The following is a 142256-nucleotide window of genomic DNA, read 5'->3' as shown; positions in this document are numbered from 1 at the left end:
GAATGGATTGTTTCATCTCTTTACCTTTGGCATTAGAGGGAAACTTTGCTTCTCCTTTTTACTTCTCCTGATGGCTGGCATTACCCCAGCCCCCCATTTCATTGTACGTCACTGAAGACTGTAGCTTATAAAGGGCCACACAGATGCAGTCCAATTTGCCTTGATTTCCAGCGGATTTAGGAAACTCCAGGACAGGCAGATTTCAATCTACAATGCTGCGCCTTACCTTTTGCAAGTTAAAAATAAATAAATAAATAAAATTATCAGAAAATAGGGACAAGGTCTGCCCTCCTCATATTGTAGCAATTCTAATTACAGGCATGCATTGATGTGTTCCTTTGCAGCCCTCCATGTATTTTTTCATTCTTTGATCCTGAAGATAGCGTTCTCACTGTAGCCCAGCTGATTATATGGGTAACAAGTGGGTTGTCTCTTCCTTTTCGCCAGCACCTGAAGTAGCTTTACTTACGTACTTCTGAATGAGGGTGTCTAGATTCCTCAACTGCCTCAAGAGAAGAAAATATTATTTAAGGCAGCCTTTCTTGATCTCAAAGCTTTTTGTCAACTTTCTCAAGGTGGGATACTCTCTTGGTTGGCTTTCACATTAAATCTGGAGTATTTCAGTGTGTACCACACAAGGATGTTTTCTCTCTGTAGATTTTAAGAGCATGAGAGACAAGTCTGTATAATATGATCATCCACATACAGCGGCTCTGAGACAACTCGTGTAAAATTGTTCTGTTTGTTAACTGTGAAGGTAATTGGTAATGTCCTGTCTGAATATGTCTTGCCTCTGACCGTTAGCACTCATGATACTGTATCCTGATAGATTGAAGAGCTTTCTCTCATCATATTTTTGTTGACTGTGATATAGATCATGGCCTGATAAGCAACTTGATTGAGTCTGTGATGTATCTCATTCTAATGCATGTTTTTCAGTCTTTATTAGTCAAACTTGTAATTTGCAAAAACATATTGAAGTGGTTTGACAAGACATCTTAGTCATAAATCTGTATTGACTGACATTACATGTCTCATACTATGTGTTTATTAGTAAAATCCCATATAAATTGCTACAATACTTTTTTTTCCTGACATTGTTGTCAACTTGACAGACAGATGTCCCAGACATCACTCTAATGCTTTTTGAAGGTTGTCACAACATTGATTTTCTTCCTTATCCTGTGGAGTTTCCTTTGTATTCCAAGAAATACTGATGATTAATGTTAATGGTCCAGTGAGCTGCTCTTTCCATAAGTGCTCTCTTTAGAGCAGAAAACTGCTCTAAAACTCTTCAGTACAGTTTATAAGAATGTGCTAATTTTCAAGCGTCTGACCTCAGTTGTTGTCATTCAGCATAGTCCTTAGTTACTGTTGAAGTGGAAAGTATTTCTCCATCAGGCAGTAGAATGTCAGACTTTTTTTTTTCCCAAATGCAGAATGGAAATAGTAATCAGATGTGTCATCTTTTCTGCTCTCTTATTAACAGTTCCACTGTGCCTATTTGGTAAAGGAACAAGATTATTGCTAGGTTTCTGTTTATTCTTCATGTACCTCAAAACCTACTTTTGAGTCTCTGAGACATTCTGTTAATACTTTTACTTCCATTGTAATTTTCTTTCATTTCCCAGCATATGTTACCTACTCATAGGTATGCATTTTCTTACTTTTCCATCTTTTTATGTACTGAGGGTTTCTTACAGTTCCTTATGCTTCTATTCCTATCTAGGCTTTATGCCAGCATAGAGTTAAGATTTATTTTTGCTAACTTAGTGTTTTTAAATGTTTCTCAGATCTTAGTTATCTATTACATTTCTGTCCTGGCTGACATGATTCATATTTGGTTTCATCTTTATGGACCTTATCTATTCAAAACTGGTTTGGTCTCAGGGCATATGACAAATTGTTACTAGGTTATGATCCACCTTTCACTGAGTGGTTAATTATGTTTTGTGCTGAAATCGATTTCTTCATGTCAAGATGTGGTTTAATATAAATTCCTCTTGTATGCTATGAAATACCCTCTGAATTAGAAATTTCAAGGTCGTTTTAATGCTGGCAGTCTGAGATCTCCAGTAGTTTAGTTAGTCTTCCAGATGGATAATGTGGCTTTCTTTCTCCTCAGTGAATTATTGATTGCCTTTTAAGGAGCTGCTTGTCTTATTCTCTAGACTGACTGTTGTAGCAGATATCACCTGCTGTCCTATTTTGTGCTTTATCTGCTAGTTCATTAATCTGTAAGTATGTAAGACCCTTTGATTTGGAGGTATCAGAGACTTAGATACAGGTAATGTCATTTGAAGCACAGAAACTACACTATATCCTTTTTTTGTATGCTTGATCTTACTCGGTAAGTTGTGATGAGAGATCTCAGGATTTTTTCTACTGAATTTCAGTAATACCAGCTGTATAAGATTTATGCTTATGAACAAGTCATTTTAGATCTTCTTGTTCATTCCTAGCACCAAGGTAAGAATTTCTTACCTTCATATCTGTTGATGTCTTCATTAATTTCCTTTTTGTCACCTTTATTTTGCACTAAATATGTACCCAAATGCTTGTTTCCTCTTTCCCTTTTGTTATTGGTTTCAAGTCTTAATCTTCCTCCAATGCTCCCTCCTCTAGGAACTCTGAAGCCATCTATAATAATTCCTTTACTGTTGCTAGCAGTTATATTCCTCTGCTCAACCCTTTCTCTGAGAAGCCTGCAAGGTGTTGGCTGTTGCTTACAGTCCCAGAACACAAGGTCAAGGACGAAAGCCTCAGTTAGCTGGTGTGTGCCTGAGGCTACAAGCTGTCTCTGGTCAGGCAGGAGAGTAAAGTAGCAGACGTTTCCCACTCCTTTTGCTTCTATCCATAAGCAGCTACAAGTGAAAAGAAAACCTCCTCTTCCTGTGAAAAGTACATTTTAATGTTGGGGTTTTTTTCTCACTAAAAGATATTTTCTGCTCTGCAGAAGAAGAGATAGCAAAGAGTTGTCAAGCATCAACTCTTCAAACCATGTGTTTTTGTCAGGAGACCTTATTGACTGAACGTAGTTCTCCTTAGTGATGTTGATAGCTGAAGCTGAGACCATCCTCACTTGCATCTTTTCTCCTTTCTCGTAATACACTGGCCTACTACTGATGGCCTGCTTGTAAGAGTGAACCCTGCAGCAAGTGGTTCCTATCTACTTTTCAGGTTCAGACTGCTAGCCCTTCCTTTTCTGCACTGCACACAGGGGTTTGTTTCATATATGGACAGCTATCACTTGAGCATAATGCCTGCGAGCAGCTTGCCCTTGGTGGTTAGCAAGGCAGAAGTGCTGGGGTTAAAGAGCAAAGTTCATGGATATTGATGAGGGAGCTGAACTTAGGAGAAATATCCGTCTCTCTTGCTGAAGCTGATCCACTTAGTACAAATATCTAGTGAAGGTGAGTTTTGCTAGCAAGCAGCGTACAACTGGAGGATTGCTACCTACTGCAGACTTGCTTGACAAGTGTCCCCTGCCACCCCAAAGCATAGTTGCTTTCTGGGCAGGCATTGCATGGCCTGGTTTATTATGAATATAACAGGTGTGATTAATATATCAAAGTTTTGAAATCTTTACGTTAACAATATAACCTTTCGGGAGTGTTTGTATTTTGTATGTTAGTAAAATAGTTTTTTTCTTTTCAAATGGCTTTCGTGCTTTAAATGAAAGGATTAATTCCTAGGGAATAAATAGAAGGAGCAGAGAACAGAGAGCTAAGAATTCTCGATTTATTCTCAGCTGCAACTTGGGCAAGTTATTTGGTCATCCCTTTAGAAAGCAGCTATAAGCATCAACTTCAGGGTGGTCAAACACGCTGGAAAATGCCACAAATGTCCCAGTCTTGGAACTCAGTAATGGAAGGCCCTAAACCAAGGGGACCATTCTGAGAATCAAAGCCTTAACCAAGCTGTGTCTGTGTGCAGATCACTGAATCTGTGGCTTGGTAGTATGTGATGAGACTCGGCAAGCACCAACAATGACTTGATCCTTTCCTATATTCCTTTAAAATGCTATGACATTATTATTTCAAAATGTACTTCATGCTAATGGTAACAGTTGTCAAGTTTTTTGACTCTGAGTCTACTGTTTTTCGAATTGTCTTTTGTTTTGTTCTCTGTTTCATGAACTTTTTTCATTCTCTGATGTTAAGAAAAAACAAATAAAATTAAAAAAAATGCTCTTTGCAAATGTATCAGTCACTGCATCGTGAAGTTCATATTATTCCATGAGGCTGCTGTGTGGAGAAGGGACTGTGGGCTGTCACTTTGGCAGTGTATTTGAAAACAGATCTTTCCAGCAGCTGCTGCCATTCTGTCTGCAGCGTATTTCTGGCCTGTCAGAAGTGCAGCACCAGAGCACATGCTGTTTATGTCTCACGTGTTTGTTCTGTATTTCTTTTTGTTTTGTTTCTTCCTTTACCACAGAACAGCAAAAAAGGCTTAGTAGCCTGGCAGGTATGACATGAAAGTACTGCTACTCCCCAACTGCTGCCTATGCTGGAGCAAAGCTGCTGCTTTGTTAGCTTGTGGAGTATCTTTAGCAAACACACTTCTCAGGAACTGCAAAGGAATTAGTATAAATATTTGTCCTGGCTTAGTCAAGGTCACTGAATGCTTGATTTGAGCCTTTTCTCCAAATGCTACCTGTATGGCCACATGTTAATATACCAAAACCATAAATTACTCATCTGTTCCTCCTAAGCCATAAGATTTACATACAGTTTGTTTGTTCTAGTTGACTTTTGGGGCTGCCTTTTGAGCCTTTAGGTTTATTCCCTGGGGGCATATTCTCAAGTTTCTCTACACAGCTGTTAGAGTTAGTCTTGCTTGTGGTGAGGAGAGAGGAAAAGAAATAAAAATCAGTATTTACATGACTCCAAGAGCAGAAGTATTTGTGCCAGATGTCAAGAAATAGATCATAAAATTGTAGTGCGCAAGTATACACGGGTGCTGCTACCCTTCTCTCCCTGGGCAGCTCTCTGCTCTTGCAACAGGTGTGAGGAAGAGCAAGCTGTTTTCCTGATCATCTTTCCCTCCCCACACCCCAAATAGAAGTAGCTCAGACTGCAGTGGGCGTTGTAGGAACAGCACATTATGCACCACTTACCCATATTGCTGTTCTTTGGTTATGGCCATGGCGGGGTGAATGGAGAGGTGAGAGAGAAGAGAGTCACAGAGAGTGCCTAAGCACTTTAAATATCACAAACAGAAACACAGGGAAGCCAATACTGCATGCTCGTGCTCTGCTGCGTGGGCCCTAGACTAGCAGAGCGTGTCCCATGAGGCAGCTGCTGACCTGGTCTGACTTCATCCACCAGGTTCCTTTAGCTGCAGCACCAGCCTGTCCCTCCTCTGCTGTCACCCTGCTAAGGTGGGAGGCTGCATAACAGCTTACACCAGTTCCTCTCAGCTCCTTCCCTTAGTGTAGGTGTTGGCTCATCAGACACCACTCAGCTGCAAGTTTGATGCTTGCCTGCAAGTCTGGACAGAGGTTTCCTGTTGGTTTTCCCTTTCACAAGGTGTTTCCCTTCATTATCTGGAATTCTTTTTTGTTTTGTGAACTAGAGATGGCCACAGGCAGCACATCACAACCTGAATGATCCTTGGTCTGGAAGAATTAAGTGCATTGTGGCACAGCTGGGTCTGCACCTGCTCTCAGTGTACCAAAACAACCACACAAAGCTGGTGGCTGCCACCTCTCCCCCTGCTTTTTGTGTCCTGTTTGTCACAGCAGTAAAATTCTCTTGCTGTGCAACTCCAAATACTGCTGTTGCTCTTGGAAAAGGACTATTCAGGTGTCATGGAGTGTGCTGACTGGTGGAGTCTGGTTATTTGGGTGATTAAGCACCAGATCTGAGGCTCGAATTTTTAAATACCTCAAAGCCTGATGTATACCTCCATAAACTCTTTTTGAAATCATTGGAGCTGCATGGCAAATAAGTCAGCGTGAAGTTTAGCTGTTACTCTCCAAGCTGTAGGGTATTATAGGAAATCTGTGGTGAAAGAAGCCTGCTTCAGTTCCTCCTTCTGCAAAGACACCTGTGCAGCAGGCATCTGTGTTTGCAGTATCCGCTGAGCAGCCAAACTGGACCAACAGCTAAGCTGGTCCTCTTGGTTGAGTCCTATGGACTTGGAAGGACTCACCTGGCAGGGTGCACAGGGAGGGCTTGTCTTAATACAACTCATGCTGTCAGACAGGCCTTTCCTGTCTCCGGGGTTGTCAGTCCAGTGCCTTCAACCAGTCCTAAGTGCACTCCAAAAAAAAAAATTTAAAACTCCTTCAAAATGCACTTAACTGGCTCGTCAATTTCCCTCATGGCTATACCGTGCTAGATAGCTCCCAAATCTTCATGTTATATTATTAAAGATGTGAATTCATGGTTGGGAGATGACTGGCATGGGCTAGATGGTGGTTTATACTTTTGCTACGTCATCAAAATAAAGATTTTGCTTAGATCATGGCCATGGCATACACTTACTCTGTTGTTTATGTCTATATTAAGTATTTTGAATATTAGCATCATAGTTTAAGATGGAGTCTACCTGGCAAACAGCCAACCAGTTTTCCAGTGCAGGGAGCTAGGGAATCAAAGAGAAATAGCATATACTTACCAGTCCTGTTAGAGAAGGACTTTGTGACCTTCTCTGGCATTGAATTCTTTAGCCTGCAGAAAATAATGACTTTGATGGACTCAGGACTTGTAACATTGGCAGTGACAATGATAAATAATGGAGGAAAGCTGTGACCTTTCCTAAAGTTTGCATACTCTTCACATCCTCATCCAAAAAACCCCATGCTTTTAGTCTTCAAGGTTGTGGAAGAATGGTCTAGTTTCAGTTGCTCTTTCCACGCTCTGTTCCTAGAGGGTAAGAAGTTTAGTAATGGAAATGGACCAAATACTTGTTACCAGATGGAGAGCCCTGTATACCAGGGACACAAAAAGACCAAAAAAGTGCACACACGTTCACAGGAAGGGAAAATAGGATAAAAATGTTAAACAAGAATTTAATAGATGCCTTGTCCCATTTCGAGTTTATTTTTTCTTAAAGAAGAAGACTTAAAGTTCAGTGATAACTTCAAACCAAGCACTCAAAACCAAATCCTTCACATACTGTGTTTTGCAGGGCAGAATTGTGTTTGCTGAAGGTACCAACAGACCAATGCTTTGTTATGCACGAGCCTTTCCTCTGCTAACTGCCCGTTTCAGATTTCTGTACTTTAATGGCTTTGGGCAGTATGGTGATGTGCATGTGAATAAACATCTCTCTGTCTCTCTCTCTCTTCAGTGCATGCAGTGATGTAAAAAGGATAGGACTTGGCAAAGTCTTGATGAGGCAGACTGTAAAATCATAGATGTTTCCTCTCCAGAAAATCCACATAGAAAAAGTCCTCAGCAGAGCCTAAGGGTTTCTGTGCTACAGCTCTCCAGTGCATAGTAGAGCTTCAGAGCAACCTGAGCTCCCTTCGTTCCTTGGCCAGTGGTGGTGATGGTGCCTGCTGCTATGTTGTGGATGTCAGTTGGGCTGCATCAAGGAATTCCAGGTGGAAGCAAGGCAGTCCAGAGCAATTAGTTATTTCCCTCCATCTTTATACAGACTCATGTGCAAGAAGAATTATACATATGCTTAAGCAACAGTGGAATTTGTGGTTTACCAGCTTGGGTTAGGGCACAGAGATGAATTGGAAGCATCATATACTGACCATAAGGAATGAGATTGTCAGACAAGTGAGTGCAAACTGTTAAAAAGTAGTGCCCCACTACCACATAGAATGTTCCATTAGATTGAAATCACTAGCAGGAAAAGATGTCTAGGAGACCATATCAGTGATGCTTTTTGATGAAGAATGAGATTGCAGAGTTGCTAATTAGTCAAAAAGACACGAGAACCAATCCCCAAATAGTCCTTGAAACCAAAATTTTCCGTCGTCTTACATGGCAGCTGAGACTGTCATGAGATGTGTGGGAGTAGCTACCTGATAGATGCTAGTCTGCTTTTGCTAGCATCAAACATTTTCTTGGTAGATTTCCTTCAGTCCAGATGCTAACCATAGATAGTGGTGACACAGTCTGTCTCATCAACTACTTGCTAGGATTTTTACCTTAAAAGAGTGGAATATGGTGGTGTGGTGAAATGCTGAGATGAGATAAGAGTCTCCTATTGTCATTTCCAGATTCAGTGCCAGACAGACTAGTTTCTGATAAAGTTGATTCAGCACTCATACGGGACAAGCCGGTTCAGGATACAGTGCCAAGTGAGAAGAGGGCAATGGAGGAGAAGAGAAACATTGTTAAGAGCCCTCAGTACATGGCTGATACCTCCGTTGATGACATTGGCATTCCACTGAGGGTAAGACACACTGAGCATGTGGTCGATGCCCTAAACCTGGGCCAGATTCTGCCTACTTTAGGACTCGGGAAATTTGCTAAAGCTCCAGAGACTGCAGGGATTTAAGGGAAGACAGAATTCTAGTTCCAATGTATTTTGTTATGAACGCTTCTGTTTGCTATCAATGACCTGTTTCAGCTGCCTCGAGGGAAAAATTAAAAATCAGTATCTCTTGTTATTGTATTTGAGAATACTGGATTTTGTTCTTTTGTTTCATTCACTGCTAGCAGCTAAGGGAGAGTTTTGTCTCATTTTAATCATCTTAAAGGCAGATATCTCTCTTACACAAAATGTTTAAGTTCACTTAGTGTTCAGGAGAAATTACCATGAAAAGAATTGTTAACCTGTTCTTACAACTAGTGTCTGGAGTGACTTGAACACTAAACGTTTCTAACTGTCCACTGAATACTTAGGAAATCTGTACAAATGACTAAAATAGGCAAGGTGTTTAATTTTAGACGTCAAATCAGGTTAATATGGAAAACCTTCCACACAATCATCTACAGTTCTACGCAGTTTACAGCCTACCCCTGCAAAGCTTGTATGTTAGTAGTGTATATGTTCACTTGAGTGAAGTCTGTAGCTTCATTACATGTGAGATTCTATATCTGAGTGAAATCACTCATGTTTCAAATTATTAATTTCATATAGCCTTCATATAGCAGAATGCAAACCTTTTTCATTGCTGGAAGATTCATAAGCACTTTGAAAGGCTGGTCAAGTTCATGGTTGTGATTGTTTATGTGTATGTTTATTTTTCCAATAGAATACTGACAGATCGAAGGACTGGTACAAGACGATGTTCAAACAGATCCATAAGCTGAATAGAGGTACTGTAACACAGATGTTTTTTATTTACTTTAAAAGACTACCTTGATAATGTTCTGTTTCATTCATGTGGAGAATTGTACTGGATGTTAAGTAAAAGTGTTTTATGTCAACTAGTATTTGCTCTGCACCACAGAACTCGACCAATTATGTGAAATCTTCTGAAGTCAAAGGTGAGGAACAGTAAAGTCCGAAAAAGTCTGAGTTGTTGCTGAAAGGTGACTGCAGTGGCCCTCATGAAATCAAAAGTACTATTTGAGATAGGAAGCTGCTAATAATTCCATGCTTAAATAAAACAGATCCCTAAACTCCAGTTTTAGCAGCTAACCACCACCCTGCAGCTTTTTAAGGACAGTAGGTTGTCACTGGAACTGCTCTCTGCCTTAAGAGGAAGAAACTTTTTACACTGTAAAGCTTTAGTATCTGCATAACAAAGCCTTGAGTTGAAGCTCACTGAATCCAGTGGAAGGGTTTCCACTGATTTTTGGTGAGTTCAGACTCTGAACTCTGCTTTTTCAAAACCTGAAGTTCTCTCCTTTCAAAACCTAAAATTGTGGTGAGCACTTGCAAACTTTGTAGTGATGCACTCTCAGGGGATCCCCTACTCTCGGACATGTCTGTGCCTGGCTACTGATAACGTTCATGTTTTCTTCTGTGTGAGAAATGGCTGCAGTAGCATTTGCAAACTGAACCCTCTGAACAGCCTGACGTGCAGGCAAATGTAATTCAGAACTGCACTTATGTGATAAAACATAGAGCATGCAAAACTGGAGCTGTGTTTACTGCTGCAGGTGCTGTCATGATGAGCTTTATGCATAGATTGATGCTGTGTTTCATTGAATGGAATGAGAAAGAGTTGAACTGTTTCCTAATCCCAGCACTCCTAACAGAGGTTTTTCAGTTCAGCCAGAGCTCATGCTTCAGAAGGAAGAGAATGAGTTCAGTCCCCTCAGCTTCCAGGATCTCTCACAGGGCCCAGACATGCAAGGGAGCAAAGAGGCATCAAGGTTGTGTGATGATAGAACATCAGCACGAGAGGGACTGTTCTGCAGTCAGCTTGTATGGATTCTTTTCTCGCCTCCTTCCCCTTTAAATCTGTCCTCTCTGTTCTTTTTTTTGCAATCATGTTCCTCTCCTTAGGACACTCCTGAAGAAAACCCTTATTGCCCTACCTACATATTTCCTGAACTTCCTGAAATCCAGCAAAAACTGAAGGTACCAGAAGTTTAGTCAGAGTATCCTGTTGTCTTGTGCTTTGAGTTAACTGTACTATAGCACTCCTAATAGTAACTAGATCCAGGTTCTAGATTTCCATTGCCCATGTGTTACACTGGCTGGAAATTCAGTTATGGCCCAGTATACCTTCTAGTTTCATGCTTAAAATAACTAAACTTGCTAATCTATTAATCTTTTCTTAAAGTATGATGCCATTTAAAGTAGGCAATAAAATCATATGTGATAGGAAATTGGGGATGAAGCAGAACCTCCACTTCACTGTGGATAGTCCTCAAAATCCACCGCTTTTCTCTGCTGCAGAAGACAATACCTTATTCTCCTACATACCAGTTTCCTGCGTCTACTCCTAGTCCTATCTCTGAAGGTAATAATAAAGGACCATATGTATTTTTCTGCACAAGTGCTGCCTTATCCATTTATTTCTTCCTGGAGTTTTTCTTGTTGCTGAGCATTATGCTGCCTCATAATGATTTGCTGCACTCTAAGCATTGCCTTGACTGTATGATGCCTTTTTGGCTTTGCAGTGCTCCTCTGGCTTTGTAACTAGTATTTGACTAATGCTACAGACTTGAGATCTGCTTGGGTTTATGCGCTTCTCAGTTGTATTTAGCCATGTGCGTGCAGTGATTATTTAACATGCCTAGAATGCTGACTTACATGTAAAGATGTGGTTTAACTGAGATTTCTCTCACCCTCTTTTTGGATCAATGAATTTCTTTAATTGTTTACTTCTGGTTTTGAACATTAACACAGTGTTAGGGCCAGACCCAAAATGCCCCTGAAGTTTCTTAGTAAAAAGGCTGCTTGCTTCAGTGGGTTTTGGATCAGTCCCTCAATGTAGTCTTTTAAAATAAATATAACTTAGTAACGTAGGTTCAGGGCTGGCCTTAGGTGTACTTGGCATATCTAGGCAAGGACAGAGTTTGACAGTCTCATCAGCACGTCTTGCAACTTGGAATAACACTGTCTTTACCTTATCCTCTTCATGTGCTCAGCAGATTCCTTTAAGCTTCATATACAAACAAGAATCTTTTGCAGTCACTTTTCAGGGATGGTGAAATAGCAGCTATTGCAGTGATAATTGTGTGACTGTGTGCATATGCATGGAAACACATATATAGGAGAAACACTGGAATCTGCTGCACACACTGGACATACAGACATTTCCTGATTGGAAAATTGATGCTGGTGACAGCTTTGTTGACTTGGTGCTTTGATGTCAGTTTAGATCCTGCAATTTAGGAACTTGCCTACTTAGCCTGCACCTCAGGCCAACCCTGGTGAGACTATTAATTAACCATTTCATTCAGTGCTTATATTAAACGTTGGTGGGTACTGTGTAAGACGAAAGCATACAATATGAGTTCTAGATGAGATGCTTAAAGAAGACTAGGAGATGTAAGGTGTGTTTCGCTGTTAAAACGAATGTGGATTAGTGTCATACAGGTATCTAAGATACTTGCTTATTTCTTGGTGAAACTTGCAGGTGAAAAGTCCTGTCTTGTAAATCATAATGCAGTGTAAATTATTTTCTGTTGGCAGAATGGGTGGGTATGGATAAGAGAGAAACAAAGAGTCTCAGTTACCAATTGATAAAGGACTTTTACAGAGATTCCATTTTCTTGTTCATAATGAAGTTTGAAAATATGTTTTGCTGTTGTTGGAACTAACGCAGTTTGCAAAACCGATGATGATGATATTTGTAGAGTCTAGTTTCCAATAAATGTCCCTTTTGCACTTACAAATGTGCATATGAAAGTAAATTGCTGGTTTAGGTAGCTGGAATTTTGTTGAATCAAGCACTTGCTTTTTATTCTCAATACATTGGGAAACGTTTCTCTAATGTTTGTTTGGATTCTTGATAAGGAATCCAGAATATCTGATGATGTAGATGGGTTGGAGCGCATGTTTCATGTCTAGAAAACATTTCAAAGTTATATGCTCAATGACAACAGTGTTTGTACAGAGATACATTGAAACCTCATTCCTTGCTGTAAAAAGAGGAGAAATGCGGACACTCTTCTTTGTAAGATAGAGAAACATACCTGTTCTCCTTATTGTTATAGATCTTAAAATATTACCAATTGGAAAGTAGCACTTACCTGAAGTGAAGTTTTTATTGTAAGGTTTTCCTTTTTGAATGATGAGCTATCATGAATATTGATATTTCTCTTTGAGTAACTAAATCAATTTTCTCATTGATCACCAGCACTAAATAAGACTGAGAGGTGAGTGACTGTGAAGATAGTATTAGATATTTGTGCATCTATATTTGTAGGGACTGAGAGTTTTGTAATTTACCAAGTATTTTACTATCTGAATAAACCCAACTTTTATATAGGAATACCAGTGAATTTTGTCAACAATTCAGTGTAATAACATTAAATAAATAAATATCTTTTTTGTATCATTTAGGTTTAAAATCCAGGAATTGACCTGAAAATTGACCTTCACTATTTTTTAACCTGAAGGTTATGATAAGCACACCAGAGTCAATAACCATCTGTTTGGAACTTACACCTTCTAATTCATTCACCAAGAGAACTCAGAAGAGAGGCTAAAATTTAAGACTACTTTGAGCCTTCCTGAAACCTTTGATTAAGGCTTGAGTGCAATTTCAGGTCAGCTGTGTTAGCCGGATTGTTTTTTCCAGCGGATGAAATTGGCTGTAGCAGCTGATTGATGTCCTCCTTGAGAGAAGATCTGAGGCTTGTTTCAATCTATTGATCGGCATCACTGAATTCACATAACACTTTTTTAGTATGTTCTTTTCTTATCTAGCTTATTCTAGCTTCATTTATTTTATTTTTCTGTCTTTTTATATCCGTCACTTTTAGTGGTTTCTTCAGAGGTATTAGTAATACCTTTGCTCATAGTTCTCTTTGCAATCATTGCATTGTACTTTCCTGTATTTTGCCTTGGAAGTCCTACAGATGTCTCTTATACACGTCCCTGCAAGTTTGAACCCTCATCAGCAGAGGAAGGTGATGGGCCTGTGGGTCCAGTTTCCAGGTCTGATCCCAACTTCCCCTTCTACTATCTGCAATTCGTTGAGGATTCATTTCAAAGCCGATTGAAGATGATGGAACGATACTGCTAGGTTTTTGATTAAGTCAAAGTCTCTCTGGCCATGACCTGTAGAGTCGGGGGTGGTAATGCTGCCATCCTCCCACCTTCTTTCTAGGCACATCTGCCGTGCCGAGCTACAGTACCATGTTATCTTTGAGTAAGGCAGTATGTGGTTCCGCGGCCCAAGGCAGAAGTTGTGTCCTGGGAGCGACATTGCTGTGTTGATGCAGTGTAACTCTTTCACTGTCAAAGTGAGAGCGTTGTTCAGCTTGGGGGCCAGACCACACCACTTGCTTACACGGATGTCATTGCTAGCTCTTCTAGAGTATCTCTATTGAGTATACTCTTTTGAGTATCTCTATTGCATTCTATAGGCATGTCTTTCCTACTTAAAAAAAGTAAGCTCTTCAGAACAAGGACAGTCTGTTGATGTAAGTATACACGTGTGTCTCATGTCAGGAGTGTTATCTGCACTTAAAAGATAATCGGAGTCAGTGAACGTACTTCAACTTGGTGTGCAAGTTAATACAAGGAAGATGTCCCAGCAATTGTCATATGTGATTGGGAGCAGGACTTCTCGGCTCTGTTACTGTGTCTAGGACCTAATGAGTTATTTTAGGCATTACTACAGCTTTTAGATCCTCTATCTTTCAGCTTTTGATAAAGTGGATCTAATAACCCTTGCTGTAGAGGACTTTTGTGATAAAAAGTGATTGTTTTCTAAAGTGCTTTGAGAGCCTGGAGAAAGGTATTAGTGTTAAGTAGTACATTAATATTTATATCTAATCTAGGAATTATATTTAAATGCAATCGAAACCTCATTGGGATTTTCTTTTTTAGGATCCTCTCCCTGTGGTAAGTATTTGGCGTATCACTCAAATTACGGCCAATGTATTAGAAGAAATGAAAAGGTTCTCTGATACTTCTTTGTGGCTTTTTCAGCTCACTTGCAAAATGCTTTTGTCTTTCAGATGAAGATTCTGATTCATATTCTCCTCGTTATTCCTATTCTGAGGACAGTAAGTAGTTCACATTTCTTGTGTAATCTGTCAAACAGAAAAGACATGTAAAGCATGTATTTATTTGCCTTCTATCCAGTTCACCAATATTTCTATATTTGATTTATCCTACAGGCAGAACTCAGCTTTCAGTTCCCCGCTCCAAGAGTGAGATGGACAATATTGATTCAGAGAAGGTTGTTAAGAGATCTGCCACTTTGCCACTGCCAAACCGTGCTTCATCGCTGAAATCAAGCCCAGAAAGGTGACCTGAACTAAAATATATTTGTATCAGTACTGGAAGAATCTCTGAAAGCTGTGAATGGGAGGGGAACAAAAGTGGAAGCTGTAGGTCCACAACTCCGGTTAAACTTCTTTGGGGAAGTGGAGATGTAGTGTTGACTGACTCTTTACTAGGCAGCAGTGAACTCCTTCATTGTCACAGCCCAGTCCCCCATTTTGTCCATCTTTTTTACCAGGCATCACACAGTCTGTTGCATAGTTTCCTGACTGAGTGAGGAGCGTTTCCCTGGGTGTCATGCCTATACAGTGCCTACCACAGAGGTACAGTGGAAACTCTTGACTCAGTATGACACTGTGAAGGGACCTCAGAATTTAAGCAAGTAGCAATAATTGTGGAGAAGCAAAATTTGGATTTATGTTGAGCCTTGGTGAAGGATTTGTTACATTTTCCATCTCTGAGGAGTTCCACCCATATGAACTTTATTGAAAGTAGGTTCTAGTTAACAGTGTCATAGATTCATAGATTCATAGATTCATAGATTTCTAGGTTGGAAAAGACCTTAGAGATCATCGAGTCCAACCATCCCTAACCCCCATTAAACCATATCCTCAAGTAGCTCATCCACCCTATTCTTAAACACATCCAGGGATGGGGACTCAACCACCTCCCTGGGCAGCTTATTCCAGTGGCTGACAACCCTTTCAGAGAAGAAATACTTCCTAACATCCAACCTGAATCTCCCCTGACTAAGCTTATGCCCATTTCCTCTTGTTCTATCACCCATCACTAATGTAAAGAGCCCTTCCCCTACCTCCCCACCATCTTTTCTCAAGTATTTATAGGCCGTAATCAGGTCTCCCCTCAGCCTCCTCTTCTCCAGGCTAAACAGCCCCAACTCCCTCAGCCGCTCTTCATAAGTTTTATTTTCCAGCCCCTTGACCAGTTTAGTCGCCCTTCTTTGGACTCGCTCCAGGAGCTCAATATCTCTCTTAAAGCGAGGGGCCCAAAACTGGACACAATATTCCAGGTGCGGCCTCACCAGTGCCGAGTACAGGGGCAGGATCACTTCCCTGCTCCTGCTGGTCACACTATTCTTGATACACGCCAGTATCCCATTGGCCTTTTTGGCCACCTGGGCACACTGCTGGCTCATATCAAGCCGGTAGTCAACCAACACCCCCAGGTCCTTCTCCGCCAGGCAGCTCTCCAGCCACTCTTCCCCGAGCCTATAGCGATGCTTGGGGTTTTTACACCCCAAGTGAAGGACTCTGCACTTGGCCTTATTAAAGCTCATGCCATTGGCCTCAGCCCAACGATCCAGTCTGTTCAAATCCCTCTGAAGGGCCTCCCTACCCTCGAGCAGATCGACACAGCCTCCCAGCTTGGTGTCGTCCGCAAATTTACTGAGGGTACATTCAATCCCCTCATCCAGGTCATTGATAAAGATGTTAAACAGAACTGGACCCAGCACTGAGCCCTGGGGAACCCCACTGGTGACCGGCCTCCAGCCGGATTTAGCCCCATTTACCACCACTCTTTGGGCCCGGCCATCCAGCCAGTTTTTAACCCAAAGGAGGGTGTACCTATCCAGGCCAGAAGTTACCAGTTTCTCCACCAGAACACTATGAGAAACTGTATCAAAGGCTTTACTGAGGTCAAGGAAAACTACATCCACAGCCCTTCCCATGTCAACCAGGCGGGTCACCCTGTCATAGAAGGTGATCAGGTTTGATTGGCAAGACCTGCCTTTCATAAACCCATGTTGGCTGGGCCTGATCACCCGGTTAACCTGTATGTGCTCATTAATAGCACTCAAGATAACCTGTTCCATGACTTTGCCCGTCACCGAGGTCAGACTGACAGGCCGGTAGTTCCCCGGATCCTCCTTCCGCCCTTTTTTGTAAATGGGGGTAACATCCGCCAGCCTCCAGTCCAGCGGAACTTCCCCAGTGAGCCAAGACTGCCCAAAGATAATGGACAGGGGTTTGGCATTTCAGATCTTTCAAGATGATCTCCCTCCAGGTTTTTTGCTTTGTTTATTACCGTGTGTTTTAAACCTCTTTGTAAGAGTAATGAATGTGTTTACCAAATGAAGGGAAAGCACAATGAGCAACGAATATTTTATGTCTTGCTAAATTCTCCCAGCTCTTGAACTGCACCTCCCTCCCTTACCAACTGCCACATTCTTTTAATGTTTTTCACTTGCTGCCTCAAATGAGCAATGCCATAATTTGAGATTGCTAATTCAGTGAGCATCTCGGGCCACCGCATCAGGAAACCGTTTGCTGATAGAACGTGTCTTCCTTGTGCAGGCATAGAAGGCATAGTACATTGGCCCTGTGAAAAAACTCTTGCAAGTGAAAGGATGACAGTAGTTAGTGCTTCTTATTATCTAGTGACAAAACAGTGTTTCACCAGGGAGAAGTTTCTTAGAGATTGGAATCTTAAGCAATCAAGTTTATTCTGGACAGCAAAGATGAATCTTCTTGAAATTCATACACTGTTTGTAGGCCAGTCATTTTGACTGTCATCTTGCCTTACTTTTAAATAAATAAATAAATAAATAGGTTGTCTCCTAAGCCAGCGGAGAGAGTTTGGGCAACTCAGTGAGTTGTTCCTATCCTAAACCAGGTCAGTAGGGTAAGTGAGAGGAAACCTGGAGCTACAGTTTTGGTTAGATGCCTGCCTTTTGTTTGGTAAATGCTAGTTGAGATGAATCCACATACAACATTACCCATCAAAGGGAACATATCAAAAGCAAGATTAGAATTAGTTTACCATCTTAAATGGCCTGATTTCTGAGCTTTTTTGGTGGCATTGGTTATTCTGCATGAGGTGTTTGAATATATTACTTTTCAGAGGAGCTGGACATTGTAGGATATGGACCCTAAATTCTTTGTGACTGCTGTTGTCTGAACTGTGCCAGTGTGGACACCGCACAAAATTGCAGTGGTTTGGATAGTCCATGGACGGAGATAATTCATTCATGTCTCTAGAAAAGGCCCTCTCTTGGACTCCAAAGTGCCCCTGAAGCCCAGAGCAGTAGCAGTTAGGTATTTCAGTGATGTGGCTAAAATGAAGAAATTTAGCAAAAGAGATTTAATCTAAGTTCTGCTCAAAGTTTGGACATGTTCACATTTGTGAGCTTAGTTGAAGCCCATCACTAAGCTATTTCCAATCAGGAAAGATATAGAAGTCTGGAAGTTTATTGAAAGTACTTGGAGGAAACCCCCTCTGCGTTGATGTTTTCAGCAGCTGAGCTGTGTCAAACTCTGCCTGCTATAGATAAACAAATACATGCCCAGAGCCCTATCTGAATTGTTCCACTTGCAGCAGGCTCCTTTCCTAGATTAAAAAAAGTACCCTGATTAAACCAGGATTAACAGGGAAAGGCACCTGTTAAAAGGAAGTGCTTGTCTCCATGGAAACCAGGATGTTTTGGGTTAATTGATCTTTCTTTCCTCAGGACTGACTGGGAGCCTCCAGACAAGAAAGTGGACACCAGAAAATACCGTGCAGAGCCCAGGAGCATTTATGACTATCAGCCAGGAAAGTCCTCAGTTCTGAACAATGAAAAGATGGTAATGTTTGTTTTATCCTAGTTTGTGGCTTTATCCTGTCATTGTAAAATACTCCCCAAGTGCTTATCCAGTTCCATTCTGATAGGATTCCTTATACTTACATTGCAGTGCTTGTGTGATGTATTTCCTGTATATTTTGTTTTGAAAATGATTTCGCATAACTTCCTAACATTTTTGTTCTCTATAAAGCAAGATCCAGGGGGACTGAGAGACGTCTTTCCTTTTGGATGTGTTGTTTTCTGTGTTAAATATGGATCACTAACCCTAGTTTTAATCCATGCTTGACACTGTGACCTGTTCAGCAGCTGTTTTGCCAGCTGTACTTTTTCTAGGGCAAAGCATTAGTTGGTGCAGGAGGGTTTGAAGGCATTATGCAACAAAGCAGGCTTCTTCAGTTTCTGTGTTCCTCTGATGCTTTAAACACCGAATGACTGATTTTTCCAGTGCCTGTAATGTCCCTCAGGGGATGCCTCAGAGGTGCATTAGGACATGGCCATCTTCCCTGGGCTGCTTTCTTTCTCAACTGGATCTCGCTTCTGTGGCAGCGGTAGCAGAACTGAATGTGAGCGGGCTCCCCAGCTACACCAGTGCATAACCTGGAGTATTAAGTGAGCTGTTACCAATTTCAGTTTGAATTAGTAAGTAATGCTGTGAATTGCGACAACTAGGAGACATGCCAAAGTGTTTTCTGAGAACACTTGGCATGAGGCAGGGCAGAGAGGTGGTGCTAACCTCATCAACCAGTCCTGCATAAATCGCCACAGCTCACTTAAGGTGTCGTTCAGTGGTACAAGTGTGACATTAAGTGCTGGAAAATACTGAATGAGGTTATTAGTGAATAGCCAGTTTGGTACATAAAGATATAATTGTTCTATATAGATGTTAATTTGAAGGATTGGGTTGGAGGTGCTAATTCCATGTGAGATTCCAAATGTAAACTGGGCTGTGTGCCTAAACAGCTCAGGCATTGATACATGCATGAAGTAGGGAAGGGGAGGGTCCTGGAAAACCTACCAAGGATTTTACACTAAAACACAAGAGTGAACAGCAATTTAAATCAATAGAAATGTAAGAATCAAGTCTGATCTGGGACCTGATGTTTCTCCTTAGTATTTTGGTGGGTTTTCTTTATTTCTTCCAAGTGCAATCAAGGTGCATCACTTTTTGAAGACCCTATAACCAACTTCTTTTCACATCTGTCTCCCATCACTGACTACAACAAAGTTGCTCCTGGTAGGAGCATGATTCTGGTGCCTATTGGAATGGGCAATGGATGACTCTCTCTTGATCCTACTGGGCATTGGCTGGGACTGTAAGAGAAGTGCCAGTGAGGAGTGGTTTGAGAGAAGTGCCAGTGAGGAGTGGTTTGAACATGGTGTGACAACATGCTGTTCCAGCAGTCCATCCTGGAGCAAGATTTCTGCTGACTTAAGTGGCAATTTTGTGTCACAGTAGACAGCTACGATTAAGACTTGTGGCAAAAGGCCTGCTTCATCTGTGTACTTAAGCCTTTCTGAAAGGTCTGGCATCACCAGTGGCACTGTTTACGTGTTCAGACTTCATCAAGTACTTAAATGAGCTGTTGAATTGAAGTGGAAAAGCCACAAGCAGGACCATCATCAGCATGATTGAGAAAAATTGTACAGATCTCGTCAAAGACAAGAAGAATGCGATAGCTGTGTTACTTGCAATGTTATTCTTGAGCTTTTACTTCAAGCCACAGATGGTAGAAGAAAGAAGGTCATGGAATAGTGGCTTCATGATCTGCATCAGTCTCATTAAATACAACAGTAATACAATGGTTAGCAACTAGATCTTTCAAAGAGGCTGCAGGAGATTTGCGGATATCTCCTGGTAATCACACCCAGAGCTATCACTGTCAGAATACCAATCCAAAACCATTTCAGAGCAATGAAGAGCCTCCTGTTGATGTCAGTGGGCTTTCTGCTTTATGTAAAGGCAGTTGTATAACAAGATGAGTACTTTGAGTTGGAGTGCGATAAAGAAAAAAAATGAGGTGTTGCTTCTATTTTGCCTTAAAGAAATTCCCAAAATTCCTCCAGGCCATCAGAGATCAAACATGATGTAACCATTTACCTTTCAGTTTGAAGCACTGCCTCTCTTGCAGCATCAATCCTGAGCTCTTGTCCTAGGAGTATTTTTTGTGAAGCCTAATGACTGCCACAGAGTCTGGGACATCTAGCAAAGCCCCACACTGTTGGGAACTCCCAGCTGCCTCAGTAACCCCATCACAGGACGATTTGCATCAGGACACTTTGCGTTGGCCCGCTGTGTGTGTGTGGCTCATCGCTGCTTGTGATGGAGCACTTGAGATCACGCCGGCATATCAGACACAATCTATTTATGTTTTTAATGCACTGAGATACATTATGTCTAGGGCTAGGTGCACTGAAATGCAAGAGTTAACTGGATGTCTTTTGGATATGGCACCTCAAAACCCTCAGCAAGGGACTTTGTTCTCTTATCTCACCTGTAGTGTTGTTAAACAGCTACAACTGTTGCAACTTTTTTTGTTTCATTAAAACAGATTGTATGAACAAAAGGGAACTTTCTTTTCAACTGTGCTGTTTTCTGTCCTGTCTGATTTTCCTTCATTGTAGTTTTGTCTGATTCTCTAACATTTATTTGTGAAGAAACAAGTAATATTGTCTCTCTATCCATCCCTTCAAAGGTCTTTTAGCAATGCACTCTCTCTGACTTGTGTCTCCTTTGATTTAGAAAACCACCTTTCACTCCGTTTGCAGTGTATAGAACAGGGTTTCTCACATATTCATGTGCTGTTAAAGATGCAGTATTTGATTCAGGTTTCACTGAATCTCTTTTTTTAAACAAATTAATATTTAAAGAAATTTTTTAAGTACGTGCAGCTCAGTAGAAGTGTTTGACAGTAGGACTGAGGGACTGGTCAACTTCCAGCTCTTCCATTGAGTCTCCCTGTGACTCTGGGCAAACTGCATAATCTCTCTCTGTGTGGGCCTTCTGATCTGTAAAATGCAATTCATTCATATTCGTGTTGCTCACAATGATGCCAATAGGTTTAACTGATGTTTGCAAAGCAGTTCACGGCCTTTGTGAGAGAGGTGGTATAGAAATTCCAAATTATAAGGCTAAATATCTACATTTTAGAATGGAAACCATGGGATCTGCATCTCTAACAGTCCCTTTCCGTGTATTCTTTGCATAATGTTATCCTTCTCTTTCTTCCATTCCCCTATCACCAACTCCTTTAGACTCGGGATATAAGCCCAGAAGAGATAGATTTAAAGAATGAACCTTGGTATAAATTCTTTTCGGAATTGGAGTTTGGGAAACCGGTAAGTTTGATAGTCATGATGACTAATGAAGTCAACCTGCTTTTTTTTTTTAAATTATTTTCACATCTCTTTGCTAGGCCCTAAACCTGGAACAGCTGCCTTACTCATTTTAAAATGCAATTGTTCATAACATCATTCTGGTACGGATGTAAAGCAGCTGTTCTGTGACCACTTTAAGTAGTTTGAAGCCATTTACAAACATTCCCCACCTTCCAGCCATATGTATCAACAAGGCAGTATTTTTTCACACGCCATAGTTCAAACTGCATTTTGTTGTTAATGTTAGAAGTAATGCCCTCTTTTCTTTATTGAAAGTCCTTATTCAAAGCCCTTATTCTCCCTCTGCCTAACAAGATCTAGGATGGCTAATAGGTAGCTTTAAGTCAAGACGAATCACTCATTCATTCCGGGCCTTGGCTTGTAAACTGTGGGTCAGTAATTTCCAGCTATCCATAAACAGATCATGACCCTGTTTCCTGCTCATTTCCTTGTGCATGTAGCTGCCCGTTTCCTAAACGGGGTGCATTGGTCTGTGTTGAATAGCCCTTGCCATTCCTCAAAACCAAAGAAGTCTGAGAACAGTGTGCTTTCTTTTCAAATGGAGCTATGTTGCTATGTGTAGGGGAAAAAAAAAAAAAAAAAGCCTTCATTTCCCACTCTGGAAAAAGATGAAGCAAAGCTTACTTATTCAATAGGACAAAGGACATTTGATGGAAGGAACACATCAGTGGCCATGGCTACTGGAAAAAATGTGACTGTAAAGCATTTTATGGTCTGGTTCTTACTGATTAAACACTATTAACTTCATTATTAAGTACTGTTTATTAAGCTACTCTTACTGCACCAGAGGGTCAGTATCAGCCTCTCACATCTATTCAAGTATAGCGGTTGTTTCTCTTTTCTCCTTGAGGTCAACTATCAAATGCCCATGCACAGCATTTTTGAGTGCTGCTGAGATTTCCCTGCATGTACAAAAAAACCCAAAATACGTTTTAAGGTTCACTGCTGGCTTCAAAGGCAACTGCACATGGACACCAGAGGGCAGGTTTTCTTCAAACCTAGTCTTTGTTCTCACAGAAGTGAAAAAATTCCTCTATATAGAATGTAACTGCCTGAGTTTGGGTACCCAGTCTGATCTCATCATAAAAATAGTGTAATTTTTGCTGAAAAACAGACACTTACACTGTTTGGGTAGTCTGTTGTGTCATAGAAAACTCTGGTTTATGGCTGTGTTCCTTCCATCCTACCTAAGCTAAAGAAGGAGCTTCAACAGTGTTTGAGATGAGACCCCATAACTTTTAGGTGGTAGAAGTCAGGTAAATCTCACCTCACTGAGGATTTCAAGTGATGTCAGTCTAAGGATTTTAACCCCTCACAAGTTGTCATGGTTTGAGATTTCCACAAAGTGAGAAGAATCCTGTTTCTCTTTGCTGCTGTGCAATTAATAACCATATGCTCTTGCAGTAAGTGAGGGTTTGTCATTTCTATGATCCTTTGAGTTAGTGTCTGGTATTGGAAAATGTGTCAGGGAAAGGAGAACATCTATGCCCTCAGGTCTTTCTAGAAGTGAGGGTATATCTGTTCCTTAGAAGTGTGTGTTTGTGCTTTTAGTCATGCAGCCTTGGCCTTATGTTGGAGGAGGGCGTCTCAGGCTACACCAGCAATCCGTCTTGCATTCAGCAGAGCATCTGTTCTGGTGACAAGTCCCCCACCTTGCTCAGGGCACTGTTGTTAAGGGCTGCCTTCTTACAGCTTGCCTTGAAATGATATCCCATGTCAGCTTGCTCAAGCTCCAAAGCCATGCAGCTGTGCTCCCTGATCATCAACTATGCCAATCCATGAACATGGTATTATGTATGTAGTGCTTTGATGTGCTTTCATCAGGTACTTGAATTGAGGATGTAGTCTCAGACTTTTACAGCTACCTGCTCTGGAACTTGACAGAAATTCAGCAAAGCTCCCTCTGAGCTTCATCACTAGAGCCAAAAGAGCATGCTTTACGTAACTTTGCTTGCTCAGGTCACAAGAGGACCAGATTTTTGTGACCAGCTAGTGACTAAGCCTCATGCCTAATCAGAGAATTTTAACTGGCTTTTACCAGTGCCTGAGATTTTCACGTTTTGTTTGTCTCAGCTTTTTTTTTTTTCTCAAATGCTGGAGATAATGTGTACTTATACAGGATGATTTCCCCTGGCTTTCTGACTTTATTTGCAGCTATATGACATAGGCAGGAAAATCCTTGGTAAAAGAGAGCACAGAGTTCTTGTGAGTCTGTGGATGTTGCTGTCCAAACACATCAGAATGACCAGGACGGGGCTTTCCCTGTGGAGCGAAGCACATGCACTTTCTAGGGAAGCCGAAGCAACACTTTGGTGGACTAGCATCCCAGATGCATTTCTAGGCAGCACTGTGGACAGGCACGTGCTCTGAGACAGGTGGATCAGTCTCTGCAGCATGGATGCTTTTTCAGTGTACTGCTGAGACTGAATCCCCACACGTGTCTTCCTTCCCTCCTCCTGACTTGTGGCTCTGCAGCTCCATTTAGCCCATCCACAAAACTTGACAGTCAGTCTAGGGCTCGGTTGTCTTCCATTGTGATTGCAGGATCACACACATGAACCCTTTCTCCCAGCCCTTCCTGAGGCAGCACTAAGTAAGCTTTTTGCTATAAACAGAGAAGCAGGGGGGCTGGAAAAAGGGGTGCATGTCCTGCCTTCTCACCACCTTCCCTCCAGTTCCTTCCTCCAAATCTCAAACCTAACTCTTTGCAGCACTATCTACCTACCTGCACCTGCTGATCTGGTGGATAAGAAACAGGTATTTACAGCATTTGCAACCCACACAGTGGCTGTCCAAATGTAGAAGTGGCGTGAATTCAAACTACAGATCCAGGCAGTCTAGAAACCTGAAGGAATTTGGACCCAGACCCAGGTGCTGTAGCTCAGTCTCACCTTTGGTAGACTGACATTGGGATGTTCCCTGTCAGTGACTCAGAGACAACCTAATCACAGAAATCAGTACAGGCGCATAGGATGATGCTAAGCTTGCCAACCAACAGAGGTTGTTTTTGTTTGGAAGCAGAGCGAACATATTCTGATTTCACAAAGTAAGAAAAAAGATTCCAAGCATATCAGTGAGAGGTGCATATCTGGTAAAATAAGGATATTAGCGTGGCATTATTTGGATAGGAGCGTCAGGACAAAGGTCTTTCACTTTGAATAATCCTCCCTGATATTTACAGGGATATTTACAGGATATGCCCTGATATCCCTATATTATGTGCATCCACACAGGAAAATCCTATTTTGAAATTGGCACCTTTACCTATAGGATGACCTTTAAATAACTGGTTTCCAAATTGCCATGTGTCCCACTCTCCCCACCAAACACCCCCCCCCCCCACCAAACAAACCCTCAAACCAGTGAAATAAAAAATAACAACTCTGCATTCTCATTGCCCCACAATGCCACCACTGGAAATTCAGCCATTTGTTCACATGGTATGTATTCGTAGCCTGGTGGGGGTGGGGAAGATTCTCCCTTTTCTTTATCAAAGGCCCTTGTTTTACCCTTTCCTTTTCAAAAGAAGAATGAGCAAAACAAATGCTTTTTATGACTGTGTGGGTTTTTCCTCCATTTTGTTTTGTTTTGTGTTTGTGTTAAGAATGCTTTAATCACCAGCTGTGGGCTCCCTCTAGAGAGTCCAAAATCCCTTAGAGCACTTTGCAAAAATAAAAATTTCTTCAAACACTACTGAAAACAGCCCCTCTGAGACTGCATGTACGCTCCCTTTTGCCTCCCATGATCTCTTGATATTTGTGCTATAGCAGATTTATCCTTCTATCTCTCTCTCTCTCTGTTGTGTTTTTTTAATTTCTTTTCAGTGTTGACGCAAATCCCCTATTGTATTCCCCCTCTGTTCTAATCCAGTTTCCATATTCTCTGTGATGTCTTTCCTTATCTTCATTTCCTCATTTCCTTCCTCTGCTTTTCATCAGCCTCCAAAAAAGATTTGGGATTATACTCCTGGAGATTGCTCTATCCTTACTAGAGAGGATAGAAAGGTAATTGTGTCTCACGTACGTTGTACTACATCTAGCGCGTATGTATGTGTGTAAGTGATTTTCTTTTTTTTTTTTGTAGCATTGCTTGGGTTTTGCGTGCTTGTGAGTGATTTTTTTTTTTTTTAATTGGGCTTGAGCTCATTAGCCTAACAATGAAGTAGCTAGTAAATTGATTTAATAAACAATTCTTAAAGCATAATCAGCCATAATTTAGAGTGGTGGTTTTGCCATCTTGACTTGCAATGATAATTATACTAACAGCATTTTGCATATTGTTACAGTATTTTTTTTTTTACAGGTGGGTTTTATAACTTTATGGTTTGTAGAATTAGATTTTAGCAGGCCTGTGCATCTCTTAATTTTGAATGTTAAATGCCTAAAACTATTTCCTCTGTAATGATTGAAACATGATTAATTACTAGTCAATTTCTGTGTATTGTCCATACCATCTTTGTCTTTTTTCGATTAAAAAGGCTCTTTTTTTTTTCAAAATTAACATTCCTTTTGTTTCCCCTAACCCTAAGCATTATTTTCCCATTCTTCTTCTCCTTCTTTAACCAGACTGATCTAGAAAAAGACCTCTACCTCTACCAGACTGAGTTAGAGGCAGATTTAGAAAAAATGGAGAAGCTTTATAAAGCGCCACATAAAAAGCCACAGAAGGTATTTCCTATTCTTTTCATGCTGCCAATCCCTGTTTCCAAACTCTCTGCTCTAATCTATTCACTGCTGGATGATTATTAAATGAGGTTGGGATAAATAATGGTTCTGACCTTCCTGACTGCATGGCTTGCTGTGTTGCTGTCAGAAATAATAGAACGTGATGCTGAGAATCCGGCTTGAAATCCATTTCAGATACAGTGATTTTCTCTCTCTCCCTTTCAGCTGCCTCCACCCCTGTCCCCCTTCAGGGTTTTGAGTTCAGTGTCTGCAAAAAAAAGCCTCTCTATTTTTCACATGAATAGGCAGCAGCAATCAGCTTAAAATTCTTGGTTGGCGTCACGTCATCATCTCGTGCCTTTCAAGCGTGTTGCCATCTACCCTCCCTTCATATAAGCCCTGCACTCTGCTAGGAGCTTACGCCTACCCAAGATTTGGATATTCCCAAGAGATTTTACACAATTTTCCTTACGCTGCACCTTGCCATGGCCTTCTAGGGCTGCTGCTGTTTTGAGGGTCTGCAGGACCCGAACCATGAAATGATAGATTAATTTGGTAACATGCCATTTTTTTCTGTCGTTGATTTTTTTTGAAGCTGCAGCATTTCATGAGGACTTGAAAAAGCTGCTTTTTCAAACCCAAGGTTTACTTTTTCTTCCTACATAAGAATCCTCAGATAGATGAGGGGACACCAAATAGAGCATTTCTTCTAAAATTTTCTTCAATTTTTTGAATAAAGTGCCTAGGAAGCGTTACATGGATTTAAAGCAAGCGGATAAGAACTGGCTTTTGCTATTGAACCTGTGCAGCTGGCATTGCTTCTCTTAAGTAAGGAAACTGAACTGAAACATTGCTTTTCTTGTTAGTGCTTTGATATTTTTTTGAACGCTGAGGAATGTATTGTGCTGCAGAAATGTAATATACCTTTAAAGCAAAGGCAGGCAATGACAGTTGGGGGAAAAGCTTGGGGAAATAATTATGAGCATGTGTCTCCTGGTCATGGCCCAGCTGGTTATGTCTTCTTGCTTTTGGCTTTATTCACAATGACTCATTTGCAGACAAAAGAATAGACACTGCAAAAAGGCATCGCTGTGCTAAAAACCTGTCACTGCCCTGAAGGAACTCAGGAAAATTGTTGCTTTTCTGCAAAGACATTGACAGCTTAAATTGCATTTAGACTTAAACCTCAACGTCTCCTAAAGGCTAATACTCAAGCAATAGATGGAAAATTGCTTAAGCAAGACTTTTTCTTTCTCTTCGCATGTAAGCGTGTATCAATGACTCCTTTGTTTGGACTTTTGCAGAATACAGCAGGTGTTACTCCTCTGGAAACTTCCACAGACCATTCTTCCTAGTAAGTTTTCCAATTTCTTTTTGATGTCTCTTTTACAATCTGAGGGCATGTAGGACAGGGTTTTGGGCATTGAAAATCAGATGGTTTTATATTTTGGTTATGTATATAGACAAATGCCATCACCATGAGGATTACATATGTACTTTAGGTGAGTCCAGGTACAATATCTGCTCTTTGATCTTGAATTAATTTTGAAGTGATTACATGAGTGATTGCATTTAGATAAGCATTACTGATTGTGCTAGGCAGTGACTTTAAAAAAAAAAACCAAACGCAAATAGACCTTGAACTCCATTTCGTGAAGTTTGCAAATTGACTGTAACTTCATGCAAGTAACTTTATTGCATGCAATAAACAAAGTTTGTTTCTGTTACACGTGTATGATAGATTGACTCCTGTTGGATATTCCCAGTTATGTGCACCAGATCAAAAGGATGCTGTTGATGGAAGGCAGTATTTTTCCAGCGTCCAGGAAGGGGACAGTGGTAGCAGGAACCATATTTCGCACTGCTTTTCTGGAGGAATACGTAATAAACAGTATACTCTGTCTAAATCAGTTGTACATGGAGCTGGTTTGTTTTAAAAGAGGAACACACATACAAAAAGATCCAGAGCAAGATGCTGAGCTGTGCTGAGTTACTTGAGCCATGAAGCCGGTTCCAACTGCAAACCTGCTGCTCCTTGTAATTGGATTGAATGCTTAACGTTGTCCGTAGGCACAATGATCCCCTCTGTGTGGATGGTTTGTTAGGAAAGGCATGTTCTTCCTCAGATGCCCATTAATATCACGTATGTTCACTGCCCCTATGGGGCTGCCTTAGAGGTCTCCTGTGCTTCTTTCAGCTGACCTCCCTTCTCTCTGTGTTCATTCTGCTAGGAAACTCACATGCTACTGCATTTTGTTGGTTGCTCCTATGACTGTTTTGTTTTGGTAGGGAGAGAGCAATAAAATAAATGAAATATCAGAGATTAGCATCAATAGCTTATATTTGCCAAAGACAGGTAAGGTTCCACCCCCCAGCAGCACTCTTTGCCCTTTTTGTTGCCACCCGAAGCACGCGGGGAGTGCCAGCGTCTGACCCAGCGTCAGGGAAGCAGCCTGGGTAGACTGGAAATAGGACATAGCAGTGAGGCCCAGTGAAGTCACACGTTCTTCCCTGCCCTGCCTTTAGAGAGCAGGGAGAAAAGATACCTGGAGTTTATTGGGTTTTTTTCAGTATTACTCTTCCCTCCGTTCACCTGATTCTGATACTGCAGACTGCCTTGGCCCACAGTACTACTTGCTGGCCCTAAATGAGGGAGCAACCCTTAAAGGGACTCTGCTGAATGCTCCTGTCTCTCTCCTCCAGGTGTATTCCCAAAGAAGGGTCATTTAACCCTTTGGTTTTAACAGCTACGCTAAAATGCTTTTACCTCCCAGGAGAAGAACCTCAGGGCAGTCATTATTCCCTGCAACAACTGGCAGGGCTGCTTCTGAAACCTGACAGAAGCACTGGGATAATCCCCATAAGACACAACAGCTCTGTAGCGATGAGTCGGTTGAGGATTGCCTAGGTTGAAAAAAGTAACAGTATTCCCTTTCTTCTTCATGGTGCTTTTCACGAGCTTTTGCTCCAGAAAGTAATTTATGAGACCGCATAGGACCTGGTTTTCCTTGTCCGGAAACTAAAATGTGTGATCCAGACATTGTGTAATTCTACCTCCATAGCCTCCATCCTCTGATGTGTTTGAAAGCCTTCTCTTTACCCCATAAGTGAAGCATCTATCCAGAATAAACAGATGCATGTACAAATTTATCCACAACAAGCAGGCATAACCACAAGCGTTTCCACACTCTCATAAATTTGAATCAGTCCTGGACATCGGGATGTAAACCAGCTTTCACAATGTTTCTGTGAATTGGCACATGCCCTATTTTTTTATTTTTTTCAAACTTTCCAGCAGTCATGCTTTGGCCCCGGAATAGCTTTACGTGAGACTGCATCTTATTCTGAAGAGCCTGATTGAGCACAAGAACTGATATCAGATGAGCTTAGCTTTTAGAAAACATTGTCTGCCTGATTGCTCAGCAAGTCTTTGTACCTGCCATATATACCATGGCATTGTCAGTTATTTTTAGAGAGAAGACAGTGAAATCTAGAAGTCAGATGCGGGGCATGCTCGTGCTTAGATTCATGACTGAGGAAAGGGATTTGTAATAAATGGCATCTTTAAAGGCCTAAGAAATTAAAAATTATACTGATTTTAACAGCATTTTGTTTATAGTCTGCATGGTAGACCGAGTCTAGGATTTTTCATTCCATGTAATGGAAGCCTGAGGCAAAGCTGATCAGAACTGTGCACGTCTGGGAATTTCTTTGACATTTAAAACAGTAGTGTCTGTAGCCCCATACTGTTTCTTCTCTGCATGGTCCCTCACTGATGGGCTTGAGAAATTACTCTGAGAGTCTTGAACTATAGTGTTAACTAGGAGGCTGAACTGGCTGAGATGAGCTCCTGAGAAGCTGTGCCTTGTAACCAGGGGACAGGTATGGCTAGTGCTTGAGAGAGGACTGGGAGCTGGAAGATACTTGCGTTACTTGAGCTAGCCACTGGAATTCTTTGTGTCTGCAGAGAAATCATGCATCTTGCTCTGTGACTCTGTTGTCTCATCTGTAAAATAAAGGAGGAGTGCTTTCCTGCCGCCTGTTTTATGGGAGACTGAGCCGGGAGAGTTCCCTCAGGTGGAGAACACTGCAATAGTGGCAAACCTAGAACATTATCACCATGCATTCATAACTCTTCGTCAGCACCAGTTCTTCATATGCAGTCTGTTCTGGGTTCACAAGTGTGGTTTTCTTTTACTTTGCATGAAGTTCGTAGCAAACAGAATTACCCACTGGTGGTCCCTCCTCGTTTTTTCTGTTTTCCAGCTCCACGTATTCACCCAACCACCATGCAGTGAAGAGGGAGTCAGAACCAGCACCGGGGGACCCTGCTGGCTTGGAGAATGAAAGGCAGATTTACAAGAGTGTGTCTGGAAGGCGGAGATATCCCGTTCCAGGGGCTGAGTGGTCTCAAACGACCTTCTAGCTCTGCTTCCACGAAAGGTAGGTGGTCAGGGCACTAACCTCTTCTCCATTCTGCACAGAGTGTCAAAAAGCCGGGTGATAGGAGGCAAACTGCTGCAAGGTTTAGAGTCCTATTCAAGCCAGATGAGGTTTCCTCTGTCCTTCCTCTTTGCCATCCCCAGTTTTCCCTCCTTTTTCTCTCAGCCCACACTGGCCAATATTTTCATGACCCCTTTATCTGATCCAGGTTCCTCTTCCCAATGGGGACCGGCACCCTCAGTCACACCCCATACTCTCACATTCTTCCTCGAGGCTGCTGAGGCTGGCCTTGCTCTCTCTTTGCTCCCACTGCTTTGCCATGCTAGAGCCCTTCCCTGCCTTTTCTGCTCTTCCTGCTGCAGTATCTCAGCGGGCCACACCATGTCTGCTGGCCTGGCTACCCTGGTGTAGCTGGCGCCATGTGCTCCACAGCCTCCTGCCTGCAAGGGGTGTGCAGAGAATGCATGGGACACTGAACCAGCAATGCCATGCAGGCTCTGAGACAGCGAGGCAGCAGAGACCGCTGCATCTCCTCCCCTTTCCTCCCCCCATCGTGCGCTCTCTAGAAGATTAGGACAAGGAAGAATCTGACTCCCATCAGGGAGTTGTATTGAGGAACGTATCTCTGAGTCAACTTCAACCTAAAAATGGCTTGAGATGGGGAGAGGACTGGGGAAGGAATGCGTCGAGTTTCTGAACTGCTCTCCCTAAAAATAGTACATCACACAAAAGGTCTCTCTCTCACCGTCTTCCAGCTGTTTTCAGCATTATGTCAGGCCTGTAAGACAGGGAGTCCAACTGGATCCAAACAAAAAAAATCTGTTCAAACAGCTATTGTTCCCCAAACTGCAACTGAACTTGAATGTTATTTTAACATTTGAATTGAACTCAAATAGGAAACAGACCTAAAAAAACTGCAGTCTAGCTGAACACAGACTGAATCTGACTTTAAAAAAAAATACTGTCCTGATCTGACTCCTTGATTTTTAAAGCAAGTGTGACCAACCGCATTCTCTGAAGCACACTCAGCTTATTCCTAATATGGGGAATCTCTCTAAGCCGGCAACTCCTGGGTAAGGCCAGCTGATGTGCCCTGCTTGTGCTAGCACGGCCAGCCACTGATTGTCTTCTCCCTCCCAGAAATAAGCTGTTTGGCAAGCACTGTGATGAGACCATAGTAAGTGTGATTACAGGCTTGATATTAAGCCATTTTGCCATGTTAGTGCCTGTGCATTCTTACTGACACCCTGATGCTGTCCAGAGGTCAGCCACCCTTTTCCATGGAGCTGCAGCTTCCCTGGAAGCTGATAATGCTCAGCACTTTTGAGGAGGATACCTTCAAAGTGCTCTAGGTCTGCTGCTGGCCAAGCCTCTCATTTAGAAACATTAGCAGCACTTCACCTACTCCTGTAAGCGCGGCTTGTTGTGCAGTTTCATGCTGCTTTTCTTTATGTTTTGGAACTTTGTTCTTTAAAGTGCATTTTATGAAATCCAAGCATGTTCTTTCTCCTTTCTCAATAGCTTTCTAGCACTTAAGCTAACAGGTTGTATTTATTTTATTCTGCATGCTTACCAGTGGATCGTAAAGGTGGGAATGCTCATATGACTTGCACCCTCTTCAGTTAATAGCCGAACCTTTAACGCTAGTCATACTGGTATGTTAGGTCACACATGTAAACATAAGAAGCCTTTATCAGCTGCAAAAGCCTGCATTACTGAATCCTCCCTTCTAAATTCAAACCCAAACTAGCAGCTCCAGCTGCTCTGTGCAGGACAAGAAGGGTATCTTGCTGTCTCATGAGAAAGCTCAAAGCTGCGAAAACCTTCGTAGCTCCGTTGCCTTGTTCGATAATAAAAAAGCTTTCATGGTAGACATAGGGGAAAGCATAGAAAACATGTTGATGAAGTCGAAGGAGGAGTATGCCATCAAATCCGGCAGTACCATGAGCCTGCAGGAGTATGGCACCAATTCCAGAAAAGGCTACCTGTTCCCTGCCTCCAGGAAGAGTGGGATGGAGTTTACAGTGCTGTATAAAGACATGCACCAGATCAACCGGTCCAGGATCCAGTTGGGCACAGTCTCCTCCTGCAGCGTGAGGGATATTGCGTCTCAGTTTGAGAATGACACAAAGGACAGGATGGAGCACAGCCTTAGTCCGAGAGGATTCAGAGCAGATCCCCAAACACAACCGTTTCCTCCCGTATCAGTGCCTTTGAGCAGCTGATCCAGAGATCCCGATCAATGCCTGCGCTTGACTTTTCCATTGGACAAAACAAATTCACCACTTCTCTCCAGTCTAAAACTTGTCTGAGTTTCTGCCTACTCTGCAGAGTTCTTCTGGATTTACCAAAAGCATACCAAGAAGAGAAGGATGCTGCCAGCTTGGTGGATAAATCCTCCTGCAATGTGGAGGACACAGCTTCGGATGTCAGTGATGCTATCCCTATGGACACACTTTCAGCTTGCACAGATGAGATAGATCTCCTCTCAAATGCATCCAATAACAGCAGCAGCAGCAGCAGCAACCTCAATGGACCTCAAAAGCATAAAATCAACAGATGCAAAGGCACATGCCCAGCTTCCTACACCAGGTTCACTACCATCCGAAGGCATGAGCAACAGCAGCCTCCAGGAACCCTGATTCCAAAGGGGATGTGTGTGGGGACAGACACATGCTCCCCAGAAACGTCTACCTAATGAGCCCGCTCCCTTTCCGATTGAAAAAGCCTTTCCAACACAAATCCTGCAGGACTCCACCCCCAGACTGCCTGGGAAGCCCGGCAGCGCCCAGCCCTGAGAACCCAGATGACCCCATACAGCTGCAGGGGAGTATAGGAGACAAGAGTCACCACTCCCAGCACCAACTGTGCTCCAGAAGCAGGCCTCTAGCCCCTAGGCGCCTGTCTTCCTTTGACATTGTGGAGAGGCTTAGCTACTTCCCCACCATGGGATCTAGCCGAGATAGCTTCATGGGCCGGGCTGACACTCCTGACTCCTTAAACAATGGGAACCCTGTTCCATATGCCCTCTGTCACAGCCTGGATACAAACACAATCCGCAAAGTGAACTTGGGACGTACCTAGGAGGTGGCTTTTTGTGTTCTTTACCAGTGTCCCTTCATCTGTCTTCTTGCTTTTCTTTCTCCTCTGCTTTTCCTCCACCCTTGCGTTTTTAACTCCCCACCTTTGGCATCCCCTGGCTCTCTCTGTTATTTTTCCCTAGTGTGTCTAACGTCCTTTGTGTGTCTTGCTGAGCATTTTTGTTCAGGACTTGTGAACAGCTGCACTTCTGAGAACGATTTCCGCTGCCTTTCTAACCACATTGAGTTCAGTTTGTCTCTCAAGCAGCTCTAGGGATGCAAGAATCTCAACATGAGATATTTCTAGTCCTATATCATTTGTACAAATGGGAATATAAAACAAACCCAAATGATTTGCTTTAAGGAGCAGTTTCTCAAGGTCTAGTTTGTGTGTGTGTGGTGCGTGTGTGTGTGTGTATTAAACTTTTCTCAACAGTAAAATGCCAAATCATACTTTGATGGCAGCAAATCTCTTCTTCGCGAAATCCTTCTATGTCTTTACTCTTTCCCGTACTGTTATTTTCTCCTTGGTTTTGGATCTTTGTTCACAAGTACAGCCCAAAAGGGAAAAAAATGAAAATGGATAAATTATCAACATCTGATTGGCAATTTGGTCAATGACAATTGAGAATCCTTACTGTCACAATGGAAACAGTGTTTTAATATATCTATTTTTTTCCTTTCTGGTTATGCTAGATATACCATCTATATTTTAACTTCCCTATGTTGTTTCGAAGTAGATTCAGAATCACCAAGGCATTTTGCACCAGTTGATTACATGGAAACTCCAGAAGAAATTATTCGCAGACGGCATGATGATAAAGAGGTAATGCCTTCCTTTATGGCCTAATAACAGTTGTGGCAGCTCCCCATACAAGAGATACAGCATTCAGCCTTATACAAGGGCAACCTGTATGTCCATGGTTATCTATATTGGAAGTTAGAGCAACAAGCTACAACTAGTATGTTTTAGTTTTAATACTACCTCTGCCACTGATTTAATGTGTAATATGTAGTCCAGTTCAGCTTTTGTTTAAAATGAACCTGATAGTTTTTGTCAATTGCACAAAATGATATATGGGGGCTTTAAAGAATATAAAAAGATTGGAGATGTATGTGAAATGTGGTGCAACACCCCAGTACTCACAGATAAAGATGAAATGGTTATTCTATAAATGAGTTAAGGTTATATTGTTCTCTAAGCAAGCCACTTGAGTCGGTATTAATCAAACTGGTGAGAACAGGATTTCTTGGGGGTGTCCTTGGGTTTTGAACAGCAAATGTAAGGTATTTTAAACTATCAGAAAGTGTGAAGTTTCTCTCCAGTGCAAACTAGAATTCTTTATGGTGTCTTAAGTTGTTGATGACAAAATGTAGCAGTCCTTTTTGAAATGCTGGGCAACGCCGAGACAAGGTGAAATAATAGGAAAGCCACAAAGACTTTTCAGTACTGACTATATTCAAGCTGAGTTAAAGAAGTTATAAAATGATTGCTTTTCAGGAAGCTGTTAATTTTCACTGCCTTGGGGAAAAAAAAAGTTATATTTTTAGTGTTAACATTCTGAGTTCAAATAGTGTTTATGCATGCTTTCAAATATTGTAAAACCTGCTCTTAATTCCTATGTGAAAACATTTTTTCTGTCTTCTCCTGTGAAACAGTTAGTAATCCCCCTTCCAAAATTGAGCACGAAAATTCACGTAAGAGCAAAACTCTGAATTCACTAAGACCTACTGGCTTCAAATGAGTTAGCACAGAGCTGAACTCTTCAGCCTACAGTCAGCCCCAAAAGGTGGAAGAATCCTTCTGCCCAGGTACTCAAGAGTGCACATTTCCATTAGTGTGCCAGAGGCTTTGGAAGTCCAAAATAATTCTTTGAGGTTTACTTACTTCATTTTACAAAGCGTATTACATGAGCCCAAAGGAAGTATGGGAGAACCTGATACCTGAAGGTGGTTGGGCACTCTCCCAAGCTCCTTGCAAAGCTCAGGGGACTTTGTGCCTCGAAATTCACCTGCAGGGCTGATTCAGGTCTCTTGAAGTCTATGAGAGAAAATCCTTGTTGGTTGAAGGGGTTTTGGATGCCACCCTCTACATTGTCAGCAATCTTCTTAGAAGCTCCCTGGACCTGGCCAAAACTTAGAAGAACTCCTCATTGACTTCCATCAGCTTTGGATCAGATCCTCTGTATGAGCTGAATTTCAGTTATGCCATAATGGTGGTGTACTTCTGTGCTTGCAAAACTAAAGGGTATTGTGTAGTTAGTAGAATCGGTATTTATGTTGAATTGTACAATCCCAGCTATTTGCCTTAGAAAGTTTTATTTAAGTCACGTTTATGGCAGCTTTTGAATGCCCTTAACTAGATGATTACTGCCCATTTTATGCAATTTTATGGCAGAAACTTTTAGAGGACCAGAGACAGGCTTAAACGTGAGCAAGAAGAAGCTGATATTGCAGCTAGAAGGCACACAGGGGTTATTCCAACGCATCATCAGTTTATCACTAATGAGCGATTTGGGGACCTCCTAAATGTAGACGATACAGCAAAGAGGAAATCTGGGTCAGAGGTCTGTTTTAGTTACCTCGGTCTGCTGCTTGACCCAAAGCAATATTTGCCTCTCACAATGTTGTGCTTTAGGCCGACATTAGCTCTTCAGAGAATGTTGTTCGTTGTTGTTTTTTTTTTCCACCTTCCCTTTTCCCATTCTGGCTTCATTTAGATCTGCTTTGACTCTTGTGCCTGGTAAATTAATTGATATCTCTATACCAAGCTGCATATGTTAAAGCATGCCTGCTGAGAATTGCTGGCGCACACCTGTGATGCATGCCTTTAAATATCAGCTACTTTTAGTGAATCAAAGGCATTCTACATCTTTTGCATCATATTGCTACATTGTCCTCTTGTCTGTGCCTTATGCTTAGAAACTTCATGTCTTGTTGATCCTGGCCATGTGACTGTCTCATAGTTTTTTTAGAAATAGATTGTTTCTTCTCTTGAAAGATGCTTCATGTCCTTTAGAAACAATTGGAAAAAGTCTCAGCATGTTTTGCCGCGTACAACCTGGTCGGTCTTTCTGAAAGAGACAAAGGAGGAGGTAGACGGTTTTCCCTGTGAGCCTAAGGCAGTTTTCCCCGAGGACCGGATGGTGGTCCAGGCGTCCTGGCCAAATGCATTTTCCTGCCTTAAGGATTGCTGCTGGGGCTCTGTTTCCCCCGAGGTGCTGCACTGCTGCGGTGGGTGACGTGGTCACCATGTGGATGGAGTATGCTTGTCTGCCCTTTTTTAGCATAGTTTTGAGTGCTGTGCCACATGAGTGGGAGTCGTTCTTATTTTATGCTCTGTTACCAAAATGACTTTAAAACTGTCTGAATGTTTCGTGACCATTAGAAAATCAGCCAAGTAAATCAAACTTTAAAGCCTAGGCCTGCTGTCAGTGTCCTCTTTAGCTTTATAGCCACTGAAGACATTTTTTTAGACACATGCTTAATTTATTCATATTTCCTCCTCACCTTTGTCTCTTTCCTATCGATTTATACAGAGTACATGAGTCACATTGCAGGACTCAGCAGGGCCAGGTAATAATCAATAAGAGCCACATAAAATAAATCCTACTGTTTTTTTCCCAGCTAGTAAATTTTGCTTTTCCATTCACATGTCAAGGGAAATTCAGTCCCAGAGCCCCAGTAACTGTAGTTGCTGGAGCAGCTTTGATTCAGCAGGGTTTGTCACATTTAAGTTTACTCTTTCCTGTAGAGCTCTTGTAATTACTGTTAGAAGTTGGCACTTTTTGCCCTGGTGGGAGACCCATGTCCAGCATATTTGGACTGTAGTACCAGTTGCACACAAGCTTGTAGCAAAATATCTGCATTCAATTTCTTCCTCAGACTAATGTTAGCTGTAGAAAAATTTGGGTGCTTTTCCTCAGAAGAGGGTTGAAAACCTAATTATTATTTTAATGTGTTGATTTTTTTAATCTCTAGATGAGACCTGCTAGAGCCAAGTTTGACTTTAAAGCACAGACACTAAAGTGAGTACAGCTTGTTACTACTTCCTCGAGTGTTCTTTCTCTGCATTTTCCCCTAGGATGCAGCATTTATGAAGTGTCGTGCAATTGGATTCATGTTTTGGGGGTGTCTTTCCAGCAGCTCAAAGCAAAAGCGTCCATAGTAAGGCAGGGAAAAGTGATGTGAATCTTGCAGGTCACAGCCTCTGAAAGGCCTTTAGGAAAATGTCTTCTTTCTCAGTGTATGTGTGTCTCATGTGATTTCTGGGGCAAAGCCGCATTCTTTACTGCAAGAAATGAGTGTTGTGCTCTGAGTGTGGGTGGAGCCGTGGGAGAGCACTCTGATTGGTGTTCCTGCTCTCTCCTTGGAAGCCGGATAGCTGGGCAAGACCATTTGGCAGCAGCTCTGTCACTGCCCCTATGCTGGAGACAGAAGGGATTCCCCTGCGTGACAACCCTGGTTGTGCTCCGAAGCAGGAGCTGGAAGAACTGTGTTAGTCAGTAGCTCACTGTGTACATTTGCCATACGGATGGTCAGAAGAACATAGATATTCAGAACAGCGGCGTCCTTTTCACCGTGCTAAGCATAGCCCAAAGTCAGGTAGGGACTTAAACAGATGCCTAGCTTTAAGCATGTAGGTGGGCCCTTGACTCAGGATTTTCCTGATTGAGGACCTACAGGGATATAGACTGGTGTGTTCTCCCCTGGCATGTGTGGGTACACCAGCAGATGTTTCTGGTGGCGTTGTTGTACGTCTGAGCCCTGTTATGGTCCCTCGGGTGAATCACATAGCACTGCTTGTTCTTTTTGGGGAACACTGCTGTGAAGAGAAGGCCTGGAAGGCTTTTTCTCTCCATGAGCCTGGAGAAGCTCCCATTTTAACATTGCTAGGGAGGGAAGAAAGAAGAACAGAATTCAGTGAAGGACCTGCTGTTTTTCTTCTCAGGTGCTAATGTCCTTGAGAATATTTTGTTACATGTTCTATAGGTGATGATTTATAGTGATTTACACAGCCTCTCCTCAGCACCTGTAATAAAACTGAGGCAGGTGTATGGTGCAACAGTTGTGTCCCTTGAGCAGAACATACCAGGGTGCCAGACAAAAGTAAAGGAGAGCTTTTGAAAATCGTGTTAGGAAAGGCTGGGTTGATTGTTTTCCTGTGGGGACCCAAGTAGTAGGTTTATGAGCCTAGTACAAGCTGCCCACAGTGGGAGTTCCTCAAGCTGCAGATGTTCATAATTTTAGCACTGAAGACTATAGATTGAAATAACAATTGTTAGCTCAGGTGTGGTCAGTGGTTGCACAACCACAGGCTGACCAGAAGTGTAATCATTGCAAGATCAACATTAGCAGGTGAGGGGGTTCATCTGATCAGCAAATTAGCTGCCATTAAAATCATGTGTCTCTTTGGCAGGCACATGTGACATGACCTGTTTCAAAACAGGAATGGAGCACTGCTCACCATATCCAACACGGAAAGCAGCCAGTGGCATCTTTTACTTGAGCTTGACCCCATTGCTGCTGGAGGGTGTGTGGTTAGTAGGGCCATCATAGGCCAGCTTTTTTGACAGGATCCCCAAAGACCAAGAGTGTCCCTGCACATCACGATATGAACAGGGCTGTTCTCAACATGTAGCTTTCACTTTGGTGGAGCATGATTTGTATCAACAGGGCTGATGCAGCCCTTAGTACCTAGGGCTTGCTGGACAGCAAAAGAACACATCTGTTATCCAGTGAAGTTCTGATGCAGTGCTTGTGTTGTTAACAGGGAGCTTCCTCTGCAGAAAGGAGATATCGTTTACATTTACAAGCAGATTGACCAGAACTGGTATGAAGGCGAACACCATGGCAGAGTTGGCATCTTCCCACGATCATACATAGAGGTAGCTGCTTTCCTTGCAGGTGTTCCCTTTGCCCACTCACTTTCTGCCAGTGGCCAGTTTATGGGCTTTTTGTATGTGACTCATTTGATTCTGTTTGTTTGTTCTAGCTTCTCCCACCAGCTGAGAAAGCGCAGCCCAAAAAGCCATCACCATTGCAAGTATTGGAATATGGAGATGCTGTTGCTAAGTTCAACTTCAATGGGGATACCCAAGTGGAAATGTCCTTCAGAAAGGTAGGACTTTTGTTGTGCTGATGAATTGAATCCAGACAAATGCTGAAATTTTTTAACACTAATAACTTGCAAATTCTAAATGAAAGCTTCAGTAAGATGAACTCTGTATTCAGGAAGGATTTCTTCTCATCACCCTCGTTTTTACCCTACAGTCATTATGTAGTGTGTTGCAGTGAGGGTGTTGCAGGTAGGCTGAATCAACAAGTGCCAGTTGCTTCCTTAGGGCTAGCTGAGAAGATAATTTGAGTACAAGTGCTGGAAGCCTGGCTCTGCAAGGCCAATTAGACATTCTGTGGCACGTCTCCAGTCTGATCCTCTCCCGTTGGAGATGCACACAGTCACATGAGAATGGTGATATAGGAAAGAAGGAAACTGGGTTTACCTTCCTTCGTACTACAAGCCACGTCATTGAGCACAGGCAGGCGAGGATCTGTGGTGTTGAAGTGACTGGCCAGACCTGACTGCAGAGTGAAGGGATAAGAATGGGTTGTGTAATGGCTGTTCAGAGCAAAGTCAGCCATATTTAAATTAAGTAGCAACATTTCTCCATCTCAACTAGCTTTGTGTTTGATGCTTAGATTAGATCTTGACTGTCTTCTCTTTTAATTATTCATGAAGCTGAGGCTTGCAGTTTATATTAAGGATCTGGAAGTCGCTTCATTTGTCAGCAAAACAGAAGAGAGAATAGAGAGACCTAGTTTAAACTGCAGACCTATGCATACTCCCTGTACACCTCATACCCCTGAGAGTCTTACGGTCAGCCTGAAACTGCAGATTTCCATTTTTTAACTGGCTTTAGCAAGTAGGATCTTGAAAATCTGAGCATAACTGAGTGAGCATTACTGAGTCTGCAGATGGCCCAAGTCAGCACCGGAAGATCTGCATTTCCACCTTCTCTGGACTGGACAATATCATTCACACCCAGAGATTAGAATTAGAACCACATAACTGGGAAAGAGGGGAGGCTGAGAGCCACCAATTGTTTTAAGTCAGCTGCAGCAGATTAAAAATGTCATCTGCTTTGGAATGATTAAATATGTTAAAGTAAGGACTACATTGCTATTCCTTCCCATAGGGTGAAAGGATCACATTGATTCGACGAGTGGATGAGAACTGGTATGAAGGAAAAATCTCTGGCACCAATCGCCAAGGCATCTTCCCTGTCACTTACGTGGAGGTTCTCAAACGACCAGTCGTCAAGAATGCCATTGACTATCCTGACCCACCAATGTCCCTCTCCCCTAACCGCAGCATGACAGCTTCACCACAGGTATTTGGACTAGACACAGCCAGTTGCAGAACAGAGGGATGTTGCCATTGCTGTGCAAGAAGCAATAGCTGAAAAAGCTGTAGCTAAGACCCAGTGTTTTGCACAGTAAAAACCATGTGCTCCCTGTAGTATGCTGCAACTGCAGGAAAAGGTGATGTTTCATTTACCAGACAGGTTAATGAATGGGTCATTTGGGGATTTGGAGACTCGGCTTTTCATCTCTGATCTGTAGCTCGAATTCAGGCCAGGTTGAAAGGGCTACGGTTCACAGCCGTCTGAATTAGCTTCACTGCCAGAGATGGAATGAATTGGTGATCCAGCTCCTCCTGACTGCATGTTTACACTTTACAGACCTCCTCCGCTGTGATGAGTGAATTTTGTATTATGACTATTAAAAGGGTGTCACAGACTGTTATAGCCTGTAGGAGTCATTATGTTGATCTCAGTCAGCTTGAATAAAGCTATATACTAACTCTTAAATGTTCCAGCTCACAATCAAGGTTTTGAGAGACAGGGTCAGGAGAGCAACCTGTGTTACTTGAAGTTGGTGCTAAATGAACTGAGGTTTTGAGAGCAGGCTAGTCTGGGATCTTCCATAAATATTAGATTCACTATAAACCATACTGCAGTTCAAACCAGAAATCAAAATGGCAGCAGGTAATTGTATGGGAGTCACAGAATCACAGAATGTTTGCCATGGAAAACATATCGGGGAGACAGTGAGTCTTTAAATCCCTGTGTTTTGCTCTCATCCTGCAAATACTCATGCTTGAAGGTCAGCATATGTGTCTGGGTCACAGCCATGAGGTACTGGTGCATCTCCCTCTCATCCACGGCACAGAAGCAATGTCATTCTGAGGTCAAGACTGCAAGGAACAAAAGTGGAGAACTGGGATTGGGAGGAAGAGCTGTACGGTACAGGATGGATGGGAAAAGCTGCTGTGGCTCATGCCTGATGTCTGTCTGGTTCTTCCCTAGAAGGAGTGTTTTTATTCTTAGCCACTGTGTAAAGAGGAAGGACTTGTTGCTTGTTTGGGGTTCCCTGTCAAAGTGGACCTCAGCTGAGCTTTTCTGTTTGAGCTTGGCAGTCTCTCCATAGCTGTGGCCTGTCTGCCACCAGCTCTGTACGAGCTTCTCCCTTTAATGGAAGAGATCGTATCCACCCTTTTTTAGTTTCTTTTGCTATTCTTTTGATTCCTCCCCTAGTAAATCAATTCTCTCCCTTACTTTTTTGCCTAACTTGGCAGAGGACTGAGAAATGCTCTTATGAGTGCTGATGTAGCTGATCTCACTGACGTCACTGGTGGTAATAGCTAAGAGCAGAACTCGATTGTGTGTTCTGCCTTTGTAAACACAGGACCTACTTTAAGCACCTAAAGACCAAAGAGCCACAGCTGGCTTTTTTGATCTTTCTCTTCCACAGCTTCAGCAATGCAAGTTTCTTGAGGAGCAGGCATTGCTCATGCTAGAGTTGGCTAAAGTCAAAATTCTTTGCAGCAGTGCATTCTGATTGGGGCCGCAGTGTGAGTTGTGGGGCCCCAGCAGTCACTGCAAGGCCAGTTGAATGCTGCATGCTGCCGTCATGGATGGTGGTTTCAACTGCTCCCTGAAGGACTTAGGGCATATAGTATGAAGTCTAAGGTCTTCCACAAGATGTTTAGTATGTAGGAACGCAGAAGAGGCTGGAGAAGGGTATTTCAGCACAGACACAGACTGGATTCTATGGTTGGAGTAGCTGCGGATAGCATATATTCCAACACGGTGCACCTGTCCATGGAAAACATATGCACCGTGCTTGGTCATGGGTCTGCTCCTCTGCACACTCGCTCTCTCTCCTTTTACTTTTGCTCAGTCGTTTTTTATTTTCCTTTATGATTTTTTTGTTCATTTCTTTCTTTTTCTCTCCTGCTTTTGTCTCCTTCAAGTCTCCCAGCTCTGAGCTGCTCCATACACCAACTCCTCCGCCTTTGCCTTTCGCGCGCCGCGCCTTATCTCCAGAGGTGCAGGCGGTCACATCTGAGTGGATTGCTCTGACCGTGGGAGTGTCTCCTAGCACCACTCCTGCCATAACGCCTCCATTGCCTCCTCCGCCTGAAGCCTCCCTCTCTCACACTGACTATCTCTCGCCTTCTGCTGCAGCCAGCCCTTCCCCCACGGTCAGCCTCCACCATTCTCATCTCTCTGGCTCCTCGACTCCCAGGTCCATTAAATCCCCGTTGCCCTCTTACTCATCCAGACCTCAGTCCTCCGCTCTCAGTTTCTATCAGGCCACTCCGCAAAGCGAAGAAAAGTTTGTTGGCTCCCCTTCTCCCAGCGTGAGCTACTCTAACTCCCCTCGCTGGGCGGTGGAGAGCCCCGAAAGCGTCCTCGCAGAGCAGTGTGGCAGCCAAGCCTGCCTCCAAAAGACTAGAGAGGGCAGCGGCAACCCCGAGCAGGGTGCTCATGCTGTTCCCAAGATCTCTGTCGAGCGCTGCCTGAAACCATCCCAACTAGACATGCGTGCGAGCCCAGAAAAGAGACCTGTGGGTTCCTCTGAGGACAACCAGTTGTGTCAGGAGCTAATGGCTATTGTGCAGGGAGGTAAAACAGAGAAAAGAGGCGTGAGGAAAGGTGATCTGGGAAAGTTTCAAAGCGGGGAAAAGAAGGTACTTCTCCTGCATGTGTGTGTGCTGCTCTGAATTGCTGATTTTAAGTGGTGTGTTGAGGTTCGTGCTGCTCTGCCAGCGAGGCAGAGCCAGTGGCTGTCACGTGTCATTTGGGTGATCCTAGGACCTTCTTCCAGGGGTCACCAGTGGCATTCACTGGGTAGCAGACCAGAAAGTTGGTGCAAGAGGGCTCAGGTGCAGTGTAGTGAAAATTATTCTAGAATAGATAATAACACAGGACTGACTCAATCGGTCATGTCTAATGAGGTGATTGCCCTAGGTAGTGGCTATTACGAGACATGTCAGATGAAGGGCCTCATGCCCATATACCTCACTGTGTAGAATACAGGCAATTCCTTGCTATTCAGAGATTTTCCAGCGTGCAACGGATCATCTTTGGCTATACAATTTATTTGTTCCTCCTAAAGCCAAGGTCTGAAAAGCCTTGTAAATGTCAGCCTGGCTCCTAGAATCACAAAAGCTTTCCCCTGTTGATCCTGGAGCCTGTGGTTTAGTGAATCTTAGTCTGGGATGTGCCTGACTAAGTCAGGGAGGCTTTGTTGTTACCTATGCATTGAGTGGAATTTGGTACCTTTTGCATTTCCAAAATGATACAAAATGGTCTAGCCACAAATGAGAATTAGACCTAGTGATACTTTTCCCCAGGATTTCTTAGTTATGTGTAGCTGTATGTTACAGCAAGAGGGAACACAGTGGAACCCTCCAGGAGCTTCTACAACATATCTTCTGCCCTTAGTCTTGTTATAGAAGATCTGCCTTACTTCGCAGCTCTCAGTTGACTTGGGGTCTGTTGTAGGCTACAGCCAGCCCAAATACATTACAGCACCCCTATGCTACTTTGTATAAGAGTGGAAGTTTGGAGAGCCCAAAATCATAGCGTTATACTGCCTTGAATGCACTGCGATAGCCTCCATGACATGCGCCATGTAGCCAACGTTAAATAATGAGGAGCTAGGGTTTCTAAGATGACACATTTCACACTGGGAAATCTCGTGACAAATTGTTTTATTTCTGCTTGAATCATAACCAGAAGTGCATTGAAAGCTGTGTAAAGACTGTGCTGTTTACCATCTGGATGTATTTTTAGTAGCATCTTTTACAGGCGTAACCTGCATGTTTAAAACGTTGAGATGGTCAGCTCAGATAAACCAAGTGGAAACTGCACTTGCCCTTGCATGGAGTTATATTTGCTGTGTGTGCACCAAAATTTACTGGATAGTAGATGCTCTTATCACTAGTAGTGATTGTGATAAGAGAGTGTGTGCCAAGCTGACCAACTTTTCTTTTCTTCAAAAGACTGCAGACTCAAAAGCATTCTCTTCATCTGCTCCTCTGTCTTCCTCTGCCCTCTATTCCTCTACTGTCACAACACAGCCACCTCCCAGACTTACACACAGAGTCAATAAGCCACAGGTAATCATCTTTGCTGGTTACTCTTCCATTACTTAGAGTTGTTTCCATGCCATGCCATTGTTTTGTCATATGCTTGTTTAGCCATGCATTGACTCCACAGGTGAGATATTTCTCCTGCCATTTAACTCAGAATATTTATTTTTTAAAAAAATCGTTTAAAATTACTTCCAGGCTGTGCAGAAGGGCAGGTACGGGCAAAATCTTCAGCTGGTGCAAATCCACATAGCTCAAGTCTGGGTTTTTGCCAGTTTATACCAGCTGAGGATGTGTTTTTCTGTTCCTCCAAAGGATTAGCCCAGGGCTTATTTAGTTCTGACCTTGAGTTCCTACAGCTCCATTGCATTATAAGGCAATGTCGGTGGCCTTGTTAGCAGGAATGATGTAGCGTGAGATACTTTGGTTCAGGTTTTGTTTAACCACCTGAGATCAGGATACAGGGTTTGAGCATCTCGGAGCAGGGGGTAAGGCATACACAACTTGGTGTCTGCAATGTCAGGGACCTGTTCCAGCCTTCTCAGGTGGGACTCAGAGGCTCTCAGCTCTGTTGTTGAGAGCTACAAGCGTTTTTAAAGGTGGATGCAGTAGGGTCTGCGCAGCATAACCGGCTCAGCCTTAGCACGGTGTGGCTGGGATGCCCAGTGTCGGGGAATGAGCAGTGCTCGCAGCTGTTGGTGTCTCGTCGGTCCTTCCAGGCAGCTTCCACAAGATGGCAATATTTGAAACAGAAAGCTCACAATTACCAAAAACTGGACTGAGTTTGTAGGGATGGGTACTGGGGAAGCAATCTGGCTTGATCAGCGAACCGGGCAGGCTGCTCATGCAGGATGGGTGTGGGAAGTAGTTGACGAATGTTACTTATTTTCTTGATCAGTTTATGAGAGCGAGATACAGCTTTAACCCTGAATTTTCCTATTACTTTTACTCACCTCACTTCCCTCCCATCATGAGCTTGCACAACGTTTTATTGAGCAACCTTTCAGTTTCAGTATCTCAGTCCAATAGGATACATACTCTGCTTCATGTTAAAAATCTGTAGAAGCTTTCAGTGTTGGCCTTTCTCCCGACCTCTGATCTGCTTGGTCCTGCTGGCGCTCACACTGGATGTATGCGATTCAAAAGAGCAGGAGCAAAGAGCCGCATTTACGGGAAGATGTTTCTCCCGAGTGCTCACTAGCACGCAGTTCTATTTTGGGTGTTGCACCTGGTTGTAATAGGACCCTGGGACCTTTCTTCGGAGTCAAAGTCAAGCCAAAATTTATATTTTATGTGCCTTGACAGTCAGGGCATTATCAGTGTCAAGTTAAAACTGTGTGTGACATTATCAGTAGTCTTGACCTCCTTTCCAGCTCTGGGTCTGCAGTTGTTTAGGGAGCAGGAGTGGTATTTATATATGCAATTGACTTCTCATTATCTGCGTGACCCATACAGAGGCTGATGGCTTCAGCAGAACTGCAGGTAGTACTCTGGAGACCTTTTCAAAAATCTGTCATCTTTTCATTGATTTTAATCAAATGAGAAAAGCACTTAGTAGACATGGAAATGAGACATGACATTTGTTTTTTGTTTCCATTACTGTCCATCCCTCATGTTTGAGGTATTTTACCATTTTGAATTTTAGTTTTCTTTCTCGTTATGGAGAACCTCCCCAGTTATGAAATTCTGACCCAGGGTTTTTTGCAGGTTTAAGACCTCTTTGGTACAGGGCTGGTGTAAGGACTGTGTTCTTGCCTGTTCCATTAAGTAATAATACAAAGTGCAATGACTCTTTTACCTATTCTGAAGTTGCTCACTTTTCTTTAGTTTCACAGTTGAAACTAAAAAGAAAAAAAGATCCCCACCACATGTGAAAGATATTTTAAGTACAACTTACAGATAATTTGCTTCAATATTCCAGTAAAACATGATATTAAGCAGTAATGTAATCTGTCAGTTTATTTCGGGGGACCCTCAGGAATTTTCTAGTTTAATCCCTGTTTTACTCCGAGGTCCGGTTAGCACAGTGTGACAGTCCGCAGTGGTGACAGCGAGTGTGTGAGCAGTGCGGCAGCTTCAGCCTCAGGGCTGGATGGCATCTGTAGGGTGGGGAAGGCAGGAGTGGCTGGATGAGGGTCCCTGTATCAGCATGAGGGATGTCAGTGGGGGCTGTCTGCTCCTTCCCACTTGTACAAAAACAGGCAGAGCGGTGAGTAATTTCACCCACTTTGTGCTGGTAGAGAGGAGCGCATATGAGGAGGATGATCAGACCCCATGTTCCCCAGTACAAACCAGCTATGCTTACTTAGCATGTTCATTACTTGCACCATCTCTAAGGTAAGCTTTGATCCGCCCCCCCAGTGGTTTTCTGCTGCTTGACAGGTGGTGTTTCTGCCCAGCACGTTTATTGTCCAAGTTAGAGCTGCACAGCCTGCAGCAGGCATTGGTACCTGCTCCCCACGGGAGATGCGTTCTGCTACTGTAGTAGACACAGCCTTCAGCTTCTGATCCAGGGGCTGAAGAGTCTTTCCGTTGACTTTGACAGCCTTTAGGTCAGGCTGTTGCACACTGCAGCCTTTTCAGTGTCCTTTGTGAGAGCTCTTTGGCCAGCTTTCCTTGCACTTCCACCAGAGCTGGTGCTTGGTGTGTGCAAAGGTTTTCATTTTTTTCTGTCAGCTGGGCTGGGCGTCCTCCCTGCTCATGGTTCTCCGTTCACATGTGAGAGCATCACTGCTGATGTGTGCCCTTCCCTGAGGGAATACGAACTTGTCTGACTGTCTTGTCTGTCTGTTAGTCTGTTTTGCTTGGCTTTGTCTTTGCTTATGTAGTCCTTCAACAACAGAAAAGGATGGAAGACGACACGTAAACAAGAGCTGCAATGGATAGACACACCGATGACACTTGACTTTGCTAGGAGCCACTGGGAGAGCACTGCTGAGTAACCCCAGCATCTTTCTTCCTAACAGTTAAAACCTGCCACAGGGCTTTTCTAGACTTTTAACTTATAACCTTTTTCTGGTGTTCTTACAAACACGTGATGCTCTTTAGATCCATCCTCAAACTCTGTATGAGGTGGAAACAGTGGCCAGCTGTGCTTCAAGACTGACTGTACTGCATATTTGTATAGTCTGTAGGCATGGAGATATAGACACTTAAGCACCTGCTAAAGTTTATTCACTTAATGTTAACAAAGCACACAGTGTGAGTGAGGGAGTAGGAGTTGGTTTGTCTTCACAGGTTGTGATACTTGGTCACTTTTAGGGACCTCAGTTTATCTCCAGAAGCAGCAGGGCTGGCTCAGGGAACCTCTGTTTTATACTTTGGAGCTGTGCCCCACACTCACTGATTCCTCGGCCACCTCTGGCACATGGAGCCACTACTGTAGGTAGTACATGGGCTTTCTGAACCTGTGTTTGAAGAGCATTTGGACCTATAACACCTTTTTTTTTTTTCTTTATACTCTTCTCTGCCTTCAAGAATAATGTAGATTTTTTAAATTAAAAAAAAAGTCATCTAAACCATGCTATCAAGGTCACGCATTTGAAGCAGCGGAGTGGTACATTTAGCGCCTAAAATTATAGGACCTGGTCTGGTCATCCTTTTTGGATAATGCTGCATAGTTGCTGGCTTTAGGGTGTTTCATCACCTCCCTGCAGGGCTCTGCTGTAGCTCTGGGAGTTAGTGCAGACACCCGTTGCTTTGGTAGGAGCTGCCTGGGTCTCTGGAGCAGATGCCGGAGGGAGGTCCACTTAGTCATGTGTCGTGTTGGGAACTGGGGGCTGCTAGGAGGGCAGGGGACTGCTTGGCTTCTTCTCCTGACCAGCTGCCTCATGGAAGTGCCCATGAGGATCCTGCCAGGAAAGGGAACGTGGCCATGTTTCTGATGCTGGTAGTCTGCACCTTCTGGTATTATGCATACAAGCCTTCACCATGGAGCATTCAGAAGTAGTGTCAATTTTTTAGCTTTCAAATAACTAATTCAATTCATAGTTATTAATGCTTTTTGGAGGAAAAGCTGGTTAGGGAGGTCACAGTAATCAATGAGAAATGGACCACACAGTCTTAGGAGCTCATGGAGCAATTCCAGCAGTCAATCTATTGGTATGGAGGAGAGAAGCACTTTCTTGAATTAAAAAAAAAAAAAAAAAATCATTCTTACAGCTGCCTCTCACCTCAGCCTGGAAATTGGTTTTCCCAGCTACTTGACCACCTGAGTTACCTCTGATCTCATCAGATTTGATGCATTATATCCGGTTGGTCTGCACAATATTAATTTTAGCTTTCTAATTATTGCATTTGCCTTTCAGGGCTGATGATGGACAGGCAGGAATGACTTCCAGAAATCCTGTAACGATTTCAGGCTCCACAGTAAATGCTTTGAATGCAAATTCCACTGCTATTAACCCATCCAACTTACATTTAATTTTCTCTCTATAGAAACATGCATGGTAACAGAGCATTGTTTCTTAGGGCAGTGATCTCAGATTCCAGCCCCAGACAGTAGAGCTGACTACAGAGGAGTTGCTGTGGGGTTGGGTTGGCCTAGAGTAGGTCACAGTCCTTGAGAAGAGATAGTTCTCTTTCATACAATGATGGGCACAGCTCCAGAGGTCCAAGATGTGGTTCAGAGGAGCTTTGAGAATGGGAATTAGACGGGGATAAGCTCATCACCCTGCACTTCTCCAAACTCTGAGTATGCTTGGGCTGAAGGTGTCGCAAACCTCTTTATCCTCTGCTTCTCCTCTGTCTTGAGATGCCGTGAGAAAGCAAGCCTTTTACTGAAGGGCATTGTTGAAGTGAATAAAGAGGAGTGGAGAAAGCATAAAAATCGAGGCCTTTGGAATTTGGGTTGAAAATTCTGTCAAATGATCACAGAGGATAGCAGTGCTCTGTATCTTATGCAGTCTGCTTTGCCAAGCAGCCCTGCAGGTAGTACTAATAGCCCTGTGCTAGTTCAGACATCCCACCTGCTCACAGCATGCCCCTTACTTTCAGCAGGCGTTTGGATATGCAAGAAGTGTGCAAAACCAGGCTCTGGGTACCTGTGCGACTTTCTCGGTGACCTTCCCCTTCCCCACAAACCCTCCAGCCCCAAACACCCCGATTGTCCTTGCTGCGCCCTGGGACGTGCGAGTCCCTGTGAAGCGCTGTGACTGGGGAGGGAGGCAGGCAGAGCCCAGAAGCTTCACAAGTGCTGTGGCTGGAACTGGGCTTTCCAGTCAGGGCCTCCTCTCACCTGAAGCTCTGCCTCATTGTGGGAATTAACAGAACAGCTCAGATCCTTGCTTGGTACAAGCTAGAGTGATTTTGTTGGGTCTACATGGCATTGTGCCTTCTGAGGACCTGCGCTGGTCTTTTTTAAGAAGCGAGTGACTGTTCCCTCCTGAGTCAAAGTCATTGAGGACTTTTCTAAAAACAGCCGCAGATTCCTCTTGGCATGCTTTTGGCCTTCCAAGTCTGATGCTCTCAAGTGTGTGCTTCTGTCTTTGGGGCTTTTTTTTTTTCCCCCTACAGGAATGCAGTATGACACTATGTACCGTTTCTGGTTGTAGCGGCATCCGTAACCTTCCCCTCTGATTCGCTGCTCCGAGCTTCTGTTCTGCTGTCACCCGTCTCTCTGCAGCGTTCTGTGTGCTGCAGTGCAGTTGCATTACTGTGTAGTGTCTCTTGTGTAAATGAAAGACCTTGTTGTGCAAGAAGCATGATGCTGGGGTGGGGAGGGCAAGAGTTGTTCATTTTCTTTTGTTGTCTGCACTCCACTTAATTTTTTTTTTTAATTCTGACCGATATAACATCTGCTAAAATGTCTTCCTTATCATTTGCTTGGTGATCACGCAGCCTTCCCACCATTCATTGAGAGCTGGACCAGATCTCACAGAGTCTGAAAAGAGCTATGTGGTAAGGCCACTGTTTAAATCAGATGTGTAGTCCTAGACTCTCTTCACTCAGACAGTAACACCTCAGTAGAGATAAAATGCCAGCACTATTTTTAGCTGCAAATTAGGTACATATTTATCTATTCGTATATATTGTTTTGTTTGCAACAGAAAAAGGGAATTTAGCCATTAGAAAAGCTGTCGTAGCCAATGAGAAATTGGCCTAATTGTGCTGCCAGTCCCTGGGTATATGTTAAATGAAGCAAAATGCATGAATGGAGCAGCCTGCCTTGCATTCTTGAACTGACTTCATAGCATTTGTAATGGTGCCACTGCATAACTAATTGCAACCTCTTATGCTGCTGCTTTTAAAAATATATGTATATGTATTTGTTACAAATCTTCAAACTAAATGCCAAATTCTTCTGTATCTTGCCTGTTTTTCCATGCTTACACCTGGATCCCTTCTGCACTCCACTACCTGGATATTTACTTGGATCTACAACTCTTTTTTTTTTTTTTTTTTTCCACTGGACTTATGTGCTGCATCTGGAATGTCCCATCTCTTCTTGTCTATATTTTCCCCTCCCTCTCCCCTGTTGACTGTCCTTTGGGTGTTCTTGGATGTCAATGCTGCCTACCACGCAGGAAGCTGTTTGCAATGAGATCATAAACATTGCAGAAAAGTCTGTCCATTACTGCAGTACTATTTCTCAGCCTCTTGACTCTCGCCACAAGGTGACCTCTAATGACCATAAACCATCTCTCATCATTTCTCAGCAACCTCAAGCACAGCAGCAAGGAGCCAGCCCTGACAGAAGTCAGACACCACGAGACATGTAAGTCCTTTTGGTTCCTATCTCTTCCAGGGGTCTTGTCTCTCACTGGTGGTGAAGATGGGGAGATGTGAAAGCTTCAGCGTTTCAGGAGTTAAATTAGAATTATGGGAATGTGCCAGCTTTTCTTTAAAGAACAAAAATAGCCACATATTATCATAATGAGTGATTTAAAACTGGGACCTCCGTGCCTGTATAGCACCTGACACAATGACTTTATGATCCAGGACTGGGTCTCCTCTGGGCATGCTGGCTATGGAGACTATCTCAGTGTTTTTATATGTTGAAGCAGGAGACAAATTAATATCCACTGGCTACACTTGGCTTGTATGGCGTGGGTCAATGTGTTCACCCCTGTCCTTACCTTCTCACAGTACAGTGAGCAGCCCCAACACCGATGCCACTTGATGCATTGTTGGCCAGTTTGGCAGATGAATTGGTGGTTGCATGATACCAAGGCTGAGATTTTCAAAGCTGCCTACTGGAACTGCCATTAAGCTTAGTGTGGCCTTTCACTGATGGTTTTGAGAATAGTAGCCTTCACTGTGTGCTGAGGACTGAAGTTCCTTGGTAGTTGGAGCCTTTGCTTTCCCCTGCCCCTTTATGCAGAACAGAAAGTCTCACATAGGCTCTGTTTTCACTCCCCAAACGCAGGGGATTCAAGCCTCCACAGATTTGCCCAGGGATTGTTTTCACTCTATAAGGTTGTGTTCTGGTAAATACAGAGTGCCTCTGGTGCAAGTGGTATCTTAGGGCAGGATGCGACTTTAGATGTTGTTTGCATTGTACCTCTTCAGCCGTGACTTACCCAGTAACCTTAGTGCAGTACAGTAGGCAGTCTTTTTCTAAAGTCCTTCACTCTGCCATTTGGTCATTCATGGCCCTGCCTATCTGCCTGGGCAAGGGAACAGACGTCTCAGCCCAGGAATGAGTATATCCAGGTTTTGGCCTGCATTCAATAGGGTGTCTGCACTTGTGTGTTCTCTAGGTGCTACGTGTTAGGAAGACTCCGATTGTTACAGAGTATGAAGACAACTACATGGCAGAAAGGAAACAGAAGCTCTCTGCCTCACCTAGATAATGCAGGCGTGATGGTTTTTACTGCCATGGCCTTGTGATAACGGCCAATTTAATGCAGTTGGCTTCTACCTCTCAAATGGAAAATACAAGTCCAGACTGCATTGAACAAAATATAATAGGAATTAGAGAGGGGAAGGGAGACATCTCCTTCTGAAGGCATGCCAGGGAAATCCGGTGGCTGACGTGCAGTATCTTTCTGGTTTTAGAGTTAGCTACCAAGCCCTCTACAGCTACACTCCTCAGAATGATGATGAGCTGGAACTGAGGACGGTGACATTGTCGATGTCATGGAGAAATGTGACGATGGATGGTTTGTGGGTGAGTGTGACACGTGCCTGTCAGCAGAGCTTTTTGAGCTGCAGATGAGCAATTTTGCACAGCGTTTGGAAGTTGCTTTTGTTTGTGGGGTCAAGATGGTGAAAAAAATAAACTCAACTTTTTCCACAATTTCTCATCTTTTCCCACCAAGAACATGAAAATTGGGTTGCAGGGTGGTGGAGCTTTGTTTTCCTTCCTAGGTCTCTAGTTTTTTCCATTCTTCTCTTCTCAATTTCCTTGTTCCACTCTACCTCCTGATCCTTCTTGCTCACACAGATGGTAGGGCAACAGAGGGAACCAAGGAAAACTGGATTTCTGTAGCTTTTCCAAAGCTGAAGGAGCCATGACAAGTTACAGAAAGCCACAAGTAGGGGTTGAAGGAAACACAGGGATGGGAGTTGCAGTCCCTGAAAATCCAGCCTCATCTGTAGCTGTATGTTTAGCAAAATATAGCCCTTTACCTTCAAAGAACACAAGTCTGGACAGTGTTCTCCATCTCAACATGGCAAATCTAGGCTTGTTATCTCTTCTTAAGGGAGATTAGCTCATTTACACTGATCGAAGTTTGGCTCCTAGCCTATAGGCCCAGGAGCTTTCACTAGCACCTCATTGTTGAAAGGGAAGACCAAAGATGATTAGTAGCAGGAGTTCTCATCTCACCTATACCAAAAGGCTCTTTGACCAGGACTCCTGTTTAGTTCTATAAAGGAATGCCTGCAGGCAGAAGAGGCTGCCACCTCTACCTCTTTAAACCCCTAAGCCTTCATAGCATGGCTCCATCTTACTCTGGCTTCCTTGTGTTTTATTTTGCAACAGGTACGTCCAGGAGAACAAGGCAATTTGGCACCTTCCCAGGCAACTACGTGAAGCTTCTGTACCTGTAAAATAACAGTGATCCCACCGCTACACTGATGGGGTTGTTTTCCAGATGGTGTTTTAAACAGCAAAGAAGCAGACAATTTATGAATGTAATAGACAAGAGACGAGATGTGTTAGGAGGATGTGGTTATGTGGTACAGTGTTGAGTTGAATGTGTAGCCCTGCTTCCACAGATTCAGGGTGTGATTTGTTTGCTGAAGAAGAGACAGTTTCTAGTTTACAGTGCTGCCTTTGTGTATTCCTCTCCCCTCCCCAGCAAGAGTTCTGGTGATAATCTTAATTTGTATGGAGAACTTATCTCTGAGAAGGCTTCAAGGAAGCACATGGTATAGGTTTTGTTTGTGTGTTGAGATATGATAGTTCTTTGGGGCAGTACGCAGCCTTGCTCCCTTTCACTGGCACGGGTCAGGGCAGCCAGGCTTTCTGCCCGGTTTCTGCCTCGCTGAAGACTCACTTTGCTCTGCCTTCCACTTCCATAGAAAACCCTTCCTTCATGTCGTGCACCTTAAGACCTGGCACAGGCAGAGGACAGCTGATGTGGTTAACTGCAGAGCTCTATGTGGAAAAGGAGTTTGGGACTGGTGGTTTATTCCGGAGAGGTCAGCCAAAACATAATGCAAACGTGCAAAAATCCCAAGCCCTTTAATAACATCTTACCTGTCTCTGCAGGGTTTTTTTCTTTTGTGCAGAGTGTGTGTGTGTGTGTGTAGTGTGCATTAAAAAAACCCTGAGTCATGTTTTTTAAAGAGAAATCAGCCTGGTTTTGACATTTATCTGCACAAAGAATAGAACCAATAAACAGAATATCTGTGAGAGCAAATCCTGATTGAGTCCTATGGCCATTCACTTTCTCTGCTGCTCCTGCCCTGTTGCTGGCCCTAAAGGATCATACGCTTTTTGAAGCATACTCTTTGGGATGAAGACTTTGCTTCCTTCCCGGCATTAAATCTTAGAGGCTGTGATAAATCTGAGCAACATATCACTGAGGGTGCCTTTTTTTTTTCTTTTTGGTTACAGTGTTGATGGTAGGTCTCAAATAAATACATGCATTTTTGGCTGCCGTCACACAAAAAAAGTCTAATCAATTTGGAAAGCTGTTCCCAGCAGTTATCAGTTACATGGATTTGCATTTCCTTGAGGAAAAAAAAAAACATGGCTTGCCTATCTGCTTGCCTGTAAATCCACTATGAATACTCTTTTGATAGACATTTTGTTATTAAGAAAAAGCATAAACAAAACCGGTTCTGTCAGACTCTGCTTCCTACAGTTACCATACAAATAGCAAAGGGTTAGATTGCTATTTTGTCATAAGACGTATTTCATAATATAAAATGCCTATTTTTATGCCGATGCTTTTATACAGATTTATTAAGAGTAACTACAACTAACTGTTAGCACGACTTGCAATGTTTTGATAAACTAGCCATGCTCCTGGGGTTTTAAATCAAGTAGGCTTGTCTTCCACCTAAGTCAGTGGAAGAGAAGACTCTGTCTCAGAAGTTTGACTGTAAATATGTATATTTAACTTTGTACAGACAATGTACTTACCTTGTATAGAAAAATAATTTAAACACTCTGAGTGAAGGGAGGAAAAAAAAAGGCAGTTGTGAAAGTTTGGGATTTTCTTCCGTTTTTATTTAAATGATGGAATTCCTTGTATGTTCGCATAAAGAGTTTTAGCACAAAATATCCATTATGAAAAAAGGGTTTCAGATATATGACACAAAGCACCACTGTTTCTCTCTTGCAGGAGATACCTTTAATCCTGCATCTTATTTATGGGTTTGTTTTTCTGCTTTGGGTTTGCCCTCCAGTTATTTGCAGCAATATTTAGGCCTGTTGCTATGATTGGATAACACCAAATTAATCTAGCCAGCAAAGTAACATGATGATACTGACTGTATATAACATACTCATTTATAGGTTTATTTTTTTTCTTGCTCTTGCCATTTTAAGTTACACACACACACACATACAAACCGCAACTTATTTTTGTGTTGATTTTTTGTTTCTTGTTGCAGTGGATTACTATTTGACAATTAATAAATGGAACTATTGAATTACTATTGTGTTCCTTGTACAAATTATTAAATAAGTCTATTCCCACTGTTTCTGTAGCAATGCACTTTTGTACTAGTGCCCCTCTGTGCCTGTCTTGGCTGGGTCCGTACTGAGCAGCAGGTGTCTGCCAGGGGCTTCCCAAGCGTCCTGCACCTGAGGAGCCTGTTGTGACTTGACCTGAGCTCACTGATTCTCCCTCCTAAGCTATAGGCAGGCTGTGACTTTTTCTTGAAGAAACCAACGTGTAAAAGCAGAAAGCAAGCTGGTTTACACTCAGATCTCACTGTACCATGGGATCAGAGTGCAGCTGTGGTGGCATGTGTGCAGACCTGGGAGCTCAGGAGCACACCCGAGTCCACTGGTTTACAAAGGGTCTTTGTGACACTCTCTCAGATGAGAAGACCACACAGGTTAAGTAGGATGAGAAACCCCAAATGCCAGTCTCTGTGGGAAGGGATGTCAGTTCATGTTGGGTTTACATGTGTGTTTTTAACTGTAACTCAGATCGAAAGCAGTAAGACACTGACTTCTGCAGTAGCTGCGCTCTGACCAGGCACGTATAGCTGCAGCACTAATTCAAGGGGTTTGTGCAAGGCCTGTGATGAGCACATCACATCTCCCAGCCCTGCAGCAGGAGAGCTAGACAGGCCTTTTGATTGTGCCTTGTGTGAAGGAACAGTCCCTGCAGGAGCAGAGCAAGGGAAGGCCCTTTCCATAAGAGCTGAGATACCTTGGCCGGGCTTGCTGGCACTCAGGAATGCACAAGTACCATGGAAGCGCATGCACCTCCACACTTCTGGCCCCTGCATGGGGCTGTGCTCACCCCAACACCTGGTATTTTGTGAGCATTTTTAACTTCTTTGAAACCTCCACCTCAGACTGAGCCAAAATTGGGCAACAGATTTAAACTCTGTGGCAATGTGACCGGATGGCCAGGCAGACAGATACATGTTGTAGCTGCATTCACAATGATTTTAGGAAGTCAAACTATAAACAAGCTGATTCTAAACCCAAACAAGACGACAAGCTCTTTTATGTGTCCTTAAAAAGCATGCAAGCAGAAGCCAGTTTTTCTGTTTCGCAAGTTACCTTATATATAAAGCAAAAGAGCAGCCTGACCACTGCTTTGCTGCAGTCACTAGCATCACTAGCCTTTGCTTTATAGTGCACGCCCAGGGAGGGGAGAAAGAGATTCATCTATAGCTATTGAAGCTCAGTATTTACTGATGTCACTCCCTATCCTAATGTACTTGGTAAGGAACAAGCTTGAGATGCTTCTGTGACTGCAGAAGCTGGGTGCGCAGAGAGGGGAAGAGGACCCAGCGGCATGTCAGCTCTCTGGAAATCCCTCACGCTTGGGGGGAAAGGAGCTCTTGGTGTCACTTTCTTCACTGCCAGGAAATGTGTGATGATGCAGTGGAAGAACTAGTTCTTTCTGATAGAGATGAGACTAGTAGACCAGATGCATCTACCTCAGAAGGAGATAACCTGTGAAATGACAAGTTGATGCAGGAAAAGGGTGGAAGCCAATAAGGAGGGCTGCAGAGGCAAGTCTGTGTCTTGCCATAGGATCATTCGTAGCTGCGCCGTGTAGGGCCAGCACTTGGGTGATGCGCCTCCTCCCCACTTCCTGACTGTTCCATGCTCCTCAGCTGTGGCTGAATCCCAGCTCCCAGAGCAGCCTTGTGCTCCAGCTTACTGATGTTCTGTGTTGCCTGAGCTGTGTATTAATGCATGAATGTTTTCTGGAAAAGAAAGTAAGTGAAATTTTGTCAAAAGACTTTCCTCAACACAGTTGTGTGTACTACCTGCACAACCCCCTACTTGCCCACGTGCCTGCACTGTTGAACAGTTGCTTTATTTACTAAATAAGAGTAATGCTTGTGCTCAGTTTGTAAATGCCAGCACTGTTGCTGAAACCAACCTTTCCCACCTGTCCATTGTCAGATCGGTGGGGGCTTAACACGGAACTGGAACAACTATTTTTCCTGAATCATGGCTAAGGAGGTTGGGAGAAACCCGTACAGAAGGATTCCTTCTTTTGTTGGTGGTACCACCCCTAAGGGGCTAAAATTAAACAAAACTGCCTAAAGCAGTGGTGAACCTAGGCTAAATTAGGGGAAAGGTAATACCCGTCCCAGGCTCCGCCCTCACTCCTCAGCTCCCAGCTGGGAAACAGCACACAAAGCCGCTTGTTTCCATCGCCTCCATTAGGTTTCAGAGTTAACATCGCACCGGGCTGGAGCCGGACGAGCCGTGTTTGCCGGGGCGATGCCGCACCGGGGCAGCCTCGCCTGCGGGCGCCCGCCGGTGGTTTGCTCGGCGGCCGTCCGCCCTTCTGGTCGCGGTCAGCTCCAGCTGCAGCGGAGGCGCAGCTCTGCCGGGAGCGGGTAAGACGGGGCGTGAGACGGTCGGGCTTTCCCAAGATCGAAATTCTCGTCCTCTGGCGGCGGCTCGGCCCCGCGAACCTCCCTCGGGGCGGTTTCACCTTAACGCGCGGCGGGCCACGGAAACATACGCGAGAAGGCAGCAGCCGCCCGGCGGTGTCCGGAGAGCTCTGCCCCCCAGGGCGGGACGGCCAGCCCGGCGGCGGGGCTGGCAGCCCGGGGAGGGGCTGGAGGCGGTGGCGGGGCGGGCCGGGGGTGGGCCGGGCCGGGCCGGTGCAGGCGGCGGGGCTGCCGGGCGTCCCGCGAGGTGCAGGCGCGCACATGGGGACGCACCGTATCGTGCTGTCGGGCCCCGGGCCCTGGGGCTTCCGTCTGGTGGGCGGCCGGGACTTCGAGCAGCCCCTCACCATCTCCCGGGTAGGGCGCGGCGGCGGCGCGGGCGGTGCGGGGGGCTGGGGCCGCCCGGGACGGGCGCGGCGCGGCGGCGGGTCCGGGTCCGGGTCCGGGTCCGGGGGAGGCTGGGGCTGGCAGGTGGTGCAAAGGCAGCGTTAGTGACACAGCCCTTCCCGCAGAGGTTTGGGGGTTTTTTTGTCCTCCTCCTTTTCTTTTTTCTTAATGGTTATGGAGGAATCCCTGGTGGCCCACCCAGCCCCTTAACCTGGCTGTGACCGGGGTCTTGGCTTCTTACCTACCCGCCCTCCTCAGTTTGTCCATAGCAAGCCCCTTACCACAGGCAGAGGGACTCCCCTCTGCTCCAGCCAGCCCATAATTTGGGGTTTGCAGCCCATCCTACGGGACACAGTCGCACTGAGGTGGTGTTGAACACTCCCTGCTTTTGCTTGCCATGTATAGTTAAAAGAAAAGCCTTTGTTTACGGAAGCCTTATTAACCTACGTTTAAGTGCCTCTGCCTGCTTCTGTTTTAAGTCCTTCTTATGCCCCTTAAAGAAAAATTAGTTAGGGAGTTACAATTAAAGTTTCACATCCAAACAGTTTAGTGGTGTAATTTAATTTGTCCTCCTCTGCTCTGGCGTTTGCCTGTAACACGTCAGGGTTTGGTTCAGACAACTTCGCTTCTCTGTCCACGGACCCATCTGCGCCCAAGTGTCCTCGCGCACAGGTACCCCCGTCCCACTGCCGCCTGCTCCTGCGAGGAGCTGGGCCCTGCCCCAGCTGCTCGCTGCAGGCCGGCAAAAAGCAAGGAAGGGCATGCGTGCCCCTCTCTTCCTGCGTGGGGGTGATAAACCCCAAACCCCCTGTCTCTCCTTGGCCTTGCGTGGGGTGTGCTGCTCGGCATCTTGTCGGGGCTGGCTGCTGGCCTCTCTCCAGGGCAGAAGGAATTGCTCCGGTTTCCAGCAATCTTTCTGCAAACCAGAGGCATCTGGTGAGCTGCTGGCAGCCCTGGGCTCTGGCCTCTGCCACCACCTTTGCGTGTCTCTGAAGTCCCCTGGGCCTCGGGTGAGGAAGGGCTGCTGGAGGTGGGACATACAAGAACTTGAACTTTTGTGAGCTGCCCTTAAAGAAGAACAGGATGGTGAAACTTGTGATTTTTCTAAATACCTCCTGCCGCAGGGTCCCGCTGCCAGAAGGCTGCCGGCTCTGGGACTGGCAGAGCTGACAAATGTTGTCAAACCCACAGAGGGGGGGAAGTTATTAATTTTCTGTGTAACCTCTTTCAATTACAGTAATAATGCTTCATTCTTCTAAAGCATTTTTTGGACATGAAAGCAGCTTTGGGGTAGAGGAAGTGATATTTACTTCATTGTTATGGTAATTGTTGCCATTTCCTTCCAGCAAAAGGCTCTCAGACAGAAGCATGTCTGAAGTCCTACCTCGACACTCTTACCTCTCCTCCTTGATCGCCTTTGTCAGTGCTTATGGGCACATACCAAGGGACATAGATCAGCAAAGCAGCAAAAATAACCTTCTCATGAGAAATTGTGACCCTGGAGACTAAAATATAATAAAATAGTCTTTCTGATGGTGGTGACGTAAATGTTGCCAATTGGCAGCTCTTATCACACTTTTCTCTTGTGGCCTCTCTGACATTTTTAGTTTCCCCTCCAAGACTTCAAGCCATTAATCTTTCCTGTGGTTCACTCCTAAGGTTCCTGGGTTTGTCCCCTTGGTTCAGGAACAAAGCTCTCAGTGAGTTCCTCCTTACCACATAAAAAAAAGATATGGTCCAGTTTTGGCCTGTTTTAAAGAGTTTGATCCTCCTTGTGTGATGACTTTATGGGGCTATAACTTCATTTTTCTTATTACCTTTGATACCTGTGCTCTGATGAGAGCTTTTTGGGCATGGAGCCCTCCTCCCCTCACAGGATGGGGCAAGCTGTAGCTGTAGGACTGGCATCTGCCAAGAGTTGTGAGGGCCTTGGTCCCACCAAGGTGTGAGATGAGGAGGCTACCTGAGGGGAATGAGAGGGTGGGGAGGCTGTAGCCTGTGATGAGAGCATCACCCTGGGATCAGGGGAGGATGTGGCTGTCCTTCCCCAGCACTGTTACGTGTTTGCTTTGTGCTGTAGCATGTAGGTTGTAGGTCCGCAGCACAGATGTGCTCATGGAGGATGCTGTTAGCAGCGGTGTGCAGGGCTGGGCTGCCCACTCCGGGCCAGGCATGCATCCTTGATTGTACTGGGGAGCAGCATTGTCCTGCCACTGGCAGCCTGGCAATTTGAGTGTGCTACATGGCGGACAAGTCCTCTCCCGTGAGGCCAGTGGAGCCTGGCTCTGCCTCATCCAGGGCTGCCTGTCCCATTGATCCACCGATGAGGTCACCTTGCTGCTCCAGGTGCGTGCTGGCATGGTGAGACACCAGGAGAGAGGCATCCATCCAGTCATGGGCCTAAACTGCATGTTTTGCAGCCCTCTTTGAACCGAGGTGCCTAAATTCAGCCTGCGTTGCCTGCCAGGAGCTCAGATTTGGCTTCTGGTGGCATCGTACTCATGGTGAGCTTTTGAGCTTGTCTTGGTATTTATGGCCCTCATCACCATTGTATCTCAGCTTCTTACTAGTGGCTTTGGCTTCTCAAGCTCCCCTCTGACGCAGGGAGGGTTTATCACGGTCATGCTGGTGGGAGGCAGCACCATTTGAGTTGGCGGGACAGCTCCTTCCCCAGGGGGAATCATCGGAGTTTGATGCTGCAGTCGTGGGTCCAAGAAGGATGAGGAGTCCTGGTGCTGTGAGCAAGGGAGCCAGCAGAGCAGCCTGGCCAAGAGCTTCTGGCTGGCAGTGGCTGCTTGGCACCAATGGCCAGTTGTGCCTAAGGAGAGCAGCAGAGGGAAGATTATGGTATTTCCACAGCTGCTCTTATCTTCTCTTTTGTCACTGCCTTAACCCCCTCCTTTCCACTTGAACGGTATGTTCAAAACTGCATCAGGCTCAAACATATCATGAGCATCTTCTCAAGCAGACGCTTCTGGTTTCTTGGTTGTGTTGGACCAGTCTTCCTGGTGAGAGCCGAGTGGGGATTTCACAAGTGCTGTGCGTGAGACTTTCTTGTGAAGTCTTCACAGATGTTTCTGGTTTACTTTTCTCTTCAGAACTGTAGGGTTATGATGTACACTTTATTACAGTCTTTGTTCAAAAAAAGACTTGTGTTGATCGTGTAATGAACCCTAGACCAACGCCTACTGGATTGCCTTACAGGAGTAGGAAAGACCCTTGTCTTTGACTCACTGCATGGTATCATCCAAAGAGTGACAATGGGGTGGAATTTGAGAAAATCTTTCTGGGCTGTGGATGGACACACTGCAGGATAATGGTGTCCATAGAGCTGCCCTATGTATGGGGTATTCCCAGTTAAATCCCAGTGAGACTGGTAGAGGAAGCAAGCAATGTGTTACATGAGGAGGGATGCCCATGAGATAGAGCTGGCTGAAAACCAGCACAGTTGGTAGACCTCATCTCCTTCTGTCCCTCAGGTAAAGTGAGCTGTTGCCTGTTTGGTTGCATTTGATTTTGATTAAACATTGGGGATTTCTGTTTCCAGTTGAATATATACATGGAACTATCTGATAAACCTTGTTCTTGAGATGATTTTTTTGTGGTAGCGATTCATTGATCTTTAATGTCTGACCGAAAATACAGGCAGAGGGGAGTTCTGCTCTATGTTTTGTCATGTCAAAAACCTCCCAGCCCCATTAAGGAGGGGTGTCTGTCAGAGTCTGTGAAACTGAATGTTTTGTTACGAAACTGAGCATTTTCTCAATGAAAAAGCGATTTCAAGACAGCCCCGTTCTGCAAATATGTTAAAAAGATGAAGTCTCAACATTATGCTCGTTGCTGATTTCATCTATAGTAACATGAATTCATTCCTGTTTAGTCTGATGTTTTATCTATTCATGGTATTTTAAGAGCTCAGCGTTTATAGCAAGTATAGAATTGAAAGATAATTGGATATTTCCTGGGTGTTTGGGGTTTTTTTAAGTGTGTCGCTCTGAACCAGTTCTATAAACTTAAAACTTGATTTAGTGATAAAACTGGACTTGATGGCCTGAAATCAAGCACAAGACTGAATCCTATGGTGTGGAAAGACTTCGAGTTTGCCTTTGGTACTGGCTGACGTCCTTACCCCTGCTCTCAGCCAGTTGCCCGTTAGGAAGCAGCTGAGCAAAGGCATCCTGGAGTCACTGGTGAGAGAAAGCCCCAGGGGTATGGGATGCCCTGCTGCCAGGCGTCTCTTGTGTGGTCTGAGGGGCTCAGCGGAGCAACCATGGCAGCGGATGGTGGAGACCGTCCTCCCTCTGGAGTGTGCCAGGGCTGAGGTGTATGCCACGAGTATCTGCCTCGGGAGCTGGGCTGCAGCTTTGTCCTTGGGCGGAAAGAGAGGAAAATAACCTGCGGCCACGGTCTGAGACATGGGAGAGCTGGGGCTGGATGGGCAGGCCTCTGTGCCCAGAGGGCAGCTGGAACGCCTCCCCTTCTGCCAAGGGAAACGTGAGGTTCGGCGGGTGTGATAGGATTTAGGGTTGGGCTGGCTTTCCTCCTCAGCCCAGGGAGCCTTGGCAGGTCCCCGCTGCGCACACCTATGGCTGTGATCCCTCTGCTGCCCAGCCCAGCTTCCGTGCCCAGGACTGCAAATGCCGGTGTTGTGCTTGGCGCTTGCTCTGAGGCGGGCTGGGCAGAGGGAGCCCGCTGAGGGAAGCTGCTGGCGTTTATGGGAAGGTGAATGTGGCTTTACATTTCCTACACTGATGTTTTCCCTTCTGCTGCCGGGCTGGCCAGGGACTGTGGCAGCACCAGCGCTGCCATGCTGTGCCGCGCTGCCTAGGGTGCCTGGCAGAGCTGCTCCATAACTAGGTGGCCGATCGGCACTTGTGGGACACCGGTCGTTGGGGTCACCTGCTGAGAGCGTCTGGCCCTCCAGAAGTAGCTGGGTTGATGTTTAGAGGACAGCATGATGCCTGGTGCCTTCGCTGCCGGAGGGAATCCTGTCCAGTCCATCTGAGCACTTCCTTAATTGTAGCAAGCAGAAAGCGGCTGAGTTTTCTTGCAGTAAAGACGAAGCGCTTTGGGGCATGGGACTGGCTTGATCTTTTCCAGGCCTGTTTCCTGAGTCTGGGGGGCAATTTTATCTTTAGAAAAACATTCAAAAGAATTAGGATACTAATCAAACACCTACCAGAGTTACGTGCAGGAGCAGTACTCTTGCCTCTCCTAGGAGCCAGAGTTGTGCGTTCTGTCGTTCACCTTTTCAGACCAATTTGCCATGAGTTATGTGGAGCTTGGTGTCACCAAACTTTGGAGTACCCTTTTCTCTGTACCTTTTCTTGGAGTCCAGCATCATTTCCTTTGACAACATCTGATCCCCCCTTCTACTTGATGAGTTCTCCAAAGAACCTAAAGAGAGAACTCCACGTTGAGAGGAAATGTCCAGTCCTAATCTTGTGTGAGAGCTTTAAGCCCCAGAACTTAAGTTGACAAAAGTAAATATTGGACTTCTTGAGAAAAAGAGAGTCCTTTTGTTCCCTGATCTGCTTGTTCCTAGATGTCAGGTTATGTAGGGTTGCAAACTTCTTGGTACCTTTCACCCTCAAAAATAACTTTGTCCATCAAGAGATGTATTTGTCTTGTGAAATGCTTTGGGTTTGCAGGGTGCAACATCAAAATAACAGCAGCAAATGGATTTTTTTTTTTTCAGTATAAACAGGGAAATTAAGGAGGCCTTAACTGCATAAACAATTGATGTTCTAGACAGTGACACAGTATCTTAGATGTTTGCTGATTACTGGACATGTTTTATTTAGAGGATGAAATAAACCATCAGGAAAGGTTCAGCTGCTGAGCAGCTCTATGTAATGTTTTTGAGGCCTTGTAAGAAATCTTTATAATCTTTTTAACGTGGGGCATGTTGCAAAACAAGCTGTGCGGCTGGGTGACTCGTTGACCACCACTTGCGCATCCATCTGAGCAAATCATCTGACCTATATCTTTTTGCACGGCCTTCCAGAGCTCAGCCCTCTCTGTGCTAATGCCTTCCCTTTTCTATGTTAATAATGCTCATCTGGCTGTCAGAAACAGGCAGGACGTGAAGACAGGCAGGTGAGGGCAAGCTGGGCTGCCAGAGGGGCTTGTGCAGTGGGAGCCCAGACCCTGCTGGTGTAGGCTGATGCTCAGGGGTTTCACCAGCCAGAGCCGTGTCCCCCGTCCCCTTCTCCTCTCCTGGTGATGGTGTGGTCTGGGCCAGCACAGAGCAGCCAGTGAGCTTTGAGCTGTGGCAGTGTCAGACCGTAATGGTGCAGAGAACAGGAGCAGCTTGGGAGGAAAATCACCCAGACTCGGTTGTGAGGAACCAGCCTGTTATTCCCCCTCCCCTAAAGAGAAGGGGTGGGGAATGTGCGTGCCTGAATTTTCTCATAGCCTCTGATCTCTGCTGACCCAGCTGCATGCTTTTGCTGGGAGAAACTGTGGCTGCTTAGCATAATACTCCAGTGTTGAGGACATTACTCATAGTAAAAGAGCAGTGTGTGTGGGTGGGGAGGATTAAACTGAACGTCAGAGATGTCTAGTTGTCGCTGGTGGCCTTAGAAGTATGTTGCTGCATGTCTGTTCAGTCCAGCAAAGATGCAGCTGGGTTTTCCTCTCAAGCTCAGATAGGTGCTGTTTATCCAGATCTTTTTCTTGGCTGATGTTAGTTTTCTCATTTCTTATCTCTCCATCGCTTCTTGGGATGTGTGTCTAGGTGTGGAGTGATGGGTGGTGCCGGAGGCTGTAGGGTCTGTGAGAAACTGTGAAGGGCTGATGGAGGAGTGAGTAGTGTGCCTGGATGGATGTGGGGGGAGAAGGCCAGAAAGAATTGAATTAATTTTAGACCCACCCATCTATCTTGACTCACACGGAGCTGCGCTATGCTACTTTTCTTAGAACTGCTTCCCACCCTTCCTCCCTCATTTGCTGTGAGCAGCAGCTTCCCTTAATGTACCCACTGCTGCCTCTTGGATCGTCGCCTGCAGAAGGAAAAAAGGCACTGTGCATCCCTGCCCAGGGACTGCAAAGCTTGTTAGATAGCATGTATGGAGGTAAGTGCATCAAATGTAAAACGTGGTTGTGTTTGGCTAGCTCTAGGACAGACAGCAGTTTTATAAAGAGGGCCTGGGAGCTGGGTAAGCAGCTAAATATGTCTCATTCCTTCCACTAAGTTGAAGTGTTTTATTTTCTGTTGTAAACGCACCCACCCAAAGACTAGCTGAAGACTTAACATGTCATAGCAGAGTCCTTCGTTTGCTGCCTGACTGCCAGCGCAAGGGGCTGACTGCAGGCAACCGCCTGGGAGACAACTCTGAACGTTGCAAAGTCCCGGTGGTGTTGACAAGGTGGAGCCCAAAGTATATGTGCAGGGAAGGTGAGGAGGACAGATAGTTTTCCTACCCTCTTCATGATTGCAGAGTTTTGTTTTATATATATATGTATATATATATAAAAAAATAAAACTCGGCACTCACACGTGCATATGTACACAAAACTTCACTGTATGATATAAGAAAGTAATGTATGTTTTTCTTCTATCCATACCAACCCTGAATCTGTGTGACCTCAAAAAGAGGGGTCCAAGCCTATAACTGGTCTAAGCCGTTATCTAGTACACTGAGCTTTGCATGAGTAAAGAGTGAATGCTCAAGCCCACGGATTACGGGGATTATTTGTTTCTTCAATATGCTGGGAAATGTGTCTGAGCTGGTATCAGGGACCTAGTTTAATGTGTCTGGTTATAAGCACGTAGGTTATTTCTGCAGTAGCCCAGATTTCTTACTCAGAGATGCCAGCCGAAGAGAGCATCACCATAGGCACGCTCTGGTGAGCTCTGGGACCTATTTTGGATACAGTATGAAGCAGTGCTGCTCAGCCTCTCTCAGCACTGTTTGTTCAACAGTGAAAGGACCTAGGGTCAAAGTGTTACACATTCGCCTGGGAGCAATCATAGAATCATAGAATGGTTAGGGCTGGAAGGGACCTTCAAAGGTCATCTAGTCCAACCCCCCTGCAACAAACAGGGATATCTCCAACTAGATCAGGTTGCTCAGGGCCTCGTCCAACCTGGCCTTGAATGTCTCCAGGGATGGAGCATCCACCACCTCTCTGGGCAACCTGTTCCAGTGTTCTACAACTCTCATGGTAAAAAATTTTTTCCTAATATCCAACCTGAATCTACCTCCCTCTATTTTAAAACCATTACCCCTTGTCCTATCACAACAGGCCCTCCTGAACAGCCTCTCCCCATCTTTCTTGTAGGCCCCCTTGAGGTACTGGAAGACCGCTATCAGGTCACCCCGGAGCCTCCTCTTCTCCAGGCTGAACAGCCCCAACTCTTTCAGCCTGTCCTCATAGGAAAGGTGCTCCAGCCCTCTTATCATCTTCGTGGCCCTCCTCTGGACCCTCTCCAGCTGGTCCATGTCCTTCTTGTGTTGGGGGCTCCAGAACTGGACGCAATACTCCAAGTGAGGTCTCACGAGGGCAGAGTAGAGGGGGAGAATCACCTCTCTCGACCTGCTGGCCACGCTCCTCTTGATGCAGCCCAAGATGTGGTTGGCTTTCTGGGCCGCAAGAGCACATTGCCAGCTCATATTGAGCTTCTCATCCACCAGTACTCCCAAGTCCTTCTCCTCAGCTCTCCAATCACCACAAGGTAGGATGTGGCTCCTTTCCAAAGGAGCCCTCAGGCACGATGTTACCAGGTGTGCAGAGCTTTATTCACTCCATGATAACGTCCCTGGAGCTGATGGACTCCTGGAGCCCTATGATGCTGCCCATGTCCCCTCTGCCAGGGGCTGCTTGACCCTGATGGGGGAAGCCCAAGCCAGTCAGGGAGCTCTTTTGAAGGAGACAAGAGGCTATGCCTTTGCACGAGACGTAACTTGTGCAAGGTTGTGTTGGCAGGTTTTGTTCCCCGCAGTGTCTTTCAGCCTTCTTTGCCTTCCCATGCAGAAATGCAGCTGTATCTGCTCGTATTAGGTCACCCACCTGTGCAAGGTGTGCAAGGCACACTGCCTGCCATCCCCACGACTCCTGCTGGTGTCTACTCCACACTCGGTCAGGAGGGGAGGGAAAGGAGAGAGGCTGGTGTTAAATCATCTAGAGGGAGAGCAGAAGCAAAGCAGTTTCAGACGGTGCAACGTTTAATGGATGCCTGTGAGCCCGAAAGCTTTTGTTAATTTTTGGAGTCCTTCTGGTTGGGCTGTGTAAGCTGGCTGGTTGCTGACAGTGCCCGGAGTGCCTCTGCCTGTCCCCCCAGCCACACGCCTGCCCGTGCTGCTCCCTGTGGGCCAGGGAGGGATGTGACAAAAATAAAAGCAGGAAAAGGTCTTCCCAGTGGCAGCTCTCTGCTCCTCACTTAATAACAGAAACACTTTTTGCTTTCCTGACTATAACTGCTAGGTGAGCAAATGTCAAAAGCAGTGTTGACAGCGCTGAGATAAGCCCAGACCTTCCTGCGAGGGGGGAAGGGAACGTTATTAGTAGCTATTAATCATCCTAAAAGGATGGGGGATGGGTTCCCTGCCCTTGTGCAAACATGTTTGCTGTGAGCAATCCTGGCAGGGAGTACAAGCTGGGTGTTGCAGGGGAGCAGTTGGTGGAAGATTGCATTTCAAGGCAAGTTATTTCCAGAACTGAAGAAACTGGATTTTAAAACGTTTCCTTTTGGCAAATTCACTTATCTTTTTTATTACTGTGCATCCTTGTAGCTTCCCCTTAGGGGAGAGGTTTGTATGGTACCTGAGTGGATGTAATCGCCCTTGTGCTACCAGTGGCTCTTATCTGATGGAGAAGAGCACTCATGTTTCACATTCCTCTGAAGTGGACACAGAAGGGGAAGGGACACCGCAAGCGCTGGCAAAGCGCGCTGAGATGTTACTGCGGATGCCACTCGTTCATCGCAGTGGCTCTTGGGGTTTATTCTGGAGGATTCAGTATTTCAGTGTCCCTGGCTGCTCCAGCTTAGCTGCTCCTTGTGCTGCAAGATCATTTCTAGCAGCCTGCCACATGTTGGGTAGATTATCAGTCATTTAAAGACTGCAGGCTGTATGGCTGAGCCTCTGGCAGTGTTCCAGTGGCCATATTAATCCACAGTTATTCTTGACCCCTTGGCAGTCTAGTCTGATCGAAAATGAATCATGGTAATAGTGTGCTGAGCTCGGTGCTCCTCACAGGGGTGAGTAATATGCCCCTCTCCCTCCTTTGGTAGCAGAGGAAATAAAGGCACCAAGAAACCGAGTGACTTGGTTAAGGCCCAGCGACCAGGTGAGGACCCATGATGTGTCTCCCGCAGGCTCCCTCCAGGGTATCGATGTCTTTAGGGATCTGCCTCATGGCTTCTGAAATAACAGCTCCCAATCTGGTAGGACTGTGGACGACTTTCAGCACTCAAGATTTCTTCATGGCTGCAGGCTGTGCCTGTCACAAGGTTTACATGAAGGTACTCTCAAGGCATTGGATCCAGTGGAGCAGCAACAGGCTGTACTCAGTGGTCTTAGTAGGCCACCGGTCAGCTGCGGGCTGCAGCTTGGGAGGCAATGATCTTCACATTTAAAGCAGATTTTCTATATCCATCTGGTGGCTTGTCTGGTCTTTTCATTAGCGTTTCCTCTGTCAGCTTGTAGTCTGCTTGCAGCATGAAAAGTGATGAGTGGGTAGATAGGCACTATTCGGTTGGTCTTTGGCCAGCCTCGGACATCTGTGATATACATTTGCATCCTTCCCTTTTTCACTTAGTAGAGAGGTGAAAAAAGAAAACCAGTGATTGCACCTGATGTGTGACACCTCTAGGAGGTGAACGTTTCCCTTGGGGAATGATTTTGCCATCTAATTCCACATTAGGAGGACTCTCTAAATCTTGTGAACAATGTTTATTTATGTCTGACAGCTCTGCTGAGTTTGCTCAGCTGCTTTCCAGCATGCTGGAACCTAGCATGAATGCGTAGAATGAATACCAGTTGCAATGGACTCATAAACAAGGTATGCCTCAGCTGCAAGGCATGTTTTAATCTGTAATCTCTGTCTGGGAGCAGTCCACCCTGCTCATTTCCTCTGCCTATTAAATAATTGATGAAAGCCCACAGTAATCATTATGCTTATTCCACAAAGTCATTAAAACTGCACAAAATCTTATGTAGTCTTTGCAAAGCCACAAAGAAATGTGACATTCTTCACCATCCACTCAGGCAATAATTTTGACCCAAAGAGGTCTTGGTTGTCAAGAGGACATCTCTTTAGCAGAAGCAGGGAGAAATGAATGAGCCATCTAGTAGATTTGCTTGAAAATGCCAAGTTTTAGTTGGGACCTTCTTTCTCATGAAGAGTATCATACCAATGGTGTTGCTGCGTAGTGTCTTCTCTCTGGGATCTCACAGAGATTACCCTGAGCTCCTTCCTATCAGTCATTTCTCAGGCAGAGCACAGCACTTTAGCAATGCAGCGATACATCTGCGAAGCAAAGCAGCATATGTGGAGAGGAAAGGGAGATGTAATATGGCAGAATATATCAAGGTGAACTGTAGTTAGGCTGGGGATGATGCTTCTACTTTTTCAGGAAGTCTTGTCAGAATGTGGTTTAAAGATGAAGTTTCTGATGCCTTTTTCCCAATCTGCTTGTTAGATCAAGCACTGCTTTGGGTTTGATCTCACTGAAGTCAATGAGTGTCTGTTGTAGCTGTTCCTGGGTAAAACCAGTTTGTTACAAGTAATTCAAAAATCTTGAGCCTGAACCTTTCTTCCAAGGCAGGAAGCAAATTGCGTTGTGATGCAGATGAAGGTGTTTGTGATTGGCAGACTGTGTTGCAATGACTTTGATAACTCTTTGCTGTCACCTCTGTTCTTAGAGGCTCAGACTTCTTGGCTGTCCTCAGCACCTTCTGTTTTGGAGAGCACTTCTCTGTCCAGCAAAGACCAGAGTTGCTTTCTGCATGTTCTCACTCTCTAGCATGAAGCCAATTGCCTTGAGTGAAAATACAATTTTTGTGGCTTACCTGTTCTCTCCTCCCCAAATTTCTATGTGTGGGTGCCAAAACAGAATCCTGTCTAATACTGAGGAGTATTGAAGAGATCCAGACCGAGATAGATTCCTGTTGAGAATTTACTTCCGTTAGTTTTCACCTCGTTGCTTCCAGGTACCAGTGAGAGAAGCCCTGAGTGCTCCAACTGTTTTTCAGATGTCGCTACGGAAGGCTTCTCTTTGGAAAGTGCATTCACTGATTTTGTTTTCTTTTAGGTGACTCCAGGTAGCAAAGCTGCAATAGCCAACTTGTGTATAGGAGACCAGATCATAGCCATTGATGGAGTGAACACAGATAACATGACGCACCTTGAGGCGCAGAACAAAATCAAGGGTTGCACAGATGAACTGACTCTGACAGTCAGCAGGTACGTCGCTGAGCAAGACTGGGGATGGGGAGAAGGAGGGATGTGGGGTGGGCAGCAGCTATGTCTTGGTTTGACAGCAGACCTCTCTGGCTGGTTTGTTTAATTTGACCTCTTAGTGCTTTGTCTGGCCAGGCACTGGAAAGCAAGAGGGAACTGTGTTTCAGCCTTTAATCCTAATGCTGCTTGCATTTGTTGCACTTTGGCCTTATGAAAACAATTTTCCCAGTGAGAAATTGGCTGATCATTTGTGGCAAAGTCTGTCAGCTTTTTCTGTGGCTCCTGACAGCAAGAAATCAAAGACAGGTCTCATGAAAACTTCACTCGTAGCAGAGGAGGTACAACCAAAGATAACCTTTCTTCCTCTTGCACTAATTTAGCAGTTAAAATATATGGTTGTGTGTTGTCCAAGCTATTAATTGCCTAGTTTCTGCCATGCACGGACTCAGAAAGGTTGCACGTTTTGGAGCCTCTTGATTAAACAGCGCTGACGGTACTAAACAGTGATGACCCAGGGTGCATCAAGGTGCCTGTCAGGTGTCAGTCTCTCCGAGTCCTGAAAATGAAAGGAAGGTGACAGCTGAGTCGTGATCTCTGTCACCAGTGTATAGTGTATGGACTGGCTTCAGCCTTCCCGCTGTCTTGAGCTGCAGAGTGATGGGCAGCTTCATTCCTTTCCCCAGCCACACTTTGTTTTGAGCCATCTTGGTACAGAGAAGAAATGGAGACTGGAAAGGCAGAGATCTGCTTTGCATTGACCCATTGCTTCTTAGAAGAACTGGAGCCTGTTTGTTTTGTTTGTTGGGTTTTGTTTGGTTGGGTTTTTTTTTCCCCCAAGGGTGCTGAGGATTTATCCTTCCTCTTAGTTTGAATTGTAGTCGTAGGTGCCAGCACCTCTTGAAGTCAGATGGTAGATGCAGTATGGCATTTCTAGTTGCTGTGGAGTGAGTCTTTCCTGTGGCTGTGCCTTCTACTGGAGCGATTGTCCATCAGCTTCATGGCAGATGCAGGGGAAGTGCTTTCAGGAGGAGTGCAAAAGCATGCCTTAAATGACACAGTAGTTCAGTTGTTCGGGGATTTTCTGCGATAAACGAAGGCTTTTACCATAGCTTGGACAATGCCAGGAGTTCAGCAGGCATTTCCCAGTTCAGGAAGAGGCGATGAGTCTTAGCCAAAAAAAGCCTGACAATTAATTGAGGGAATTCACAGAGGGAAGAACAGAGCATGGTGCAGGTGGTGTGAATGGGTGGTGAGTATTGCAGCAGCCTGTTAGCCCCAGAGTTTCTCATACTGGCCTCTAACTCGGCAGCCTGTAATCTTCCTGCAAAGGGCTGCTCCTTTTCCTCTTCAAAATATCTGGCTGCTTGACTTAGCAAACCAGTGCCATGTGGTTCTGGCTGTGAGAGAGGAGGGTTCTTTCAGCCTGCAGGCAAGCTCTCTCTTACAGATCATTGAGTCTGTAAAATGTGTTTGCTAATGTTAATTACAAAGTCGTTAACTTTATAGCTACCCCATGCCTGTTCCATTGGCCTTGGGTGTAGAAGCTGCCCAGGGCGAGGTTTCTAGCTGGCTGTGCAGCTGTGTAAAACCATGCAGGGGCTTTGAGTTAGCACAGCCCAATTCTTTTTCAAGACCCTCTTTCAATGAGTGTGTGCTGGATGCTTCTGCAGCTGTACTGATCGATGAGAACTGCTGACAAGATGGCCAAGGAGAGTGTCAGGACCGCAAAGATGTGAAAACAGTGATCTGAATACTTATCCACTTTAGGGTTTGATATTGCTACCCATTGCTCTATGTAAAATCAGTTTTAGATGTTTCAAGGGGACTTCTAAGTCTTTGGTCCTCTTCCTTCTTTGGGAGTAAAGTTCTGCTAAGGGAAGCATTGTTTACTTGTTTGGAGACTTGATAGCTGCTAGGGATGTGTTTGTATTGGAAAATATGATACTGCAGGAGGCTTTCTCAAACGAGAAAGCTGCTCTTTAATACCAAAAGACAGTAGTGTGCATCATGTGGTCTTTCCTGGTTGTAGTCTGTAGAGAATATTTTATGCTAAGCATCCAGCTGTCTCCTTCTGGGCCACTGTAACTATGTTGTCCCAAATGTGGCTGGACTTGGTGGTCAGAAATGCTGTGTAGTCTTTGTTGCTGGGGCCGAAGCCCTTCTTTACTTTGCAGTCTAAGGCCAAGACCTTAAAATGGAAGATCTTGACAGGAGGCCTAGAGGGGTGATAGAGAAGGCATTTTAAAACAGTTGAAGCCTATGCTTCATCGTCCTGCTCAACTTAGGGTAGAGGAAACGGATAAGGAAAGCAGACTATCCATCAGTGGTCAGCCCTCCTCTGAAGAAACGAGCATTGCTATGGAGGTGGAGAAGGTGGAAGGCACTTGAGAAAATGAGTGCCACCTGGCCAAGTGGTATGGCTTGGGCTTCCTCAACCTTGGTGGGCCAAACTCTGTCAGTAAGGCTTGACCATGTAGTTAGTGAGAAAGGCTGGCAATACAATTAGGTCAGAGCCGGAAGTTTTTTCTCTGTCAAAGTAGCTCTGTAAGTAGTTGGCTGAATATGAAAACGAAAGTTTGCACTTCAACACCACCAACTCATGAGTCTGGTCCCTGTGCTCTGCAGTTGTAGCTCGTTAGCTGAATCGGTTGTACCAAGGAGCTGTGCTGGGAAGGACAGCTGGTCTGATATGGCAGCAGCTCCGTGGGCTGGAGTGTCACACAGCTTGTGCTGAGGATGTGCCCAGCTGTGCCAGGTTTTCTGGAGTGAGAAGTCTTCCAGTCCTTTTTTCTACTCACCATCATAGAGATGTCTCGTGAAAGCATAAATTTTGATTAATTTTAGATGATTACCTGTGCAAAATGGTCTCTGACCTGCATTCGGGGTGGCAGCAAGGTTGTGCCAGGAGGGATTTTAGACATGGGTCCAAGGTCGCATTGAGTATTTCAGTTCCACCAAAGGGTCAACACTGTCGTGACAGTGGAGACCTTATTTGTGACTTCTGTGAATGCCGAAAGTGCACGTGAGTTCAAGAGGAGACTGGGTGAAGTAATGGAAGACAAATCTGTAAAGGATATTATGTACCATGGCAGTATCTCTGCTGCAGAAAGCCCTTAAGCTGCAAGTAGCCAGAGGCTGGGAGAGTGTTTTAGGGAAGTATTGCGCTATGCTTGTCTTCTTCTTGTGCTCTTCTGTGGACCAAAACAAACTCTTTATGTGTGAGTTCTGCACACAGGCAACCCTCTTCTCTTTTAATGGTAGCCAAGCGGTTAAGATGTCTTCATGTTTGGCTGTACTAATGATTATTTAAGAGAAGTGTAAATGTAGAGAATTGAAAGGACTTAAACACTTCTGGTAAAGGAAATGCTGTTTGGACTGTGTGCTTGATTGTGAATATCAACAGCATTCCAATGTTTCCTGTTTCAGTATTTTCCTTAACGATGGTAACAGTCCAAAAATATTTCAGATCAGATTGTAGGCAGGAAATCTAGTCGAATGCATGTCACCATTAAAAATGGATCAAATTACTAGCTGAAGCAAACACGCATGGTCTGCTTTTTCACCCAAAGGTGCAAATCTGTTAATTTCCTAGGATTTAAAACCTAGCCACAAATTGCTTTCTCTGAATGTGCTTTTCTAAGCAGCACTGCCAGGTGCTTTGCAGTTTGACATGCGAACAGAGTTTGAAAGGTCTGTTTTCTGCCTCAAAAGTGGGTGTTCAACAATGTTGGCGCCAACACCAAATTCCTGCTGAACTTAGCGTGTCTAGGAGCTCCCTGGTCTTTTCTGAGCCTGTGTTTGTTCATTCATTTTGCTTTTGTTTCAGGCTAGAGAATGCTATGAAATGTAGCTCCCAAGAAACTGAAGTAAAGGTTCCATTATTGTCTTCAGCGGTGTAAAATCAAGCTCAGCACCATGGTTTTGTATGGTACACACAGAAAGTCTGACCCACAGCAGACAGTGTGCCTCAGTCAACTCAAAACCACCTGGTTGCTAAATAGAGAAATTTTAGAGGCAGATGGTTTTAGCCTCCCATTCATACCAAAAATCAAGGTTTGGATCTTGAGTCTTTAAAAAAAGCTTCTTTCTTTTTCCTTCTTTTTCTTTTTTTTTTCCGTCTCTTTTTCCCTTTTTCCGTCTCTTTTTCCCTTTTTCCGTCTCTTTTTCCCTTTTTCCGTCTCTTTTCCCTTTTTCCGTCTCTTTTTCCTTTTTCCGTCCTTTTTCCCTTTTTCCGTCTCTTTTTTTCCCTTTTTCCGTCTCTTTTTCCCTTTTTCCGTCTCTTTTTCCCTTTTCCGTCTCTTTTTCCCTTTTTCCGTCTCTTTTTCCCTTTTTCCGTCTCTTTTTTCCCTTTTTCCGTCTCTTTTTCCTTTTCCTCTCTTTTTCCCTTTTTCCGTCTCTTTTTTCCCTTTTTCCCTCTCTTTTTTTCCCTTTTTCCGTCTCTTTTTTTTTTCCCTTTTTTCCGTCTCTTTTTTCCCTTTTCCGTCTCTTTTTCCCTTTTTCCGTCTCTTTTTCCTTTTTCCGTCTCTTTTCCCTTTTCCGTCTCTTTTTTCCCTTTTTCCGTCTCTTTTTTTTTTCCCTTTTTCCGTCTCTCTTTTTTTCCGTCTCTTTTTTTCCCTTTTTTTTTCTTTTTTCCGTCTCTTTTTTCCCTTTTTCCGTCTCTTTTTTCCCTTTTTCCGTCTCTTTTTCCCTTCCTCCTTCCTCTCTTTATAGTGTGTACATCATTGCACTGACATTTTAGGGTTGAACAAAGCCTCCCCCCCAGGCTGCGCTCCTTCAAAGCACACCTCTGACTTTCTTTTAATGACAGTAAGCAGCAAGACATGTCCAACAGCCTGGAGAAAGCTATCAACTTCATTTGGAAATTTGGTGTATTTAGGGAAAGACGCTTGCTTTGACAAAGAGCACTCAAAGAAAGGAAGGCTCAGGAGGAACAAATTCTCCTACCACAAAGTTCACCAGATAGCCAAAGGATCCAGACTTCACTGACTGATGTCAGTGGTGATGCTCGTGATGAATTTGACACACAGCTCTGTCTAGCTGTAGCTGCAGATGTACAAAACCAGACAAATGTTCATTGCAGCACAGGTGAAGATTAGTTCTAAAACAAATGGCTCTTTGCCTATGGCTTTAGTCACCAAATGGGTGGTGGAACTCTGCAGCCCTGAGCAACTCAAAGATAAAGTGTATATTTATATGGGATTTTTTCAACAAAACATAAGTGCTCCTACAGTGAGTCTGTCCTTCTCTCTGTCTGGAGGCAGGTTGGGGGTGGTAATAAGAGAATAATATCAGTGAAAAGGGATTGCAAACATGTAATCTCTTGTTCTGCTCCTACTATCATTTTCTTCAAATTTCAAGCTGCTTTTCTGCAGCTCTTCTGCCAGCATATAATATATTAATGCACCTTTTTTGTTTGCAAAACAGTGTGTTACTTTGCTTAAAAGTGATGTCAAGGAATGAAGCTGTGTATTTGTTCTTTGAAAAGTGCTAGGTTCAGGAAAGTCAGGTCTGCTGCCAACACGTTAAATGTGTTGTCAGAAAGGATTGCATGTAGATGCTTATGAAGAAGAAGAGAGCATGTGTGCGATGTCATCTGCATTTTATTCAGTATATTCAATTGCACTCTTGTTTGTTCCATCCATTCCCAGGTCTCAGCTACGGAGACTAGTTGCACAAAGCCACAATAGGCTCGAATTCGTGTTCTAGGAAGTTGGTGGAATACGTTGACTCATTTAGGTTTGCTTTTTGCTTCCTTGCCAAAAAGAGTTTTCCAGCTCTGTCATCTTGCTAATAATTCTTTTGGCCCTGGGAAAAGCCTGATGCTCTGTGTGCAGCTATATAAGGACACGCCGATTGCCTGGCCCTCCGCAGCAGCTCGCGACCTCTCTGTGGCTGGCGTGGTGCTCCCAGCCCTCCTGGGTGCATGCCAGCAGCTTTTACTAACAATTGGCATGTTTGAAGTCATTTTGGCAAGTCAATCTTGGCCTTTGTTGTGTTTTTACAGCCTCTTTGGGTAGCTAGGTAGTGGAAGAACAGCCTGAGTCTGAGCAGCTTGTTGTGTTTTAACCTTTGTAACTTTGTAATGAAACTGCTTGTGATTAAACTTCGCTCGCTGTTTCTGTGTAGCCGGAGTTGCCCTTTTGTTTTTGCCCTTATGTGAAGAGACACCTGAACTCAAGGAGCGGAGGGCGAAGCATGAAGAAATTAATGTGGGGCCTCTTGTCTCTAGGAAGTTGTGACTAGCATTGCTGTTTGAATTGGCAATAAGCTGCATGCAGCCCTTACGTGTAAGGTTTTGCTTGCCAAAATGAATATGTCCATTAGTGGATGGTCACTAAAAGCAACTGCTGGTGTTTCAATCCAAGGGCACGTACTTTGCAGCTGTTGTAGCTAAAAGGTACCTTCCTGGTAGCCTGAGCGCTCTTCGTAGTTAGTTTCTAAACATTATTAGAATTCCCATCTAAAACTCTGGGGAGAGTTTTCCTTATTTTTCAGCTAGCAAACTTTGTGTTGTGCAAGGAACTTTTCAATCTTTATGGGCTTATTTGCTACTTTGGTATCTTAGTCATGATCATCCCAGTGTTTGAAATGGGAATGTAAACGTGCCTTTCTTCTTTTCTTATTTGTGCAGTTTCTGGCACAAAAAAATGAGGCTCTCATTTTCCAGCTCTGAATTTTCCCTCGAAGCTATGGCCCAGCTCTGCACACAGAGCATTGATAGCAAAATCTAGGCTCTTGTAATGTTTATATTACACCATGTTCAAGCCAAGCTTCTTGAAAAATGTTGTATTTCGTAAATACCTCTCCAGATTCCTGCCTTGACTTGCATGCAGTTTTCTTCCTTCCCTTCCTACCAATACCTCCTCATCCAAACTAGCATCACAGAAATTTCTTTCTAATCTTGGGTCTTGGTTTGTGCCTGGATGAAACAGCAAAATCATGGCTCATTCCCTGGCCCGGTCTTGGTTGCTCTCCCTCCTGTAGTAATGAAACAGCATGGAAATGTAAACTGCAAATGTGATGAAGTTTGTATATCCACGTGCCTGCAATTAATTTGCTTGGCACTTGTTCCCAGGCTTGTTAGTGTCATGTTTTTGTCTTCTTTTTCTGCACTGTTTCAGTGTTGCTCTCTGCTGGAGTCTCATTTGAAAGAATATGCATTAAAAAACATTTTATAAATGGTTTATTTATTATAAAATAAACATTCATCAATTTAAGCAGGAGTCTGTGAGATCCTATAGGGATGCTGAAGCCTGCTAGCTTTCACCAAACATAGGGTGGGATTCCCCGCTGGGCTGTTGAACATTCAGCCCCACCACTGGTGGAGCGGCAGGTCTGGCAGCCTTGCTAGCATGGCCATGCTCAGTGGCAGGGGTAAAGCCTCACTGAGAGGAGTGGAGGTGGTTTTGTGGCTGGGAGTCCTCTTCCCCAGGTTTGGAAAAAATCCTTCAAAAAGTCACCATAGTCTTACGTGTAGCAGCTTGCTGTGAACTGAAGGCACCGTTGCCAAGGCTGGGTTTGAGATATCTACTCTGTTGCCTGTTCCCTGCTTCATATAAATAGAATATGAAAGCATATGGATAAGATACAAACATGATGAGTGTCATGATTTAACCCCACCCAGCAACTAAGCTCACTCCCCACCAACGGGATGGGGGAGAGAATAAGAAGAGTAAAAGTGAGAAAACTCATTAGTTGAGATAAAGACAGGTTAATAGGTAAAGCAAAAGCCACACGCACAAGCAGAGTGAAACAAGGAATTCATTCCCTACTTCCCATCAGCAGGCAGGTGTTCAGACATCTCCAGGAAAGCAGGGCTCCATCATGTGTAACGGTTACTTGGGAAGACAAATGCCATTACTCCGAATGTCTCTCCTTCCTCCTTCTTCTCTCTGCTTTATATACTGAACGTGTTGGCATGTCATATGGTATGGAATATCCCTTTGGTCCATTGGGGTCAACTGTCCCAGCTGTGTCCCCTCCCCTCCCAGCTTCTTGTGCATCTCCAGCCTACTCACTGGTGGGTTGGGGTGAGAAACAGAAAAGGCCTTGAGGCTGTGTAAGCACTGCTGGCAATAAGGAAAACATCCCTGTGTTATCAATGCTGTTTACAGCACAAATGCAAAACACAGCCCCGTAATAGCTACAATGAAGAAAATTAACTCTATCCCAACCAAAACCAGCACAATGAGCCTAACCAATCTTCCTTACTGTCTATGCCTTGTGCCCACACTTCCTAGCCTTTCAGAAAACTTTGAGGTGCTATTTTTTGTTCTCCTGCCATACTTCAGTAAAAGTGTAGGCAGTGACGTGAGGAGCAGAGACAGGAAACCCTTGCTGAGAGCTGGGACCATATAGGTCCTACCAATGACCTGCAGACCATGGGCTCCATGGATGGTGCAATGGGACTGGGCATGCACCTTGAAAGCCCTTCTAGGCAAAGCCAGGGAGAGCAAAGCTATCTCCTCTTTGCAGCTTTGCTGGGGCCATAAATGGGCTGTTGAGAGTGCCTGAAGCACTCTGCTGCAGCTGCTGTGAAGACAAAGGGAAGCTTTATCCTCCCAGCCTTAGAGGGACAACCGCACAGGCTCTTTAACCTTTCTGTTTGGATAACTTTTAAACTGGATTGAAAGTAAAGCCTGGAGTGACCTTGCTGCTTCCATTTTTATCCAGTGACAGATCAGAGTGGCAGCAGGCTGGGAAACAAACTTGAGCTTTTTTTTGCCTTGCTAATAAATAAGGGAGAAAAATCTGGTCAAAAAACCCTGTTGGCTGCAGTAGTTGGCCTTAGCTGCCTCCCCTACACTGGAGACCAAAGTGCTGTGTCACCTCAAATGCATTGAGTGAGGGCCAGTGAGACGAAAGCAAGTGCCTGGGGGGAAGTTTCTGCTCTGTATTCATACATTGACCTGCTCTGAGCTTAAATTTTCAGTCTGAATAAGGCCTTTTGGTGCTTTTGAAATCTAATAACGTTAAACTGCTGTAAAAGAAAGTGCTACCTCAAAAGTGCTTAGACCGCTGCAAGTGAGAACTGGCACAGGGATGCCTCATGCAAGAAATCAGCTGAAGCGTTTAACACTCTGAACTGCTTTTTCATCTCCAGCCAGTGTCCACTTGCTTACAACCTGGCTGGCAGGGTATTTGATTTCCATATGCTTTGCTGTGTCCCCTGTTTTTCTGGAGGAGATGAAACTTGGTCATATGTGATCTCAACGCTTTCAAGGAATAAGGCGCTGCATCAGTCAACTGGCTGCTCCTCTCTGTGCAAACACAGTCCTCAAGTGCAAAATACAGCCGTCCTAGAGATGATAGTGACTTTGTCAGGCTTGATAGCCATAATCTGGGTAAAATTGCTGGTTCCTCAGGCACCTTAAAGCACAGGTTGCCACAAGCAAGGAGGGAACGGTTATTTTATACTCACCTGGGTTATACTGTGTATCCAGTAACAGCGACTATTCATAGAATCGTAGAATGGTTAGGGTTGGAAGGGACCTCAAAGATCATCTAGTTCCAACCCCCCTGCCATGGGCAGGAACACCCTCCGCTACACCAGGTTGCTCAAAGCCTCATCTAACCTGTCCTTGAACGCTATTGAGACAAGGTAATGATCAGAGTGGCATAGATGTGATCCCATGCAGCTATTACATTCATATTTGTTGGTCTGTGTGTGTCCCAGCTCACCAGATGCCAAGATTTGGGTGGCGTAGGTTGTCAGGTATCAGCTCTGCAGCTGGGCCTGCAGGATACAATAGCCTGGAGCCAAAGGCTTTCTGTACCTGAATGCTTGTAAAGGATGATATCTGGTGAGACCTGTGTCTTTGCACTTTCCTGTGAAAGGAGGTACAGCACAGCAAACTTTATTCAGGTTTCTTCTGTGTGAAGTCCAGCAAGCAATAGAGGCAACAGCAGGTCAATAAAATTTCTCCTCTTTCCTGAGTGAGAATGCTGCCTCCCATCTCTTCCCACTGAGCTACCCTCTGGATGCAAGTATTAAAATACTGTTTATGCAGCAAACGTCTGGGATATCTGTGTGCATCACAGTTAAGTTTGGGTTGTTTAAAATGTGCCCTGACATTGGAGGGCTTCTAGAGGAATGGTGTAGACCTGCTTGAATTTATTGTGGATAGCTCTACACGCTGTTTCTCCATCCTTGACAGTTTTAGATTATAAGCCTTTTCTGTTTAAAGTCTCTTTCCAGTTATCCATTTAATTTCTTAGTGGAAGCATTCTTGTTTTGCTAACTAAGTACTTAAATTGTAGCTGGCTCTGGACCCACAAATAATCTAGGAAGTACATCTGTCTGCAGTTGCAGAGTTGACAAAGGGCTCTTGTCAAAACAGGACATGGTTTTCAAAACTCATCCTAAGAGTTTATCAGCCATCTGGTTGCCGCATGATGCAATGTTTAGCATTGAACAACAGTTTTCATTCAGCAATACTGCAGCCACCCGTTCCCTGCTATCAAAAGTTTGAGAAAAGTGGCACTGTGTAGTCCATCTGAGGTGCTAACTTCTGAGAAATGTAGGTAGCATATGTTTCCCACAAAGTATCTCAAGCAAATCTAAGCACTGTACTTCTTCCTCACCATTTGTTTGTCTGTTTTCTGGGACATAGCAAAACACCAGAATGATGATGGTAAAAGCGGTTGGTTTTGGTCATAGGTCCTGATTTGTGTTGCTGTGAGTAATTGGGTCAGACCACAGACCAGTAAAGGTTATGTAGACTTTCTCTGACACATTATGTCATCTCAGTCTTGGTCCCATTGCAGACTTGGACCCTTTTTTTTTTTTTTAAATTCCCAAAAGCCTCTGTTTGTTCAGCATGGATACCACTGTATAAATAAGAAGAAAATTCCAGAGACCCAAATAAAAAAATATTTTTAGCTTATCCAAAGCAGCCCAAGTTCAAGAACAAAATGTCTTCTGTATCGTCAATACAGACAAGAACTGTTCCTCTTCCTGGCTACCATAAAAGCTGAAGCACACAGTAATCTGAATTGTCCCACTTAATTAAAGGATCTGTATCTAAGGGATAGGTTTAGCTTCTGCTGTTGGATGACCCCCAACTCTGTTGCCTGGGTTGGAGCCCATGCTCGATGTGTTGCCAATGGAGTCCCAAGGGATAAACCAGGACAGTCACTGCTGAGATCCTGTCTTTCTCCAGGGACCTCATACAACATAACTGAGTCATCCAAGTTATGTGCCTAAAACGAGGCTGTCTGAATTCCTCTTGATGTGGATAGTGCTATATATAAAAGACTGGGGAAATGTTTGGGAAATTGATGAACTTCCTGTCTTTTAATAGCAATAATGATGCTTACTGATGAAAACAGATTAACTATTCAAAATGTGTGTGTTGCAGAACGGAGTCAAAAGTCTGGTCACCACTTGTAAATGAGGAGGGAAAGACGCATCCTTATAAGATGAATCTGGCCTCCCAGCCACAGGTGAGTAATGGAGTATCTGCATGCTTTTACTCTTGTCCGACTTTCCAGCAGTTTCTGACCTGATCCTCCAAGGAGCTGAACATTTGTCACTCCATTGGCCGCACTGACGATAGTGCCATGCCCTGTACCTCCTACAAATCATGCCGTGAGAGACGGACTCCCTCCCTCGTGGTGAGAAGCCTGCTGCTGTGGAGAGCTAGTGGGATACCTTGCCAAGGGTAAGCTGCTTGGATCAGAGGCGTTGTCTCCTGCCATCTGCATGGCACAGAAGGCACTGTAGAGGAGTGGCTCAATAAATCATTACTACTGTTGCTAAGCGTGTTAATTTTCATAGATAAGAAGGATCTTAAGGGAGGAGGAAAATTATTCACTTTTATAGTATTTTCTGTTGGGTTTCTTTTTGTTGTTTTTTTTTTTTTTTTTCCTCTTACTAGCAGTAAGAGCTGTGGAGAAAGTGGAAGAGAAGTACACCAGTCTTTCACGTTTTTATCTGTGTGGCAGATCTTGCCGCCTCTGTCTAGGAGGTTGGTTTTGCAACCTGTTGACAGCCTTGCTTCATTGGTCTGCTGCCTCTGTCAAGTAAATGTAGTAAAAGTGACCTGTGCAAGGGCATTGCCTGGGCTAGATTGAGGAGATTACACTGCAAAAATCTCCAATAATTACACTAAAATCGATGGCATTTCTCTGGATTTTCACTGGGGCAGTGACATGGTTTCTGGCCCTAGCACACATCCCGTATGAGTCTTTCTAGCAAAATAAGTAGAGATAAAACTAGTTTGGCTCTGCAATTAATTAAGCGCTAATACGTCTGTTTGGGTTGGAAAGGATCTGAACCTGAAGTAGCACATGTGCAGCAACACCTGGCTTAGACCTTGATCTAGGATCTGTCCGTGCTCCCTTTCACGTCGAGTTGCTGTGTGTTGCTTGGCTCAAGAATGCAATGCAGCATTCTCCAGGTATTTCATAACTCAGCCAAGGCATGGCATGAGACTGAGCCATTTGGACTTAATGTGGGCTGGGGCCATATGGTGACACCTGCCTGTGACACTGTTGAGCTGAGATCTGGTCTCTGTCTTCTGCTGCCCAAGCTCTGGAGATGTTATAGTGCAAACCTTGAGACCTGGGGGCTATCTTTTGCCAAAGGAGTGGCAGAGTCTACACTGAGGCTTTGCTGCAAGGCTTCAGAGGGCTATTGTTTAATTCAGCAGGAGATCCGATCCTAGAGACCAAGTCCCTAACCCAGCCATTAACCAGAATTTATCTAAATGCCCCAGCATTAAACATAGGGCACTACACATGCCAAGCAGGAGTTTAATGTAGCTCACTAAGCTTAGTTAACTGCAACAAGAAACCTGCTGCTGCAACCCACCTGCCACTAGCTGCCCTACCACCCCACTTTCCCCCCAGTCCTTCCTGGGTCACTGGGTAGATATCCACTGCTAGTCAAGTGCTAAAAATAGACTATTTTAATTAACTAGTGCCACCTCTTTCCTAAACTCATTTGCTATGGCAGTTTTCACCCTAATCATTAGCTATCCTTTAGTCAACTGCCCTCTGGGTGGAGTGTTTGTGTGTCAGCCCTGGACTGTTTCAGGGAGCCTGCTGCAACTCAGTAAGAAACACAGGTGAGAGGGACTAACCTTCACTCCAGTCTTTGACTTACAAGTCATGCCCTGCTTTCTAAAATCCAAGTACAGGACATCACATAAGGTCAGACTTCAGGATTCAGCAATAATCCTGGCAGTGGAGCACATCCCCTCCTAAATCCTAACCTTAGTCCTAATCCTGGTTCTAGCTCTATAGATAGCTTGATGCTGCCAGTTTGTAAGCATGGCACAACTGAATGTGTTTATACTCACCTGTAACTGACTTCAGCAGGAGAATTTGCTGAGAAACTGTCTGTGGAGATATTCCTCTTAGAAACTTTGTCTCGGAGCAGTGACTCTTGTCTTAGTCTTGAGCTAGGAAGCAACTGTTGCCTGAAAATTAGGCTTTGACCCCTTGTGATGGTTGATACTGGAAGAGTTATTTCCTGGTGTAAAAGGAACATTCAGGCTCTCACAGAAGTCTTGCCTTTCTTCTTCCCTTCCGTAAAATGAAGCCAATTAAGTCATTTGCGGTTGCCTGTGTGAGTGAAGCTCGCTGTTTTTCAGAGCATGGGACTTTCCTTTAAAGGGCTTTGCCTGCCGTGTACTCAGAGGAATTCAGCAGGGAAGATGTATCATGTCTCCAAACCACAAGCTCCCATTTCTTCTTACTGCTTAACAGTGCCTCAACATCTTAGTCTGGTGTGCCAGAGAAAAGTGTCACCAACACCATCAAGTTCTAAGGTTTTTGGGTTTGTGTTGGTTTTGTGTGTTTTGTTTTTTTTTTAAATACACACCCATTTCCTTTTTCAGTAGCTGACTGCAACAAGTAAGGTTTGTGGTGAGGTCTGTCTGCTTGGAGCATGGAATCAGCAGAGCATGCCAACTCTGGCCAGAGCTGTGGTGAGCGTCGGCCGAGTTGCTCTGGGGCTGTGTCTTTGCAGCATCACCAGGGATTTCAGCCAGGCTTTCTGCAAATCAGGAGCAGCAGAGTGCCAAAGATGCTGTGCTTATATATACGAGCATGGCAAACTGCTATGAATTTTACCACAAGGATGCTGATCTCATTTTTCCAATAGGATTGGTAGAAGTTGTGAGCAAAGCCAAATCTTCGAAGGCAGCACTGAGCTGTTCAGGTTTTTTTAACTTGCTCGCCAGTGAAAACAAGATATTTGCTTTCCTTGGCAACAGTCTTGCGCAGAACACTTACTAATTCACTTAGCAAAGAAAATAGGACATACTGAGTCCAAGTGGTTCATTTCAGTCCTGATCCAGGGTCCTCTGACAATTTTTCTTTCTGGTTTTGCATACAGCCCTTTGAATGCAGAAATGTAATCATACATGTGAATAGACTTACTTTAGGCTAAAAAAAAAAAAAAGCTGTAAAACACTTGCTGTAGAAATTGGACTGCAGTTATTCAAATAGGTTTCCACCTTTCTTAGAATTAGGTAGTTTGATGTTGCCTCTCCTACTTTCAATATCTTAACTGAAATTTCTCACACCACTTGTCCACTTTCTTTTCCTCTTCCCGTTTTATCGGTGCAGTTAAATAACTAGATCTTTGCAAAAGATCTTGCAGAAGAAACTAGTTTTCATTTGTCTGAAGAACTGTATGACTAGATACATATTTTAAGATCACTGCTTACACATTACCCCATTTGAAATAGACTGTTTATTTCTGTAATCCTTTTGGAGGCTGATACTTGTTGAAATGCTGCATTGTCCTGTGGAAGTATTTTCCCTTACTTGGAATGCAAGTTCAAGATACTGTTATGTGCCTTTGGAAAATAAAAAGGCATTCTACAACCTCCCATGCATTCTCTGAAGTCCTGAATCCCAAGACTGAGTTCATTGTCTAAGCCGACCTTTGCCCATGAAAGAGCTACAGCCTTATTATTATTTCATTGTCATTATCTTTATCCTTCTAAATTAATTTAAACTGAGGCAAGAGTGATGACAGAATCACGTTTCATCAAAAGGTGCAGCAGCTTGTCGGTGGTGATGGCTCAGTGGCTGAGCCAGCTTTGTTTTGGGTGTGACCATGGCAACGTTAGGCAAAGGAAATGACAGTCGTCTTAGTATATTTACTCAGTTATTTCACTTGCACTTCTCACCCAGATCCGAAGGGCGATTGCTCAGTGACATTTTCCCATCAAGAGCTTTTCCTCACCGCAGTGAGAAAGATTAAAATAACACGTCTGCCTCTCCCTTCTGCTTAACCTTTTTATGAGAAAAGTGATTACAGCAAGAGAGAACAAGTTACTTGGTGACTAAGGTAATTTTAATGCTTATGACACTGACCAGAGACGAGAATGGTTCAGACTCAGCCATGTTCTCTTTTGACCCTGGGCCAGGCATTAAGCTCCGAACCCATAGAATCATAGAATGGTTTGGGTTGGAAGGGACCTCAAAGATCATCTAGTTCCAACCCCCCTGCCATGGGCAGGGACACCCTCCACTACACATGCGCTGTTGTGTGTGGCTGTATTGCCCCTTAATAAAATAAGTAATAAAACTTTATCCCTCAGACTGTGCTGTGTCTTGTCAGACCCGGGCTCTGTGGGAGAAGGTTATCTTTTTTTTTTCCCCGCTGTATTTGTAGGATGTTGAGGTCAATGGGGCCTAGGACTCTGTTTGACCTGAGTGAGCTCATGTAGGGAATGAGCTGAAAGAGACCAACTTCAAGGGCAGTCAACACCAGGACTGTCTCCAAAAAAGCTCATCCAGCTCCCTGAAGGCCACACACCCCATTTGCAGCGAGGTATAAGTATTAACATCACCCCTCAAATATGTCAGTGAAAACTCTTGGTTTGAGATGGATAGATCAGCTCTTCTCAAGAAGAAGATATGGGCTTTCAGACCTGAGGATGTTTTGGGTCTTTTTAAATGAGAAGTAACCTCCAGACATGCAGCTGGAGGAGCTCTGGAGGTGAATCATGGTATTTGTGGGATGACAGAGACAGACAGCCACTTCTGTCTTCCCAAGGCTTCTTGAGAGCGCCTGTCCTGTCCTCCTCATCCTCACAGAGTGATGTCATTGTTTCCGCCTTGTGTATTCTATCTCCTTGGATACAGAGGAGGCAGTGGCTATAGAAACTGGGTGTGTGGCTGGCTTGGCCTTTGATAAGGCCATGCGTGTGTGGGCAATGCGTGAAGCAATAGGTATATAAAGTAACAACATTGCATTTCAGACAAGGGAACTGCGCTGGCATATCGTGACCTGCTGGTTTTGGTTAAAAGGCGTTACCGCATGGATGTGGAATGTGTCGGGGACGCAGAGGGAGAGGATGTGGGAAGCCAGCCTTGTTGTTTTACCCCCTACAATAACAAAACCCCAAACCCTTCCTAATTTTTAATCGAATTTCAAAGCATTGCAGAAGATCTTTCCATAGCTGAAAAACCCCAAACAATAACAGAGGGAGAGGTGAAAGTAAAGGCACTTCTTAATGCTTGTGATTGCAGCTGATGAAACATAGCGTGGAGTAAAGTTTGCCATGAAGATGTCCTCTTCCGAGCTGTCGCTGCATGTTTGGTGTGAGCAGCCTCCCCCAGCACACCGGCTGGGCATGGGCATGAGCATGGGCACGGCTGGAGCTCCCTGGGCGGCTTCACAAGGGCGAGGATGGGACCGGCGGGGCTTGGCTGCCGGTCTCTACTCTCCTTCACTGCCCGCAGGACCAGAGTGTTCTTGTTCACTGAGGTTTGGTCAGAGGCCCGTTTTCTTAGAGCTTAGTAAACATTTACGCTGAGAAATATTTAATCTTGTTTCCTCTTTGCTGGTGCTCGAGGTGCGCAGCCCGGGATCATCCACCCCGTGCCTCGGGGCGCAGCAGCTGCCCACGTTCCTGGGGACCGGGGGGCACTGGGTTTGCTGGCGCACTCAGCACCTGCGAGGCCATGGGGGCTTTGGCTTCTCCTGGCAGCTGCAGGGCCTGGGTGCTCATTTTTTGTAATTTGTAACATAAGGTCAGAGTAAATCCCCTGTCTCCGAGAGCTGCAGGAAACAACTGACACTGGCCTGTCTCTAAATCACGACTCTGCACCTGAAACAAGGTTTGGGTGACCTCGGGCAGCACCCTGCTCCATACTCGAGCTCCCTTTCCCGGGGGGCTGCAGGGAGGTGGCTGGGAAGGGGCAGGGGAGCGGGGTGCTGCGGTGCAGCAGCCGGCACCTTGGAGGCCCCAGCCCTGCCAGCTGCCTTCAGGATGTGCTATGGGGAGAGGACAACCCTGCTTCGGAGAGAGGAGTGCCTGACCCCTCACGCCCCATTTTAGTTTATTTAGCAAGTACAAAAAGCCTCCAGGTTTTTCCTGTTTCTGGTGGTGGTGAGGCCAGTACAGCTGGGATGGCCTTGGCCACGTCACCGTCACTGTACGGCAGATGGAACTCAAGAGCCCACCCTCACCCCAGACCATCCCTGACCTGCCGGAGAGCATGTGCAGAAGCATCTGGGTGGCTCTGTACCACTGCTGCCTGGGGTGTGCCCCAGCTCAGCTGACGGAGGTGGCTCATCCTTGGCTGTCCATCTGTCTGTCTGTCTTGCTGACAGCTGGGAATTTCCCTGGAGTCCCGTGCCCCGATTCCCAGGATGAGCAGGTCTCATGTTGGCAGCCGTGTCCATCTCTGGTGCATGGCAAGGACGAAGCAGCCACGCACACTGCCAGCCACCGGCTGGCCCCAGGCTTGGAGGGGATGGCTGACGCAGCTGTGGGGACTTCACAGGCTGGACTTCAGCATCACCAAGCATGGCTTGGTGTGAGTGGAATGAAAGGGAGGAAGGGGCTATTGTTTTCCCAGATAATTCCCCATGACGCAGCCTGCAGACAGTGTGATAGGAAATGCTGATCTGCATCCTGCCCGGCGCAGGGACATTTTCCTTGTCTCCACAGCCTGGCACTGTGGCTGGTGGCTCCTGGCTGGCATGGCAGGGGAAGCCCTTGGGCACCCAGCTGGAAGGGCTGTGGTGCAGCACCTGCAGCACACAGCAGTGTCCCTGTCTACCCTCAGAGAGGGCTGCTGCCACTAACAGCTAGCACCCAGAAAACCCATCTGGCAAGAGACCTGCATATTTTAGCTGAAGCTGTGGTCCCACAAACCTTGTTTATCCTTGGGACTGGGAAATAGCTTTTTCTCTGGGGTGAGGGGATTTGCACTGGTGCCTGAAGGACTTGGGGGCACATGGGATGGTGTTCCAAAGCCACTTGGAGCTTGTTCATATAGAGGAGGTGTTTTCAGGTAGAGAGGGGGCTTTTGGAGGAATGGCTTCATTTTGAAAGTGAAGCAAGATGGGACCTCGCAGAGTTCAGAAGCAGCGCCCTGGCAGAGAAGTTTGTGCAGTTGCTAATCCATTTTGCCTTGGGTTAGCCACTCTGCCAGCCCCTCTGGAGACATACTTCTCTCTGCAAAGGAAAGAGGGGAGCGAGGCTGGTGTCTGTGCAGACAAAGTGATTTAACTATCACATTATCAGTTTATAGTGGTAAAATATTGCTCTTGTATATCCTACCTGGAGGCTTAGGAGCTTCCGTACCCCAGCTTCAGACCGAAATAACTGCTGCTGGTACCCCTCTGCTCACTGCTGACTGCAGCTTGCTGCAGACAGGGCCAGCATCAAGGGACTGAGGAAGCACCATGGCTTGCAGGAAGGGTGAGGCAAGCACTTCTAGATCTGCCTGCAGATGCCAACCAAAGATGTCTCTGAAAAGATCTAATATTAGTCACACTCCTCTGTACTACTGACAAAGAAAGAGCGCGTCATGCTCCGACTGGATAAGAGCATGTCCTTGTGTCTGACTTCTAGTTCTTCCTTTGCAAACAGACCAATGCTTACTGCTCTTGCAGTTCGTGCCCCAGCCAGGGATGCTGTTTAGTGCTGCTTGTCCCCTTTTCCTTGTGTTGGTCCTGGGAATGCCACAGCCTCAGAGATACTGCAAACCCCGGGCATCTCAACTGCATAAACAAGGCGCTGCTCCCACACATGTATGCAGAATAGCAGTGGTTTTGTACTAATGTTTTTCACTTGCCTGCGGGTGGATAGATTTTTGGGAATTATTTTTTTTTGCAGTATTAAGTCAGAGATTCTCACATAAACACATGATTCCAGGAGCTGAGGCTTTAACAAAACTGCTGCACAGCACAGAGCCCAGATTGGTCATTTTTGGCAAATCCCTAGGTAAATACGTTTGAGAGAACATGTTATCTTTTGATCTTGGGATCATGAAAGCACTTGTTCTTTGCAAATTCCTTCTACAGCTTGAGCAGAAAGAGCAGTATGGTGTGACACAAAGGGCTGGAGAATGCGGATTATCCAAATACCATTTATAATGTTACTGCTCTTGTAATACTTGTCTGTAGATTCTCAGGTTATACACCTGTTCTCCAGAGGGGATTTTTCTAATCTAATCTTCAGACACCACCTTCTGCACCGATATCTCTATTTAACCTGCTATAAACTTATAGTCAGTGGACTTTATCCACATGAGAGCTACTACAGTTGAAAGCTTCATTTTATGGTCTTGGATCTTATTACACAGCAGAAAATCTACCTGGTGGCCAAAAGGAGGCCAAAATCTCCTATGTGGATTCTGTGCCTGAGCGCGTGTTGCAGTTCTTCTTGGAGTCAAGGCACTACTGTGATTTCAGTCTCTCTCTTCCATCTGGCTGTCTGTTTTCTCAACGCTTGTAGGAACTGAAACATCCTTGAGGCCTCCATCGCTGTCGAACTGATTCGGGCTTGGCTGACAGGTTCAAAGGTCCTTGGTGGGGGTGGGAACATTCCCATGTGCACGTGGAGTATGTAATTGAGACATCTTACTTCCTTAGGGAACCAGAATTTTAAAAGAAGTACTCTAAATTACTTCCCTTTCTCTAATTCTTGGTTAATACATAAACGTTTCCACAATACAGGTTGTAACATGATTTCAATTTTGAGCCTATTTGACCTAAGAGTATAACACCTTTAGCCTAAAACTTCTGCCTCAGTCTTTCGTTAGGCCAACTATTTATGTGCACGCCTGAAACCGTCTCCTACTCGTGGCCTCCAAATGGTGGATGTATTTAATGCTGATACAAGATCACTGATACTTTTCCCCATGGTGTGATATACAGGCTGAAGTAATTTTCTTTTTGCTAAAGTCCACAGTTTCTGCCATGGGAAAGACTATTTTTATGAGCGCTATTATGTGCTTTGAATGAGATTGCGACAAAGAGAGATTAGCTAATTACTCCAGGGTCTTTCTTCCTTTGGTGTGTGGGAAGGCTTCATGGCTGATGTCCATACGCATCGGCCAGAAAGCCGTGGGAGAGCAGTCCCGCCACCCCACACCTGAACAGCTTGAGCTACCCCACTGATTTCAAATGACTTGTAACTCATGAGTGCATTTGGATCCACGCCGCTCTTCTCTGAGGGATCCTATGCTGTGCCATAAATAGCATTTGAGTGCCATGAAGCGAAATGACTCCCATCTGTCAGTCTGGGAACGCTAGCCAGCTGCCTAAGGAAATCTGGGGACGTAAAAGTGATTTAAAGAAAAATCTATAGGGGAATTTAGTCATCCTTGTTTCTAGTAAGTGTTTATCCTGTAACTATAGCTCTATCAAACAAACGCCGTGAGATGTTCAAAGGGCGGTGAAGGCTCACTTCGTTGCTGTAGAAGTCAGTGCCTGTATGGAGTGGGAGGGGGAACCGGTTGTGTTAATTGGAGCTGGGAACCATGGGTGCAGCATGTTAAGAAGGGCCCTATTTCATCCTGTGCCACTGGGCGTTAGCCCTGTAGTGAAGCCATTCCCAATTTCTACAGCTGGCTGAAACATTTCAAAATGCACATTTTAATGCCATCTGTTAGCCCTGGGTATTTCATCCATCTCTGTGGACATTAGTCCTTTCTTCTGGCTGCTCTAGTGAGGCCCTGTTGTGCTTTCTGCTTGTTTGGTCAAGTGTCTTCTCTGGGGACAAATAAGCCCTGGATGTTGTTATCTCTGCCCCGAGGCTGCTAATTCCCAGCCTGCTGAACTGGTGATGGAGCTTAGAAGTTTCCCTGTTTTTTTAGTGCTGCCTGTGATTCAGAAGAGCCTTACCTCATGTCTTATTTAACTTGAATTTCACTCCTTTCTTATTAAATCGTAACCAGTGTTTCTAAGTATCCACTAATACCTCTGGAAGCCTCCAGTTTGCAGCAAACCCAGGACATCTGTGTGATATCTCATACTTCTGGCCCTGAAGAAGTCTCTGACATTTAGCTGTCACTGTCTGTGGACAGTCTTTTCTATTAACAATGGTCATCTCATACTTCTGGCCCTGAAGAAGTCTCTGACATTTAGCTGTCACTGTCTGTGGACAGTCTTTTCTATTAACAATGGTCATCTTCCTGCCTTTGTTGTGAGCATTTCTTGTCCAGAAAGTCTAAAGTTGTTCTTCAAAGACAGCTATGAACGCTCCAGAGCATTTGTAGTACTGACAAATCTCTTGGTTTTGGGCTGCCCTTGTCTAAGGAAATCCAAACTTCAGATGTCATTGAAGAATGCTCCTCTTTCTGCCCCTCATCTTCACTTTTCCATAGAAATCAGCCCTGCTTTCAGGAATTGCAAGAAATGCTTAAAATCAGAAGCTCCCAGGTGTGTGGCAGCTTGAGCTTATAGCTCTGGCAGTGTTTCTCAGCTCGTATGTTCCCAACGCGTCAACTCTGAAGCATGCTGAAGGTCAGCCTGAAGCCATCCAGGACAGAGCTGAGGGCTCTCACGATGTGTGGAGGACACTCACCTTCTTTGGTTGTCGTGATGGCGTGCTCCTCAGCTGACACCACATGCAAAGACCACCGTTGCGGTGGCTGCTTGCTGCGGGCTGCCCTTTCACATCCCACCTGCATGCCTGAGCACCTCTGATTTTTGCCTTTGCTCCTTTGCATGCAGGAAATAAGGCACATAGGAAGTGCACACAACCGGAGCGCGGTGCCCTTCACTGCTGCCACGGCTTCTGCCCCCAGAGTGATCACTGCTCAGTACAACAGCCCAGCAGGCCTCTACTCCCCAGAGAACATCCAGACCTTCAACAGTGCGGTAGAGTCAAAGACATCACCTGGGGCCCCGGAGCCTACCAAGCCGTAAGTACCTTCCTCGCCTGTCCCTCCCTGCCTGTGTTCCCAGGGGAAGGCTCCAGGAGACGTGAGTTTGCTGCGAGGGTACCAATGTGTTAACCCAGAAAAGCTCTCTTTCAGGACAAGGGAAGGAGCAGAGGCGCGTGTGTGGCTGTGGTTCCCAGGGGCAGGGCTCGGAGGAGCGAGGAACGTTTCATGAGATGCAGAAATGAAATTAACGCTGTTTTGTTTCTTTGTTTAGCAGAGACCAACGCAGTTTCCGCGTGCGTTCAGCATGACATACCAGCCCGCTGGTTTGAACAGGTGCCTGATAGCTTGTTACGAGCACTTTGTAAAGTTAGCGTTTTGTGCTGGCTTTGCGGGCAGTGCTGGGCAGGAAGGGTACCAGCTAGCGCAGGAAGCACACGTGTCCCTGTTCCTGGCTGGCCTGGGATTCATAAGACAGGCTCTGCCCAAGTTTGGCTCTTTCTATTTTTTGTTATTGAACCTTGTTTTTCACAGGAGTTTTAAAAATTAGCTGAAACATTCATACCTGTGTGAGTGATTTCATATATGCGATTGGAAAGGATGATCCCAGCCTTAAAAGGGCCTGATGATTTTTGTGGTTGCATCTGAGGTTCACCAAAGACATTACGTTATCCTAAAGTTCCTCTTTTTTCATTGGAAGCAATAAACCAGGAGCTTTCTGAAATCTTTTTGGCTGTGTTGGTTAAGTTGCTTAACTACCCTACGTCTCTGTATAGCAGTACCAAACTGCCGGTAAGACTTTAGCCACCTTTTCAACAAAAGCTGCAAGACCAATGATTTAGGTGATACTCAACTAAGTTCCTGACTTGTGAATGGGGAGACAAAAGTATCTTCAGCCTCTGCTTTTGCAAGGCACAAAGACCTGAGATTGTGGTTTACCACAAGCCTGAAAACTTGCCCCTGACTGAAACCAGATTCTTGCACTGGCAGCCCTGTCTGCAGCATGGGCCCTTCTAGGCAAAGTTACGGTGCTAGCAGACGAGGTAACAGATGTTTGTACCTCATTTGCTTCTGGTAGACCTCAGCAGCCTCATTCAGCTGAGCAAAGACACAGCACGGACAAGGGAAATCTGACTTTGCATTAACCTGATGGGACTATTTGGCAGTCAAATACCACCTCTGGTCTAGCCTGGAGTCTCCTCCAGGTGAGAGCACTCCCTGGAAGCCAGGTATATTTGGCTGGAAACTTGTGGGTGATCCCTCATTCTTGCAGGGATCAGCAAAGACGTGGGTTTCTTCTAGTGCTGTGACTCACTGTGCTCCTCCTAGCAGGAAGGTCCATTGCCAGCCCTACTGCATGGGGGGTATATGGCATCTCTTTCATCTTTCCCTTGCTAAAACACAGCAAGTTGCAAAGGAATGCTGGGGAGGCTGTTGAAGAGACATTCGATGCTAATAAACTTTTGTTTACAAAGTCATCAAAAGCAAATGAATTGCTGCTGGTTTTCAATGAGTGCCAGGGGCCTCACCCTGCCATTAAAAACCCTCTGTGGTCTCCCCAGTGCACAAGCACAGGATGCATAGGTTCTCCCTTCACACAGCCTTCCAGCTGCCTTTAAATTCCTGCCCACCTGTTTTGCTGAGGTATGGCTGACTTTGCTCTGAGTTTCCCTGGCATTTATCTGCATCCCTGCCCTGCACCCAGCAGACACACAGCCTATCTGAACCCGGCAGCCTGATCCCACCACTGCACGTGGTGACGTGACACGGGGACCTGCTCCATCCTTAGAGGGTGGGTGATGTAAGTGCAGGGCTGTGGTACAGACAGAAAAAAACAGCAAACATCTCCACTGGATTTGGTGTTGCAAAGCAGGCAGGGAGGGCAGGGAGAGGCCCCACTGCTGAGCACATCTGTTTGGGGATCAGAGGTGAGATTGCCCCTCAGTAGGTGCCCAGGCTAGCTTTGGGAAGGGCAGCAGTGAAGCTCATATCGCTTGAGTGGACAGTGGGATCATGAGTGTGTGCTCAGGTAGCTATTTCACAGTGAAACCCCTGCTGCCATGTCTTCATAGCTTTTACAACCCCTGCATCTGCTCATCAGTAGAGCGACTGCATTTTAGTTTTTGTGTGGACACACCGGGAGGGTGAGACCAGAGCCACAGCATTAGCCAGAAGCCTTTAATGTAAAGTTATTTATTCAGTGGTGTGTCCCTCCGGCACAGGGAACAGACAGTATTCTGTAACTGCTTATATCGCTTGGAGTATTTGGTTTAGCTCTTCATTAATTTCTTCCTTCTTTCCTTTCTTCTCCCTCTGTGTTCTTCCCTCGATTCCACAATGTAAAACCCAAACGAACCCTTAAACGACCACAACTCACACTGCCCGTGTGGACGCATGGGCCCGTAGCCGCCCATCGCCAACGAGCGCGATGCAGGCTCCCTTCGCCTCCATCTATAACCCTCTGCAGGCACAGACCTCCGAGCCACTGCAGCGGAGGCACAGCACCTCCTCCGTCCCCAGCCAAGTCCGAGTGGGGCCCGAGCAGCTAAAGCACGCGGCCCAGGTCTGCCCCAACAGCCCCGTGGAAGTGGAAGTGCCGGGAATCAAAGTGCGGCACGTGCAGTTCAATTCTCCCCTGCAGCTCTATTCGCAGAGCAACATCCTGGATTCCCTGCAGGGGCAGATCTCGTCTGTTAGCCCCGATTTCCCCAGGTAACCTGCCCGCTGCCTCTGCAGCTGGCTCGGCGCATCCGTTCATCCACATCTTGGTGTCCACAAGTGCCTCGTCCCTGTCTGTGGCTCACAGCATTGGCCAGTCACGAGGAAACAGTGTTTACATTTCACCTTTCTGACATTAGTGCATGACTCTTCATGGGAGCTTTCTCTGCGTTGTGTCTGTGTCCAGCACCATGGGAAGCACCAAAACGTCATTTCAGCCTGTCAGGTTGTCCATTGCTCCCTGCACACCCATGCAGCAGGGCCTTGACAGCAGCTGGTGCCTTTCCTGGAGGAGCCGCCTGCAGCAGATGGGTTTGCTGGGGGCAGGCGGGTGCTTTATCCTGAAAGCTGGGGTTTCTCCTGCGTTGAAACAATTGTGCTGTTTGCAACTGGAAGGTGCTGCCACACATGTCCTTGTGCTTTTGTTTCGTTAGCTGTGGGCTGGGCCGTGGGTCTGCACAGGGCATGTTTCATTTCAGGTCGAAGCAGGTCCCCATGGGTCTTCATCTTTGGCTGATAACAGCAGTTTGGAGCAGCCTGGGCAGGCACCAGGCACATGGAGGACCCGGTCTGTTGTCTCAGCCCTGCCTGCTTGTCTGCATAGGTTGCTGCTCTTGAGGCTGCCTCTGCCTGTAGGAGCAGAGGAAGCTCAACATCCTCTGAGGTCTGCAGGACCTGTGGAAAACCTCAGCATCACAAGGCCTGGGTTCTCCTTGGTATTTGCTCTGTGTGGCAGTTGGGAACCAGCTGGCCTGTGCTTCTAAATGACAGCCCACAGGGTTTTACAGGAAGAACTTCAGTATTGAAATGGGTGAAGCAAAAAGCACATTTAGCCATCTCACAGGAGGGCTCACATCAAGGCTGAATTGTTTCAGGAGATACAAACCTTCAGCAGAGTTACCCTGCTATGTGACCAAGCAGCTTGCAGCTGTGTGGCCTGCGGTCCAGGGAGGTGGTCAGTCCCATGGCCTCCATGGGACAGAGCAAAAGGGCACAGCCTCATAGCTCCTAGGCTGCTCACAGTCCCCTCCTGGGCCAAGCAGTGCATGCTTCAAAGCAGAAAAGTTGGTGTGCTCACCCATGGACCCACACAGCTGAGCTTTGCCATGTTTCAGCAGCCAAGAGATAATGGGAGGCTGTGGATTTACTCCTGCCTTGTTACTCACTCCAGTTACTTGCTGTAAGTCACTGCTCTGGCTTGCGGTCGATGCTGCGCACGCCAGGAGCGGCCATGCTCGGCTGGCTGGCTGTGCTGGTCCACACAGCTGAGAGCACTCACAACGGAGCCCCAGGCATCAGCAATTGTTTCGTGGCAAAAGTGAGTGCTCCAAGTACTCAGCCTTCCCGTAGCCCGGCTATGAGATCCTTGTAAACTTTACACAATGTGCTAGCATAAAATAGTGAAATGACATTAGTAAAGAATAAGCTGTGCTTTTCTGAAGCAAGGCTGTGTCTTTATGGGATTTATTGCCATCTTCTTGCCAATTTTCAAAGCTCAGTGATCCAATGTAATTCAGTCAGCGTTGAGAGTCGCCCATGGTAAAAGCAGTGAAATCCAGTAACAGTTGTGTGAGTCTGAAATCCAGTAAAGGTTGTTGGAGTTGTCCCCTACAAAGTTTCTGCATATGGAAAAGGACACCAGTTGCTGGTGATAGCTGCAGATAAAGTACCTGTGTAACAGGAGGTGTCATAAATCAGCCAACATACATAGACTTGTTATCCTGTGCCTGTGGCCTTGCCCATTCAAAAGATGCATGTGCTTTTTGGTGTTGTGTTTTTTGTTTTGTTTTTTTTTTTCTTTAAGCAGCACCGCCTGCTGCCCTGACAAGTTGAGGTATTTCACTCTGCTGGTACAAATTCTAAGATTTGGGGTTTTTTTTAATTGTCTTTCAGAAGTCTTGCATATGCAAGAATATCTGTAGGGTGTGTACCTGGGAGGGCTGAGCTGTATGTTTTGCACACTGTCACAATGCATGGTTGAAATGTGATGGCTTTGTTTGACTCTAGTGCTCTTTAAGATGATTTAGCCTTTGCTTTTTGAATGCATGTTAGTGAAACATTCTTAGTATGCAAACTGCAGTGACAGACTTCTTGCCTAATGTTTTTATGGGTGGATAGAGTGGTGGGAGTATATGAATTTACACAAGAAGAACATAATGTGGAGCATGGATTCGCTTGGGATAACCTAGGCCATTTTCTGTGTAATATAAGGCACATCATTATTTTATTTTGGGTGAGAGGCTTCAGTAAATGAGATTCAGGCTTCAAGGGTTCAACTGCTTGCAAGTCTAATGTGCTTCCTGCTCCACAGAAAATTATTAAAGATGGAAACCTTTTATGAAATTCTTTTTGTAGAAATAGCATTTTATAACACATGCGATGATTTTTACCTCTGATGCTTGAAGAGTTTATTATGCAGAGTAACTCCCAGATGACTCAATTGCACATTGGCATGGAAAGTATGCAGTTGCCTCCTCAAGAAAAAGATTTCCCTCTGCAATTTAGTCTGAACTTCAGAATGTTTATATACTTTTCAGGCAATCACAGAGTGCAGGAACAGTGAAACCTAGTAGACCATTTACATTTATAAAGCTACATTATGTAACTGAGCTGCTGGAGGAGACTTGTCAGTTGTCTCATTTTTCCGGAGACGTTTTATTCCAGCCACAGAATACAAGGCAGGCAGGAACCTCCCATGTCCTTTAGTGCATCCCCTAGCCCCACATTTGGTCAATTTAAACCATTGGTTTAAATTATTCCTAGCAGACATTTGTCCAGACTCTTTTTAAATCCGTTAGTATGGATGTTGCTCACCTGTCCACAGCAATCTCCTCTGTTATTTTGATATCTGTCTGTTGGAAAACTTTTCCCAAGGGATATTCTGAATATCCTTCTGCAGTTTTAAGCCTGTAGTTTAGCCTGTACCCACTGGATGTGGAGAACATCCTAGGTACTGCCTCCAGCCTCTTTTTCGTTTCCCTAAAGACCCTTCTGGTGGCACAGTGACCACCCTTTCAGCCACCCTGCACTGTGTAAAGCTCCCCCTGAAGCACCTCGGACTCTAGGCTGAGGGTGCGAGTCCCTCATGACACGAGCGGCAGCAGCAGTGCCTCAGGAGGCAGCTGAAAGGAGGGCATAGTCTTAGCAGTCAGAAATCTCCTCTACCCTTGGCCTGCTCATTGACTTTAGTTAAATGCTGTAAATGGGCTATAGCTCAGAGTCTCCACCTATAAAATGGAAGTAATAACACTCACTTGAAAACCAGATTAAATTATTGCCAACCAGAGGAGCTTTTAGTTAGATTCTACAGCTGTTACTTTGTGAAGGTGGCCTTTAGGACCAATTCATAGTGTATTTGCACAGATTTCTTTTTCATGGAATAACCTTTATTTAATTTGAAGTTCACAGCGGTGTAAGGTAGCAGTCTAAGGTAGCTTATGCATGCAAGGAACATGCATAGACGGCACAGCTACCATGTGGGATTCCCATCCCAGCACGAGTTCTTAATTTTTCTATTAACAGTGCAGTAATTTCCAGGGCAGAAAGTTTTAGTTTCTGGAGTACTTAGTAATTGCGAAGCAGGGAGAACACTTGGGGACTGGCTGGGGGGCGGCTGGCACGAACCCGTTGGCAATGGCGTACACGGATAGCCCAGCGTGCCAATCCCGCCTGAGCTGCAGCTGTCTTGTGCGAGCACCTCTGTGTTTTATGGCGTTGTGTTGTGTGTTTGTTTTGCATGTTCATTCTTCAGTCATATGATGCACTGTGAAAATTTTGCTAGAGGGACTGGCTTTAGTTTTCAACCGTTTAACAAGTGTGTTCTCTGTTCCTTCCTCAGTTTAGATCAGCATAACCAGCCTCCAGGCGGCATCGTCATAGACAGAGAATCTGAGGTTTACAAGATGCTCCAGGAGAATCAAGAGTCAAATGAACCACCCAGACAATCTGCTTCCTTCCTCGTGTTGCAAGAGATTTTGGAGTCAGAAGAGAAAGGTAAGCACTCAGTGCACACCTAATCTGAGTGTGCTCTTCCCCTTTGCCGTTCCTTGGGCTGTATATGGTGTTGAAGAGCAACAACTAAAACTTTATTTGCCTTCCTTAGCTGGTGATTGTTCACAGCAGCGTGTGTAGATGGTTTCCACAGAAACAGACCCTTTCACTAACTTTACTCTTGAATTTCCTCACCTTGGTTAGTTTCAGTGTCTATGGGCCCATATTATTGCTTACTCATTGAGTGAGTGCTCCAGAAATAAATGCCTACAACATGTAGTTATCAAGAAGGAATTAAAAAAGTTGCAAAAACTCTTATTTACTTTCTAAAGTTTTGCCCCTTTAAGATTAGGGAGGCCAGATTCACTGATTAAAGACCATCTTTGATTCAAGACTTTGAATGGTTCCACAAGATAGGGCTCTTCAGTGAGTCCTAAAGCTTCTGATTGCCATCCCTCTACTCAAGACAAAGGATCCACTCCTGCAGCTGAATGTAAAAATATGGAAGCTGAGTTACAGTGAGCTTTTAATCATTAAAGCTTCGTAGCCTTTTAATCGCTGAAACTTCACTCTGCTTGGCATTCTAAATCTGACATCTGGACTTGTGCAGTTCAGGGCTATGGACTTTAAGATAAAAAAGCCTATTAACGTAGGTGGGAGCCAAATTGTGCTCTCTTCTCCCCTTGAATAAAATAAAATAAACAAATAAATAGGAAAAGAATTCCAAGAATGACTTTTTTTTCCTTAGGCCAGTTGAGGCTTTGTCTTTTATGTTATTAGCTTGGCAGTGGAACATTCAATTTCATCCAACAAAAGCCTGGTGCTGAGATCTATTTACCACAAAGGGAAACAGATCAGCCAAGTGCTGGTAGGTCTGAGTGATCTGTAAGGAAAGAGCAAAATGAAGGAAATAAGGAAACAAAAGGAAGATAGAAACCAGATTCTTGGAGTCTTTAATGTGCTGTTAAAATACCTACCTGATTGAGTGTTTGCAACTTGCCCTTCAGGGTTCAGCTCCTGCATGGAAGGGACTGGAGTAGCTGGGACTTCTCACACATCCAAGGTCCTCCCCTGTGCTTAGTAGTGCTGAAGAAGATAAGAAGCAAAAGCCTCTCAATTTTATCTTTCTTTGAAGATTTGCAGCATTATTGGGATTCTCTGGCACAAGGTTTGCCTGCCTGATCACAGGCCAGGATAGGCTTTGGCGTTGCTCCACCGTGAGCCGATGATCACCCATGCGGAGCAGGGCCAGGAGGTTACACAGCCCCAGAGGCATGTCTGTCCCCGAAGAGACAGTGTCCCTGCCTGCCGTGCCGCTCAGCCGGCCTCGCACACCGCTGCTGCTACTGACTCACATCATGTCCGTGACGATAAGTGGCAGATAAATAGCACGTTTGTTGGCTGCTTCTCCAAGCCTGTCTTCAGGCAAGGGCTTGTGAGTAGCAGCAGGGAACTATCTCCTCAGCTGAGATGTGTCCCTCGGGGCATGGCTGACTGTATGGGCTGTACTGGCGTACACCAGCTGAGAGCCTGGCCACAGACATGGACACAGAGTCTGTGTGTGGGCGCTGCTGTGTGGAAACACCACGGCTGGTCTGCGTTTAGACCTGACCCTGCACTCACAGGTGGAGAGTGCTTTGCAGGGCGGAACAGGTTACGATTCCTGTGGATATCTAATTAAGCTGATTCCTTTAGAGAGATTTAAAAACACACTGTCAATGTTGTTGACGTGAGCAAAGTGCTATTTGAGGCAGAGGGAATGAGTAGACGTGATAGAGAAGAGCCTGACAATGTGGTTGCCACGGCTTCATTCCCAGGAAGGGTCACTTGCAGTAGCTCTGTCGGAGGCCAGGTGCTTCCTGTGTTTGGAGGGTGCATGGGCTGTAGCCCCCATTAGGGCACTTGCACTTCTGGACCAGCATCCCTGCACAGTACTGGGTGCAAAATTCTGGGCCGAAGGCCCCCCGAGGCAAAGCAACGCAGTGTCATCTGCCCCACGGGCGAGCGGCAGCACTCGGGCTGCTCTCTGCACTCGGCTGGGTGACAGGGAGGTGCGATGGGCAGTTCCCCAGCTTTTCTCCTCAGCTCTTCTGTCAGTGGTGCTGCCCACCAGACTGAGAGGTGTGCCTGACCTTGCTGGTCACCAGAGTGTGCCTTTGGAGAGTGAGTCCTTGCCTTACTCCAGGAACAAGCGGTGCAGTGTGCTCTTTACTTGGCACTAGTCAGAAGAGTCCCTCCCAGTCTGAGGTGACACAGGTCTGCCCATCGACCCCCTCTGTTCCTGGTGAAACATTGTGGGCGTCTCTGCAGGCCTCCTTCCCTTGTTGCCTGGTGTTCAGCCTCTTGCAAAAGTCATATGGATAAGACTAGTCACATCAATCACGTCATTTTCTAAGAGACTCCTTCTTCACTGCAGATACTTAAAGGCTTGCCTCGTATCCTGTATCTAGGATCTGCTGCCATTGTAGGCATCCCAGTCAGCAGATGTGTCTTGCGAAGGACCTGCTTCAGAGAGGTTGCACTAGGGAGATACCATCCCTGGAGCACACTACACAGCAGGAGCACGCAAGGGCATCCCCAGTGTCCCAGGGCCCTGCTACACAAAGAGTTTGTTAACCAAATCTTCCAGGAGTCTTGGGGGAGCCAGCCCCAACATACACCAGACAGCAGACTGGTAAAGGACTTTGATGGTCTTCCCTAGCCTGCCAGGACACCCATCTCCTCTTTCTGAGCCCAGATCTGGCAATCAGCTTGTCCCTGCGTGTGTGATCAGGGCACGGCAGGGCTGCCAAGGCTGGGGCTGGGGCTTGGCTTTGCTTTGTGCATCTCTGCATGCGAGACATGTCAGCTGAAGTCTGATGGGCTTTCAAGATGAGAAGAGACATCATCTGACTGCCCATGGTCTCAGGCCCTTGGATTTCCAGGGCCAGGTTCAGCTGCGTGTCTTCTTTCCCTCCTCCCCACACACCCCTAAATCCCTGCCCCCTTTCCATGCATGAATCCCTGCCTCAGAGCTGGGGTTAAAGAACATCACCCCTCCCTAGCAGAGCGTCTGCTTGGGAGGAAGAGCCTAGAGCCACGCAGCTCACATGCTCTGAAGCACTCTCCTTCCACCCTCCAGGAGACCCTACCAAACCATCCGGATTTAGGAGTGTCAAAGCCCCCACCACAAAGGTGGCCGCATCGATTGGGAATGCCCAGAAGCTGCCCATGTGCGAGAAGTGTGGATCTGGCATTGTGTAAGTAAGCCTGTCCCTGGGGTTGCAGGCTGTGGCCAAGCATCCCATCCCTGTGCAGGGGGGCTGAGGCACTGCACCCAAAACACCACACCCACCCACAGCCAGTGCATCCAGGAGCCAGATCAAGGCATGTTTATTCTCACCAGCTTTGACAGCACTAACTTTGCAGTTTCCCACAGTGAGGCAGGAGTTGCATTTCCCTCTACAGATCCGTATCAATGGAAAACAAAGCAAGTACCTATGAGACAAACCTCAAGACAGTTGTTGCTGCAGTGTTTTGCTTCCTATCTGAAATCTGTTTACAGCACCCAGAAACAAAATGACTTTTCCATTCAGGGTCTGTATGTTTAATGCTTTTCGTGTCTTGGTGCTTCCAGACATGGCATGGTGACGTGCCTTGGTGGTCAGAGGCAACGTGGGCCAGGAGAGCTGTGTTCTGCTCCCGGCTCGGCTGTAGGACCACACATCAGTGCTGTGTCTACGCACACATGATTTTTGTTGTCTTTGTGTAGGTGTGTCCAACTTCCAGCACAGCAAGGGCATGGAAGCTCGCTACAGAGCTGCTGTAACATAAGAGTGAAGCACGAGGGACCCAACCCATGTCTTTGATTCACCATTCAGTTTCTCAATCACAAATTCTTCCTTACAGCCCCCTTAGCTTAACAGTTGACTGCAGCAATCAAGTGCTGGTAGCCCACCTTCATTGTCACAGAAGAATTCAGATTTTTTCCCATGCTGCCCACCACAAGCTATCAGATTGTTGCTGAGTCTCACTACACCATGATTGCATGGTCCTGGCATGCCTGGAGCACCAAAGACTGGCAGAGTCATTACAGAGACAATCCATACCCTGTAAAATATGAATCAGAGATAAACTCTGCAATTATTCTACCATATGGGTAGATCTGGAGAGCAAGCACAAGGCTATGAATAGCACTAAAAAATAATGAATTATGGAAAACATTGATGGCTGCTGGAACAAAACGATACTCCTGGCAAACTGTTGTGTTGCTGCTGGTGGCAGTTAATGAGTTGCTATGTAGTTTTCCTCATGTGCTGGGTTAAGCTATGAAGTTTTCCAGTAAGAGCTGGCCCATGTTTGGCTGGACCTGTTCACTGCATCTCCCGAGCAGCAGTGTCTGAGTTCAGAGCCAGGATCTGCTCTCTGTGCTTCTTCCACACATACCTGGCATGTCAGTCGCTAGCAAAAGGGCAGTGGCTGGCTGCGCAGCCTTCATCCCCCTCGGTTGGTGGTAGGCACTCCTTTCTGGATTTGTTCTGCAATCCAGTTGGGTTGGACCTGGATTTTGCTTCCTCAGATGGTCAGGCTGATACCTGCCATTCGATCCTGGGCATTTGAAAGCTGTTGCACTGTCTCCAGCCATCAGCTAAAGATGCCATCACAGTGATTCTTGCCACCACAGGTGATAGGACTGTCCTGTGAAACTTAGGCAGGCCAGTGCTATGAAACACTTTACAGAGGAGGGCTCCCATGGCAGCACATGTTGGGCTCTAAAAGTGTAGTTAACATCTGCCTGACCAGCGACAGGGCCTATACTTTGATTTGTCAGGAGAGGGAGAAAAATTGTCTACCTTCAAGGCTGGTATGGGTTGGGGCTGGGTGGGAGGTAGCTGGGGGGGAGGAGGGAGGCGGTGGTGGGTACCTGGTGCTGAGGGGTGCTGGTTCCTTCCCCAGAGGGGTGTTTGTGAAGATCCGGGACAAGCAGCGTCACCCCGAGTGCTACGTGTGCAGTGACTGCGGCACCAACCTCAAGCAGAAAGGACACTTCTTTGTGGAAGACCAAATCTACTGCGAGAAGCATGCACGGGAGCGGGTGATTCCCCCAGAGGGCTACGAAGTGGTCACTGTCTTCCCAAAGTAAACCGTGCTGCTCACAAAGCCAGTGTTAATGGTTTCTCCTCTGCTGCTTTTCCTTGGAAAGCATCATCCCTGTCCCCCTGCCAAATCTTGTTTGCAATAAGGAATGCTCAGCATGGCTTTGAATTTCTTTGCCATTATTAATCCTCCATCTGTTCACATGAGATGTCAGTAATTGTTCAACATTCTTTTCACCTCCTCTTTCACTGTTTGGTGGGTTTTTAATACACAGAATTATTTTCTTTTTCCCTCCTTTGTGCTGTCAATTGCACAGGAAAATCAAGAGGCCAAAGTCAGATTACAACTCTCCTGCGTCCCTGTTATTTGCATTCAATAAACGAGGTGAATCAACAAGGCACATGTGTCTGCTTTCTCCTGGTATCCCTGTGCACTGGACCGGGGTTTCCAGGGCAGCGGAAGAGGTGCCCAGTGTGTGGCTGTGTTTACCCTGGAAGACAGTGGGTCTGCTGGCACCCTGCAAGGGCCAGGTGGGCACAGCCAAGCCACAGACCATAGCTGGCACTGATGGCCCATCTCCGGCACAAGGCGGCCAAGAGCTGCCTCCTTGGGGTCCAGCACAGCTACATGATGACAGGACTGACCACTTCAATGCTTCCCGTTACTGCATCACCCAGGTGCCCCTTTGTTCCCCATGGTCACAAACCAAGTCCTATTAAAAAAAAAGGTCCACTTGAAGCTTGCTAGAAACCAGGGAGTCCGGGAGCAAAGACGGGAAGGTTTGAGCGACCATAGTCCCTGTCCCATGGGGTCCTGTCCGTTCTGTGGCAACTCTGCCCTGCCGTACTGCAGGCTCGGGACTGGGTGAAGGCTGGTGAGGGTGGGTCTCACCACCATACATCCCCTGGTCCAACCCAGGGCAGAACCCATGGCCATGGTTGTTTCTGTCTGCAGACATTTGGGACAGTCCCCTAAGCAAGACCCCGTGTGACTGCCAGCAGCATCACCCTGCTCCCCGTGTCTCTGGACACACATGGCTGCTGAAGGGTGCCTTTGGAGTTGATGTGGGGAAGGGGCACATACCCCTCGTGCTGGATGAGGGGGTTGATGATGCCCAAGCAGCACTTCCACCCATGTATAGCAAAGAGATGATCTGTGGTGAAGGTATTTCTCTGCTGACACCTCTGAATTAGATGCTGACTGTTCTTTTGGTGTAGAAATAAATGGTTTCTAAAACATAGTATGATCTTCGCTTTAAAACAAATTGCCAGAGGTTGAAAACAGAAGGGATGGCACCTGCCTACAGGCCCTCTTTGCCAGGCACAGGGCCACCTCCACCCCTGGGGTTAGTGGGTGCATCTGCAGCAGCTATGGACAAGGTCATGTGTCTGTCCTGGAAAGTCCTGGCCGACTTCAGCAACACTTTACTGCTGCACTGTTTCTGCTCCTTCACAAGGAATCACACCACAGCACAGCTGCCTTGCCGAAAAAAAAACCCAAACCACCAAATAAAACACCCACACAACCCAAAACCCTATTCTCATCTGAGACAAAGCTAACCTGTCACCAAGATTAAAAGCTGCCCCCTGTCCAGATCAACTGTACAGCTTTTTGGCAGGTTGAGGAGGGGAGTAATTCACCAATCCAGCTAAATTTAGCTCTTCTTTCAGGCTCCTTCTATGGGCAGCAGCAAGCAAGGATGACATAGCTTAAGCAGCAAACTCCTTGTCCAGCTCAACCCTGGCTTCTCCATGCTGCTGGCACATGCCTGCACGCACACCCGCACAAACTCCAGATGTTAACACAAGCAGCTTTATTTTTCAAGGTGAGAGTGGTGGTTTTTTGCCTGCTGGGGTGATATCTGCCCTCACTGCTGCTAATGAGGTCTAATTCTCTCCCCTCCTGCAGTACGTTTCTCCAGGGAAAGGCTCTCCCTGCTGCAGCGCTGACAGATGCAGGCAGGCTGGACTGGACAAAAAGCCAGTAAATGAGTAAACCCGTAGAACAAATTGCTCAGATCTCAGATCAGCACTCAGGCTCTGCCGTGGTGTGGGACCGTGGCTGCTCCCAGCACGGCACGCTGCTGACTGCCCACTCTCCCAGGAGGCTGGGGCTCCTGGCCGCCTGCCCTGCATGGCCGTCTGCTTGCCTCGCAGGAAGAAAGCGCCAGCGTGTGTGTGAAGAAAGCCGGGTGTGCTGCACCCCAAGGCCAGTGCGCACCTCCAGCGCCTGCAAAGTCACTAAATGTTTTCATACTGTACACACATGTCAGCAAAATGTCGTTGCAGATAACCTCATGAGCTTGCTTTCGCATCAGGGGGTCAGGACGGAAGAGGCTGAACTGTGCCTGGCATTTTCCCTGCCCTCCCCACCCCAGCCCCACACCGCAAACAGAGGACAAGCCTGGCTTTGTCCAGGGCCATGTGCTCCGTCGCCCCAGCCGCACTCCTGCGGCGAAGGCTGGCAGCACAGCTGGGAAAACAGATTGTGCAGGGCTTGATGCACTAGTCGGGAACTACAAAAGGTTTGTGGGGTAGCTCAGGAAGTGTAGGTTTCTAATGCAGATACCAGTGTTGATCCAATTTATTACTATGGGAACAGGCTAGCGAGGCAATTCACATTTGGTATGTGGGGAAGACTTCGCCACTTCGATCGCTTTCTGCTGTAGCTCCCTTGAAAAGGAGTGCATTTCTTTTTTTTTTATGATGGACAAATCATTTGGCAACTACAGTGTTCACTGTAGTCTGACTTTCCAAATTCCTCTTGAGCTTAACAGTCAGCATCTGGAGTTTGTCAACAATAACAAAATAAGTTAAGTGAGGTCACGTCTGCAACCAGAGAGCTGCCTGCTCCAGAAGTTAACAATAATGTAAGACAATGTAACGTAACATGTAAAAGGATCCTATCTGAAGAGCATCAGGCAGTCTGCAAGTGAGCGAGCAACCGGCTAAAGAGGGACTGTCTCACAGTAGGTGTGCAGCACAGCACAAAGCACAATCTGCCATTTCAAACACAGATTACTTGGGTTTCTCCCTGCCACTGCGACATCTCCCATTTCTCCTTGTGCAGCAGGCAGTGCCTGAGCACTGCTGCTGCTCCCTGCTGGTTTGCGGGAGCCCCCTCTGCATGGCACAGGGTGCCAAGCTCAGCCCCACGTGGGAAGCTGCCAGCACAGCACAAGCCGTGGGCCATGGCAGGCTGGAGAAGAGGGCTTGCGTGAGACAGAGCAGCACATCTCCCTTCCAAGCTGAGAACACAAATAACTGTTTAAACAGTTTTTAGAAACAGTGAAAAAGATCAGCAGTGACTCAACAGAGCTGGTCCCCAGGAGATAAAGCAGATAGAAAAGGGTTAAAAAAAAAAACCAAAACAACAAAACTAACAGCGCTATGAAGACCTCTTGAAGAAGACCTCTTGAAGAAGACCTCTTGAAGAAGACCTCTTGAAGAAGACCTCTTGAAGAAGACCTCTTGAAGAAGACCTCTCGTTGTCTCCTCCTCACATCCCACACCATCACCACCACTCTCCTCCCAGCAAAACCACACTAAGCAGCACGGCCAGTTGCTCCAGCTTGCACATTGAAGTTTTATTTTGCTAAAGGCAACCCTGTGAGCTCAGATGGTTGTCAAGGTGGGGGTCTTGGCAGCTCAAACATCATCTTTGCTAAGCAGGTAACTAAAAACACCCAAATGATGGTACGTGCAGGGTGCATTTGAGTGCTGGTGAAATGCCATTAAATAGATACTAACATGTGAGATAAGTTTGCCACACGTTTTCTTGCCATCACCTGGAAAAACCATCAGCAGCATCTGCCCAGCCCTCCTTGGCTAAGAATATGAGCTTCTTGTCAGATATAAAAAAACCCCAAAACCCATAAACAACCCACCCTGCAAAGAGACACACAGTAGCAATGCACAAGCAAGCTGAGACTCCATCTTTCTGACCATTCATTTGGCCTCAACAACTCAAACATCCATAGACACGCCCAATGGGAGGACAACAGCTGGGTGCAGCATGAGACAGGAGCCTTGCTTCCAAGTCACCAGGACAAATCTATGCTTCAAGAATTTGTCTTGCATCTGCTGAAATCTCACACACAGCCCCAACAGACAATCAAGTGGACGTTATTTCACCCATAACAATTTAAAACTGTTAGCACCAGTCACCCCTCTGACCCCAAGCATCCTCTTATTGTCATTACAGCATTTACTTGTGTATTTCTTCCATATATAGGGAGGAAGGCTGCTCTCTGAAACACCAACACCCCTCTCAGCACACCCCAGACTTGTCTGTAGGCATTAAGTGCACAAATGCTGGACTGCCTTTCCCATAGCTTAAGTGGATGGCAAGTGTGAACATCACTCTTGACTGTAGGAATAAGAAAAGCAAGGTCATGCCAAGAAGGTGCTGTGCTTGCTTTGATCAACAACATTCACAGTAGTTCAGGAGCCAAAAAAAAAAAGGGAGGGGAGACAAAGAGGCGGGCTCCCCTATGGCAGCATGCAAAAAAAGGTGCATGCTTTTGCTTTGTGAAAGTGGGCTAGAAAAGCTGTCACAGCTCTGCAAAATCTCTCTAAAAACATCAAGCTCCACACAGTGGAGCTGAACAGTGACTACATTTCACTAATGCTACCATCAGCGTTAATGCTAGCTTATGCATTTTTAGGAAGGCAGCAATTATTAAGTCCTAGTGCTGGCTATGGGATAGAAACTCTTGTTCGTTTTCATTTCCCACCACACTGCCCTGCAGTGACGTTCAGGTAGCTGTGCAGGTTGAGCAGAGTAAATCAGCCTTCAAAAGCTAGGTAAGCCGGTGTGAAAGCAGTTATGCCAGTTATTATTAAAACTTTCACAATTATTCCATTTAGATACTATTGTAAATATATCATTTACTCTTAAATCTCGTAGTAGGTCTTTGCCAGCACAAAACAATGCATAAAGGAGACCAGCACAGTAGCTCAGCAAATAGAAGTAACACGTGGAGACCGCACATGCTGGACTTTGTATTATTCAGGCTAATAAGTAACTGAGTAGAAAACTTAGAAACTTTGTCTTCAGCAATTAGAAACAAGACAGGGTTTTCAACAGGCAAAGGTCAAAGCCAGCCTGCTCAATAATGAAACAGATTTATTTACCCTTAGAGGTAAGAATAAATATTTGTGACATAAAATAACGTTCTCTAAATCAGGCTAACAGATTACTCCCTATGGAGAGTAAGAATAATCACAAAGTGACTGAAAACTAAAATCTGATACATTAGGTAAAATTTAATTTTATTCCATGTTACCTATGCTTTGGCGTAACTAGCACAACTGCAACTGTGACAGCTCCAGCTGCAGTTCCATGACTGCAGCCTCTAATCACACCTAGACGGCATTTTCACACACCAGAATTGAAAGTTTAAAAGCAACCTGATGCCCAAGTTGAAAACCACTGCTTACAGCTGGATCTTAGAGGTTACATAGGCAGGTAATATCCTTCACCTGTCTTTTCCTGCCCCACTGTAGTTTCAAACCATCCCTTCCCAGAAAGTACTCCTCAATCATCCATACACCCCCAGAGACATTCTGCGCTTTCCTCTTCCAGTACCCTTAGCACCTCCCTCCATGTGCTCCAAACGGGCACCTCAGCTGTGTAAACCGACAAGCCAGTCAATACAGAAGTAATGTCTGCATCAGAAACATTTAAGGTTATTTTGGGCTCATTCAAACCGCTTGGGTTTTGTTGTGGCTTTTTTTTTTAATGTGTTAAGATTGGCTAATGTGCTAAATGAGTTGGGAAAGTGTGAATTAATGGATACAACATAAGCTTCGCTTATTTAAGAAGCTATGCTAAAAAAACCTACACTTTTAGGACAAACCAAACATTTCTTTAATCAAAATAATTTGCAGAAGTTAAAAACAGCAGCTACACAAATCGGCTGTAAAAGGCACACATTCTCTCCCTTCCAAATAAAACCATAATTGAGACCATACTAAAAAAAAAAAGTATTAGGACTTCCACAGGAAGAGTTTTTACACAAATTTGCCAGTTTTTACCACTGATCACAAGAGCTTGCTGCAAATGTGAAACATGCTAATTTTCTTAATTCTTTATGAGAGCCTACCAAAGCTACAACATAAAACTATAACTTGCATTATACTGTAGAATGTGTTAAAATTCACTGAAAGAACATGAGGGATTTGAACAAGGCCTTCAAGAAAATCAGCATAAAGGATCAGTATGTGTAAGTGACATCTCTGGAAGACCTGATGTCAGTCATATGTTGGTCCTGTAAGACTACAGGCCACATTTGCACATTAAAACAAACATTCTGGACTAGAATCGGATGATTCTTCTAGGACCTTGAAGACACCTATTTTTTCCTTTTTCATTTTTTCAGAGGTCTTCATTTGATCTAGGATTAAAACAAAACAAAGATCAGCAATAACAGGTGAAGTGTCTGCAACGTTACTATTGCAGTTTTATGTATTTTTGATTGGATTTAGAAAGCAAGTTGATAAAAAATCATTTTGCTCCTTCATCAACAGTTTGCTACTAGAAGTTTGGGCTTGAAAATATTTCTCACATGTGGACTTTAAGGAAGAAAAAAATTCCAACACTTCTGGCTAAATCTTAATGGAGATAATCAGTTTTAAAATCTGCCTGCACTAGTCTTGTTTTCTTGAGAAGAAAAGAGAATGTAGTAAACCTGGTTAGTGAAGCTACTAGGAGAAAGACAGAAAGCTATGGCTCTGCTAAGCAATATTCTTTTCTGAAGTTCAAAGACCTACATCTTGTTTTCCTATCGTTTGCAATCACTATATGTTGCCCTTCCAGTTAATATAAAGCTAATGAAACACTATTTTCTTTATATAAAATTTAGTAATTATACCTTACAGGGGTGAGAGGTAGCATTCCAGTTTCTAAAGCACTAACTGCATTTAGCTGTAGTAAATATTTGATACATAATGCTAGACTAATATCTTTGTGTAAACATTTCTTGACATTATACCAATTTTGCTTAGTATAGCCAAGAAAAAAAAAAGGAATAAGCAAGGAATAAATATGATGCATACTAATAACACAATGGCACCTTCTCCAGCTTGAAAAGAGAAATCAGATTGTTTCACAGCCTGAACTTGTAAAGACAGAGATAGGCCATATTATCAGTGCATCAAGAACCATCTACTATACCAACAGTTAACTGAAATAAGCAGTTTTATAAAATAATTTCTTTAGATAATCTAGGAAAAAAATTGAAGTATAACAACAATTCTCCTAAGGCAAAGTTATTTTCCTGAAAGCATACACATCACACTTATTTAAGGCTAACTATAATTTTTACTTCTAAATTCTGTAATGACTGATTTTTTTTCTGTATCTATGCTTTGAGCCTTATCTCTCCTAAAGACGCTGAAGGAAACAAAGCATACTAAATCTACTGGTTTTACTAAACGGACAAGAATTTTTTCCTTTCTCAGAAAAGTTAAGGGTTTTTTTTATAACATCTTGGCCTGGTCAAGCACTAGAATTTGCAGACAACCTCAAAAACTTTTTTTTTTATTTTTAATTATTTTAAAATAATTGATCCACTGACAAATCACAGTAACTCTGAAAAGTGCATTTTTTTAAAAAAAAAAAGTGTTAGACTATATTTTGAATTATGATAGTATCAAAATAGGTTTTTAAACAAGTTTGCTGAAATAAATATTTTCTGAGAATAATTTCTCTTTTGATCAATTACAGCAACTTCCAAGGAAATTGCTTTGTAGAACACCTCCTAATCTGTGCTTTTTTTCATTCACAGTATGCTCAAGGCACACTATGCATGAATGTGGTTTTCTGGAATACTTTTGTTTAAGTTCCATTATTTCTACTTCAGCAAATCCTGGAAATGTCAGCGAAGGGGCCAAAGGTTCCTTCTTCAGATGTACAACACAGCTATAGGGAAGTGAAGCTAGGGCAGCTTTCCACATATAAAGACTCCTACAAAATAAGCATTTACTGTTGAACAAACAAACAAAAAACAATAGATGAAAATTCTGACTTACCAATAAGATCGCTTCTATCCAAGAGTAACTCTAGATCTTTATCACTGATTACTTTTTCTTTAGATCCTTTAACCTCCCTGTTGAGGAAGAAATCTCTCTTAATACAGATAAAAGCATGTTACAGTCAGTATTGCATAGAAGTCAGTTTTCCCACATAGCAGAATCCCTAGGACATTCTTTCCACTATGAAGATCCACATACCACTTCATAAGACAAGAGAGCTATTGACAGCTGCTTGCAAGCTGCAAGTTACAAACTCATGGTCCAAGAAAAATACGAAATCTGCATACCTCTCATAGTCTCTGGATTTCAGCAATTCTACTAATTCCTGAGGATCCAGGCAGCTCTTTGACTGTGCTAGACCGGATTTGCCACCTTTAAACTGATCTGTAGAAAGGAAAAATTTTTGAGAGTACACAGAGACAGGAACAAACTCTGTAAATTGTTACATAAATGCTGGATGCACAATTCAAATGTGTTACTCTTGCACATGGAAACTAATGCTATGTTTCATTGGTTTAGCCCTCAGGTAAACAAATCTTATGCTAATAGCCTAGCTGGTGAAAAACTCGGAGGTACATGAAGAGTTTACATGCATGCCTTTCACCTTCCAGCTACAGTATGCAGAAGAACTGATTGAAACACCAATTCAACATGCACACACGCACACAGAGTAGAAAACCCATTAGTTCTACTTACAGTAAAAACACTGTAAATAAAGTTAGATGGTGGATGCTGAAGTTTGTTTCCTTTGTATTGTGAGCTGCTTGAAACAAAGTAAGCAGTATTAACCACAAGATAGGAAATATGTGAAAGGTATGTGGTTTACAAAAGAGAATATCCCCCAGTTTAATGGACTAGACAGACATGACAAAATAATAGACCTGGACAGGTTTGTTTCTTGAAGAGACTATGCTAACGCCTATCTACACAAAAATCTGGATGTCAGCTCAAATATCCCAAAAAAATATACAAGATTGTTACTTAAGCTAAGCATGGATGAAAGTGAAGTTCAGTCTTGCATATTTCAAGGGGACAGGCAAGGCGTATTGTTCTGTGCCAAGTTTCCTCAGTTGTTACTAACACATGCACCTATTTTGTTAATGTTTTCATTGATCCCTTCCATCACACTCACTGCTGTTCTTTCCTATATCTTGGTTTCAGAAGTCCTCCCCACACCTCTTCCTATCTCCCTCCAAGGACTGGCTGTTTCCCTGTGAAGCGCAAATCAGACGCAAGTTCCAGAGAGGTCTGAGCTATAGGATTCTCTCCCCCATTAACATCTCCTGCGGTGACACACAGGATCTAGGTTCTGTCATGCATTATTAGTGATGCAGTCTGTCGTTTTTAGTTTTCATAGCTTCACAAACTATATGGTATTGAATTAGTGCTGTACAGGTCTTGGGCTGCTATAATAGTGACACAGAGAGAAAAATACAGAAGATCCTATCAAGCATTTTAACACTTTAAATAGAAGTTTATGTCCATGACTTCTTCTAAGTCAGACATCTTCTAATTTAACTAAAATCACGCTGGTGCTCATACAGTTATGCTGCAGATTTAGGTATGATTCAACAATAGTTACTAAGATGAATATTCAGCTTATTGCAAAACTGAAGGCAACTTGACACTTGGCTCCCTTACAGTACAACTACTCCCAGTTCCCATTGCTACTTTAGTATATGGCAGTCATCTGCTATTAGAGCCCATTCCGTTTTGTGCATCCATCTTACCATTTTGGTTTTAACTATAGGTTGGATCATAATCAGATCAGTAAAAACAAATTCTTACTTACATCGGTCATTACATGCCTACAAAGAGTAAGACAGCAGTAGCAAAAAGATTACAAAGAAAAAGGATAAAGCTAGGATAAAGGAAGCATCTAACAAAGATTAGCGAACATCATCCAAAACCAGAGGCAAACCACAGCTCAGGCTTGACAAGCAGTGCACTGTGCAACAGTTACCGCTGTGGTCTTTCTGTCCCTTTATGCCCTCATGAAAATGCCTGTTTTTTTCCCCTCCTTAATATACTATGAGAAGATCTTAACCTCCTTTAAAGTTTAATCTAAGGCTAATTATTGCCAGAAGCCCATACCAAGTTACAAGAATTATATTTTTCAAGTGAAAATTATATTAGGTAGCTACTGTCCAAATATCACAAACAGAACAAGCTATGGAAGCAAAGGAGGATTCCTATAGCACACAAACAAGAAAAATATACCTCCAAAAGAGACAGTTCAACCCAATCACATTCTAAAGACTTTTGAGTATGGCCAGCTATATAATCAAGAACACAACAAGAATCACCATTGTTCTGCATATGAAATCTAAGACCATTGTTCTATTCAGCACTAGTTAATTGTTCAAACAGGACTATTCTATTGTAGTTATACTGTTCTTAAATTCAGAAGGACAGAGGCAAACAGGATGTTAAAATTTTTTACAGTGATTTTACAGCTCTAGGATTTGCAAATCTCAAACAAGTTTAGTAGGAACCCCCCAGAAACCAACTTTCTATAGTCTCTACTCAATTTTAATAGGAACATTCCCTACTCAAGATAGTTTGCCAGCGCAACTGGAAAACTCTATTGCTAAACTTCATAGATTTCATAGATTTCTAGGTTGGAAAAGACCTTAGAGATCGAGTCCAACCATCCCTAATCCCCATTAAACCATATCCTCAAGTAGATCATCCACCCTATTCTTAAACACATCCAGGGATGGGGACTCAACCACCTCCCTGGGCAGCCTATTCCAGTGGCTGACAACCCTTTCAGAGAAGAAATACTTCCTAACATCCAACCTGAATCTCCCCTGACTAAGCTTATGCCCGTTTCCCCTTGTTCTATCACCCATCACTAATGTAAATAGCCCCTCCCCCACCTCCCCACCATCTTTTCTCAAGTATTTATAGGCCGTAATCAGATCTCCCCTCAGCCTCCTCTTCTCCAGGCTAAACAGCCCCAACTCCCTCAGCCGCTCCTCATAAGTTTTATTTTCCAGCCCCTTGACCAGTTTAGTCGCCCTTCTTTGGACTCGCTCCAGGAGCTCAATATCTCTCTTAAAGCGAGGGGCCCAAAACTGGACACAATATTCCAGGTGCGGCCTCACCAGTGCCGAGTACAGGGGCAGGATCACTTCCCTGCTCCTGCTGGTCACACTATTCTTGATACACGCCAGTATCCCATTGGCGTTTTTGGCCACCTGGGCACACTGCTGGCTCATATCAAGCCGGTAGTCAACCAACACCCCCAGGTCCTTCTCCGCCAAGCAGCTCTCCAGCCACTCTTCCCCAAGCCTATAGCGATGCTTGGGGTTTTTACACCCCAAGTGAAGGACTCTGCACTTGGCCTTATTAAAGCTCATGCCATTGGCCTCAGCCCAACGATCCAGTCTGTTCAAATCCCTCTGAAGGGCCTCCCTACCCTCGAGCAGATCGACACAGCCTCCCAGCTTGGTGTCGTCCGCAAATTTACTGAGGGTACATTCAATCCCCTCATCCAGGTCATTGATAAAGATGTTAAACAGAACTGGACCCAGCACTGAGCCCTGGGGAACCCCACTGGTGACCAGCCTCCAGCTGGATTTAGCCCCATTTACCACCACTCTTTGGGCCCGGCCATCCAGCCAGTTTTTAACCCAAAGGAGGGTGTGCCTATCCAGGCCAGCAGTTATCAGTTTCTCAACCAGAACACTATGAGAAACTGTATCAAAGGCTTTACTGAGGTCTAGGAAAACTACATCCACAGCCCTTCCCTCGTCAACCAGGCGGGTCACCCTGTCATAGAAGGTGATCAGGTTTGATTGGCAAGACCTGCCTTTCATAAACCCATGTTGGCTGGGCCTGATCACCCGGTTAACCTGTATGTGCTCATTAATAGCACTCAAGATAACCTGTTCCATGACTTTGCCCGTCACCGAGGTCAAACTGACAGGCCTGTAGTTTCCCGGATCCTCCTTCCGCCCTTTTTTGTAAATGGGGGTAACATCCGCCAGCCTCCAGTCCAGCGGAACTTCCCCAGTGAGCCAAGACTGCCCAAAGATAATGGACAGGGGTTTGGCAATGACATCCGCCAGCTCTCTCAGGACTCTCGGGTGGATACCATCAGGCCCCATAGACTTGTGGGCATCCAGCCGAAGGAGCAGATCCTTGACCCGTTCCTCTTGGATCACAGGAGCTTCGATTTGCTCTCCCTCCCTGCACTCAGACACCGAAGGCCAGCTCACCTGGGAACTGCTGACCTTATTATTAAAGACTGAGGCAAAGAAGGCATTAAGGACCTCAGCCTTGTCCTCATCCCTAGTGACTAACGTACCCCCTGAGTCCATTGGGGCTGGAGGTGATCTTTAGCCCTCCTTTTGTTATTAATATATTTATAGAAAGACTTTTTGTTGTCCCTTACGGAGCAGGCTAGTCTAAGTTCCAATTGGGCTTTTGCCCCCCTGATTATCTCCCTACATGTCCTAACTTCCTCCCTGTATTGATTCCTGGATGCCTGCCCATTCTTCCAAGACTTATAGACATCCCTTTTTCTTTTGAGATGTTCCCAAATCTCCTTTGTCATCCAAGCTGGTTTTCTACCCCGGCGGCTCGACTTCCGGCACACAGGGACAGCTCGCTCCTGTGCCTCCAGAATTTCCTTTTTGAATAGTAACCATCCCTCCTGCGCCCCTTTACCCTTGAGAGCTGTCTCCCATTGGACTTTGTTAACCAGACTTCTAAACAGCCCAAAGTCAGCTCTCCCAAAGTCCAGCTTAGCCGTTTTAGTGTTCCCCCTCCTAACTTCCCCTAGAATTGAGAATTCTATTATCTCGTGGTCACTATGCCCCAGGCGTCCTCCAACCTTAACATCTCTCACAAGACCCTCTCTGTTCACAAACAGCAGGTCTAGGGGAGCACCTTCTCTAGTCGGTTCACTGACCAGTTGTAATAGGAAGTTGTCCTCCACACTCTGCAGGAACCGCCTAGACTGTTTCCTGACTGCCATGTTATACTTCCAACAGACATCAGGTAGGTTAAAGTCACCCATAAGGACAAGGGCTAGTGAGCGCGAGACTTCCCCCAGTTGTTTAAAGAATAGCTCATCAGTCTCACTGTCCTGATAGGGTGGCCTGTAGCAGATTCCCACTACAATATCCGCCTTCATAGGCCCCCCTTTGATTTTCACCCACAGACATTCTACTAGGTCATCCCCAACATTTAACTCTAAACAGTTTAGATCTTCCCTTACATACAGGGCAACCCCACCACCCCTTCTACCTCTCCTATCCCTCCTGAAGAGCTTGTAGCCATCCATGGTAGCACTCCAGTTATACGAGTCATCCCACCATGTTTCAGTGATGCCAACTATGTCATAGTTTCCCCGGATAACAAGAGCTTCCAGTTCCTCTTGTTTATTGCCCATACTGCGTGCGTTCATATAGAAGCACGTAAGTTTCATGTTACGAAACACTGCTCTAGATGTCATTAGGTAGGCGTATTGCTCCAAATGAAGAATTGTTATAAATTAAACTGCAAGCAGTAAGATATTTTTTTTATTTGCTTTTCCATTTACTTTCTGGTTCTTTTAATGTGATTTAAAAAAGCTAATCAACTTGGACTTGTCATCTAATCCAAGTGTTTTCAATGCTAAAAGTCCAAAAACATTTGGGTCAAACAAACCCATCTTGCTGACAAGCCGCCACCAAGCCCAGAGCTCTCTACTCTATCATTGCCTGGTTTTACCTATATTTCTTCCAGGTAGGCTCACTGTCCTATCACATCTCTTTTTCTTCCCTCCACCTACTAGTAAAGGAGTAATTGTAACATGGTGATTCTAGAAATATTAGAAGTGCTTTCCTTTAACTTGCTGCAGAAGCTACCTACAATGTGTCTAAGAACACATTTTGGAAAGTAATACCATGTAGCCCCTTGTTAGGAGGATGAAGCTTTTTGCGGTTAAGGAAATATACTAAGCAGTCACAAAACGGAGCAGTAAGAGTCCTCTCGAGATTTAAAGCAGCAACACATGCTTATAGGAAGTCGTAAGAGAAAGATACTAACTTTTGTGGATAATCAGCTTCTCCAGCTTTCTCTTGGCAGCAGCTCTCTCCACAATCTTCTGGTCAATAGTATTTGCTGTCACAAGACGATAAACAACCACTGGTTTTGTCTGGCCAATTCTGTGACACCTGTCTTGGGCCTGCAAATCTGACTGGGGGTTCTGAGTAGATACAGAAACAAGTTAGCTACACCATTAACCTTTTTTTAAGAGACTACCACAGGCAGCATTTTCAGTAGTGAGCTCTGAGAGCCAGTGCAGAAGCAATAAGCAGGGCAGCCATGGTATAACAGAACTCTCCATCTCTTTACCCAAACTCGCCCATGACAAGCTCTGCTGCTGTAGCTGCACAGCCAGAGCAACCCAACTAGCTCGGACTGCTTCTGCAATATGTGCTGCAGTTTTCAACAGATGGACATGTTCTGTATCACAAATTTAGCTGAGGGTGTTAGTTGTAGGTTTGTGGGTTTTTTTGTTGGAAGATAAGAAAAGACATTTAAGAAGTTTTCAGCCATTTCTGAAGTTGCTTTAGCTCTCCTGAAGCTGAGTAGTCATGCCAACAGCAGAGCTGTCTATTAAAATAAAGCAAAGATGCAGAGGTCCTCAAATAATTTCCTTCCATACCTCTCTTCTTCCCAGCCTCACAGGAGCAGCAGGATTCTAGCTAGCTGAAATGCATGTGGCAAGTCACAAGAGGAAATTCAAGGGGCTGGTACTAACATGACAGCTGTTGGAAACAGGGAACTTGCAGAAGGTCCAGCTACATTCAAACTTAAATAATAAATCGAAAGAAGGGAACGTATCTTCAACAGTAATGGAAAAACTCCTGCTTTTGTTGTAACTCAGGGTCCAACAGGCTAGTTTTGGAAACCAACTCTAACGTTGTATTTGGTAAGCTGGGACTTTTCAAACAAGGCTGTATATTTCATATATAACATGCTTGCATACACTATTATCTTCACGTAATACCTCATTAAAGTTACAGAAATGGTCTATACCATAATGGGTTAGTAAGTGATTATCAAAAGCAGCAATAGAGACAGCATTTTATGACATGTATCACCAGGTTAACAGTCTGTCAACATACCCAGTCACTATCGTATATGATAACTGTGTCTGCCGCAGTTAAGTTAATGCCCAAGCCTCCAGCTCTTGTACTCACTAAGAACAGGAAGACTTCAGGGTCAGTATTAAATTGATGCATCTGGAAGAGAATTTGTCTATTAAAAAACAGCAGATGGATCAAACTCAATGTAGCTTATGATTTATTTTGAGACACCTATGTTTAAAGATATGAACACAAATAAAATACAGCACACTGTCAGAGGCCAAACTAAGGCTTTAAGAAACACTGCATGCATTTGGGACAGGACAAGACCAAGTAGTGAAGCAGCTGTATTTTCTTATCTGATGATTCCAGTCAATGAGTTGTCTAACACATGACTATAATGAAGTATGATCCAAATCACATTCACCTCCACATAACTCACCATCCAGTGATGAGCAAGGTGAGCAAAGTCCAAGCTGGCAGAGGTTAAAAACGTATCTGCTTCTTGACACAAGCAACAATCTAAAATACTGATGCCAACTTGACTGTAACTTCCAGCCACCTTGTATACCTCCTCCTCTTACTTCAAAACTAAGAGTAACTTTCAGGCCTCCTACTCAGCATCTAGCCTACTTTCACTGCAAGATGTTTCCAAGTGTCAGCACACCTCCTATCACGTCTGCCATACCAGTGCAAACTTAGTCTACTTAGTCTGACCACCCACATCCTGGTAGAAAACTGGAAGTGTATGTTCATTTTCAGGACTTTGATCACAGCAGAGAAAAGGAAACCATCACCCCACTGCCAGGTGGAAGCAGCTACCCAAGCTCTCTAAAAGCCAAGTACCCTCTGGGATCTCCTGGACGTCAACATCTGCAGCATCAGCAGCAAATCATGGAACTGGGAAGAGCCTTGCTGAACATAAGACTGGTGACATGGAAGATTTCTCTCATCCTGCACCCATACCACACTGTGGTAGGAACACAATAAACTCCTAAAAACCCCTACAAGCCAGCAGTACAAAATTTTACCAGCTTAATAAAAGTCACTATAGCTTGCTGACACGTTGCTAGTTAGCCTTTCCTCTTTAAAAATGAGATCTAACAGTAGCAACCAAAGTCTTTAGGCGTTTGGTTTTCCTCAGCCACACTGTAGCACAGAAAAAAAATGAGGCAAAGGGAAGCACGATTTGATCTAGGTGATCTATCATCTGCCACTGTTTTTCTGTATCTTCACAAATACTAATGCATACTTTGGAGACCAGATAGCAATTGCAGCACACTCCTTAGATGCATCCTGTATAATTTCTCCATATATGCATTGCTCTTTTAAATCCCTCAGAGAGGTGGTTTTCCAGAACCACCCTGCACAGCTGCTCTTCTTGATAAATATATGCCTCAGTAGTAAAGCATCCTGTGGTTATTTGAAACCATTACAAGTATGCAAGAACAAAGGATTGCATTGGAATGAATCCACGTGCAATTTCAGGCTGAAGTCACATGTGTCCCACTAGGTACAAAAACTCATTTCCTGGAAATCTACTTTATTTGGCATAAGACTTGCAGTACGCTCCCACAGATGGTGGCATCACATCCAGGATGCTAGGAAACAACACATGCAGGGATAAAACTGGGATTAGCATCTGCCACGATATAGATATATTACATACTTCACGTTTGGGCAACAGAGTACATGAGCACCCATCATTCTAGGCATACCCCAAGATGTTGGCTAGTAACATATTTCATTGCTTCAGTATTTCCAAGCTGCGGATATTAAAGCAGCAGCAAGGATGCCAGTTTTTAACATAGATGTTTTTAGCCTACTTAAGGCTAAATGCTGTGCAAAATCATATTCCAGTGTTGCGGGAACAAACAGAATTTGTTAACAGGCTCAAAGGGCATGTACATCTACTTACATTTTTTTCTCTCTCAGAGTAGGACATAGAGCCATCCAATCGACTAAATTTGAAGTCTCTCAGATAGCAGTAATCCATCAAAATGTCAAGCATCATAGTCATTTGTGAGAACAACAAGACCTACAAAACCAGGAAGATTCCTTGATATCATTTTCTAGTCATAAGGACACAAACTAAGGCCCACTCCCAAAATCATTAGTTTTACCTTATGACCTCTCTTTTTCAGTTCTGGAAGCATTCGGTCCAGGAGCAGAAACTTGCCTGAATTCTTCACTAGATCTTCATCAACCTTGGAACAGGGAGGAAAGGAATCACATATTAGGAGGGACCAATAATACCAAAGGTTTCCCGGACTCAGAAGCACCAACAAAAACTGTCTCATAGAAACAAGCTTGTATCACCTTTGTAAGTAAAAGCTGTAAGACTGGAAGCAACACTAATTTTAGCAAACTACATGGAATCAGCTAAATCATGATGAAACAAAAATCAAACCCCATCATTTCATGTGCCCAAATAATCAAAAAATAATAATAATTAAAAAAACCCCACACACCACAACACACAAACCAAAAAAACAAACCCCAAACTAATTCGCTTTCATCCCATTTCTGGAAGAAGAAACCCTGAAGATCTTTATTTTCCACAGGGAAAAGCGCTATTGTTTCTTTTTCAGCTTGTAAGGCTTCCACCTGCTGGATACAAGGAAGCACTGCTCAACATGTTACTACACATCGATCAAATGACAAAAGTTCATAGAACAAGTTTTCACGCTGCTACCTTAGGCCTCTCTTGTGCTCGAGAGTTTGTTAGATCTAATTCTTGCTACGGGCTACGAGCAGAGATATAGAAATTTCTCAAGTCTGAGCCACACAGCAGCCACCTTGGCAATTCCTAAGCCATTTTCCTGAGTAGGTTCTAGATCCTGCAAGTGGTGTCAACCGTCAAAGGGCCTGCATTTTCTACACATTTACTAATTTCCCCTCATCATCCAGACTGAGCCATCTGCTTTTCATGCACTGACTTTACATTGATAAACTTCAACAGCTTGCTCCTGAGTGCAGCTTAATCTGTTATCACTCACTGAACAGGAAACATGACTACACATGCCCACAAACCTACATTTAGAATGTGCAAGCAATTTCCAGTTGTTCCAAGATGCTTTCAATTCAAATTACTTCATACTTTCCTATATCGCCAACTGCTTTGTGTAGATTAAACTACCAGCTGGTCTTTGTGATATAATTTGGATTTTTCCCCTTTTGAGGAGGTGAAAGGGTGCTGTATTCTCTGAGCAGCCAACCCTTTTGTACTTGGTTCAGCCCTTCAACACCTCAAAAAGTTACCACCGCACCTCCTGCGGTGTGTACAATTTGTGTCATGAACATTTCACCAAGGTCAGTATTTTTTGTTTCGAAAATTAACCTTTGCAAAGAGAACGTGAGGCAGATCTTAAACCACTTTGAGTCAAAAGAATCCAGCTACTGTTTGAATTCAGTAACTTTGCCCCCAGCAGACGAGCGCTGCCATAATGAAGAACACTACAGCATCACTATGCAAAGGCTAAAGTGGCACAGAGGCTGAACTTGTCTCTGCAAGTGCTGCTGCAGGAAGCTTCAAATAATAATTCAGCACACTGTTGGAATTCAATGGGGAGGCACATGCCAAATACATCAAAAAGGTCATTCCTTACTGCCATCAGCTCACAATGTATTGCTTTTTAACGCCTGGAATAATTTTTCTCATAATGCTTTTAAAATATGTACCTTGAACTGTTGTGTAGCAGGGTCCAATGGATATTCAATAAGATAGGGGTGATTACAACATTTCCTCAGTAACATCATAATATTCTGCAGTTTAAGGTTCACCTCTGAATCCATGGGAATGCTCACTTCTACCACTGGCCTGGAAAAGACAGATCATCTTATTAGTAGAGAAAGTGTCAACTTATGCTACAGATACTGAAGAGGAGAGAGAAAAAAAAAAAACACACACACAACACACTATCAAAACCAAAATCAAGCAATGGATCCACATGCTGTGTAAAACGTCCTCAAAATCCCTCATAGTTAGCAAAGCTATTACCAGACAAAACTTCTTTTAGTGCCATGCTCAACACCAAAGGCACAAGAGTTTGCCATTACTGGTATAAGATACAGAAGGGCAGTGAGTAATAATGAGAAGCAGAAAAAATCTTGTGCAAGTCACCCAGCAGAAAAAGGAACAGAAGCAAGCCCTCTCTAGAACAAATGGTAAGATCTCCTGAGGAACAATATATAAGCTATTCCAAGATCAGCTCTCTTCCTATCCCATTTCAGCCACATGTACACATTGTAGGATTCACAACAAATACAGCTATTTAGCTCTTCCACATCCAAGTACTGTCTCCGACATCAGGGATCCATGCACACCATAAAACTAATACAATTATACATCTAAGTGTCTGTTCTTGCAAGACACACGGAACTACAATAAAAATCTAGCAAAATAAATACATTTCAACCTGAAGATTAGCCTGGTTTTTCCTTATGCCCAAGGGACTTACAACCAATTCAGAGCCACCAATAGACCTTGCCAAACCCAGGAACGAACATGATTCCTCGGCTCCCTCAGTCCTGAACCTCAACTCTGATCTTAATCACCGGAAAGTGACCAATATCTGCCACCAAAACAGTAATAACCATCCTGGCTATCTGGGTTCGAGGCCTCAGCTTAAGCCTACCTATTTTACAAAATTTAGCAAGGAAACTACTCCTCTCTTTTCTCCAGTCCTGAGCCCAAACTTTGTTTCAAGCACTCCTGAGTAATTCCACAAAAACCTACGAGGTAACTGTAGTTAGCACGCTAGCATTACCCCTTGTCCCATCTTTGAACCAATAAAAGATATACCTGTGAACATAATTGGACATTGGAGACAAAAGGTTTACCTGAGCCTTGCAAAGCCTGCAAAACTTAGCAATAAGCCAAGCTCTTCAGCTCTTTGTCCTCACTGCTAGCTGTAGCCAGAACCTAAGCTATTACACTGAAATTTCAACTACCAAATCACTAAGATAAAGCAGTTCTTCCCTGGCTAGCACCCGACACCATCTTAGACCTTGAGGCTTTGGTGAAATCACAGCCCTCCACTACCAAAATGTTTAAACAGCCCAAAGGAATTACATTTCACACTAGGACATTTTAGCTCTTTATGGATTATCAATAGCACTATCATCATGGGACATAGCTAGTCACATATTGTGACTAATGAAAATAGGGACTCAAGAAGCAATTTTATTACTAAATCCTGCAAAAGACACAGGTCTATGAGTAAATGTCTTGTAGTTAACTACAACTCTAATGAGTCAGTGAGTGATAGTATAACCTAATCATTGCTATCATGGCCCAGCAAAAACAAGGTAAAAGCAAAGAAACCAATCAAAGCTACAAGGATAGTGAATTACGAAATGCCATTCTTCTTGATCAACTTAATAAGCAAAGCTCTGGAAGCAAACTAAGAGGGAGATATTCAGTATAATAAAAAAAAAAAAAAAATATGTCTTTTAGGGCAGGCACCTCTCTTTTTCTACTTCCTCTTGCATTTTGCTGATCAATTTTTCCAAGTCATCAGGTGAACCAATATGTTCTTCACAATAATCAATCAGTTTTCGACTACGGCGTTTTGGTCGGCCTGTAGGACTCAACTCAACTACTTCTTCCTGTGGAAAACGATAACATTGCCATCAACAGGAGACAGCTTCAGATTCAAAGGCCTACGCTGACCTAAGAACTCTCAATACTAAAAAGAGGTCTCAGCAACATGCCTCACGCAATACTTAGACTCAGCAGCTGTACGTTTTTCTAAGTAGAAAATGCAGCCCAAGTTTTAAAGGTCTATAATTGTAGATTTTGAAAGCTTCTGCTTGAATTTTAAAAAATGCATTAGTACTTTATTGATTTTACAACAGAAACTGTCAACTCTATATAAACTGTCTTTTTTCCCCCAAGCTACAAGTAATCGAGAACATATTTACACTCGTATCATATTAGTTCTGTGCCCTCTGAGGCCAGCCACAGTAACCACCACTGAAATACATAAGAGGATCAGACTAAAAATCTAAGAAAAAAATGGGTTTAGTTACAATGGTAATGAAGCAATACCAATACGATTTTGCCTACAAACCATTAATAGCAAGCACATTTCTAACATCTTTATCAGTAGATACCTCATTATTTCCAAGCAGTTTCCTAATGGTGCGATTTACAATAGCAGTATAGAAAGTTTCTTGCTTCTTTGCCAGCGGTGCATATACCACAACTTCTCGTTTAGGAGGAACCTCAAGAGCAACATCAGATTTCAGTCTTCTCAGTAAGAAAGGTGTCAGAATCTGAAGTATTGAGCAGATGTGCTACAATTACTAAAAGCTTTCAACATGGCTAGCTTAAAAAAAACCAAACACACACACCCCCCACTATGTAAACGGGTCTACTGATACAGTGCTATTTTGACAATGTAAAGCCAGGTAGTCAATTTAGAGTTTCATATTTCATTTTTTAATATAGATGCTTACTCCAAAACTTTTACACACATGCTTGTGGTAATACATGTGTTCAAATACATACATTGGCATTTGTAAAATTTTGAAGTGTTTAATAAGGGTGCAGTAGTAACTACATTACTGACCTTTTGAATAATTCTCATTAAGTAAAAGTAATTTTATTATGAAACAGTTCATTTTTATTATATTTCTTAAATCAAATTATTCTGGGAAAGCCCCAAACTTTTAACTGAAATAAATAATAAATTGTCATAGACAATTCTATCAAGAAGATACAATTCGTATCTCTCACCATCAGCTTATGATGGGAAAATGAGAGTCCTGTAAGCATTTACTTCCACACCACCCCTTAAAAAAATGGTTTTGAGTGTTAGTTTGGTTCTGAAGACAGGCACATTATACAACTAGTTTGTCAAAAGGTATTCTGTTCAACACCTAAAAGTTACATAAATTCCCTCAAAGTTATCTGTCAACAAAATAAATATACCAATTAAATCTTTTGGCAAACACAAGCAAGCAACTGCAATTAAGTTCAACTAAACTCAATTCAGTTCCAAGAGTAAAAATGAGTCATTATCGAAGAGGTATATTGTTCCTTTCAGCATTTATAAGAGTTGTAAAGACTGAAAAAAAAAACCCAAAACAAACAAACAAAAAAACCACAAAAAAACCCAAAACAAAACAAAAAACCCAACAAACCAACAACAAACCCACAAGTCTAAGGAAGTCCAGAAGTGTCACAATAAAAGCATCAAGCCCAGAATTCAGCTCCACAAGAAGATTTTGACACACTTTATAATAATGGTCAATGTTAGAAATAAAACATGAAAAAAATAACAAAGAAAAAGTGAAAACCTGATGCAGCATATGCAAGATGTTTTGCTCTCTTTCTTTAGCAATAATATCTTCGGCAGTTTCTGTAATGCTGGTAATATCAAACCAGGATTCAAAGCTATAAAAACAAAGAAAGAAAAAAAAAAAAAAAGCTTAGTTCACAGCTATTATTCTTCATTATTTAAGTATACTATTCTTCTCTTATCCTGCAATTTAAGTAAAACAAAGCACTAATATCCATCATCAATAGTGAGTGAACAGGAGGTACTTCTGAAATATACCTGTCAATTCAGATGCTTGAGGTTTTAAGTGATTGGTAAAAATACTCGTATTAGTTGGAATATTCACTGTGATCTACTATATTCAATCTAGTCTACATCTTTTTCCAAAATTAGTCCAAAGACTGTTTTGGCAACGTTCTTCCACCTGACCCTCTGCTGCTTCAGAAAAGGATGTCTGTCTCCCATGGGTCCCATGTCTGTCAGCCTCACACAGCTTTCTCCAGCACATTACAGAGTCTCAAGTAGCACCAGGCACTTACTAGGAAAACATCTCTCCCTGCAGATGCTCATATTTTAGCTCACAGTGGAGCTTCCACTATCCATAGAGCTGACAATTGCTTCCTTACTTTCTGAAACAACTAAGAATGAAGGCAAGACACATTTCAAAGCCTTTACCACCAAACAATCATACCAAATTACAACCATACCATAAAACAGCTCTTCACATGCTGATACAAGTTTAACAGTTAAAGAGTCACGATAATGCCCGAACAGAACAAGGGGGAATAGTTTTCACCATCAGATTGCAACCTACCTTTTCAAATCATCAAACACATCTGGCAACAGGAAATTCAGCAACGACCAAAGCTCTGCCAAGTTGTTTTGCAGGGGAGTACCAGTCAACAGGAGTTTATTGTCTGCATTAAATCGTTTCAATTCTCTGATAAGGCGGCAGTTCATATTTTTAATCCTGTGACCTTCATCTACTATCAGATATTTCCAGAAGCAGTGCTACAAAAAAAAAAAAGGATATTTCAGTAAATCTTAGCCTTACTCCATCAAAACACATGCCAAATGAGATAAGCAGCACTAATAAGACTGATACGGCCCGTTACAAAGATTTTATTTACTGTTGTTTCTCACTTCGCCAGGTTAGAAGAGCCGAGTCCAAACATTTAACACCATACATCTGCTTCATGGTTGACTGCATTTAGAAAGCTTAGGTGACTACAATAAAACTTCTACAAGAAACTCATCTCACTGAAACAACCATTCTGATGTTAACCATGATATTTATACACTAAGTATAGCTTTTACTCCAAGACTCCCTCACCATCAGCTACTGAGAGGTAATGAAACAAGCAAGTATGCTGTAACTATTTGCTTACTTCATTTTTTGAGTAGCATTCTGTTTGAAGAACTTCTTAAGCATAAAATTCCAGAGCCACTGCTACCAAGAAAACAGAAGTGAATCTCAATATAAATGCTACAGTATGACACTCGTACAGGCAGCATGTGGGCTTTTTTTTTTTTACCATATTCAAAAGCATTGCTATTAGTGATGAGGCATTCCACCCATCCCAGGACTTTCAGGAGAACTTAGATACCTGCAGGGCATTTCTGTCTCGCATTGCTATTTCAAAGGAAGTAATGACCACAGGATGGATTTGCAGTGATCCTTGTCGTCCATGAATTTTACGAACGAGCTTACGACGTTCCTGCTGAGCTCCATGATAGAGCAGTAGTGGAATCTGAAAAAAAAAGAGGTTTAGAATTCAGGTGAACTAAGCTCATTTAATGGAATCTGAAAAAAAAAGAGGTTTAGAATTCAGGTGAACTAAGCTCATTTAAACCTAAACAGAAGACAGTAGAGATAATTAGCTCTGTTACAAGAAGGCTGTAAACACACAGCAAGTCATGGCACAGTGTGTAGTAACCACATAAACAACTACAATTAAACTGATGTTCTATATAGAGAAAGTTTCAAGGCAAAGAAGTAGAGTAAGAATTAAATATTTTTTTCTTTTAAATCTAAGGAAGAAAAAGATAAACCTTTGTTTCTTTTACCTCTGGAGTAAATCTCTTGAATTCAGACATCCAATTTGGAAGAGTAGATAAAGGACCACACACTAAGAATGGACCAGGGACTCCTCGCTCCACCATCAGTGCTATTGTTGCAATACACTGGATCGTCTTCCCCAATCCCATTTCATCAGCTAAAATGCCATTGATACCATTTTCCCAAAGCATCTGCATATACAGGAGGAAAAAAAAAAAAAAAATGCAAAATAGCTAACACACCTTAAGAATGGCTATCTTTAGAAATGTAACACCTGTAGAAACTACTAGGCACATTTTATATTACAGATGAGTAAGATTTCTCCACGACGAAAATATATACAAGCATCTTGTAAACCCCAGACAATTGTATGCAGGTGTATGTGCTTCTAGCCAATAAAGTGCCTGACTAGGAGGCAAAAACCAGAACAGTATTAAAGGAAAGGACGTAAATTAGTGTTATATCAAAAAGCACTTCAACTGCAAGTACAGCTCAACTATCCAAATTTTTACTCATCCCAGCTCCAAAGAATTACCTTAGCTCCTCCCTCTAAAAGACCAAGTTATTGTGCCGATATTTCAGCATTATCTGTTCAAGTAGCTTCTACAGGAATAGCTACTTCACCATAGGAAAAAGGTGCAATTCCTGATCAGCACAGCCAGCTGCTCCAGCAAAAGTTCAGTTCTTTGTGCAGACACTGCCTATTCTGACAAGTGACAGAGCAACCTCTCACAAAAGAAGAGAAAGACAGACACAAGAGTGTTCTTTAGCTACTCTATCTACTATTCATAAAGATTCATAAAGAAGGTTATTATAACTGAGGGCTCAAGGAAGCTGTTTTTTCCCCTCCCAGAACAGGCCTGCCTTCCCTATGCACTTCCCAGTGACAGAACAGAGTGAGTTTAGTGGCACTCACTTGTGAGATTGGCCTAAACCTGTTACAACAAGATAAATATGCTCGTGAGAAAAAATAAGGGAAATATGAGATCAGTAGCACAATGACAATGTTTGGTCTGGCTCTGATATTTAAAAAGCAAAGTCATTCTAATTTGGCTTGCAAGCAAAAATGGGTAGAAATTAAACATGTACGTGGACCATTTTTACAGCAAATTTCTTTAGTTTTTTATTTCAAAGGCCAAAGATGAAACATTTTTAAAACACTGTATTAATATTACTAGTTAGATTCCAAGATGCAAAGATCATAAAACTCATCTGTGTCAGGCCTGCAAGGTAGTGGGTCTTTAAACTGGTTTTGACTGGGACAGTTAGTTTTTCTTTTTAGCAGCTAGAAGAGTTCTGTGTTTTGGATTTAGTACGGGATGCATTATGAGAAGAACGTTCATAGTGCACTGAATGTTTATAGTTGGTACTGAGACAGCAAGGACCTAACAGCTTCTCCTATTTTGCCAGTGTGCAGGAGCACAACGGGCTGGGGGGGAGGTGGGGAGCACAGCTGGAACAAACGGTTCGCAACTCCTCTTATGATTCGGACTTCAGACTTCAGATTGAGGGCCAAATTGGCCAATGAAATATTCCATATCACACAACGTTAAGCCCAGTATATAGATGAGTGTTGACCAGGAAGGAAAGGTCTTGCTCTTCCAGAAACTCTGTTCCAAGGACTCTCTCTCTCTCTTTTTCTCCAGGCCTCTCACTCATCTGGGATTGTGGTGTCAGGACTTATCTGTTTTGGGATCACTTGCTGGGACAGGACAGGCATTGATCATCAAGTGGTGAGCAATTATACTGTGCATCACTTGCTTGTATATATTATTATACACATATATTCATATATAATTATAATAATAAAAATTGTTCTTATCTCAACCCACGAGTCTCCTTCTCTTTTCCCCTTAAATTCTCTTCCCCATTCCCCAGGGGTGGGGGAGGCTGAGCAAGTGGCTGTGTGGCATTGTTGCCAGCTGGGCTAAACTCCGACAATAGGACAGGTATTCGAGCCATTGAGAGAGAAAAATAGTAAGACTGTCCCTTAGCAGTGTGCATAGTCCTTCTGCTTTCACAAAGTATTTGTAAGGAGAGCCTGAAAAGACAGTTGAGTTGAACAAGAAAATACATGGAGAAAGGGAAGACAGACACACAACTAGAAAGCCTAACAAAATGTTTACAAACACAAATATCATCCCCACACTGAAACAGTCATCTGCTGCTTGACAATTTTGTCATAACACCAGATTCTTGTATCATGAGAAATCATAAAAGAATCATGTCTCACTTCTTCACCTTCCCTGTACCAACTATGATAATCAACTTCTCATGTCTCTTCTCCTCCATTTCTGTTTCCAATCAGCAATAGGCTTAATTGCATCAACAATCACTCCATACCCTTAGCCATTCCATGCCTTCCACTTGGTACCATCTCATTACACCTCCAGTAAAAATCTTTGGCTGCTGAAAAGGCACTGGTTGTCCATTAAATTTCCGTACTGGATCAAGGAATTGCTTGGCACTGTGTCGTACAGCTTGACACAATCTATCCTTAATGACACTATTTGAGTCTCCATTTTTCTGCAGGTCTTCTGGACACAGATTGTCAGAAGAGTTTTCATCCTATAGAGGGAAGTTCAAGGAACACGTGTCAAGTGGAATACACATCAAAGCCCAGCTAAGATATATTTTTGCCCAATTTACACCAGTCTTAACGTACAGTGAAGTAAGCCAGACCCTGACACAGAATCAGTTATTTTGAGCAACTGTCAACTCAAGAGTAGAATTTATTTTTAGGATTTATATTACTACGCAATTAACTGCAATAACATGTGCCAACATACCTGATTTTCCAGTTTACTTTTTTTTGCCACTGATAATATTTCCTGGAAAAAAAAAAAAGAAAAAACTTGCTTATATGCTTTTCAACCTTAAAGGCTACAATTTGTATTTCATGAGATCTTTTAATTGAAGAATCTGGACATACTTTAAAAAGTTTTCCATACAACATTATTAATCATACAAGTGACTCTAAACAAGGCCACCCACCAGAGAACACATTCGAATTACAAAGGGTAACTGGAAATTCAACTGACTATGTAGTTTCCTCACAGCTTGCTCCCCCAAAGACTTTTTTAAATAAAATTAAAAAAAAAAGCATCCAAATTCTACAGGTCTGACAACACTGCTTGTTACCTAGATCTTTGCTGGAAGAAAGTCATACGTTCCACACAGACTACTGTGGGCTGTTGGTTGATAATCTCTGATGGCAATGTATGAGAACATATTGCTCTAAAATACAGATGTCACACAGCGAGTGCCTCACCAGTTAAAATTTGTGCAGCAAAAATCCAGACAAGCCTATTTATAGTTATGGCCTACCTCTTTGGACATAATTTCTGAGATGTTGTATGTCCCGTCTTCTCTCCCTCTCTTCTTTTTTGCACCTATAAGATAACATTTGAGTTTATACAACACATCAAAGAAACTAAAACCACCAGTACTGAAAAAAGGCAAAGCCTAATACATTACCTGATTTCTCCTCTTTGCCATCAACTGGATTCTGACCCTAGCAAATAAGCATAGGAAGAGGTTCAGCATCTTATGCATCTCAAACTACCATGACATAGATAAAAAGATGTAATCAGTCTCAAACCATTGCCTTTGAAAGCTTCTTGAGACACTTTTACTATTAAACAGTTTTTAAAAATACAGCAAAAAAAAGTTCCTGCTTTTTTTTTTATTATTACTTATTCAGCATCTTGGCTGATTAAACAATCATTGCTAAACCAAAAAACCTCCTCAATACAAATTCAAACCATTTTCTTTAGTATAAATTAGTCAGAAACATCTCCTTAAGGTGACTGCCATGGTATGCAATTTTTAAGCACTTTATATAGTCTTATTATGGTTAAAATAAATACCGTATACTGCAAAGATCCTGTAGGTAAAATATTGGCTAATCTAACTTACTTAGTTTACCTGCCTTGATCAAAACTGACACCGTGATTGGTCAGACTTCTATTCAGAAATTTGCATAAAATAGCTAGTTCATCTTACCTTGGTAGATTTTAACATCATCTCTCTCTTTTTTTCCAACTTTTCCTTCCGTCTCTGTTCCTAAAAAAAACCCAAAAAAACACATTTCTTATCTTTCAGTAACACCCAACAAGAGAACTATACATTCTAGAAGTGATAACAGGCATAGATTACATTGGTAATTTAGAGTTCTATGTACTCTACAGATTTTGTTTCTGCAATCTCACTAAAAGCCTCTATTCTGACATAGTTTAAAATGATAAAGCAAAATTTGGGCTAGAAAGTGCAACTGCTCCAAACTACTTTTCAGTGAAAACTTAACATACTTAAATACAGTAATTTAGAGTCAACAAAAACACTCCCAATTGCAAATTCCTTAAGACTACATCTATTGCAGCAGGTTTTCCATGTATGCAGCTCCCCTTTAACTTTTACATGTTACCACTTGCGTTCATTACAGAACAGAAAGCAATGTAAGTATGCTACAATGCCTTTAAGGATGAAGTGCTTTCATGTCTTGAAGAATTTAAGATTTTAATTCCAGCTACTATTTTTACTTGCTGAAAGTAAAACGACCCTGGAAAAACAGGTAAGACATCTTGGTATTTATCAGATTGAGCAAGACTTGGTACTGAAACATGCATTCTATCAATGCAGTAATTCAAACTGACAGCTAAACTATTAAAGTATTTCAGAAAGAAGGTTCCTGCAATCTGTCAGTGTCACTTCTCTGAGAAAGTTGTTGCCCTGAATCTTTTCCCATGATTCTCCCTCTCTCTCAAATGTAAACTCTTACAAGCTTGTCCATAAAGGTAGAGTTAAGATAGTCAAGATGAAGCTAGATATGAACTCAGCAGCCCATGGATTTGAAGGAAAAAAAAAAAATTAACTCCTTTTTTGGAAGCTCTTGTTTGGGAACAGCATGGCCTCAAATCACTAATTCATAAATTTGTTTGAGGGAGGCCTACGTTCAGATCCTGAAAACACACTTCATCCTCAGCCTTCAGTAATTGCACACAAATAGGCTGCACAACTTCCTACTTGTCAATTCTTTACATCTTCTGTCCTCTCTCCCAAGTTTTCTAGCTCCCATAAACTTTGTTTCTTATTTCAAATACTTATTTTCTCTTCCTAGCACTCAGGGCAACAGAAGAATCGTAAAGATATCAGTGCCACCTTTACACTGTGATTTTAAATTATAATTCATGCTCTTTCCAGTCTGATTTATCTATTAATTTGTAGAACCCATTCTGAATATTATGTAAAGCACCACTTCATTCCTGGGCAGTAGTTCCAGTAGATTTTCATGTTGTTATTATTATTGTAATCTCAACAGCATTTTTACTTCAGTTCAAACAGATGGATGGCAAGAAAAACCCCAAACCCAAACAGGTGGCATCCCATCTTAAGACTTCCCAATGCAGACAAGAATACACCTACCTCCAGTTGCTGCTGTTCCATTTTGGTTAGCAAAAATTTGGAATAGATGTTGCTTTTTTCAAGCAAATGTTGAAGCCTCTTATAGCGCATTTCACTTGACTCTCTATCCCAAGAAGTGCGAGCCTGGCCAACACAAAGACATGTCAAATATTTATAGATGCTTTGTCAAGTATTTATAGATGCTTCAGAGTTAACGTTTTCAATATAATGCAGGGTTCTTATAAGGGATAACCACAACTGTGTCACACACACACACCACCTCTCACTTTAAGTCATTATACATCTATGATTCGTAAGCGTATGGACTCACATGTAGCTGTGAAGTGCTGCAAGATGAAAGTAACTGAGGATTGCATTCGCTTGCATATGTACACAGAGCTCTGCAACACATGTGCTTTCAGGGCAGTAGCACAAGGCATTCAAGGGCTCAAAGGTGTCTCAACTCCAATTCATAGATTTAGAGCAAAATGAAATTTAAGTTAAGCCTGCAAAATTTGGGAAGGGAAAAAACCCAACAAACCTTATCTGGCAAAATTCAGCAGTTTCTCAAGTATTAGTTAGGACTCCTCCAGGTGCCGTTTGCACAAAGGTACAGTTTTTCATTATGAACAAGATGTCAGATAGCTACAAAACCAACCATCATGCCTAATTTACAGAGGTAAAGTCAACTCTCAGTGTGAAAACAGTAACTTCTAATTGCTTTGCTTACAAAATCCACACATGCTTTTAAAAGTAACTTCTGTTGCATGAGTCAAGGCCGTGCATCTAGAAGTTTGCAAATTATTCTTTAAAACTCAGATCGATACTCACACAAAAAATAAGAAAGCATTCACCCCCGCATTCATCTAACTTGCCTGTCAGACTGAGGTATCAAACAAGTGAAAAGGTATAAATTAGCATCTCCAAAAGAAACCCCAGAAAGGCAAGAAGCAGAGCTTTACAAGATGCTTATCTATGCCATTGCCTTCAGAAGAAACACTGGGGGAAGGGCACGCTAAAATGGAAAGGCAAGAAAATCTTCTGAAACTAAACAGACTAACAGGCAGGGAAAAGGGATATTAGCTGAATCATGGCACAAACTACGTGACATAGAAAAGAGGGAGCATGTTTCTCTCCTTTAGAAATCACACCTTTATTTTCCACAAACAATACTCCACGTTATTCTTATTAGGTAGCTATCACATTATTTTATGAAAGGAAGATCTATCTCGACAAGTTCTTTTGAGGGAAGAGATCACCTTCTCGTGATTCTCAGTAGTTTTTGTTTGCTTCTGCTCTCCCCAATCCAAGTCTTTTCCTTCAGATGAAAAGTACCTGAGCTGAGAAAGATCAATCCTTGAGGGCAATGCCAAGAGAGAATATAATTAAACCTAAGCTACTTCATTCAGCAAATCGCTATTGCTCACTTTTTATTGGAGTGAACACAGACAGCATCCTCCCATCAATTGTTCAATCTGAAGGACTGTTCCCTTGACTAACTGCAAAAATTTGGGGGGGGGGAGGGCGGGGAGGGAAGAAAACTCAAAGATGATGAACAGCATTGAACTCTGACGATTTCTCCACTTTGTCCTTTGACTCAATCTTCAAGCCTCAACGAAGTGGGGTTTTTTCCTCTTTTTGACTGAAAAGGTAAAAAACTTGCGACTCTTTCATCACTCTACATTCTTGTGTATTTGCATAGTGGTATTTTGCCATCAGCTCATAGAAAGAACAAGCGACTCTCTTGTTGAATTGCTGTACGAATCACCTGGCAGGGGGTTTGCCGAACTGACAAGCATAAAAACCCCAGAAGCTTCAAGAACATCAACTGCCCCCAAGATGCCAGTAAGCCTAGGTTTAACATGAGTAATGTACCTTGGTCTGACTGGCCCCGCATTGCACAGAGAAAGCATGATAGAAGCACTCAGGATAAGGGAGTGATACACTTGCTAGAAGTAAGCTCTGTGGATTCTCAAGAAATGGAGAGAACACAAAAAATCCCAGCCCTATCACATTATAGCATTGTTTCAGAAGTGGTTGGTTGTGAAAGAAATTAAATTTTAAGTCCTTTTCTCAATACTTCCTGTGCGATGAGACAATCTGCTCTACAGGGATTTCCTCCTTACCCTTCAAAAGCATTGTCCCCAAATTTTTAGTTCCAAGTCTGACCAAGAAATACCTGAAGAGAAGTTCAGACAGGCTCTATCATGATTTATTGGTTGCAAGAAAGAAGATCATGAGACTTCTGAGAGAATAAAGTATTATTTTCTACAGTATCACAAAATGCTACAGCCTATAAACAAACCTTTTTAAATCACAACTTTCCTTAGTGAAAAGAGAAAGACTAACTAAAATTAGTTCCAAGCCTTAAAAACTGTATTTTTCACGCCCTTAGAATAATGCTTCAATTTTTAAGACATCAGTCTCCTGTGGGTTGAATACTTACAGAAAAGGGGAAAATGAGAGCACTCTGAAAAACAGGAAAAAAAAAAACAGATACTGATTTCTGAAGTATTTTAAGTAAAACCATTAATTCTTTAGAACACAATTCCCAAAAGGGCATTTAAGAGAGTCCTTTCAAGCTTATATTTCCTTACACCTGAAATACGCTACCTTACATAGCATTCTGATACCTTGAGAATTTGCTTCAGCACAAGTCTAGAAGCACCATGTTTTCATGTTCTCTCTCTAAAACAGATTGGTTAATATCAACCAATGCTTAACATCAACATTTGAAAACATTCACAGCAAGAGAGAAATGAAATGTAGCAACGATTATGTCATCTGTGTTAGGGATGTACCATTTCCTTGGAGCAGCCTACAATTCCTGCACCGTAAGCAAACAGAAGCGCACAAACCAAACATCGGCTCTCAGAACGATTACATGCAGGTTTCTCCCGGCAGCAATGCCAGCTCAAGCAGCTCCTGCTCCCCTCAACTTCGGGGTGCCTGGACAACTGCGCACAGGGGAGAGCAGACCAGGAGAGCGACTGGCATAACACCGATTTTTTCTGGCTGAGCTCCTTCTTTCCTTGATGCAGTTCAGTCGCGCCCTTCAAACATCGCTGCGAAGAGAATGAGCTGCCAGTGACCGCAGCTGCCTCAACTACACCTGCTACCAAAAGAAACGCATAAGCGGGCTTACTTCTGGAAAGAATAAATTATATTTATAGAAGTGTTTGCAGAACTCCAATCAGGTCGTTCGTTTGGTGTTGTTTTTTTTTTTATAAAATAAGGAGCAAAAGGAGGAAAAGAAGCTCTAGCTACGCATACAAAAAAGGCTTGCCTTTACTATTTCAGACAGAAGAAGAATGTGAAATTACGACCGTTTTTAAAATCAGTTTACTTTAAAGGCGTATCTTACATTTCTAGCCTCATAACGACAAAAGTAAAAAGGTATAACCTCCTCATCGCAAACCTGATGGAATATAAAACGCAACAAGCTGGTTGCTGACTGCAAGAGTCCACCGTTAGCCTTCGAAATAAACGAAACAGCCTCCGGTGGATGACCGAAGGTGCTTGGGAATCACTGCCGCCGCCCGGAACTTCAGCAGCCTCCCACGCTTGTTTGTTTTGAAATGAAAGGAGCGGCACGACGCCCGGACCACAGGCCGCCGCCGAGCGACTAACGGCGCGGCGGCACGGCGCTCAGACCCACGCACGCCCAGCGGGCCCCCCCGGCTCCGCGGGGCAGCCCCGGCTCGCCGCCCCCTCACCTTCTCCAACATCTGTCGCTCCTTCTCCAGCCCCGCCGCCTCCAGCTGCTCCTCCTCCTTCAGCATGGCCGGCGTGATCACCGCCGCCTCCGCCTGCTCCCCCATCTCCGCTCCCAGCGGTTCTGTAACGAGCGCGCTGTTAACCACGGGGGCCCAACCACGGGGGCCCAAACGCCGCCGCCGCCCCGGGCTCTCACCACCGCTCCTCGCCGTGTTCTGGGCCGGCATGGCCGCGCGCCGGGGCCGCGGGGCGCGAGGCGGTGCAGCACCCGCAGCCACCACCGAACTCCCGCGCTTGCTGCCGCTCCGCGCGCCGCCCGCCCGCCTCGCGAGACCAAAAACCGCGCGCTGCTCAAGCCGCGCGAGAGGCGGCGATGCTCTCGCGAGATGACTCCCCCCCCGCCCGGAGGCCATCTTGACTCCTGGCAGGTGACGGGAACACCCGGGCGTCGCTCCGCGCCCCTGCCCGTCGCGCCGCTGTTGCCCCGGGCAGCTGCTCGGGCGCGCCGCTGCTCGCTGGCGCTCGGCGCCGGGCCTGGGTGCTGTAGCGCTCTTGGGCTTTCCTGCCCAGCGGGGCCTGGGCCGTGCTGACGGTGGCGTTTCCGTTAACCCGTGCTTCTGGCCGCGCGGTGGGCAGCCCTTCCCGAACGCCGCCGCAGACCGGTACCGTCAGCAGCCGCCGGGCAGGCACAGCGCAACGAAACTGCTTGGGCGTCATCGTCCCGCTTCCGTCTGCCAGCCGGAGCGGTACCGGTGCGGGTCTCCGGATCGCCACCCTCGAGAGCACGGACACCGCAAGGGCCGGTTGTGGCCGCCGGTGCGGCGCCCGAAATGTTCACTTGAACGCTTCTGGTTCGTGCCACGAGAGGGCACAGGAGCGCTTAAAACCCCAGCGGGAGCGAGACTTCCCTCAGCCGGTGGAAAACCCTCTTACCAAAACACAGCCTACGTTAAAGTAAATGTTTCTAGTGTTCAGAACGCAAACGCTTTGACCTCACCTAAATAACACAAGCTGTCGAAATAGCTCTGGGCTTATCACCTCGGATCCATTAAAAGTTGCTGTGCACCTGACCGTCAAACGGATCGCTATTTTAAACTTGCTCCACACACATGGGGACCAGAGCTCCTGGTTCTCAAAAGAGACCTGGAAAGGGAGAGGGGGGAGGAAAGAAGATGCAGAGGAACAAACTAGTAATAACCGACATGGATGGCATTCTTGTCATTCACAAAGCCGTAGAGGCTGATTCTGGATGTTGTAATGTAGTTTATGAAAAGTGATTCCGTTTTGCAAGGTGTAGTTTGGAGGCTAACTCAAGATGGTTCTGCATCGGTGGGAGGGAATGTTAGCAGGGAGAAATGTTATTAACCCCCTAATAAGATTATTTTATTGGTGGCGTGGCAATCGAATGCAGCCTTTTTCAAGCTTCTATTTCACTTGCAACTATTCTCAAGACATCGCAGTGAATAAACAAAGAAAACCTTTATTTGCCTTCCAAACTACATTGTTAGAGTAGACAACTGAAATGCATCCAAGATGGAATATGATGGTTGGCTTCAGTGACTCCCAATACCAGTTGCAGGCAGGAAGCAGGGATGAAGGGGTAACTAGAACTTCAGGAGCACTCAGGAAAATGAAGTTGCAAAGATTTTGGCTGAGATATAAATGGTAACATCTCTGCTTCTTTTAAAAAACACCATAAGATCTGTCCTGCCCAGAAATTTTAAGAAGCACAATCTATATCTCTTATCCAAAGAAGAAGCAGCTCTAACTAAAATACAGAATAGAATACAAACGTTCCATCTCACCCCTATACCCATACATGTTATTTTCTAATAGCATTAAAACCATTTTTAGAATTGTGAGACAGTGAGACATACACCACCTTACCTCAGATTAGCACTTAAATCAGACAATTTTGTTTCAGCCGTGTCCTGCTGTGCCCAACACCTTGTCTGTAAGCTGTTTGGGGTGGGAGAGGCTTTGCTGGTGGGTAGCAGAGTTGCGGCTCCCTGTGGATAGCTTAGCATCACAATTGCCATTCATTTTTGCAGGGAGAGACTGTGCTGTTCTGTAGCAATCCTCACCCTCCCTCCCACCACTCCTGCCATGGCTGCATTCACCCCTGGACCAGGACCCTCTGCTATGCCCTGCAACAGGAGACTGGCTCTGTTAGCTTCTAGGGGAGTATTTGTCTTTGTGTGCAGGATGTTTCTGTGTTCAACTAGTCATAAGGTAGGGCTGGAATATTATTTTCCCTGTTTATTGGTAAAAGTCATCAGAAATGACAGAACAGTAATTAATTAGCCATGCCTTTGATGGCATTCATATACTCAGTAACCACAAAACTCAATGCAATGAAAGACTTTGTAAAACACGCCTTTTAAAAAAATATTGCAGGTAAATACTACCAGATCAGTCAGTTGTGGCTGGAGCCTGTTCTTAACATCTCACAGACAGACGCTTGGGGAGTGTGCAAAAGACTGATGTCCAGTCTTGCAGACAAGGGCACTTATCCTGGCTTAGCACACGTGAATAAGGCGATGCTGACAAACATCCTCCTCCCTCCAGATCCAGCTATTCCTGTGGAATGAGTCAGTGCTGCTTGTCATGCTCCTCTCCAACTGCTCTCGAGGCTGAGACTTCAGTATTTTATATTAATGGTCTGAGGTAACAAGGGGAATAAGGCCGTGTTTATGAAAATTGTTCATGAGGTAGGTTCTTAGGGGTTGAAAATAGGGCTATTTCCACCAGCAAAGGATGTTAAATGGGCAGAGCTGGTAACACTTGCCCTAAGTGTAGCAAGATCCAGAAAATGATGTGTCTCCATGGCATAAGTCTCCACGCGCTACTTAGCCCAAGCAAAGAGGTTGTATCATGTAACTTCTATCCAGAAGCAATTTCTGTTACCTCAGTAGTAAGCAACTTGTTACTGCAGTGCAGAAAGTCACCAGCCCATCAGCTTTTGTTTCAGAAGATCAAAGTCCCTCATAACACACCTGGACTCTTACACAGTATCATGCAAGGTGCGGAGAAAGATGAACCTAGTGGCACGGAGGGGGCTGCGGGAAATTACAGTCCAAGAGAGCAGATAAGAGTTAGAAAAATGCAGATTGTAAACAAA

General features: G+C 44.3%; 3 protein-coding genes across 5 annotated transcripts in view; 2 read left to right on the top strand and 1 right to left on the bottom strand.

Annotated features, from left to right (window-relative positions):
• Positions 1 to 54375, top strand: part of SORBS1 (sorbin and SH3 domain containing 1) — a 79433-nt gene extending 25058 nt beyond the window's left edge. The window contains 37 exon segments of the mRNA XM_086616864.1: positions 4438 to 4467; positions 8186 to 8361; positions 9167 to 9235; positions 10369 to 10452; positions 10765 to 10828; positions 14505 to 14552; positions 14667 to 14796; positions 18242 to 18356; positions 21608 to 21691; positions 25177 to 25191; positions 25690 to 25755; positions 26317 to 26418; positions 27720 to 27769; positions 30682 to 30784; positions 30786 to 30858; positions 32435 to 32466; positions 32468 to 32576; positions 32579 to 32620; positions 32623 to 33014; positions 33016 to 33042; positions 33044 to 33482; positions 33485 to 33907; positions 33910 to 33945; positions 34679 to 34764; positions 36337 to 36357; positions 36359 to 36505; positions 37920 to 37966; positions 39712 to 39826; positions 39934 to 40059; positions 41135 to 41329; positions 43255 to 43974; positions 45292 to 45408; positions 51220 to 51279; positions 51906 to 52096; positions 53380 to 53435; positions 53438 to 53491; positions 54308 to 54375. Of these exon segments, the coding sequence (XP_086472990.1) occupies positions 4438 to 4467; positions 8186 to 8361; positions 9167 to 9235; positions 10369 to 10452; positions 10765 to 10828; positions 14505 to 14552; positions 14667 to 14796; positions 18242 to 18356; positions 21608 to 21691; positions 25177 to 25191; positions 25690 to 25755; positions 26317 to 26418; positions 27720 to 27769; positions 30682 to 30784; positions 30786 to 30858; positions 32435 to 32466; positions 32468 to 32576; positions 32579 to 32620; positions 32623 to 33014; positions 33016 to 33042; positions 33044 to 33482; positions 33485 to 33907; positions 33910 to 33945; positions 34679 to 34764; positions 36337 to 36357; positions 36359 to 36505; positions 37920 to 37966; positions 39712 to 39826; positions 39934 to 40059; positions 41135 to 41329; positions 43255 to 43974; positions 45292 to 45408; positions 51220 to 51279; positions 51906 to 52096; positions 53380 to 53435; positions 53438 to 53491; positions 54308 to 54375 (4712 nt within the window).
• A 4763-nt stretch (positions 54376 to 59138) lies between these two features.
• On the top strand, positions 59139 to 105934 carry PDLIM1 (PDZ and LIM domain 1). Of its 3 annotated transcripts, none has more exons than XM_086616600.1 (8): positions 59139 to 59235; positions 71525 to 71676; positions 83034 to 83118; positions 94037 to 94098; positions 96169 to 96474; positions 100319 to 100473; positions 103592 to 103709; positions 105406 to 105934. In XM_086616600.1, exons 1-8 carry the CDS (start codon positions 59140 to 59142, stop codon positions 105590 to 105592), a joined length of 1161 nt encoding a protein of 386 aa, XP_086472726.1. In that variant the 5' UTR covers position 59139; the 3' UTR covers positions 105593 to 105934. The 3 variants fall into 3 exon arrangements, with proteins under 3 accessions (XP_086472726.1, XP_086472725.1, XP_086472727.1); XM_086616599.1 differs by lacking the exon at positions 94037 to 94098 and adding an exon at positions 93611 to 93801; XM_086616601.1 differs by lacking the exons at positions 94037 to 94098; positions 96169 to 96474 and adding an exon at positions 93611 to 93801.
• Positions 105935 to 111439: 5505 nt separating this feature from the next.
• On the bottom strand, positions 111440 to 139362 carry HELLS (helicase, lymphoid specific). Its single transcript, XM_086616220.1, has 22 exons — positions 139332 to 139362; positions 139135 to 139256; positions 135440 to 135562; positions 134021 to 134080; positions 133493 to 133529; positions 133343 to 133407; positions 132805 to 132846; positions 132359 to 132583; positions 130024 to 130206; positions 129564 to 129707; positions 128771 to 128967; positions 127976 to 128072; positions 126788 to 126949; positions 126138 to 126280; positions 124352 to 124490; positions 122794 to 122877; positions 122589 to 122708; positions 120710 to 120826; positions 119625 to 119784; positions 113870 to 113966; positions 113580 to 113656; positions 111440 to 111943 (listed from the first exon to the last, which is right to left on the bottom strand). Exons 1-22 carry the CDS (start codon positions 139360 to 139362, stop codon positions 111846 to 111848), a joined length of 2523 nt encoding a protein of 840 aa, XP_086472346.1. The 3' UTR covers positions 111440 to 111845.
• Between the last annotated feature and the right edge of the window lie 2894 nt (positions 139363 to 142256).

Source organism: Tauraco erythrolophus, chromosome 9 (assembly GCF_009769465.1).
Source record: "Tauraco erythrolophus isolate bTauEry1 chromosome 9, bTauEry1.pri, whole genome shotgun sequence".
Classification (NCBI taxonomy): Eukaryota; Metazoa; Chordata; class Aves; order Musophagiformes; family Musophagidae; genus Tauraco; species Tauraco erythrolophus.
The sequence above is the reverse complement of the archived record's forward strand: the minus strand, read 5'-3'. Positions and strand labels throughout refer to the sequence as shown.

What these genes read in the sequence shown, in the direction of transcription:
- HELLS (XM_086616220.1), bottom strand. Translation starts at nt 139,362, where the DNA reads ATGCCGGCCCAGAACACGGCGAGGAGCGGTG. An exon ending in AAAGTAAACTGGAAAATCAG is followed by an intron (nt 132,584 to 132,804) that starts GTATGTTGGCAC and finishes TTCCCTCTATAG; the next exon opens with GATGAAAACTCTTCTGACAA. An exon ending in ACTCTGAGAGAGAAAAAAAT is followed by an intron (nt 120,827 to 122,588) that starts GTAAGTAGATGT and finishes ATTCTCTTCCAG; the next exon opens with ATGCATCAATTTAATACTGA.
- PDLIM1 (XM_086616599.1), top strand. Translation starts at nt 59,140, where the DNA reads ATGGGGACGCACCGTATCGTGCTGTCGGGCCCCGGGCCCTGGGGCTTC. An exon ending in AGCCCCTCACCATCTCCCGG is followed by an intron (nt 59,236 to 71,524) that starts GTAGGGCGCGGC and finishes GTTTTCTTTTAG; the next exon opens with GTGACTCCAGGTAGCAAAGC. An exon ending in GCCCCGGAGCCTACCAAGCC is followed by an intron (nt 93,802 to 96,168) that starts GTAAGTACCTTC and finishes ATGGGCCCGTAG; the next exon opens with CCGCCCATCGCCAACGAGCG.